Here is a 143,815-nt window from a genome sequence, read left to right as displayed (position 1 = left end):
AAACCTAACAAATTTCTGAGAATTTTTGTTTCGATTGTGTGATGGCTAATTTTTGGGCAGAATATCTAAATAAAAAAAAAAAACAAATAAATAAATTTGCTGTGTGGAAATTGCAATTTATTTTCTATATCTGTGTTTTATTCCGATACCATAAATATTTAAATATTAAGTATGCTTAGATTCCAGATAAATTAGTATATAATATCTAATATAAATTTTCGCCATATAATACTGAGTATTCGAATTGATATGAAATTAAAATTTGATATTCTTCCACAATAACAAATATGTTCAAACAATTGCATTGCATTTAATAAACGATGTAAATATTTTTTTGTTTTTATTTTACAAAATTTGATCCCAATGACGTATACGTTATATGCTCATGTATACAACATTGGAAACTGGAATTCGACATTCGACACAGTGTACCCAAGGCGATTTAAAATTAAATGGCGTGGATTTTTAAAAAAATATATTTTTCAAGCCTCCAAACAAGGCGTGGATTTTTTAAAAATTGTTTTTATAGCCTCCGAACAAGTCGTGGATTTTTTAAATTATTTTTTTATTACATACATACTTAGCTGGCTTGTGACAGAACTTTCGTTCCATAAGCCAAGCTTTAATAAAATATCCATGCGCGTCGGTGTTTTGCGCAGTTTTTCCAATTTGAAAGACCATATTCGGCAATGTTGTCTTCCACTTAATCTGTCCATGTTATTCGTGGCCTTTCCCTTTCTGCGTGAACCATCATCTGGTTCGCTTTAATATGCTTTTTAGGCTGGACATCTTCATCCATTCTCACAACATGACCTAGCCAACGTAGTCACTGCAACTCAATACGTCTAACAATGCCGATGTCCGAGAATATCTGGTACAACTCATGGTTCATTCGGCGGCAATATTCACCCTCAACGCAGATCGGCCCATAGATCTTTCGGACAATTTTTCTCTCAAACATTCAAAGAGCTGCCTCATCTGCTTGCGTAAGTACCTATGCTTCAGATCCATATAATAGCACGGGTAGTATCAGCGTCTTGTAGAGTGTGAGTTTGGTCTGGCGGGAGGTGGGCTTGTTTCTAAACTGCTTACTTAGACTATAGTAGCATCTGTTGGCCATCACAATCCTTCTCCGAATTTCAAAACTGATGTCATTAGTTTTATTTATGGCGGTACCAAGGTATATAAAATCTTTGAATAGCCTACAAAAAAGGCATCGATTTAAAAAAAAAAATATTTTTTAATCTCGGATTTTTTCTGGATTTTTTCAAAATTATTTTTAGTCTCAAAACTAGGCGTAGTTTTTGTGAATTTTTTTAAAGAACATTTTATAGCCTCCAAAAAGTCATGGATTTTTTAAAAATTATTTGTATAACCACTAAACAATGCACGGATTCTTAAAACCAAAGTTTTATATCCTAACAACAAGGTGTGGATTTTTTTTTTTAATTTTTTTTAAAGATTTGTTATACCTTACACAACTATGCTGTCAGGGTATTATAGCTTTGTGCAACTCTGAGAGTTTGTAACGCCGCGAAATATTGGTCCTAGACCCAACATTAAGTATACCAATCGTCATATCTCGACTAGCTGAGACGATCTAGACATGTGTGTCCGTCCGTCTGTCCATTATAATTTGCAAACACGATGCAGGCCACAGTTATGGACCAATCTTCATGAAATTTTGCATGTAGAATGGGTTCTGGCCAAGGAAGGCCCCTATTGTTTTTGGTAAAGATCGGTTAAAATTTTTGGGAGTGAAATGGACCAAAAACTTTATTTTTATCTGATTTTCTGGTTGCTCCAGAGGCCGCAATTATGGCCTGAACATCGCGAAATTTTACATGGAGAAGGGGATCGGGCCAATAAATAAGCATGTCTGTTTTGATAAAGATTGGGTTATATTCAACAGGACAAATGGACCTTGACTTTTGTGTGAAAAATTACAAAATGTGTATTCTATAGCGTATATATTTACTCCTGAAGAACATGGACCCGAGAAGTTGATAGTATATCGAAGAGGAGTGGTTGACCTTTAAATTGATACCAATTAAATACTCGTATGTGCTCGGATGTGGGAATTGCACTTAAATATTTACAGGTGGTTACGTATTCATATATTATTTAGTAAACCATTACCACACGGGAGAGCAAAAATATAGCGCTTATCGCTTTGAATATTTCTATGAGCATACAGATATGGTCAAGAGCAACGCCTATAATTTTCAATGATTATCAGATAGTAATATTGGGATGAAGTGGACAGAAAATTTTAATTTTTTAATTTTTTGTGTGTGTTTTTTTTTTTTTTTTTTTGAGTCTCATAAATATAATCCGAACATCACAACACAACTCACGGTGAATGGAATATGGACAAGTAATTAGAAGAGCTGTATTGAATATTGGTTATACACTGTGGTACATAAAATCGGACGAAAACTATTTATACCCTTCACCACACTTTGTGCATATGTTTGCAACAGGCAAAAGGAAACGAGATAGACACATGGTTCCTTTTGAGAATATGCATATAATCACTTTCTGAGTCGATTTACGCATGTCCGTCTGTTCGTCCCTCTGTCCATGTATTTTTGTCAACAAAGTACAGATCGCATTTATGATCCGATTTGGATGAAATTTGGCACAGTTCACGTATTTGGCCCAAGAACGAACCCTATTGAAATTGGATGAAATATAGATCCCATATATAACTTTGTCCGATTTTATGTAAATGTTGCACCAAACTCCCAATATTTGTCTGATTGGGACAAAGTTTTGCACAGCACACTGAACCAGGTTCATACAGAAGTTTTGTTCGAATCGGCTCAGATTTAGATATAGCTCCCATATAAAGTTTCGTCCGATTTTTTTGTGATTTGTCCGATTGGGACAAAATTTTGCACAGAGTACTGAATTAGGTCCAGACTGATGCCTGCGAAGTTTTGTTCGAATCGGCTCAGATTTAGATATAGCTCCCATATATAGTTTCGTTTGATTTTTTGTGAATGATACACCAAACCCTTAAGTTTTGTCCGATTGAGCAAAACTTTATATAGCGAATGCAATTGAGGAAAAAATAATTTGTGATAAGGTTTGTTGGAATCGGTTCAGATTTTGATGTAGGTCTTATATATATTTACGTTCGATTTTATATAAATGGTGCACCGAAGATCCTGTGTGATTTACATGAAATTTGATAGAGGGTGTTACATTGAATATAGAATGATGCAACCGTTGCTCAATTTGGTCCATGTGTTTATATATAGCTCCCATACATAATTTGACTCGCTTTCATACAAATGTTATACCAAAGAATCGAAGTCTATCCATTTGACATGCAATTTTTCATGGATTTCCGAATGGTATGTGTATGGGTTTTTTTCAATTGGTTCAAATGTCAATCTAAATAGCATATTTAATTAAGCCCGATTCCATCTCAATGGTCCTCCAAAGATTCTATGTATGTTCTATCTACAGGATATTTAAAATATTAACATCTCTTGTATGTACCAAAAGTGGTGAAGGGTATCATATAGTCAGCCCCGTCCGACTTTTGAACTTTCCTTACTGGTTTTATAGCCTCTAAACAAGGCGTGGATTTTTTAAAAATTATTTTTTATATCCTCCAAACAACGAGAGGATTCTCTACACTTATTATACCATTTAGTCAATTATAAGTCCCCCTTTTTCGGTACTTTCCAATACTCACACGCCAACATAAATCGCATAAATTATACGATCCAAAGTAACTTTAAAATTCCAGTTTATTTTCACAATTAGTTTGAGATCATTTTTTCTTATTATAATTTTCTTTTTGAATAGAAAAATTTATAATTTTCAAGAAAAATAAACTTGTTATTGTGCCTTTTAAGAATTAAAGTCCTGCCAATTAACTTTTAATCCTTCCGCCTTCCCCGAAAACCATTTGGAGACTGCTTAAGAACCAAAAAAAAATCACAAACTACCAAAAAAATGCTGCTGATCTCTCTAATCATTAATTTATGGCTTGGAAGTATGGTCGAGAGAAATACCAATAATTGCTGCCAAAAACAAATAATCGTTAATAATTATTAAACAAATTATTTACATCTACCATTTGCAGTAAATATCATTTAAAGGGTCCCTGAAGCAAAATGAGGTATTCTGGAAATTTTCAAATTTCTTGCTGTAAATTGAAATTTGATAAATCACCAATTTTGTGGTTTAAATTTCATTAGAATTCTTATTAACTGTTCTTGGCTGTTATTCTCCACCGCTTCCCTTTAGCTTTTTGTGTGTATGTGACGTATACTTAATATTTGAATTCCCAGTAATCATACGCCCCCACCCCCACCAGGAAGTCATATTTGATTTGTTAGGAAGAAGGCAAAGCATTTATTTTTCGCTTTAGCATTTTTTATTAAATAAATCGAAATTTTGTTTCCTTTGTTTTGTGGGTGTAATAATGAATACCTCTTAAGCCCACCAATTGCGGTTAAATTTATTTATGTACTTAACAGTTGGTTTTTATTTTTATTTTAGTTTCAATTTATTTTTAATGTTGCGGCAATGTATATATATAGGATTAAATCATAATTTCGTAGAAAACAAAATTCAGAGGCTGTAACAGAATTATTAAATAAATGCAGATAGGCATATGGTAGTCTAGGTTATTTCTTTTTTTATGGAAAATAATATTGGATTTCCTTGTCGACCAAAAAAGGCATGGGGAAGAGAAATCGGAAATAAAAATATGACGTCATGAAACCACACAAAAATTCGTGGAATTTTCGTGTTGCTTGTGCATTTTTTTTTTTTTTGCAAAGGAAAATAAAAAAGAAAATGAAAATGAAAATAAAAAAAAGTTATTTGATGCCTGCGGATAATTGCAATTTATTTTGTATCTGATTTTTTTCCTCGAATCAATAGCAATTTAATTATATATTTTGTGCAATTTAATTAACACTACTAATTTTGGTAATCTAATATATATGTAAATGAAATTGGAAATTTATTTATAAAAAAAATTGCCAAATTTTTTTTTTTTTTTTTTTTGTGGAAATTTTGAATTGCATCATTGAATAAACTACGTAACTGATTCAAATATCGTATACATTATTTGCTCGTGGCAGCATTTATACGCTACATGGAGGCTGGAGAACGCATACGACACACTGGTCCAGGGATAGCATGACAATTTAAAAAAAGAAATTCTTTAACCCTAAGGGTCAATAACCTGGTACATTCGTACCTTTTTTCGAATAAAAATGCTGTAAAACTTTTAATAATGAAGATATTTGGATCAAATTTTGAGGAATCATTCTTGAGGTATAACCGTGGTACATTTGTACCCATCCAAAGATAACTCTGTAGCTCATTAAAAAATTGGACTATCGTGAGGTTTTTTTATTTTAAATTTGTCTATACGGATCTGATCTAGATGTATAAACTCAAAACTATATATACATTAAAATACTATATATTTAAATCAATTCTTAAATGATGGGTTAAGCTTTTTTAGTTATTTTTTTTATTGGGATCTTATTTAGGTGTTCCTCAACCCCTCTGCAAAATTTTTATGGCCCTAGACAACATGGGACCGCCCTGATGGTCCCATGTTGTCTAGACTCGTGGAAGTCAGAAACTATCCTGGTTTTCCCTTGGTCTACAGAGACAAAAACAATTATTAGAGGTCAACAGCACCTCTTCCTTACACCGACATATATTCCAAATATTACTAATATTGAGTACAGCCCTTCTAATTACTTCCAGATTCCCTTCACCGTGGGTTGTGTTGTGATGTTTGGCTTATAATTGTGGCCTATAGATCGACTCGAAAAAAATGAAGTTTTCGGTTAACTTCATTCCAAAATTATTATCTGATCATCACCAAAAATTATAGGCGTTGTCCTTGATCATACCTTGATCCTCATGGAAAATTTCAAAGCGATCAGCGCTATATTTCCGCCTTCTAGTTTTGTAATGGGTTACTAAATAAACATTTAAGTGTAACTCCCACATTCGAGTACCTAAGACAATATAATTGGTATCAATTTAAAGGTCAACTACTCATCTTGGATATACTATCAACTTATCGGTCCTATGTCCTTCAGGAGTAAATATATACGTTATAGAATACAAACTTCACACTTTCATTTTTCGCACAAAAGTCCGGGTCCATTTTACCCGCTAAATATTGACCGATCTTTATCGAAACAGGCATGCCTATTCTTTGGTCCGATCCCCTTCTCCATGTAAAATTTCACGATGTGCAGGCCATAATTGCGACCTCTGGAGTGACATGAAAAATCGACAAAAATTAGGTGTTTGGTCCATTTCATCCCCTATATATTAACCGATCTTCACCAAAAACAATGGGGGTCTTCATTGGCCAGAACCCATCCTCATGCACAATTTCGAGAAGATTGTTCCATAACTGTGGCCTGTATCGTATTTTCAAATTATAATGGACGGACAGAAACACATCGACTCAGCTAGTCGAGATATGACGATCGGTATACTTAAAGGTATATTTCGCGGCGTTACAAACTACATAGTTGTGTAGGATATAACAATTTTTTAAAAAAATGTAAAAAAAAATCCACACCTTGTTGTTGGCTATAAAAATATTGTTTTAAGAATCCGTGCATTGTTTAGTGGTTATACAAATAATTTAAAAAAAAATCCAAGCCTTGTTTGGAGGCTATAATTTTTTTTTAACTTCACAATAACTACGCCTTGTTTTGAGGCTAAAAATAATTTTCCAAAAAATCCCCGCCTTGTTTCGAGGCTAAAAAAAATATTTAAAAAAAATTGACGCCTTTGTATAGGTTAGTCAATGATTTTATATACCTTGGTACCGCCATAACTAAAACTAATGACATCAGTTTAGAAATTCGGAGAAAGATAGTGTTGGCCAACAGATGCTACTATGGCCTGAGTAAGCAGTTTAGAAACAAGTCCACCTCCCGCCAGACCAAACTCACACTCTACCAGACGCAGATACTACGCGTGCTGTTATATGGATCTGAAGCATGGGTACTTACGCATGCAGATGAGTGTTTGAGAGAAAATTTCTCCGAAAGATCTATGGGCCGATCTGCGCGTGGAATGAACCATGAGTTGTACCAGCTATTCTCGGTCATTGACATTGTTAGACGTATTGAGATGCAGCGACTACCGTGGCTAGGTCATGTTGTGAGAATGGATGAAGCTGCCCCAGCCCAGAAGGTATATAAAAGCGAACCAGCTGATGGCTCACGCAGAAGGGGAATGCCACGATTAAGATGGAAAGATCAAGTGGAAGACAACATTGCCGAATATGGTCTTTCAAATTGGAAAACGGCGTAAAAGACTGACGCGCATGGATATTTTTTTTAAGTTCGGCTTATGGAACGAAAGTTCTGTCACAAGCCAGCTTAGTAAGTAAGTAATAAAAAAAAAATAATTTTTAAAAAAATTCACGGCTTGTTGGGAGGCTATAAAAATAATTTAAAAAAAAATCCACGCCTTGTTTGGAGGTTTAAAAAATATATTTAAAAAAAAATCCACGCCATTTAATTTTAATCATCTTAATATTAATCGACATTTAATTTGAATCGCCTGGGGTACACTGTGTCGAATGAGTATTCCAGTTTCCGATTTTGTATACCTGCACATATGACGTATACGCCATTGCGTTCAAATTTTGTAAAATAAAAACAACAAATTATTTACATCGTTTATTAAATGATGCATTTGAATTGAAATATTTTTATTATTGTGGATGAATATTAAATTTTATTTTCATTTCAATCCGAATACTTACATTGCGGAAATTTATATTAGAAATTATACACCAATTTTTTTCGAATCTATGCATATCGAATATTTACATATTTATGGTACCGGAATAGAACACAGATGCCAATAATAAATTGCAATTATTCACACAGCAAATTCATTTATTTGTTTTTCTCATTTTGATTTTCTGCCCAAAAAATTAGCCATCAGACAATCGAAACAAAAATTCTCAGAAATTTGTTAGGTTTCGTGACGTCATATTTTGATTTCGGATTTTTCCCCACCCATTGAATCTCCGGCAATAAAATCAAAAATATAATTGTTTCCATAAAAATATAAATAACCTAGACTAGCAAGTTCCTCTCTGCATTACTTAAATATTTATTTTCCCTTCCATACAGCCTACAATCACTTTTTTCTACGAAATTATGATGATAATCATATTGCCAACAACATAAAATAAATTGAAATTCCAATAAAAGCAACAACAACAACTGTGAGGTACATAAACAAAATTTAACCACAATTGACGGGCTTAAAAGGGATTCATTATTGCAACCACAAAATAAAAAAACAACAAATTTACGGTTTATTTAATAAAAAATGTTAAATATTTTCTCTTCCTTCTAACAAATCAAATATGACTTTCTCGTTGGGGGTGGAGGTCGTATGATTACTGAGAATTCAAATATTAAGTATACGTCACCGACACACAAAAGGCTCAAGGGAAACGGTGGAGGATCACAGCCAAGAACAGTTAATAAAAATTCTTCTATAAAATTGGAGATTTATCAAATTTCAATGTATACGAAGCAATTTGAAAATTTCCAGAATACCTCCATTTGCTTCAGGGAACCTTTAAATGATATTTACTGCAAATAGTTGATGAAAATAATTTGTTTAATAATTATTTATTTTTCGCACCAATTATTGGTATTTCTCTAGACCAGACTTCGAAGCCATGAATTAGTGATTAGAGCGCTTAGAAGCAAATATTTAATAATCCTTTTTTTGGTAGTTTGTGATTTCAATTTATTTTGCTTGTTAAGCAGTCTCCAAAGGGTTTTCGGGGAAGACGATTAAAGGTCATTTGGTAGGATTTTAATTCTTAAAAGGGAAAATCACAAGTTTATTTTTCTTTGAAATTATAAATTTTGCTTTTTAAAATGAAAAAATTATAAAAAAAAAATTATCCAAAAATAATTGAGAAAATAAAACAGAAATGTAAAGGTACTTTGGGTCGTATACTTTATGTTTGGCGGCTATACAAAATCCACGCCTTGTTCGGAGGCTATAAAAATCCACGCCTTGTTTGGAGGCTATACAAAATCCACGCCTTGTTTGGAGGCTATAAAAATCCACGCCTTGTTTGGAGGCTATAAAAATCCACGCCTTGTTTGGAGGCTATAAACCAGTAAGGAAAGTTCAAAAGTCGGACGGGGCCGACTATATTTTGGGTACATACAAGAGATGTTAATATCTACAATATCCTGTAGATAGAACAGACATAGAATCTTTGGAGAACCATTGAGATGGAATCGGGCTAAATTAAATGTGCTATTTAGATAGATATTTGAACCAATTGAAAAAACCCCATACACATACCATTCTGAAATCCATGAAAAATTGCATGTCTAATGGGCAGACTTTAATTCTTTGGTATAACATTTGTATGAAATCGAGTAAAATTATGTATGGGAGCTATATATAAACACATGGACCTAATTGATCAACGGTTGCATACACCATGTTTTTATCACTATATATTCAATTTAACACCCTCTATCAAATTTCATATAAATCGAACAAACACAGGCCCTTCGGTGGACCATTTACATAAAATCGGATGAAAATATATACATAAGACCTATATCAAAACCTGAACCGATTCCAACAAACATTATCACAAATAATTTTTTCCTCAATTGCATTCGCTATATAAAATTTTGCTCAATCGGACAAAACTTAGGTGTATCACTCACAAAAAATCAAACGAAACTGTATATGGGAGCTATATCTAAATCTGAACCGATTTTAACAAAACTTAGCAAGCATCAGTCTGGACCTAATTCAGTAATCTGTGCAAAATTTTGTCCCAATCGGACAAATGAAAATAAAATCGGACGAAAAATTTATTTGGGAGCTATATCTAAATCTGAACCGATATCAACAAAACATCACATACATAAGTATGGACCTGATACAGTGCGCTGTGCAAAATTGTGTCCCAATCGGACAAATATTGGGAGTTTGGAGGCCCATTTACCTTAAATCGGACGGATATATATATGGGAGCTATATCTAAATCTGAACCGATTTTCACGAAACTTAACACACATCATTCTAGATTTTATTCAGCACGCTATGCCAAATTTCGTGCAAATCGGAAGATATATAGGGCCTTTGGAGCCCCATTTACCATAAATCGGACGAACATATATATGGGAGCTATATCTAAATCTGAACCGATTTTCACGAAACTTAGTACACATCATTCTAGACCTTATTCATTACCCTGTGCCAAATTTCGTACAAATCGAAAGATACATAGGGAATTTTGTACGCCATTTACTTTAAATCGGGCGAAAATATATAAGGGAGCTATATCGAAATCTTAACCGATTTTTCCCAATTTTAATAGGGTTCATCCTTGGGCCAAACAAATGAGCTGTGCCAAATTTCATCCAATTCGGATCATAAATGCGACCTGTACTTTGTTTACAATTCAACATGGACAGACGGTCGGACGGACATGCATAAATCGACTCAGAAAATGATTCTATGCATATTCTCAAAAGGAACCATGGGGAGAAGGGTATACAAATCCACGCCTTGATTAGAGGCTATACAAAATAATTTTTAAACCAGTAAGCGGAGCAGTATAGTCAGACTGGGACGACCATACGATACCCTACACAATTACCACGGAACTCTAACTTTCTGCGGATTTTTTATTCCGATCCTGGACAATATTTCGTAATATTTGCACCCTCTTGCCGGATTAGAGGTCAACAGCACCTCTTCCTTACACTGACATATTGTCCGAATATTACTAATATTCACTACAGCTCTTCTAGTTACTTCACCAGATTCCCTTCACCGTAAGTAGTGGTGTGATGTTCGGCTTAAAATTGTGGCCTATAAATCGACTCGAAACAAATTAAGTTTTCGGTCCACTTCAGCCCAAAATTATTATTGATCATCAGCGAAAATTATAGGCGTTGTCCTTGATCATAACTGGAACCTCATAAAACATTTCAAAGCGATCAGCTCTGTATTTCCGCCCTCCAGTGTGGTACAAAAATAATACCTCCACGACACAGCAGCTCTTCCATAGGAAGAGAAATACCTGCAGCTCTTACAAAGGAAGAAGAATACTTGGAGCTTTGCTATAGGAGGAAGAATACCTCCTAGAGGAAGAAGAATACCTCCAGCTCTCCTATAGGAAGAAAAATACATCCAGCTTTCCTACGAGAAGAAAAATTACATGCAGCTCTCCAATAGGAAAAAGAATACCTCCAGGACTTCCACAGCAGCTGTTCCACAGGATGAAGAATGCCTCCAGCTCTTCTATAGAAAGAAGGCTACCTCCAGCTCTCCTATAGGAAGAAAAATACCTCCAGCTTTCCTATGAGAAGAAAAATTACATGCAGCTCTCCTATAGGAAGAAGAATACCTCCAGGACTTGAACAGCAGCTCTTCCGTAGGAAGAAGAATACCTGCAGCTCTTTCACAGGAAGAAGAATACCTGCAACTCTTCCACAGGAAGAAGAACACCTACAGCTCTCTTATATGAAGGGAAATACATCCGTAATGGGTTACAAAATAATATCTGAATACGTAAGCACATGTAAATATTTAAGTGAAACTTCCACATCCGAGTACATACGATATTATAATTTAAAGGCCAATCACTCTTCTTGGATATACTATCAACTCTTCGGATCTATGTCCTTCAGGAGTAAATATATTCATTATAGAATACAAATGTTTCACACAAAAGTCGGAATGCATTTGACCCGCTACATATTGATCGATCTTTATCAAAGCAGCCATGGTTATTGTTTGGCCCAATCCCGTTCTTCATGTTAAACATCGTGATGTTGGGCATAATTGCGGTCTCTTGAGCGACCAGAAAAATCCCCTAAATATTAACCGATCTTTTACAAACAATTGGGGTCTTCATTGGGCAGAACTCATCCTATCGATTTTCACGAAACTTTGCAGACATAATTCTATACATAATACCGTACGCTGTGCCAATTTGCGTGCAAATCGAAAGATATATAGGGACATTGGTGCACCATTTACCTTATATCGGACGCAACTATATATGGGAGCTATATCTAAATCTGACCCGATTTTAACGTAAGTTAGCACACATCATTCTAGTCTTAATTCAGTACGCTGTGCCAAATTTCCTGCAAATTGAAAGATATAGAGGGACTTTGGTGCACCATTTACATTAAATCGGACGAAAATATATAAAGGGGCTATATCTAAATCTGAACCGATTTTCACGAAACTGAATACACATCATTCTAGACTTAATTCAGTACGCTATGTCAAATTTCGTGTAAATCGAAAGATATATAGGGACTTTCTTGCGCCATTTATATAAAATCGGACGAAAATGTATATGGGAGCTATATATAAAACTGAACCGATGTTAACGAAACTTGACACACATCATTCTGGACCCAATTCATTACGCTGTGCCAAATTTCGTGCAAATCGAAAGATATATAGGACTTTGGTACACCAATTACCTAAAATCGGACGAAAATATATGTGGGAGCTATATCTAAATCTGAACCGATTACCAGGAAACTTAACACACATCAATCTGGAACTAATTAAGTGCGCTATGCCAAATTTCGTGCCAATCAAAAGATATATAGGGACTTTGGTGCACCATTTACATTAAATCGGACGAAAATATATAAGGGAGCTATATCTAGAACAGATTTTCAATAGGGTTCGTCCTTGCGCCAAATAAATGAGCTGTGCCAAATTTCATCCAATTCGGATCATAAATGTGACCTGTACTTTGTTTACAATTTAACATGGACAGACGGACGGAAATGCATAAATCGACTCGGAAGGGCAATAAAAAATATTTTTTTAAAAAATCCACGCCTCATTTATTGCCTATACAATTTTTTTAGAAAAATTGTTGCATATTTCCCCATTGTGCATTTACCTGGAAATTATTTTCATTTCGATGTGTTGACAAATTTATGAACTTCCATCCACAAAAAAGAAATTATCTTCTCTTCGTCAAATATCCATTTCTATGCAAATTCAAGCAAATCGAAATTTTAGAATGCATTTTTTTCCAAACTTGATTTGATTGAAAATAAATTGAATTTGCTTAAATCTCTTTATTCTGCTCAATTTTGCACAAATGTCATTTAGGGGGTATTCAATTCAAATGACAAAATAGGTGATTTTAGTTTTGCATTTTATTTAAAACTTGACGGGCGGTTATTTTATGGAAAACTTTTTTTTTCGATTAAAATAAAAAATAAATATTTCAATAACAAAAAAATAAAAATAAAAAAATCTAATTTTTGTGAAAAGTCATAAAAAGAATTTCCGCAATACCCCCTTAAAACTGGGTCAAGGCCATCTGGGCCTTTAAATTGCCTTTAAAAGTGTCAACCAAAAAACACACACACACACACACAAAATTACATAATTTTCCCCCATTTCCATTGTCTAAAGTGAAAATTTTTTCTCATTTTCCTTCAAATTGAAATGAAAAACCAATTGCCTTACATCTGAACCATAAAATGAACATTTCAGTTTTTTTTTCTTCCTCATTTTTACGTTTTGAAAATGTGTATGGCCTTGAAAAAATCGTTCACAACACATCAAAGCCCTTTTTCCATAGTGTTACAAAAACAACAACAACGAAAAAACTAAAATTAATTTTCCCCAAAAACAAAAACAACAACCAGCAGCAGAAGCAAAAAGTGTCACCACCAGCATAGGCTGACAGGCAGCAGCGGTACTTAATTTAGTGCCTCAGCCGAAACTCAGAAAAAACGCCACTGGAAAAAATCACAACAACAACACCCAAAATATCGGCTAGGCCACAGCATCGCCACTGAAAGTTCTGTAACCTATTGTAAGTTTTCTTGGGTGGGCGTACGGTTTTTATTGGAAGTACTGTGCCGAAAAAAGCTTCAACAAAAAAAACAGAGAAAACTATCAACTTTGGCAATGTTACAAAACAAAAACGAAATAAAATGCAAAATAACCTAACTAACAATATTGAAAACCGAAAAAAATATTTTTTATAGTCTCCGAACAAGGGATGGATTTTTTTTTAAATTATTTTTTATACCCTCCAAACAAGGCGTGGATTTTTTTAAAAATTATTTTTATGTCCTACCAAGAAGACGTGGATTTGTATACCCTTCCCCACACAGGGTGTGTCTTTGTGCATATGTTTGTAACAGGCAAAAGGAAACGAGATAAGCACATGGTTTCTTTTGAGAATATGCATAGAATCACTTTCTGAGTCGATTTATGCATGTCCGTCCATCCATCCGTCCGCCTGTTTGTCTGTCCATGTTAAATTGTAAACAAAATACAGCTCGCATTTTTGATTCGAATTAGAAGAAATTTGGCACAGCTCATTTCTTTGGTCCAAGGACGAATCCTATTGAAATTGGGAAAAATCGGTTCAGATTAAGATATAGCTCCCATATATATTTTCGTCCGATTTAAGGTAAATGGTGCGCCAATGTCCATATATATCTTTCGATTTGCACGAATTTTGGCATAGCGTACTAAATAAAGCCTAGAAAAATGTGTGCAAAGTTTCGTAAAAATCGGTTCAGATTTAGATATAACTCCCATATATAGTTTCGTCCGATTTTATGTAAATAGCGCACCAAAGTCCCTATATATCTTACGATTTGCACGAAATTTGGCATAGCGCAATGAATTGAGCGTAGAGTGATGTCTGACAAGTTTCGTGAAAATCGGTGCAGATTTAGATATAGCTCCCGTATATAGCTTCGCCCGATTTTAGGTAAATAGTGCACCAAAGACCCTGAAAATCATTCAATTTGCACGAATTTTGTTATAGCGTACTGAATAAAACCTAGAATGACTTGTGCTGAGTTTTGCGAAAATCGGTTCAGATTTGGATATAGCTCCCATATATATTTTCGTCCAATTTTAGGTAAATGGTGCGCCGAGGTCCCTATATATCTTACGATTTGCACGAAATTTGGCATAGAGTCCTGAATAAGGCCTAGAAAGATGTGTATTAAATTTCGTAAAAATCGGTTAAGATTTAGATATAGCTCCCATATATATTTTCGTCCGATTTTATGTAAATGGCGCATCAAAGTTCATATATATCTTTCGATTTGCACGAAATTTGGCATATCGTACTGAATAAAGTCTAGAATGATGTGTGTTAAGTTTCGTGAAAATCGGTTCAGATTTAGATATAGCGCCCACATATATTTTCGTCCGATATAAGGTAAATGGTGTACCAAAGTCCCTATATATCTTTCGATTTTCACGAAATTTGGCATAGCGCAATGAATTGAGCCTGGAGTGGTGTCTGCCAAGTTTCATGAAAATCGGTGCACATTTAGATATAGCTCTCTTATATATTTTCGTCCGATTTTATGTAAATAGCGCACCAAAGCCCTATATATCCTTCGATTTGCACGAAATTTGGCACAGCGTACTGAATTAAGACTAGAATGATGTGCGCTAAGTTTCGTGAAAATCGGTTCAGATTTCGATATAGCTCCCATATATATAAATTCGTCCGATTTAAGGTAAATGGCGCGCCAAAGTCCCTATATATGTCTCGATTTACTCGAAATTTGTACTGAATCAACTCTAGAATGGTGTGTGTTAAGTTTCGTGAAAATCGGTCCATATTTAGATATAGCTCCCATATATAGTTTCGTCATATTTTATGTAAATGGTGCACCAAAATCCCTATATATCCGTCGATTTGCACCAAATTTGGCATAGAGTACTGAATTGGATGTAGAATTATGTGTGCTAAGTTTCATGAAAATCGGTGCAGATTTAGATATAGCTCTCTTATATATTTTCGTCCGATTTTATGTAAATAGCGCACCAAAGTCCCTATATATCCTTCGATTTGCGCGAAATTTCGCATAGCGTACTGAATTAAGTCTAGAAAGATGTGTGTTAAATTTCGTGAAAATCGGTTCAGATTTAGATATAGCTCCCATATATATATTTTCGTCCGATATAAGGTAAATGGTGCGCCAATGTCCATATATATGTCTCGATTTGCACGAAATTTGTACTGAATCAACTCTAGAACGATGTGTGTTAAATTTCGTGAAAATCGGTTCAGATTTAGATATAGCTCCCATATACATTTTCGTCCGATTTTATATAAATGGCGCAAGAAAGTCCCTATATATCTTTCGATTTACACGAAATTTGACATAGCGTACTGAATTACGTCTAGAATGATGTGTATTCAGTTTCGTAAAAATCGGTTCAGATTTAGATATAGCCCCTTTATATATTTTCGTCCGATTTAATGTAAATGGTGCACCAAAGTCCCTCTGTATCTTTCAATTTGCAGGAAATTTGGCACAGCGTACTGAATTAAGACTAGAATGATGTGTGCTAACTTACGTTAAAATCGGGTCAGATTTAGATATAGCTCCCATATATATTTTCGTCCGATATGAGGTAAATGGTGCACCAATGTCCCTATATATCTTTCAATTTCACGCAAATTGGCACAGCGTACGGTATTAAGTATAGAATTATGTCTGCAAAGTTTCGTGAAAATCGATAGGATGAGTTCTGCCCAATGAAGACCCCAATTGTTTGTAAAAGATCGGTTAATATTTAGGGGATTTTTCTGGTCGCTCAAGAGGCCGCAATTATGCCCAACATCACGATGTTTAACATGGAGAACGGGATTGGGCCAAACAATAACCATGGCTGCTTTGATAAAGATCGATCAATATGTAGCGGGTCAAATGCATTCCGACTTTTGTGTGAAACATTTGTATTCTATAATGAATATATTTACTCCTAAAGGACATAGACCCGAGGAGTTGATAGTATATCCAAGAAGAGTGGTTGGCCTTTAAATTATAACATCGTATGTACTCGGATGTGGAAGTTTCACTTAAATTCTTCTTCCGATGAAAGAGCTGCAGGTATTCTTCTTCATGCGGAAGATCTGCTGTGCAAATCTTGGAGGTATTATTCTTCCTATAGGAGAGCTTGACCTATTCTTCTTCTTATATGAAAGCTGGAGATATTTTTCTTCCTATATGAGAGCTGGAGGTATTCTTCTTTCTTTGGAACAGCTTCTGTGCAAGTCCTGGAGGTATTCTTCTTCCTCTAGGAGAGCTGCATGTAATTTTTCTCCGTATAGGACAGCTAGAAGTATTTTTCTTCCTATAGGAGAGCTGGAGGTATTCTTCTTTCTATAGTAGAGCTGGAGGCATTCTTCTTCCTGTGGAACAGCTGCTGTGGAAGTCCTAGAGGTATTCTTCTTCCTATATAAGAGCTGCATGTAATTTTTCTTCTCATAGGAAAGCTGGAGGTATTCTTCTTCCTACAGCAGAGCTTCAGGTATTCTTCTTCTTGTGTAAGAGCTGCAGGTATTCCTCTTCCTATGAAAGATCTGCTGTGGAAGTCCAGGAGGTATTATTTTTATACCACACTGGAGGGCGGAAATACAGCGCTGATCGCTTTGAAATGTTTTATGAAGTTCCAGTTATGGTCAAGGACAACGCCTTTAATTTTCGGTGATGATCAATAATAATTTTGGGCTGAAGTGGACCAAAAATTTAATTTTTTCCAAGTCGATATATATGCCACAATTTTAAGCCGAACATCACAACACTACGGTGAAGGGAATCTGGAGAAATAATTAGAAGGTCTGTATTGAATATTATTAATATTCGGACAATATGTCCGGGTAAGGAAGAGGTAATGTTGACCTCTAATCCGGCAAGAGAGTGCAACTATCACGAAATATTGCCCAGGCTCGGAATAAAAAATCTGCAGAAAGTTAGATGTTCATGGAAGTTGTGTAGGGTATCGTATGGTCGGCCCCGTCCGACTATACTGCTCCGCTAACTAGTTTTAAAAAATATTTGTTTATTATATTTTTTATTCTTCTTTGCTTTCCACCTCATCTGTCATATATCTTCCGCAGATAGGATAGCATAATATGTTCTGCTGTCATTCACATTTTATATCCGCACATCCAACATACCGCTACCTACCTACCCAACTAAGCGTGAACATATTTAGATATGCTATGCAGTGTTACATATATACTAAATATGTTATATTAACATGGTATTTGCTTACAAATATCCGATGTAAAATCGTATTTTCTTGTGTAAATTTTTTTATGGTGTCTGTATTTGTCTGTCTGTCGGTTCTTCCTCTATGAAATTGTATAAAAATAAAATAAAAAAAATAATTTATGACCAATTATGTTGTAAACATTGTTTTGTAAGCGAAAATTTATTGTCAAATATTGTCTTATGTCGCCAGGCAGCAATATATAGATGTATGTAAGTATGTACAAATATTTGTACATACTGATGACTACAAATATTTACAAGTTAGCCATCAGATAAGAAAGATGAGCAAGATGTCTTCATATTTTTGGTACAGAGATTTTACAAATTGAGCAAATATTTTTAGAATCGGAAAAAAAATTTAAATAATTTAAAAAAATCCTCGCATTGTTAATAGGCTATAAAAAATAATTTAAAAAAAAAAATACCTTTTTTCCAAATTCTCATTTAATAAAAAATATTCCCGCAATATAACAAATATCATCTCTCATGTCCTCCTATTACCTTTTGGTTTGCCCTTTGGGGTATGTATGTCATTTAAGTAACCAACCCCCTCCCGCCCCTTGTAAATCAGATTTTTACAAAAAAAAGGACAGCTATAATCTGCTTAAATAAATCCACTTAAAATGTACCAGTCGGCTTTCGATGTCGATGGAATTTTGCAATTGATATGACTAAGAATACGTGAGCAGGACGCATATACGCCAACGCATTAAAGGTCATACATGTATGTGAGTGTGTCCGTGTGTGTGTAAGGACGTATTGCTATTTTTGGAGGATATAATTTTTGCTAATGAGTGACACAATGCAAAGGTTATTTATTGGCATTTTTGGTATGATAAGTAGGCCTTCATTCCGGATTGATTGGCCTTTGGGGAATAATAAGGGAGGCTACTCCAAAAAGGGAACAGAAAAGGGTTATTCTCGCAAAAAAATATTCTTTAAATATCTTTTAAAAAAAAATACTCTTTAAAAAATCGACGCCTATGGATGGTCCTTAGAAAATATTCTTTAAAAAATCGACGCCTATGGATGGCCCTTATTCTATAAGAAATCCACGCCTATTTTAGGTCATGTTATCTTCCACTTGATCTTTCCATCTTACTCATGGCCTTCCCCTTCCGCGAGACCCATCAGCTGATTCGATTTTATATGCCTTCTGGGCTGGGGCAACCTCATCCATGCTCACAACATGGCCTAGCCATCGAGGCGCGTCTAACAATGTCGATGTCCGAGAATAGCTGGTGAAACTCATGGTTCATTCGACGCCGATATTCACTGTCGACGCATATCGCCCCTTGGATCTTTCGGAGAAATCTTCTTGCGCAGGTACCCAAGCTTCAGATCCATATAACAGCACGGGTAGTATCAGCGTCTTGTAAAGTGTGAGTTTGGGCTGGCGGGAGGTGGCCTTGCTTCTAAACTGCTTACTTAGACCATAGTAGCACTGTTGGCCATCACAATCCTTCTCCGAATTTCAAAATTGATGTCATTCGTTTTATTTATGGCGGTACCAAGGTATATACAATCTTTAACTACCTCGAAGCTGTAGTTATCAAGTTCCAAAGTTAATGCGAGTCTATTGGACGCCTTGTGCGTTGATACCATCAGTTTGGTCTTCTCGCCGTTTACCGCCAGACCCACTTTGGCAGACTCCTTCTAAATTCGATCAAAGGTGGCTGTTACCGCACGCAATGTTCGACCCATTATGTCGATGTCATCCGCGTAGGCGAGTGGCATGTGTTGTTTGGTGTAAATAGTGTCATTTCTGTTCACCTTTGCGTCTCGAATGACCTTTTCCAGTAGTATGTTGAAAAGGTCACACGACAAACTGCCACCTTGTCTGAATCCTCGTTCGGTATTGAAGGGCTCCGGTAGGTCCATTCCTACTTTAACTGCTGACCTTGTGCCACTTAAAGTTATCCTGCATAGCCGTATTCATTTTGCAGGAATGCCGAACGTAGACATGGCTTTAAAGGCCTCAGAACGTTTAGGGCTGTCGAATGCGGCTTTATAGTCGACGAATAGGTGGTATGTGTCGATGAGTTTTTCGTGGGACTTTTTCAGGATTTGGCGCAGAGTGAAAATCTGATCAATGATGGATTTGCTAGGTCTGAAGCCGCATTGGCATGACCATTGGCTTCAATCGTTCACATAGCACACCGCAGATCACTTTATATGCGATGGGAAGGAGACTTATTCCTCTATAGTTGGCACGGGACACAGGGTGCTGAGGTTCCAACCATTGGGCATGCATTCTTCTAGCCAAATTGTACCAATCAGCTGGTGCATGTTCCTTACCAGCCACCTTACTGACCACCACTCTTGAATAGTTCGGCTTGTAAGCCATTGGCACCTGCTGCTGTATTATTCTTCAGCCGATTGATTGCTATTCTGTCCTCATCTTGGCTAGGTGGTATACACTTTATACCGTCATATATTATTGATTCTGGGGTATCTTCTTCACCGCCACTATTTGATACCAGAAGTTTTTCAAAATGCTCCTTCCAGATCCTTAGCACGCTGTCTGTATCTGTCACCAGGTTTCCTTCAACAACTCTACAGGAGGATGTGCCTGCACCAAAGCCTTCGGTTTGGTGTTTTACCCGTTGAAAGAAATTTCGGACTTCATTCTGACACCAGACGTTTTTTTTTCTTTTTTGTTCTTTCTTCTGAAAATAAGTTTCTCCTCTCTCCTTTTCTCCCGACAATTATCCATCCATCCTCTACATGAGGATGTGCCAGCACCAAAACCTTCGGTTTGGTGTTTTACTCCTTGGTAAAATTTTCGGAATTCATTCTGACTCCTGTACATCTCGATTTGCTCACGCACACGTTTTTTCTTGTTCTTTCTTCTTTTTTCCGAAAAATACGTTTCTTCTCTCTCCTTTTCTCCCGACAGTTCTCCATCGCATTACGTGTTGCTAATGTTCATATCAGTAGCATTACGATACTCCTGATCATACCACGGATTTCTTGATGGTGGTCTTTGGCACTTTTTGCTACAGAAGTACCAAGCCGATATTATTGCCTTACAGGAAATGCGATGGAAAGGGACAGGCGTAAGTAAATATGACGCTTACGCACTGTATTATGGCTGCCATGACACGATCCACGCCTCTGTTAGGCCTTTAAAAAATCCACGCCTCTGTTAGGCCTTTAAAAAATCCACGCCTCGGTTAGGCCTTTAAAAAATCCACGCCTCTGTTAGGCCTTTAAAAAATCCACGCCTCTGTTAGGCCTTAGAAAAATATTATTTAAAAAATCCACGCCTCTGTTAGGCCTTAGAAAAATATTCTTTAAAAATCCACGCCTCTGTTAGGCCTTAGAAAAATATTCTTTAAAAAATCCACGCCTCTGTTAGGCCTTAGAAAAATATTCTTTAAACAATCCACGCCTCTGTTAGGCCTTAGAAAAATATTCTTTAAAAAATCCACGCCTCTGTTAGGCCTTAGAAAAATATTCTTTAAAAAATCCACGCCTCTGTTAGGCCTTAGAAAAATATTCTTTAAACAATCCACGCCTCTGTTAGGCCTTAGAAAAATATTCTTTAAAAAATCCACGCCTCTGTTAGGCCTTAGAAAAATATTCTTTAAAAAATCCACGCCTCTGTTAGGCCTTAGAAAAATATTCTTTAAACAATCCACGCCTCTGTTAGGCCTTAGAAAAATATTCTTTAAAAAATCCACGCCTCTGTTAGGCCTTAGAAAAATATTCTTTAAAAAATCCACGCCTCTGTTAGGCCTTAGAAAAATATTCTTTAAAAAGCCACGCCTCTGTTAGGCCTTAGAAAAATATTCTTTAAAAAATCCACGCCTCTGTTAGGCCTTAGAAAAATATTCTTTAAAAAATCCACGCCTCTGTTAGGCCTTAGAAAAATATTCTTTAAAAAATCCACGCCTCTGTTAGGCCTTAGAAAAATATTATTTAAAAAATCCACGCCTCTGTTAGGCCTTAGAAAAATATTCTTTAAAAAATCCACGCCTCTGTTAGGCCTTAGAAAAATATTCTTTAAAAAATCCACGCCTCTGTTAGGCCTTAGAAAAATATTCTTTAAAAATCCACGCCTCGGTTAGGCCTCAGAAAAATATTCTTTAAAAAATCCACGCCTCCGCTAGCCCTTAGAAAAGTATTCCTTAAAAATCCACACCTATGGATGGCCCTTAGAAAAGTATTCCTTAAAAATCCACGCCTATGGGTGACCCTTAGAAAAATATTCTTTAAAAATCCACGCCTCAACAGGCCCTTAGAAAAATATTCTTTAAAAAATCCACGCCTCAACAGGCCTTTAGAAAAACATCCTTAAAAAATCCACGCCTATGGGTGACCCTTAGAAAAATATTCTTTAAAAAATCCACACCTATGGATGACCCTTAGAAAAATATTCTTTAAAAAATCCACGCCTATGGATGACCCTTAGAAAAATATTCTTTAAAAAATCCACGCCTATGGATGACCCTTAGAAAAATATTCTTTAAAAAATCCACGCCTATGGATGACCCTTAGAAAAATATTCTTTAAAAAATCCACGCCTATGGATGACCCTTAGAAAAATATTCTTTAAAAAATCCACGCCTATGGATGACCCTTAGAAAAATATTCTTTAAAAAATCCACGCCTATGGATGACCCTTAGAAAAATATTCTTTAAAAAATCCACGCCTATGGATGACCCTTAGAAAAATATTCTTTAACACTAGAAAGACGGGAATTTTGTATATACCTATATTGCCTAAAATCGGTCAAAATGACTTCATTCTGAAAAATTTTTTATTGTGTAAAGAAATTTTTTTAAACTATTTTTTTAATATTTGTTACATTATTTACAATCATACAAAACGTTGTTATTATTTGTTTTCGGTGGTAGGGCTCTCGGGTTTCCCCTTTTGAAAAATAAGAGCGCGGACAAAACGTTCGAAAAAAGAGGAAGACTTTACTCTAAGAGTGAAATCGACTGGAAATATAAAATTAATTTTTCCCGATTTGTGTGTTCGTATGTGTTTCTAGAGTAGCAAACGGGTTTCGATGTTGTTGTACCGATCTGGTCATATAAGAAATTTACTTTATACAGTAATAAAAGTAGTTTGATTACTTAATATTTCAAAAAGGTCAAAATGACCGCTTTTAGGCTATTTAGGTATAGCACATGTGAATACGGGGAATGAAAGAGGGGAGGAAGCAGCTACTATGATTAATAAACGTAGTTTTATGTGGTAGAAAAAGTCACCAAATTTTAAAAAGCTGAGTCATAATATACACAATTGTTTTTGTACTTGAAATTTAAAAACCGTCAAAATGACTGCTCTCGGCAATCTAGTGTTAAAAAATCCACGCCTATGGATGACCCTTAGAAAAATATTCTTTAAAAAATCCACGCCAATGGATGACCCTTAGAAAAATATTCTTTAAAAAATCCACGCCTATGGATGACCCTTAGAAAAATATTCTTTAAAAAATCCACGCCTATGAATAGCCATCCACACATATGGATGGCCTTTAAAAAAATATTCTTTAAGAATTCCACGCCTCGGTTGAACCCAAGAAAAAAATTCTCTACGCCTCGGTTGACTGAGAAAAATATTCTTTAAAAAAAATCTCGCCTGGTTTAGAAAAATATTCCTTAACAAATCCCTGCCTATTTTTAGCCATAGGTAAATATTCTTTAAATATCCATGCCTCTGTTGCCCCTTAGAAAAATATTCTCCAAAAATCCATGCCTTTGTTGGGCCTTAGTAAACTATTCTTAAAAAATCCATGCCTCGGTTGAGGATAGGAAAACTATTCCTTAAAAAATCCTCCTCCCACTTTTGGTCCTTAGAAAAATATTCTTTAAAATGTATAACTTTAAATGCAAATACGTCAAAATATAAAAGGACCTAAAGGTCCTCCGCTTTAATACTTCTCAGAAAAATATTATTTTAGAAATCCTCGCACTCATCCCTTTAATCCAACAGGCCTCAACATAAATCCTTTAATATAACCACAAAATCAGTTTATAAACCATAAAACCCCACACACACATACATGTGTAGAGATACACGCATGTATGTGTGTGGGGTTCTATGTGTGTGTGTTTGCAACTTTTCTGAAATATTTCCAAACATTTACATATGAAATTGCAGTGTAACATTAACTTCTATGACACCGAGACAATCACTGACACACAGACATAATGAACCATTTGTTTACTTAGCGTTGCGAACTTGCGAACCCGCACTCTTGAAACCCTAAACACTGGTTTCCCCTCCAAATAGTCAAGAAAATATTTTCCTTTCATTATCTTTGTTATGCCGAAATAATTTACTAACAGTTTTCCTCTCCTTGGCTGGGCCAAACATTTATTACAGATGACAGCAGTATCATCATCATCAGCCTCAGTCTCAGCAGTCGTCGTATCAGAAGTTGGAGTAACCAGCATCGACTACCCGTTTACAGCGATAAGAGTGATGTGTGATAAAAAGGGAAATTAATTAAGGCACACACATACATACGCAAAACCCTACTCCAATAAAACCAACATACTCAACATACCACCGAAATCCTTGTACATCCTTAAGGCAGACATTTCCTGACTTTAAACCAAAGGCGGCAAAAAAGAAACCGAAAAAAACTCCGAAACATACACCAAAACGAGCGAAATATGTTACCAAACGTTACGGTCATTTACTTGATTATGTTTCACCATGGAACAGTAAACGCCTCCAGTTAAGTTTTGCTACAGTACATTTTGGCCTGCCTGCCTGCCTGTCTGCCATCTAAGAGATCCCGCTTTCAAAAACCTAGAGAAACAACAAACCAACGACTTCCCCTTTTCATTTGTGTGACAGAACGACAAACGCCATTCATCTTCATCGCCATCGTCATCATGTACGGCCTTCTATAAATAAATTGCCTCAGTTGGCCCTTAGGAAAATATTTTATTTAAAAAATTAAAACTGGTTCTCCTCTATAAGCCTCAGTTGGCCCTTAAAAAACTTTATTCTTAATAATAAGAAATACAATATCAGGCCCTTTAATCTTTAAACAGATCTCTTATGCCTCAGTTGGCCTTAGAAAAATATTATTTAAAAATCTATGCCTCAGTTGGCCCTTAAAAAATCCACGCCTCAGTTTGGCTTAGAAAAATATTCTTTAAAAAATCTATGCCTCAGTTGGCCTTTAAAAAATCCACGCCTTGATGAGCCTTGGAAAAATATTCTTTAAAAAATCCACGCCTTGATGAGCCTTGGAAAAATATTCTTTAAAAAATCCACGCCTTGATGAGCCTTGGAAAAATATTCTTTAAAAAATCCACGCCTTGATGAGCCTTGGAAAAATATTCTTTAAAAAATCCACGCCTTGATGAGCCTTGGAAAAATATTCTTTAAAAAATCCACGCCTTGATGAGCCTTGGAAAAATATTCTTTAAAAAATCCACGCCTTGATGAGCCTTGGAAAATTTTTCTTTAAAAAAATCCACACTTTGATGAGCCTTGGAAAAATTGTCTTTAAAAAAATCCACGCCTTGATGAGCCTTGGAAAAATTGTCTTTAAAAAAATCCAGTCCTTGATGAGCCTTGGAAAAATTTTCTTTAAAAAATCCACGCCTTGATGAGCCTTGGAAAAATATTCTTTAAAAAATCCACGCCTTGATGAGCCTTGGAAAAATTTTCTTTAAAAAATCCACGCCTTGATGAGCATTGGAAAAATTTTCTTTAAAAAATCCACGCCTTGATGAGCTTTGGAAAAATTTTCTTTAAAAAAAATCCACGCCTTAATGAGCCTTGGAAAAAATTTCTTTAAAAAAATCCACGCCTTGATGAGCCTTGGAAAAAATTTCTTTAAAAAAATCCACGCCTTGATGAGCCTTGAAAAAAATTTCTTTAAAAAAATCCACGCCTTGATGAGCCTTGGAAAAAATTATCTTTAAAAAATCTACGCCTTGATGAGCCTTGGAAAATTTTTCTTTAAAAAATCTACGCCTTGATGAGCCTTGGAAAAATTTTCTTTAAAAAATCCACGCCTTGATGAGCCTTTGAAAAATATTCTTTAAAAAATCCACGCCTTGATGAGCCTTGGAAAAATATTCTTTAAAAAATCCACGCCTTGATGAGCCTTGGAAAAATATTCTTTAAAAAATCCACGCCTTGATGAGCCTTGGAAAAATATTCTTTAAAAAATCCACGCCTTGATGAGCCTTGGAAAATTTTTCTTTAAAAAATCCACGCCTTGATGAGCCTTGGAACAATATTCTTTAAAAAATCTACGCCCTGATGAGCCTTGGAACAATATTCTTTAAAAAATCTACGCCCTGATGAGCCTTGGAACAATATTCTTTAAAAAATCTACTTTTATAAACTGAAAAATATTCTTTAAAAAATCCACGGCTCATTTGGCCCTTCGAAAAATATAACTTAAAATGTTTAACTTTAAATGCAAATACGTCAAAATATAACAGGTCCTTAGAGTCCTCCCTTAGAAAAATATTCTTCAAAAAATCCTCGCTTCTATTAAATCTAAATTCTTTCGAACTTTGAAATACTTTATAAAAACCTTCATCCATTAGTTCCACGTTCATTTTTGCCATTCTCTGGGGCCCCAAACTTTTAAATTGTTTTAACTTTAAATGCTCCTTGCTTCTGCCTTTTGAACCATTAGTTCTTAAAAATGTGTTTAACTTTAAATGCAAATACGTCAATATATAGAAAATACCAGATCAACCTTTTCAAATATCGATCTAAGATCTAATTGGTACTCCGCAATTATTTTTCTAAACTCAATATATTTGTTTATCCTTTCTTCTTCATTTCAGGTCCTTGGTGTATCGGAACGTGAATTTATGGATCAAATGGGTGTGTATTTTGTCGGTTTCGTTGGTCAATATGGCTATGATCGTGTTCTCTCTGTGCTTGGGCGCCACATGCGTGATTTTCTCAATGGCCTCGATAATTTACATGAATATTTGAAATTTTCCTATCCACGGATGCGAGCACCCTCCTTCATATGTGAAAATGAAACGAAGCAGGGTCTCACTCTGCACTATCGTTCGAAGAGACGTGGCTTCGTGTATTATACCATGGGTCAGATACGAGAAGTTGCCCGCTATTTCTATCACAAGGAAATGCATATTGAGCTGGTGCGTGAGGAAATCCTTTTCGACACTGTCCATGTCACGTTTCAGTTGACATTCGATAATCGAGCCTTTACATTGGCCTCCTTGGCCATGACACGCGAGGAGAAACATTTGCCAATTAGTGCCCATGTGTTATTTGAGATATTTCCATTCTGTATTGTTTTTGGGTGAGTACCGAGAAGGGGTGAGGGTGGTTGTTCGGTGTCAACTCATTCAATTACAAGGACATATGGTGGTGGTGTTGGCCTGTAACAAGTGTCTGTCATTGACAATTACTACTTTCCCAGCTCGGACGCCACCACCACCACCTGTCCTCATTGTTGATTACTTACTGCCTGGCATTTATTTTCTCTAATGGTTTGCCTTTCTTTTTCTCTCTTCCTCTATCCCTCTCATTGATTTTTTTCGTGCATGTGTCCTGTTGCTGTTTCATGGCTGACTGCTCTTTAGTGCCGATATGGTGGTACGCAGCATTGGAAATTCCTTGATGGTCATATTGCCAGATTTACTGGGTAAAAAAATCACAGCATGGTTCGATTTAGTGCGTCCATTGATTGCCTTTAAATTTCAAACGGTAAGTAGACTGCTGCAGGGTGGAATGGACATGATTGAAGAGGTTGGAGATTGTACACTGTTTCCAAGAAAGGAGAGAAATTGGAACAAACCAACTCAGTCGAATGGAGATGATTAAAGGGGTTGAAACTCTTTCCAAGAATGGGAAGAATTCGTACGAATCAAATCATTGATAACAGATAAATCTTGCAGACCAGAGATCCGTAAAGGGAATCTTGTTAAGGTTTTTAAGTTGTTTTTCTTACTAGGAAACAGTGTAACCCTCAACCCGATGCATTCAACACATAATTACAAACTGCTGTACTCCATCTCTCCACATTTATTTGAGTGCGGTCATCATTATCCAAGGCACTTAAATGCCTTGTGAAGTGCAGTTCACAAGAAAACCTCTTTAAACCTAACCTCACAAGTATCATTAATTTTTATTTATTTTTCTTCGCTTCTTCTTTTCCCATTTTTCCTTCTTCATCTGCCTGTTTGTTATGGCATTTAGATTTTAAATCGCACCAACAATATCTTTGAATTGGTAACAGTTGAACCGGTAACAGACCGCCCGGAAAATCAAAAATCCAATGAAATGTTATTGCACGATGATGGTTCGGAACCGGAGAAATCGCTGAGGCTAAAGGGTAAGTAGAACGAAATATATACAAGAAAATTAATAAGGAACGGAAGAAACATATTTAAGTTAAATATTGGCAGATTCATTTTTACAAAAATCTATAAAGGAAATAATCGATTTCGAGGTCTACAAAAAATATAATTTCAAGGCATCAGATTTCATATCATAAAAAGTTGATAACTTCTGTCCTAGGAAGTGGTTTTTTATTGAAAGTAAATTCTATACTCCAGAGGACAGACTAGAAATATCCCACCGAATCTGAGATAGTAATATTTTTTATAGAAATTGTTCCTGAAACTGAAGGATTGATCTACGCCTGTTGTCTTTCCAACTGCCGAATACTGAATAGCGCCTTCTTTTGTTTTTAAATCTAAGTTACAGACATGGTTGTATTTTAGTGTTCATAGGTATTTGGTATTTACAATCGCCATATTCGGTAATTATTTATAATACGAGAAGAGATTATATAAGAGGAGAGATTATTTTAATAGAAAAATACCACGGAATCTGAGCTACAAATATATATTTTTCTCTTTTATAGAAACTGCCAATGATGAAACGGAGGTTTGATTTTTTGTACCGAATACTGAATGGAATCTTCTTTTTCTCGTCGTTACTCCTCCTGCCAACTAGTTCACTTCCTATTTAGTATAGGACCATATATTATGCGTAGACAACATCTAAAAATTCTTTAAAAAACGAGTTCAGCTTCACTAAGTTGATAATTTGTGACTTGAGAATTTCGTCTAATTTGATAACAACGTGTTAGTTAAGCGAAGTCTTAACGAATCGCCATTTTGTAAAATTGTATTATACTTTTTTTATTTGCGTCCTTTGTTAAGAGCGGGAGAAAGGAAAATACAAAGGACTTGTAAGGTCGAATGTCATTTCAATTCTAATTTTATTATTTAATATTATTCCTTAAGAACTACATAACCTAATCTAACTTAGCCTAATACACATAAGAGATAACAATTGAGATAAGTGTGCTCATTTGCTTACATTACCCAAATGAGCCCAACAACATCCTTGTGTGTGGGCTGCTACTAATTCTTCATTATCAGCTCACATACTCATAAAACCACATTGTAGTGATCTCTATTTACTCACCCGCTGAGCGCATGTTTATGGAGATAACCTTTATTAGTTATGCGTCTTCAGCAGCGTGACGTGTTGTCATCCCTTATGTGCATACATGCACACACAAATAGATTTTAGGACTGTTTATCTATTATTTACGACATATGTAAATGTCTAAAATATCCTAAACTAATACAACCAAATCACATGTTCATATTTTATGAACATCCTTCTTGTGAGCCGTCCGAAGACGAACTGCGGCATCTTCTTTTATTTCATCATATTTTGCGCTTAAATCTAAGTTGTGTACATGGTTGTATTTTAGTTATCATGGGTATTTGGTATTTACTTATTCGTTATTATTTATAATAGGCTGGTTCCTTATTCTATTCTACTACAGTTCGGTCAACCTGACAATAGTGACTAAGTGAATAATTATGCTACATATTTAACCTATGTATGTTAAACTATATACATTATGGGGCAGAGCGGCCCAGTGCCCTGGAAAGAGAACCCGAGCAGCCCTGGCTCTTTTCATCTGGGTCATCCGTCTTCCACAATTTCATGTTACATGCTTCGATCACTCCATCGTAAGGAATTTGGTTGATCTGACAGTTTTCAATATCCTTAACGTACGTATCTATCATTGGCAGCACCTTGCTCACAACATAATGACCCTTAAATGGATTTTCACCAGGGTCATTCGACTTCCACAATCTCATGTTACAAACTTCGATCACTCCATCGTTAGGAATTTGGGTTATCTGTCAAGTTTTCCATATCCATAACTACGTATCGATCATTTAGCAGCACATTGCTCAAAACATAAGGACCCTTAAATATTTTATTGACCCCCACGACTTTCATAATTATAAGAAAGTCGCTTGCTTTAAACGAGTTCACTACACAACTCTTTTTTCATCCGCTTTTCTCTGGACTTTAGTATCTTTGCAATAGCAACTCCAGCCCTTTTTTCTCATATCTCCTTGATAACCCCCGGTTCAAGCCAGTTTGATCACGGCATCATCAGATATTTTCAGGTTATCTTCTAGCTTCCTTCGTTGGTGGTTAATACATTTACTTACGTTACCAATAAACCTGAACGAGTCAGATATCAAAGTGGACCAACGTGGACCACTAAGCGCCTGGTTCCTTTTAAAGGAGTAGATATTCCAGTGTTGGCGCCACATAACATGTTTCTTGGTTTCCAACCTTCAAATTTTCCTATAAAGATTTTAACGGAATTTTCTTCCGCTCGATCCACATGTGCAACATTTTTAAAGTAGTTCGTTGAAGATTCCTTTTTCCTTTGTACAAAGGACTCATTAACGTTGTTCGATTGTTTAAAAGAATTTTCGTTGGGCGCCACGTCTTCGCTGTTTATACCCTTCAGCACACTGTGGTACAGGGTATTATGTCTTTGTGCATATGTTTGTAACAGGCAAAAGGAAACGAGATAGGCACATGGTTCCTTTTGAGAATATGCATAGAATCACTTTCTGTGTCGATTTACGCATGTCCGTCTGTCCGTCCATGTATTTTTGTGATTTGGATGAAATTTGGCATAGGTCACTTATTTGGCCCAAGGACGAACCCTATTGAAATTGGGAAAAATCGGTTCAGATTTAGATATAGCTCCCATATATATTTTCACCCGATATAGGCACCAAAGTACCTATATATCATTCGATTTGCACGAAATTTGGCATAGCGTACTGAATGAGGTCCAAAATGATGTGTGCTGAGTTTCGTGAAAATCGGGTCAGATTTAGATATAGCTCCCATATATATTTTCGCCCGATATAGGCACCAAAGTACCTATATATCATTCGATTTGCACGAAATTTGGCATAGTGTACTGAATTAGGTCCATAATGGTATGTGCTGAGTTTCGGTTTGAAAATCGGTTCAGATTTAGATATAGCTCCCATATATATTTTCGTCCGATTTAAGGTAAACGTGGCACCAAAGTACCTATATATCTTTCGATTTCCACGAAATTTGGCATAGCGTACTGAATTAGGTATAGAATGATGTGTGTTAAGTTTCCTGAAAATCGGTTCAGATTTAGATATAGCTCCCATATATATTTTCGTCCGATTTAATTTAAATGGTGCACCAAAGTCCCTATATATCTTTCGATTTGCACGAAAGTTGGCACATCGTAATCAATTAGGAATATAATGGTGTGTGTTAAGTTTCCTGAAAATCGGTCCAGATTTAGATATAGCTCCCATATATATTTTCATCCGATTTAATCTGAATGGTGCACCAATGTCCCTATATATCTTTCGATTTGCACCAATGTTGGCACAGCGTAATGAATTAGTTATAGAATGGTGTGTGTTAAGTTTCCTGAAAATCGGTTCAGATTTAGATATAGCTCCTATATATATTTTCGTCCGATTTAATGTAAATGGTCTACCAAAGTCCCTATATATCTTTCGATTTGCACGAAATTTGGCACTGCGTTATGGATGAGGTCTGGAATGATGTGTGTTAAGTTTCCTGAAATCGTTGAAATCGGTTCAGATTTAGATATAGCTTCTATTTCATCTGTTGAATATGCTCAAAGTGGTGAAGGGTATCATATAGTCGGCCCCGTCCGACTTTACTACTTTCCTTACTGGTTTTTTTTTTTTTTTTGCCTTCTTAGTTTCCTAAAAAGAGTTTAGACCATTTTCTTGATCGCTTAATCTAAATCTGCCAGATTCTTAAGAAATTTTGTTGCAGGTTTCTTTTTTTTTTTTGTTCTTTCTTTGTCTTATGTTAACTTCAGTGCACCCTGTACTTTTTGCTTCGACGCATAATTCTCATTTACTGTGAACTTCGTTATTTTTTTGAGTTTAACCTTCAATTTGTTTGGTGATAGTGAAGAGAGTTCTTCTCTAATCCTAGTAGAGACGACTTTAGTAACTGTAGTAACACTCCTCTGGACGGTCAGTTTTTTTTTTATGCAGACGATTCCAAGACGGAACAAGGTACTAAGGCTGGCGTCTACATTGAAATGTTAGGACTTGGGAAAACTTACAGGTTAGATAGCGACTGTAGTGGATTAAAGGCTGAAATCTTTGCAATTTGGAAGTCAGCGGAATGCCTAAAAGCAGCCTGGATCCAGAGATCTTTGAACCCGCGATCCAGAGATCTTCGAACGAACCCTGTAGTGGATTCATAGCTGCAATCTTTGCGATTTGGAAGGCAGCGGAATTTATAACATCAGCCTGAATCCAGAGATCTTTGCAATGTGTGAAGATCCGCGTGACCAATTCTGTAACCAAAAACAAACTTATTGTTGAACCTGAGCAAAGTTTAAATAAGAATATAAAACCACTTTTCTGGACTGTCTAGCAGCTCTCAAAGTCACTACTTCGGGCTCGGTTTAATTATCGACCCATATACATTTTCTAATCGCTGATTAAAAATTTGATATTCTCAGACATTTTTGCATGATCGAATCGTTCGGACCGTTTTAGGATGAGTTTGTCAAAGTCTACAAGTTTCAATTCTACTTTTACCTCGACCTGGAACTTGCACTGCAAAAGAACGACTTATTTTCTTCAATTCAGATTCTAGAGTGTCATTATTTCAGAACGAACTAGTTCAAATGGAACTATTCCGCAAATGGAACGATCGGTACTACATGCGACTTTATCGACCATCTAGTCTATTCGTTCAATATTTTTGTTCGTTCACCCTGTTACTTTTGAAGCAATTGTTCATCTAGATCTTCTCGTTCATTGAATGAATTGAACTAAAGGAATCTATGAACAGAAATTAATGACCCAGTTACCTTTTTGTGGAGCGAGCAGGTCGAGCCGCTTTGAAAATGAATTTGTCTATCACCATCGTATTGAATTCTACCTCGAACTGGATTTGGAAAAATTTTTGTTTTCTTCAACATATGTATGATGTTAGTGTTGAGTGTAGTTCTAATGATCTATTCTGCAAAAGGAATGATCTGTTCTAGTTACGATTATTTCGTTCATCTAGTTCATTTTACTCTAGTCCTTCATTTCTTCTCTCTTTCTCCTAGTTTCTTTTGATTCAATCGTTCATTGACCGAATTAAGTGACGTTTAGCTGTGAACGATTATTGAACTACAAGGAACTATGGAACTAAATGAATTGCCTAGATGCCAACACAAATGGAATCATTGGACTTGGAACAATTATTGCTCTACAATGGAATTATTGGTTTTCTTCAACATTTGAGGCTAGTTCTAAAAATCTAAAGGAACGATTGGCACCAGCTACGGTTATTTCATTCAACTAATTCCTTTTTGCTCTAGTCGTTCTTTTTTTTCTCTCAAAGGAACTATGGAACTAAATGAATTACCTAGATGTCGACACAAATGGAATCACTGTTGGAGTAAAACTACATAAGTCTCTCAGATCCAATGCTAACTTTACATAGACTTGGAAGAATTCTATGCTATAATCATCTTATGAGCATCGACGGTGCTGATGTTCTTCGTTCCGTGTTTCGAAGTGAACTCATTTTATTGATTAAATGTTTCAATTTCGTGAGACCAATTGGTCATTCTTAGAATCGTTTAAATCTTCTACAGTTTGTCTCTTCAGTCGAATAACTTTAAAGGCAAATACGTCAAAATCAGACTTCTGTAATTTCAGTCGGAATTTCTACTTATTTGCTGTTTTGGGCCGACCGAATTCAAGGATATCTGGTTCCGAAAAATGTGTCTTCATAACTTTCATTTATTTTTCTCTTCCACCTCCATCTACTTTAGGTCAAATGGTTTATATGGACAATTGGCGTATGATTATGTTTTTGGGCACCCCAGTTATGCCCGATCTGAATGCTCTGATAACAACAGGTCTATATATTAATGATTTGTCTATGCATGACTTCAGTAGGTAAGTACTATTTCCACCACACTTCACTTTATATGGTAAATATTACCAATTTCAATTTATTACGTCCATCTTTAACAGAGATCTCATGTTGGCCGGTACTCAACAATCGGTCGAATTAAAATTAGCCCTGGATCAGGAACAACAAAAGTCAAAGAAACTAGAGGAGTCAATGCGTAAACTGGACGAGGAAATGCGTCGCACCGATGAGCTACTGTATCAGATGATACCGAAACAGGTGGCAGATCGTTTGAGACGTGGCGAAAATCCCATTGACACATGTGAGGTTAGTATTGCAAGAAAAGAAAAAATAGGGATCTATAGTCCAATTTCCATTATTTCCAAAATTTTTATATTTAAAATTTTTTCTCCACTTTTCAGATGTTCGATTGTGTTTCGATATTATTTTCGGATGTGGTAACATTTACGGAAATCTGTAGTCGCATTACACCCATGGAAGTGGTGTCCATGTTAAATGCCATGTACTCGATATTTGACACGCTGACGGAACGCAATCATGTCTATAAGGTGGAAACAATTGGTGATGCTTATATGGTTGTGGCGGGAGCTCCTGAAAAAGATCCAAATCATGCGGAGAAAGTATGCGACATGGCCTTAGATATGGTGGATGCCATAAAAGATCTGAAAGATCCCTCAACCGGTCAACATTTACGTATACGTGTAGGTGTACATTCGGGCGCCGTGGTGGCCGGCATTGTTGGCCTGAAAATGCCACGCTATTGTCTCTTTGGAGATTCGGTAAATACCGCCTCACGTATGGAATCGACAAGTGCCGCCATGAAGGTACATATTTCCGAATCGACTAAAGAGTTTTTGGGACCCAATTATCGGGTAACAGAGCGTGGGGAAATTGATGTGAAGGGGAAGGGTACCATGAAAACCTATTGGTTGGATGAACGGGAGAATCGTAAGCCGTTGCAGTTGTCACCGGCTCAACTGCTGCCTGTTTCGACATTTGTACCACCACCGACAACACCTGCGGTGATTATGGCCAAGCCACCAGCAAGGGCTATTATGCCGGCTCCAACAGTATTACCCAAGGAACGTACCATGATACAGGTACCCTCAGCGGCAGCAGCGGCGACCACGACAACTGCCTCAGGTTCCGTTACGGTGGCTACCTCAGCAGCCAAAGTTTCCAGCAATGCGGAAACTGAAGCGAACAACGCAACCTCGGCAACCGTGGAGGATCGTAGCCGTATCTATTCCCCAGTAACATTCAAGGATGTGGCACGTCGCAGTATTGCCAACTCCCCCGTACGTAGCCTCTATGGCAGTGCCTCTGCCGGGCTAGGAGAAAAAGGTCGAGAATCTCGTTCCAATTCAACGGGTCATGTCTTTATGCGCTCACCCAGTGATGTCTTTGGTAGTTTAATCTTGGACACTGAAGAATTCCTTGAAGATCTACAAATGTCTCGAAGTTCACTGGCAAATAATGCCCAATGTCCGTGTAGTCCGATACCACCATTTCGTATTGGTAGTGCACCACCGAAACCACGACCCAGCAATCCAGATCAATTTACGCCCGAAGAATTGGCAGCAATGGAACAGATAACACCACCCTCAACAGCACCGGCTCGTGAAACCTCCACGTATCACATGAAGAGCTCCACGTCTACGACAAGTTTGAGTATGGATAAGCCAGCGACAAAAGTTAGGTAAGTTCACGATACACTGAGGGGTAAATTTGGAGATATTATTTTTCGATTTTTTATTTCCTGGGGAATTGAAAATATTGTACATATTGTAATGTGTAGGTTTGAAATATGAAAATGTGGTTCGGCGAGGATTGATCCAAATCAATCCGTTGTGTATAAAAGGTATTCGCTTTTTTCCGTTATATAAAATTTAATTCTTAAATGCATGTTGGTTCATGATAATCATACTTTTTGATAACTTTTTTTCCTATTAAAATCCCGAATTAAGATTTTTGTAATTTTGTGACTAATCTACCGATTATAACCGATTTATAAAAATGTAAAATATTTAACCAGTTTTTAAACTTCTATTAATCACTAACCTCATCAAGCTTTCATCTTCTAGATTTAATTTTTAATTTTAAATGAAAAAACGCCAGAATAAGAAATTCTGAAAATTCAGGTCTTTTGAAAAAAAATCCTCATTTGGTCCTTAGAAAAATATTCTTTAAAAAATCCACCCCTTGAAGAACCTTAGGAAAATTGCTTACTTACTTAGCTGGCTTGTGACAGAACTTTCCTTCCATAAGCCGAGCTTAAAAAAGATTTCCAGGCGCATCGGTCTTTTCAGCAGTTTTTTTCAATTTGAAAGACCATATTCGGCAATGTTTTCTTCCAATTGGTCTTTCCATCTTATTCTTGGCCTTCCCCTTCTGCGTGAGCCATCAGCTGGTTCGCTTTTATATGCCTTCTGGGCTGGGGCATCTTCATCCATTCTCACAACATGACCTAGCCAACGTAGTCGCTGCAGCTCAATACCTCTAACAATGTCAATGTCAGAGAATAGCTGGTACAACTCATGGTTCATTCGACGGCGATATTCACCGTCAACGCAGATCGGTCCATAGATCTTTCGGAGAATTTTTCTCTCAAACACTCCAAGAACTGCCTCATCTGCTTGCGCAAGTACCCATGCTTCAGATCCATATAAACATCTAATAGAGTGTGAGTTTGGTCTGGCGGGAGGTGGCCTTTTGAGTTGTTTGCTCAGGCCATAGTAGCATCTATTGGCCATCACAATCCTTCTCCGAATTTAAAAACCCATGCTACAGATCCATATAACAGCACGGGTAGTTTCAGCGTCTTGTAAAGTGTGAGTTTGGTCTAGCAGGAGGTGGCCTTGCTTCTAAACGCTTACTCAGACCATAGTAGCATCTGTTGGCCATCACAATCCTTCTCCGAATTTAAAAACTGATGTCATTCGTTTTATTTATGGCGGTATCAAGGTATATAAAATCTTTAACTACCTAGAAGCTGTAGTTCTCACAGTTCCACAGTTGGTCCGAGTCTACTGGACGTCTTGCGCGTCTTGATACTATCAGTTTGGTCTTCTCGCCGTTTACTGCCAGACCCATTTTGGCAGACTCCTTCTCAATTTGTTCAAAGGTGGCTGTTACCGCCCGCAATGTTCGACCCATTATATCGATGTCATCGGAGTAGGCGAGTAACATGTGCTGTTTGGTGTACCGAGTGACATTTCTGTTCACCTTTGCGTCTCGTGTGGCCTTTTCCAGTAGGATGTTAAAAATATCACACGACAAACTGTCACCTTGTCTGAATCCTCGTTCGGTATTGAAGGGCGCCGATATGTTTTTTCCGACTTTAACTGCTGACCTTGTGCCACTTAAAGTTATCCTGCATAGCCGCCGTATTAATTTTGCAGGAATGCCGAACGTAAACATGGCTTTAAACATCTCTGAATCTCTGGGGTGACGAATGCGGTTTTATAGTCGACGAATAGGTAGTATGTGCCGATGAGTTTTTGTGGGTCTTTTTCAGGATTGGGCGCAGAGTAAAAATGTGGTCAATGGTGGATTTGCCAGGTCTAAAGCCGCATTGTTATGGTCCAATAATGTCATTGACCATTGGCTTCAGTCGTTCACACAGCACACTGGATAGCACTTTATATGCGATGGGAAGAAGACTAATTCCTCTAAAGTTGACACATATCGTCTTGTCTCCTTTTTTGTGCACGGGACAAAGGATGCTGAGGTTCCAATCATTGGGCATGCATTCCTCTAGCCAAATTGTATTAATCAGATGGTGCATGCTCCTGACCAGCATCTGACCATCAGCCTTGAAAAGTTCGGCTTAGGGATAAGTAAATCGACTTTCGACTAATCGATTAATCGACTTTTTGTATTGAAAAGTCTAAAAGTCGAAGTCGACTTTTGATCTATGAGAAAATCGTAAAGTCGACTTTTCAAGATCGATTTTCGATTTTTTCATAAATACTTGGTTTATTATAACAAAGCTCAAATTGCCCAAAAATTTCACTTTGCGGAACTTTACTTTATCTTTTCACAATAATTCATATAAAAATCAAAATTTTAGTCGATTTTGTAGAAGTCTGTAAAAGTCGAAAATCGATTTTGAACAGTTTTGACAAAATCGAAAGATCGAAAAGTCGACTTTTTGGTCAAAGACAAAAATCGAAAAGTCTAAAAATCGACTTTTTGGTCAGAGGCCAAAATCGAAAAGTCTAAAAGTCGACTTTTGCGCTCGACTACGTACCCCTAGTTCCGCTGGTATAGTCTCTGCTGCTTTATTGTTCTTGAGCCGATTGATTGCTATCCTGACTTCATCTTGGCGAAGGCTTTGGTGCAGGCACATCCTCCTGTAGTGATAAAGAAGGAAACCTGGTGACAGATACAGACAGGGTATTGGGGATCTGAAAGGAGCATTTTGAAAAGCTTCTGGTATGAAATAGTAGCGGTGAAGAGGATACCTCAGAACCAATAATAGATGACGGTATAGATGTTCGATGTGTTTCGATATTATTTTCGGATGTGGTAACCTTTACGGAAATATGTAGTCGCATTACACCCATGGAAGTCGTGTCTATGCTGAATGCCATGTATTCCATATTTGATACCCTGACGGAACGCAATCATGTCTATAAGGTGGAAACAATTGGTGATGCTTATATGGTTGTGGCGGGAGCTCCAGAAAAAGATCCAAATCATGCGGAGAAAGTATGCGACACGGCCTTAGATATGGTCGATGCCATAAAAGATCTGAAAGATCCCTCAACCGGTCAACATTTACGTATACGTGTGGGTGTACATTCGGGCGCCGTGGTGGCCGGCATTGTTGGCCTGAAAATGCCACGCTATTGTCTCTTTGGAGATTCGGTAAATACCGCCTCACGTATGGTGTATACAGATCCTCAACACGCTGTCTGTATCTGTCACCAGGTTCCCTTCTTTAACTCTACAGGAGGATGTGCCTGCACCAAAGCCTTCGTTGGTAAACTTTCCGGACTTCATTCTGACTTCTGTACATCTCGAGTTGCTCACGCTCACGTTTTTCTTGCTCTTTCTTCTTTTTTCTGAAAACACGTTTCTCCTCTCTCCTTTTCTCTTCTCGACGAGTTTCCGTCTTGTGTTAGATCGCACCTTTGCTGCAACATTAAGACATGTGCGAACCTTGGCTGCTACAAGGTAGTGAGTGGTCCGAATCGATATTCGCTCCTCGGATCGATCGAAAGTCTAACACACTGGATGAATGCCTTCCGTCTATCACAACATGATCAATTTGATTTCTCGTTGCTTGATCAACAAGCACCAAATTCAAGCATCTCGATATATAGGGATGGTGCTGCTAATTACATACCTTTTTTTGCTGCCGCGAAGTCAATCAACCTCATGCCGTTGTCGGATGTTTCTTCATGAAGGCTGAATTTTCCGACGCTGGGGCCAAAAATATTTTCCCTTCCGATTTTGCATTGAAATCAGAATTTTAATGTCATGGCCAGGGCAACGATAATATGCTGTTTCTAGGCGCTCGTAAAATATGTCTTTGGTCTGTTCATCTTTTTCTTCGGTCGGAGCATGGGCGCAAATGAGACTGATGTAGAAGAACTTCGCTTTTATACGGATTAAAACAATTCACTCATCTACTGGAGTGAAACTGGAGACGAGGTCTTTTATTCTCCTGTTAACCATGAATCCGCAGCCAAATTCACGTCTCGTTTCATGGCAGCTATAATACAGGGCGTAATCATCTGATTTACTTACGCCAGTCCCTTTCCATTGCATTTCCTGTAAGGCAATAATATCGGCTTTGTACTTCTTGAGTACATCCGCCAAAGTGAACACTGTGCCTGTTCTGTACAACGTGCGCACATTCCAAGTGCAGATTCGCAGATCGTGGTCCTTTATACGTTTGCGGGGGTCGTCAATATTATGTGGGTTTGGTTTTCTTTTTCTTTGCTTTTTCATAGTAGGAGGGGTTTTCCGAGTGTGGGCAACTAACCCGACGCCTCACCCAATTTTTTATAGATCTTATGGGTGAACTCGCGGCACATATTAGCTCACTATTTCATCGAATGGTGAAAATAGCTACCCCAGGTGCCACCACGGGAAGGTCACACAATTGCGATGAAAGAGGGACCAAGATAAGCCTGGACTTCGCCATATTAAAGCCAATCAGAGCCGTTGCTTGGTATCTATCATCCCCTATGCCACCCACCCCACCTTAGAAAAATATGCTTCAATAAATCCACGCCTTGGAGAAACTTAGAACAATACTCTTTAAAGAATTTCGAGTCCTGAAAAATAATCTCATTCCATTAAATTCTAAAATTGTACAGTAACATTTTAATAACCCTCTACTTAATATATCGATTAAATTTTCAATTAATTTTCGAATTAAAATAAATAAAACTGAACTAAAATTTTTTGTAATGTTTAATTATTTTCTACTCTCAAAATTCTTTTTAAAATATTCCCAACTAAAAAAAACTGTCATCTCCTTTTCTCTTAGGTTACCATCACAAACAACGACCATGACGACGACGACAACACCGCGTGTCAAGGAAGTGAAACCTGTAAATAAGCCCACAACGTGTCCTCAGGCCACCACAACAGCTGCGGCATCTGGAGCCACACCCAAAACGAATGTTTTCAGTCGCACCACATCCAAAGAGTCAATTTCCATGAACTCCCCACCACCAATGCGCTCCATGTCCGCCCCGCTGCCAATGTCAAAGGCAGCTCGCAAGGCATTTCTGGCAGCCAAACAGACCAAGGCCATTGAGAAATTGGATAAAATGATTGAAGAGGTACAGGAAAATGATGCTCAGCTGAAGGCATCGCAGAGTGCACGGCTGAATGAGGTGTTCGGTGATCGCATGACTCCCCAGGGTGGTAATGCGTCCGTGATGGATATGAGTGGCGGTTGTCCACTGTTCTTGCCACCACCTCCACGGCATATGGGCAATTCAATTTCCGATTCGAATATTTGCAGTCATGGGTATGTGTTGCGAATTTTCTTTTGAAAAAATCAGTTTTTCATTTTATCCTCTTTTCCTCCCCACCCCCCTCTTTTGTAGTCACAGTCATGGCCATGCCCCCACCATACATCATGCACCGTGTCACCATGTCCACGAGCCTTCCTCCAGTAAATTGTCAACCAGTCATAGTTTTAGTCATGCTCGCCATTCGGCCGCCATCCATCCATGCTGTACGGGAGCCGCATATGCCGGACATTCCGGAAATGGTCGTCATTCACATCGCATGCACTCGAATGCCTGTCAGATACTGTAGATCAATAATGGGAAATGCGAGAATGTGGAGATAACCACATAATCCTATTCACATATATACTCTCCCACACACCAACCCACCCACAACACACACCCACACAAAAGAAAAGCAATGGTTTTCACTAGACATACAAAAAAATGTGGCTTTAAGGAAAATTTGAAGAAAACTCACTCTCTATCTTCGAAAGAACAAATTTAACGAGGACAAGAATAAAAAAACACACAAGGATATTTTTTAAGGATATTATGTAATATGCGAACGCTTTAAGTATTTTCTAGGATATATATATTTGTCTGTATGTATGTATCTATTATTATAATACAAAAATATTTAATTATAGGCTAAGCTCAAAGTCAAATTATAGAGGAAGGGAAGAAGGGAGAAGATGGTAGGCAACTGAATTATGTACCTACATATATTAGGGTGTAACGAAGGAGGATAACATATATGTGTGTATATATAGGAAATAAGGACTAGATCCCACTGACTATTTGCTAAAAATATTCTTTTTAAAAATTTACGTGCTTGGCTGGCTTGTGACAGAACTTTCGTTCCATAAGTCGAGATTAGAAAAGATTACCAGGCGCGTCGGTCTTTTGCGCAGTTTTTCCAATTTGAAAGACCATTTTCGGCAATGTTGTCTTCGACTTGATCTTTCCAACGTATTCTTGGCCTTCTCCTTCTGCGTGAACCATCAGCTGGTTCGCTTTTATATTCCTTCTGGGCTGGGGCATCTTCATCCATTCCCACAACATGACCTAGCCAACGTAGTCGCTGCAGCTCAATACGTCTAACAATGCCGATGTCCGAAAATAGCTGGTACAACTCATGGTTCAATCGACGGCGTTATTCACCGTCAACCCATGCTTCAGATCCATACAACAGGACGGGTAGTATCAGCGTCTTGTAGAGTAGGAGTTTGGTCTGGCGGGAGGTGGTCTTGCTTTTGAGTTGTTTGCTCAGACCATAGTAGCATCTGTTGGGCATCACTATCCTTCTCTGAACTGATGTCATTCGTTTTGTTTATGGCGGTACCAAGGTATATAAAATCTTTGACTACCTCGAAGCTGTAGTTCTTAGGTTCCAGAGTTGGTCCGAGTCTACTGGACGCCTTGCGCGTTGATGCCATCAGCTTGGTCTTCTCGCCGTTTACTGCCAGACCCACTTTGGCAGACTCCTTCTCAATTTGTTCAAAGGTGGCTGTTACCTCTCTCAGTGTTCGACCCATTATATCGATGTCATCGGCGTAGGCGAGTAGCATGTGTTGTTTGGTGTACAGAGTGTCATTTTTGCTCACTTTTGCCTTTCGTATGACCTTTTCCAGTAGGATGTTAAAAAGATCACACACGACAAACTGTCACCTTGTCTGAATCCTCGTTCGGGATTAAAAGGATCCGAGAGGTCCTTTCCGACTTGAACTGCTGATCTTGTGCCAGTTAAAGTTATCCTGCATAGCCAAATTAATTTTGCAGGAATGCCAAACGCAGACATGGCTTTAAACACCTCTGAACGAATAGGTCTGTCGAATGCGGCTTTATAGTCGACAAATAGGTGGAATGTGTCGATGTGTTTTTCGTGGGTTTTTTTGGAAAAATATTCTTTCAAAAATCCACGCCTTGGAGGTCTTTGGAAAAATATTCTTTCAAAAATCCACGCCTTGGAGGTCTTTGGAAAAATATGCTTTCAAAAATCCACGCCTTGGAGGTCTTTAAAAAAAAATATTCTTGGAGGTCTTTGGAAAATCTGTTTTTAAAAATCCACGCCTTGGAGATCTATAGAAAAATATTCCGTTTAAAAATTCACGCCTTGGAGGTCTTTGAAAAAATAATATTTTAAAAATCCACGCCTTGGAGATCTTTGGAAAAATATTCTTTTTAAAATACAGGACTTGGAGATCTTTGGAATATCCACTCCTTCGAGGTCTTTGGAAAAATCTGCTTTTAAAAATTCACGCCTTCGAGGTCTTTGGAAAAATATTCTTTTAAAAATCCAAGCCTTGGAGGTCTTTGGAAAAATATTCTTTTAAAAATCCACGCCTTGGAGGTCTTTGGAAAAATATTCTTTTAAAAATCCAAGCCTTGGAGGTCTTTGGAAAAATATTCTTTTAAAAATCCACGCCTTGGAGGTCTTTGGAAAAAAGATTCTTGGAGTACTTTGGAAAAATCTGTTTTTAAAAATCCACGCCTTGGAGATCTTTGGAAAAATATTCCGGTAAAAAATTCACGCCTTGGAGGTCTTTGGAATAATCTGTTTTTAAAAATCCACGTCTTGGAGGTCTTTGGAAAAATCTGCTTTTAAAAATCCACGCCTTGGACATCTTTGGAAAAATATTCCGTTAAAAAATTCACGCCTTGGAGGTCTTTGAAAAAATAATATTTTAAAAATCCACGCCTTGGAGATCTTTGGAAAAATATTCCGTTAAAAAATTCACGCCTTGGAGGTCTTTAAAAAAATAATATTTTAAAAATCCACGCCTTGGAGGTCTTTAGAAAAATATTCTTTTTAAAATACAGGACTTGGAGATCTTTGGAAAAATATTCTTTTAAAAATCCACTCCTTCGAGGTCTTTGGAAAAATCTGCTTTTAAAAATTCACGCCTTCGAGGTCTTTGGAAAAATCTGCTTTTAAAAATCCACGCCTTCGAGGTCTTTGGAAAAATCTGCTTTTAAAAATCCACGCCTTCGAGGTCTTTGTCTTCGAGGTCTTTGGAATAAAATTTTTTTTTTCAAAATCCTGCTTTCTTTGGAAAAATCCTTTTAAAAATTCACGCCTTGAAGGTCTTTGGAAAAATATTCTTTTAAAAATCCACGCCTTGAAAAAATATTCTTTTAAAAATCCACGCCTTGGAACCTTAGGTCTTTATTCTTTTAGGAAAAAATATTATTTTTCTTTTGGAAAAATGACGGTGTCCTAAAAGAACTTCAATTTTTATTTCATATGCACACACATCTATACTCCTCCTTCAAAAAAGTTAAATTCGAATACAAACTAATTATGGAATTAAGCTAAACAACTTATTTTAGTATACCTCTCAAAAGGACAATATATATTCATATATAAAAAATAAACAATTTACAATAATAACAACAAAAAAATATATAAATAAATAATTTATTTAAATAAAATTTTGAAACGAACTTAAAATATTAAAAAAAAAAAAACTTAAAAAAATTAAGACAAATATTTATGTACACCCTGTAAGCCTAATAATCCATGCTCTCTATATAAAAAAATAATTAAATAATAAACTGTGTAAAGTAGTTATAGTTAGGACCCACCTATTAACATATCCCCATCCTGGCATGGTCATGTTGTTTGACTAGACACAAAATAAAAACAAAGCCTCAGATATGTGACTTGATTAGTTAGAGCATTCCATATATAAATCTAGTTGGATTCAAGAGCATAACGGATATATGTAAACCTATACAGTGTTTTGAATCCAAATCTCAAAATTTGAATTAAAAATTAGAACAATTTTAGTACCAAAGAAATTCGATTCAGAAAAATTCAGCCATCACCAATGTTAGTACCAAAGCCTTTTTTGGACTCCAAGCCTATAGAGTTATTTATTAGAATAATTATAAATCTTTACTTTTATGTTAGGTATTGAAATTCAAATCTGGTCTCAAATAATATATAGTAATGCAAAAATTCCTTAGTCACTTTTTCATAGGACAAATTTTCAATATTATTGTTTATAGTTACAGGATGAGTTGCCTGAAACTGCAATGGAATCTTGAATATGAATTACAGCAGCCCTCATTCTACTCTCCTCAAAATTTAGTTCTCAACCCATATACCCACATATCTAAGGTGATAAAATCCGAATTGAAAAATATATTTTACCCCGTAAAATAAAAATATTGCTTGTTATTAAATTATAATTATTAATTAATAATAATAAAAATTAATAATTAATATAATCAGAGACTAATTTATATATATTTTATATAATGTTAATAATTGATATTATTAAGTTTTTATTTATTTATTATTATTATTAAATTAAACACAAATATTATTGTTGATGTGTAAATGTTTTTAATCAATAGTCAAAAAAGGAAACAAATAAAGCAAAAAAAAAATAATAATTTAAGGATTCAAATAAAAAATAAATAAAAGTGGCTTGCCAATTGTTTAATGGAAATAAAAAAGAAAATAATTATAAACAAATTAAATTAATGTGTTTTATTTGTAGAAAAATATTTTTTAAAAAATCCCGGCCTTGGAGGTCTTTGGAAAAACCTGCTTTTGAAAATCCCCGGCCTTTGAGGTCTTTGGAAAAATCTGCATTTAATAATCCACGCCTTGGAGGTCTTTAAAAAATATGTGCATTTAAAAATCCACGTCTTGGAGGTCTTTGAAAAAATTCTGCTTTTAAAAATCCACGGCCTTGGGGGTCTTTGGAAAAATCTGCATTTAAAAATCCACGCCTTGGAAGACATTGGAAAAATCTGCTTTTAAAAATCCACGCCTTGGAGGACTTTGAAAAAAATCTGCTTTTAAAAATCCACGCCTTGGAGGTCTTTGGAAAAATCTGCTTTTAAAAATCCACGACTTGGAGGTCTTTGGAAAAATCTGCTTTTAAAAATCCCCGGCCTTGGAGGTCTTTGGAAAATTATTCTTTTAAAAATCCACGCCTTAGAAGTCTTTGGGAGGTCTTTGGAAAAATCTGCTTTTAAAATTCCATGCCTTAGAGATATTTGGAAAAATATACTTCTAAAAATCCACGCCTTGGACAACATTAGAAAAATTATTTTTCTTAAAATCCACGCCTTAGAGGTCTTTGGAAAAATCTACTTTTAAAAATCCACGCCTTAGAGATCTTTGGAAAAATATACTTCTAAAAATCCACGCCTTGGACAACATTAGAAAAAAATTCTTTTAAAATCCAGGTCTTTGGAAAAATCTAATTTTAAAAATCGACTCATTGGAATTCTTTGGAAAAATCTACTTTTAAAAATCGACTCATTGGAAGTCTTTGGAAAAATCTACTTTTAAAAATCCACGCCTTGGAGGTCTTTGGAAAAATCTACTTTTAAAAATCGACTCATTGGAATTCTTTGGAAAAATCTATCTACTTTTAAAAATCGACTCATTGGAAGTCTTTGGAAAAATCTACTTTTAAAAATCCACGCCTTGGAGGTCTTTGGAAAAATCTACTTTTAAAAATCTACGCCTTGGAGAGCCTTGAAAAAATATTCTTTTAAAAATCCACGCCTTGAAGAGCCTTAAAAGTCTACTTTTAAAAATCCACGCCCTGCAGGTCTTTGAAAAAATCTGCTTTTAAAAATCCACGACTTGGAGGTCTTTGGAAAAATCTGCTTTTAAAAATCCACGCTTTGGAGAGCGTTGAAAAAATAATCTTTTAAAAATCTACGCCTTGAAGAGCGTTGAAAAAATATTCTTTAAATAATCTACGCCTTGAAGAGCCTTGAAAATATATTCTTTAAATAATCTACGCCTTGAAGAGCCTTGAAAATATATTCTTTAAATAATCTACGCCTTGAAGAGCCTAGAAATCACTGCAGCAATAGGTACCAAGAGACCCATGGTAACCCCCCCGGAGGGTCGTAATGCTACTGATGTGAAAACCCCAGCGTATAGGGCATAGGGTATAGAGGAGAAACGTGTTTTCAGGAAAAAAAGGAAGGAAGAACAAGAAAAACGTAAGCGTGAGCAAATCGAGATGTACAGGAGTCAGAATAAAGTCCGGAAATTTTACCAACGAGTAAAACAGCAAACCGAAGGCTTTGGTGCAGGCACATCCTCCTGTAGAGATGAAGAAGCAAACCTGGTGACAGATAAGACAGCTGGAAAGAGCATTTTGAAAAGCTTCTGGTATCAAAAGAGATGACGGTATAGAGTGTATACCACCTAGCCAAGATGAAGTCAGAATATCAATCAATCGACTGAAGAATAATAAAGCAGCAGGTGCCGATGGGTTACCAGCCGAACTATTCAAGACTGGTTGTCAGATGCTGGTCAGGAGCATGCACCATCTGATTAATACAATTTGGCTATAGGAATGCATGCCCAATGATTGGAACCTCAGCATTCTGTGTCCCGTGCACAAGAAAGAAGACAAGACGATATGTGCCAACTATAGAGGAATAAGTCTCCTTCCCATCGCATATAAAGTGCTATACAGTGTGCTGTGTGAACGACTGAAGCCAATGGTCAATGACATCATTGGACCATACCACTGCGGCTTCAGCCCTGGCAAATCCACCATTGACCAGATTTTCACTCTGCGCCAAATCCTGGAAAATACCCACGAAAAACACATCGACACATACCACCTATTTGTCGACTATAAAGCCCTATCCGTTCAAAGGTGTTTAAAGCCATGTCTACGTACGGCATTCCTGCAAAATTAATACGGCTATGCAGGATAACTTTAAGTGGTACAAGGTCAGCAGTTAAAGTAGGAAAGGAAGTCTCGGAGCCCTTCAATACCGAACGAGGATTCAGACAAGATGACAGTTTGTCGTGTGACCTTTTCAACATCCTGCTGGAAAAGGTCATACGGAAGGCAAAAGTGAACAGAAATTTCACCCTGTACACCAAACAACACATGTTACTCGCCTACGCCGATGACATCGACATAATGGGTCGAACATTGGGAGCGGTAACAGCCACCTTTGAACAAATTGAGAAGGAGTCTGCCAAAATAGGTCTGGCAGTAAACGGCGAGAAGACCAAGCTGATGGTATCGACGCACAAGACGTCCAGTAGACTGGGATCAACTGTGAAACTTGAGAGCTACAGCTTCGAGGTAGTTAAAGATTTTATATACCTTGGTACCGCCATAAATAAAACGAATGACATCACTTTTAAAATTCGGAGAAGGATAGAGTTGGCCAACAGATGCTACTATGGTCTGAGCAAACAACTCAAAAGCAAGGCCACCTCCCGCCAGACCAAACTAACTCTCAAGACGCTGATACTACCCGTGCTGTTATATGGATCCGAAGCATGGGTACCTACGCAAGCAGATGAGGCAGCTCTTGGAGTGTTTGAGAGAAAAATTCTCCGAAAGATCTACGGGCCGATCTGCGTTGACGGTGAATATCGGCGTCGAATGAACCATGAGTTGCACCATATATTCTCGGACATTGACATTGTTAGACGTATTGAGCTGCAGCAACTACGTTGGCTAGGTCATGTTGTGAGAATGGATGAAGATGCCCCAGACCAGAAGGCATAAAAAAGCGAACCAGCTGATGGTTCAAGCAGAAAGGGAAGTGGAATCTACGCTTTACGGAGAGCCTTCAAAAAATATTCTTTAAATAATCTACGAACTTCCGTTCAAATCAGAAGATTTTCCAAACAACTTTAAATGCAAATATGTCAAAAATTTACGGCAGCCTTCATTTTCATCTGATTTGCAACCTTCAAAAAAAGAAAACAAATCAAAATAAAGTTATATTAAATTAAAGAATTTTTTTACCCAATTCTTCCAAAGTTCAAGACTTTTTGGCACTCCTCACTGCCATTAGATCAGCAATCGTGTGAATAAATCATTCTCCAAATTATGTTCAATTTCAAAACAACTTTAAATGCAAATACGTCAAAATTGTTCAGGACTTTTAGGCACCGCTCACCGACATCAGGTCTGCAATCTTCTGAAAGATAAAATAAAAATAAAGTGATATTCGATGTATATGATAAATTTCAATAGCTTTTTTTTACCAATGGCAGTTTTATTGATTTTTTGTTTTTGTATGGGAAAATAATTATTAATTTATTTTTAAAAAAGCTTTGCAAGCAAAATATTGTATATTTTCTTTTTAATGTATAATTATAATATGTGGCGGTTGCTTTTCATTTTTTCGATTCTTTGTTTAGAATTTGATAAATTTGTGTAAAAGATCCGTTTTTCTGTTTAGTTTATATAATAAAAAATACTTATTTACAGTCAGTAATAATAAATGCAATAATTTGTTGTATTCAAGTTTTCAAAACTATAATCATGCTATTTTTGTTTCAAAAAATAATAATAAATGCTTAACAATAATCAAATTTCAATAAAAAATAAATAATGGATAAAATATCCAATTTGTAACAAAAATTTTAGGCAGTGTTGAAAGGTATGTATGTTTGTTTGTTTTTTGCTTCATATTCAGCAGCACTAATTATAATAATAATAATAAAAAAATTCTAATACTATTAATAATAATGAACAATTATTTTAATTTAGAAATAAATAAATGACTAGAATAAATTTATGAGATTGTAATCTATTATTATTTTTTTTTTTTTTCTTTTTAAAAAGGGTGGGTCATTTGCATGATTCTGTATTTTCCTTTACTCCTTCGAAAAAAAATCTTTTCAAATTCAAGTTCCTAAAATATGGCCGCCGGCGTTTGTAAATATTCCGCATTGTGATAAATAATTGAACCATCTGAGGCCTCTATGGTCTGTATCGGTGTCTTACAATAGAAACAAACTTTCGAATTCATTAGATGTTGCAGAATACAATTGCTACACGATTGATGTTTGCAGGGCGTGAATAGCACCGCTATCGGTTTGGCACAACAAATTGGACACAATGAATCTTCTGAGGGTAATGTTATATCCGACAGCAGTGATTGTTTGGCTTTTAGCAAATCAATAAGCGTTTTGACTTTTTCAATTTCTTCGCTGGTGACATGACTGGGAACTTTTGAATAAAAAAAATTATAAAATAATCCAAAATATTGTATTCGAAAGTACTCACAATCATTCAGACTAAATTTCAGTATTGGAGGATCGGCCCTTATCTTCTTAAGGCTGGAGGTAGTTGGCTGTGGTATTCGCACATCGTTAGTCAGTGGATCAATATGGGCCCGAGTAGATGGATCAAAATTGCCTCGGGGAATTTCACTTTGTTGTAAAATGGGTGTCTTAATTTCGCCCAAAGCAAATTCCAAATTGGCAAACTGGAAGCTGGGATCAGTCAGAAGGGCACGACAGACTCGGGTGACCTGAAAAAGGAAAATTGTTGGAAAAGCTTTCTAGGTTACGCAAAATTATTCTCTCCAAGTAGATAGCTTTATATGTCCAAGAATGAAAAATCAATTTTCAATTCAATTTTATTTCATAAACGAGAACCTAGCACAAAGGGCCATGAGCGATTCCAAAAACTTCATTACATGGACCACTCCAAAAGCTTAAAATTAACAGAATATCACTTAATCATATCATAAACAACAATACATGAACTACTCCAAAATCAAAGCTTTCCGTCCCTGAAAAAATCTACTACTCCCAAAAAATTGAGCTTTTAAGCTAAAAAATATTCTCTAGGAAATTAAAGCTTTCAAAGTCCCTGAAAAATATTCTTTAAAAACTAAACGATTACGTGGTCCCTGCAAAAATATTAAAAAAACGAAAGCTTTCTAGGTCCATGAAAATATTCTATAAAAACCAAATCTTTTTAGGTCTTTCAAAAAATATTCTCTAAAAAAATAAAGATTTGTAGGTTCCTGGAAAAAATAGTTTCTAAAAAAATAAAGCTTAAAGTACCATTGATAAAAATCGGAGCTCTTTGTTCCTGAAAAGCTGTTCACAAAAAATTAAGCTTTCAGGTCCCTCAAGGTTCTCCAAAAAATAAAGTTTTCTGAGTCCCTGAAAAAAAAAAAAGTTTTCTGGGTCTCTGAAAAAACTTCTTCATTTAAAAAATCCACGCCTATGGCTTCTTGAAAAAATGTTCATTTAAAAAATCCACGCCTATGGCTTCTTGAAAAAATGTTCTTTTAAAAAATTCACGCCTATGGCTTCTTGAAAAAATTTTCATGTAAAAAATTCACGCCTATGGCTTCTTGAAAAAATGTTCATTTAAAAAATCCACGCCTATGGCTTCTTGAAAAAATGTTCATTTAAAAAATCCACGCCTATGGCTTCTTGAAAAAATGTTCATTTAAAAAATCCACGCCTATGGCTTCTTGAAAAAATGTTCATTTAAAAAATCCACGCCTATGGCTTCTTGAAAAAATGTTCATTTAAAAAATCCACGCCTATGGCTTCTTGAAAAAATGTTCATTTAAAAAATCCACGCCTATGGCTTCTTGAAAAAATGTTCATTTAAAAAATCCACGCCTATGGCTTCTTGAAAAAATGTTCATTTAAAAAATCCACGCCTATGGCTTCTTGAAAAAATGTTCATTTAAAAAATCCACGCCTATGGCTTCTTGAAAAAATGTTCATTTAAAAAATCCACGCCTATGGCTTCTTGAAAAAATGTTCATTTAAAAAATCCACGCCTATGGCTTCTTGAAAAAATGTTCATTTAAAAAATCCACGCCTATGGCTTCTTGAAAAAATGTTCATTTAAAAAATCCACGCCTATGGCTTCTTGAAAAAATGTTCATTTAAAAAATCCACGCCTATGGCTTCTTGAAAAAATGTTCATTTAAAAAATCCACGCCTATGGCTTCTTGAAAAAATGTTCATTTAAAAAATCCACGCCTATGGCTTCTTGAAAAAATGTTCATTTAAAAAATCCACGCCTATGGCTTCTTGAAAAAATGTTCATTTAAAAAATCCACGCCTATGGCTTCTTGAAAAAATGTTCATTTAAAAAATCCACGCCTATGGCTTCTTGAAAAAATGTTCATTTAAAAAATCCACGCCTATGGCTTCTTGAAAAAATGTTCATTTAAAAAATCCACGCCTATGGCTTCTTGAAAAAATGTTCATTTAAAAAATCCACGCCTATGGCTTCTTGAAAAAAATGTTCATTTAAAAATCCACGCCTATGGCTTCTTGAAAAAATGTTCATTTAAAAAATCCACGCCTATGGCTTCTTGAAAAAATGTTCATTTAAAAAATCCACGCCTATGGCTTCTTGAAAAAATGTTCATTTAAAAAATCCACGCCTATGGCTTCTTGAAAAATATTCGGTTAAAAAATCCAAAAATGTTCATTTAAAAAATCCACGCCTATGGCTTCTTGAAAAAATTTTCATTAAAAAAATCCACGCCTATGGCTTATTGAAAAAATTTTCATTAAAAAAATCCACGCCTATGGCTTCTTGAAAAAATATTCATTTAAAAAATCCACGCCTATGGCTTCTTGAAAAAATGTTCATTTAAAAAATCCACGCCTATGGCTTCTTGAAAAAATGTTCATTTAAAAAATCCACGCCTATGGCTTCTTGAAAAAATGTTCATTTAAAAAATCCACGCCTATGGCTTCTTGAAAAAATGTTCATTTAAAAAATCCACGCCTATGGCTTCTTGAAAAAAAATGTTCATTTAAAAAATCCACGCCTATGGCTTCTTGAAAAAATGTTCATTTAAAAAATCCACGCCTATGGCTTCTTGAAAAAATGTTCATATAAAAATCCAGCCCTATGGCTTCTTGAAAAAAATGTTCAATTAAAAATCCACGCCTATGGCTTCTTGAAAAAATGTTCATTTAAAAAATCCACGCCTATGGCTTCTTGAAAAATGTTCATTTAAAAAATCCACGCCTATGGCTTCTTGAAAAAATGTTCATTTAAAAAATCCACGCCTATGGCTTCTTGAAAAATATTCGGTTAAAAAATCCAAAAATGTTCATTTAAAAAATCCACGCCTATGGCTTCTTGAAAAAATTTTCATTAAAAAAATCCACTCCCATGGTTTCTTGAAAAAATGTTCATTTAAAAAATCCACGCCTATGGCTCCTTAAAAAAAGGATTCGGTTAAAAAATCCACGCCTATGGCTTCTTGGAAAAAATATTCATTTAAAAAATCCACGCCTATGGCTTCTTGGAAAAAATATTCATTTAAAAAATCCACGCCTATGGCTTCTTAAAAAAATATTCATTTAAAAAATCCACGCCTATGGTTTCTTAAAAAATATTAATTTAAAAAATCCACGCCTATGGCTTCTTAAAAAATATTCATTTAAAAAATCCACGCCTGTGGCTTCTTCGGATTCTTAAAAAAATATTCTTCAGAATCTCTACAACTCTTTGGACCCTTTAAAAGTATTCTCGTACTTACCTTGGATGGATTTTTATCATTATCTATTTCATCCTTGAACAGGGCCAAAAGAATACCCAATGCTGCAGTGATAATGGGAAAATGGGTTACTGCATTCAACGAGGATGAACACATGTCGACAACAAATTGAAAGCAGCCCGGTGGGACTGTGACGCGTGACAACACCTGACTTATCAACTGGCAGACACGATTTAAAACCAAATCACTATTGGCCCGACAGGGATCATGGAATATATCTGGCGCCACGGTTATTATCATTTCCAAACAACGCATCAACGAGACGGTCAACTCAAAACACATGGAACAGATTTTCAATTGTTTTGGCTCGAATTTGGTATTCTCCTGACGGTGGGCGGTGTTTTGGATCTGGAGAAAAAAACAGAAAATAATCAACGAATTTATAGATCGAAAAATTCCACTTACCTCCTGCAGTAATAATATAAATTCCGAAAATGCCCAATTCAATTGACTTAGTACGGAGTTTAAAAATGCCGTAGCAAAGGGCTCATCTTCACTTAATTTCGATCCAATCAAATCTTGATAATGTTTGGACGGATTTGCCGGTGCAATGTTGTGCAGCAGACCGGTATGTGTTTCATTTTTGGAACGTGAACGACACAGGCCAAAATGCATGGGAGAATTGCCGCCCTGCCAAACACAGGGTTGACGGGCATCACGATAGGCAAAACCTTGACCCAACCAGAAACGTAATATTAACCAATTACTTTGGCCCCAGGCACGACTTTCATAGGGTCGCAGCAGGGCATTGACCAGGGCCATTTGACTGAAAATAAATAAATTTTGAAATATTCTTAATTCAAATTTTTTACTTTACCTTTTCATTGGTGCCCTCTCAAGGGCTTGAATACCCGCCTTGTGACATGTCAAGGTACCCAAAGCCTGTAACAAAGAATCCTTACACGAAGCCAATACAATTCGAGGATCCGCGGAATGTAAACTCAAAAAATTCGCAACTGCATTTATAACTCCCTCGGAATCTTGCATTTCAAATTGCACAACTAAATCATGATTACTGAAATCCATAACGGTATCCAAAAGGATGGGTAGAATGTTAATATAAACCTCAGGAACAAATGCAAATAGGGGACCCTCATGGGAGGAGGCCTGGAAAAGAAAATAAAAATATTAAATTCTCAAGAAGAATTTTTTTCCGAACTTACATTTAAAGTCTTTAGGGCCTTATCCAGCAGCCATATCAACAGCGAACGTCTTTTGGGGCCCAATGCCACTGCACGATACCAAGCCTGCTTGCGTGCCAATTCAATAGAACGTTTCTTTAATAAACAAAAGAAAAATTATTTTTTTCTCTTAATTTCTTCTTTTTTTTAACTCTTTTCACGACTTACCGCAAAAACATTTTCCCTTTGACTAAATTTGGTTCTCAATTCCGATACCACATGCGTATGCTGTTCATCCATGCAAACACTGGCATGATCTTCCAACACCTGTAACTTCTTTTCAACATCTTCACGATAATATTTAGTTTCTAGAAGGACATCATTTAAGGCAGCTATTTCATCGCGTACAGAGGCGATCTAAGGAAGGAGAAAATTAAAAATTTGATTTTTTTTTTTTCAAATATTGGAAATTTTCTGATGCTAACTCACTTTAACAATATATTTATGGCCCACACAATAATAATATAAGACACATAGATCCAATAAATCATATAGGGAAGCATCAGTTCTGCTATTACCAGGTTTGACTTCAAACACCTGATTTATTCGCGGATTCAGGAAGGTTGTAAATGCTGTTGAATTTCTGTCGATTATAAAAAATTGATTTGCACATATTGAACATTTTGTGCATGGATTCCAAAGATATTCCAATAGTACATACCCAATTGGACGGCTAACAATGGAGACGGAATTTAATGATTCACCAGCTGGAAAGAGACAACAAAAATTATTTTTTTTTTTTCAAGAACACCTTGAGTCATAGGCGTAGATTTTTTAATGAATTTATTTTTCAAGAGACTCTTTCAGCCATTGGCCTGGATTTTTTAAATGAATATTTTTTCAAGAATCCTTAGGTCTGGATTTTTCAATATTTTTCAAGATCCCCATGATGTGGATTCTTTATTTTCTCAAGAACCCTGGCCGAGGATTTTTTAAATTAATATTTTTTCAATAACCCCTAGGGATTTTTGAAATGGATGTTTTTTCCAGAACCCGTAGGCGTGGATTTTTGAAATGAATATTTTTTAAGAATTCCTAGGCGTAGATTTTTGAAATGGATATTTTTTTAGGAACCCCTAGGCGTGAATTTTTGAAATGAATTTTTGTTCAGATAACCCTAGGCGTGAATTTTTTAAATGAATATTTTTTTTAAGCCCAAGCAAACGTGAATTTTTAAGGAATATTTTTTCAAAGTCTAAGAGTGGATTTTTGCAAAATTATTTTTCGAAGTTCAAGAAAGAGCGGATTTTAAAAAAAATTGAAGCCCAAAAAATCACGAATCTTTTAAAAGGATATTTTCTATGAGAAGACCTTTAAGTCTTCTATGAGACGACTTTCAGGTCTTCTATAAGGAAACCTTCTATTGGAAGATATTTTTTTGAAGTCCCAGAACCGCTAATTTCTTAGGAGTATTTTTTCGAAGCCCAAGAGCCACTTATTTTTTAGTAATATTTTTTGGTGAGAAGACTTTCTAGACATTCTTGAGAACAGCTAGAGGTCTTCTAAAGGAAAACCTGTTGGTCTCTTCTTCTATGAGAGGACCTAGTGGGATTCTATTCTCATGACCTTCTATAAAAAAACCTGGTGTTCATCTATGAGAAGATCTTTAAGTCTTCTATGAGACGACCTTCAGGTCTTCTATAAGGAAACCTTCTATTGGAAGATATTCCAGTCGTTTGGGCCTATCGGTCTTCTTTAAAAATACCTTCTGGACCTCTATCGAAAGACATACTAGTCTTCTACGAGAATACATCCTAGTATTCTACGAGAAAACTTTCTGGACTTCTATGAAAATATCTTCTTGTCTTCTGTGAAAAGACCTACAGGTCTTCTAAAGCAAGACATTTTGATATTCTATAAGAAGACCAATTGGTCTTCTATGAGGGGAGCTTTTAGTCTTCTATAAGAAGACCTTCTGGTCTCATAAAATAACACCTTCTGATATCCTATAAGAACACCTTCTGATCTCCTATTAGAACACCATCTGATCTCCTATAAGAAGACCTTCTGATTCCATATAAGAAGACCTTTTGATCTCCTATACATCTTCAGGTATTCTAAAGGATAACTTTCTGGTCTGCTAAAAGAAGATCGTCTTGTAAACCTTTCCCGTTTTCTTTGAGAAGACATTTACGTATGCTATAAGAAGATCATCTGGTTTGCGATAGAAAGGAATTCTGGTCTTCAAGAATGTATAACTTCTAGTCTTCTTTTAGAGGTCTTCTTGGCCTCTTTCACTGAATTAAAAAAAATATTCTCTTGCTTCATTTTCTCTACTCACTTAAATCCGCTATCATACGATCATCTTCCAACAATTCCAATGTTCTCTCCATACCCAAATGCTGTTGAATATCATTGCGATGCACCTTGCGCAAATGTGACAACACCCCACCGACACGATCAAAATGTTGATATTCAAAACTACCATCATAAAAATAGCGCGGTAATATTTCCACTGGCATGCCGATCATTTCTTTTTCAAAGGCCGTTTTTGTGACATCGATGAGTATGCAAATAAAGGCCAAAGCCACCGTACTCTCAATGGGATGTAAAATGCTGGATTGCATAAAAAATATGGAGTGGAAGGGCTTCAAAAGAAATAAAATTATTAACATTTTATTTTAATTTTTGTAATTAACGTGTCTCATACCCTTTGTTCCATACTCAAATCCATAACATATCGACGCAGTTTGGCCAGGAAAATTTTACGACTTGAGGCTGTCACGGCATCACCATCATCATTTATAAGTAAAGTCAACAATAGGGTCTTTTGTAGGACATAAACCAATTCTGTAGATTTGGCAATTTTCTCCACCATAGACATATATTTATGTTTGGGACCACCAATACCCTCCGTCCAGGCCAAGTGATCGGGTATAAGGAACTGCATGAATGTGAATTCCGGTGGGCGAATATACATTAATAAGGCTAAGCTGTAAGGAGGGGAAAAGTAGGCGTTAAAAAAGGAATTTATATTGTAAAAAATTGAATACTTACAAATGCTTCTTGAAAAACTTAAATTCCAAATATATTTTACGGCAGCGCTTGTGATTGCATAGACCAATGAGTGTCTGCAAGGCCTCACATTGTTGGCCATAATCCAAACCCTTATTGGTTTGTGTGTATTCACAAAGCAATGAATTTGCCAATTTTTTCAAAATAAATTTCATTTCCTCCACCTCCAAATAATTCCACAAAATATCCAATAAAGCACCCAAGGGACTTTCCGAGTGGCCAGGTTGCACACTATCGCTTTCACATCTAAAAGGAAAACAAAAAAAGAAATTATTTCAAATTAAAAAAATAAATAAAACAAAATCAACCTACCTCCTTTGCCCCAACTGCCTTATGGTCTGCAATAGTTTACTCTCAATAATATAGCTATTGAATAGCAATGGCGATAAATATTCTATAATCAATGTGCAAAAGACCACATAGACGGTCTTCTTAGTTGACAATTTATCTTCTTTCATCTTCTTGGCCTTTTCACAATTATATCTCGCCACTATGGTTGACATATTCACTAAATAATTTAATAACAATTCCGATTTTTTTAATTGCACAATTGGCTCCGCCATTAGGGGCATATAATTGGCCACTGGATATTTAAAAGGATTATTGCCAAAATTTGCCTGTACACTTTGATTGTAGCCCAATGAGATGGCTGGGAAAAATGTAATGCCCGGACCTTTTTCCAATTTCGAAAATGCCACACCCATTGAAATGCCATTACGATAATAGGTGATCTCTTCATTTTCAATATCCAAGGTAATGCCGATAATATCACCAACTTGCCACTTTTCACCATATCTGGAAAAAAGGAAATGAAAATGGGTTTGAAAAATAAATTAAAAAGATTAGGATCTTGTAAAAAACTATTTTTTGCAGCAAGTAAAAAAAAATGGATTTTTAAAACCAACAAACAAAGGCGTGGATTTTTTAAAGGATATTTTCAAGGACCTACGCAAGGCGTGGGTTTTTTGAAGAATATTTTTCAAGGACCTTCACAAGGAGTTTTGATCTTCTATAAGGAAAACGGCTAACTTCTGTTTTTAGCTTTTCCAATTGGAATGTTATTTTAAAATCCAAGCAGAATTTTTTTTCCGCCTGAAAGTATGCTACGGTTTTTGTTTGAAATTCATAATTTTACAATTGGCGCTCCCAGGAAATATTTAAAAAAATATGCGAAAATCAATTAAATGCTTCCATGTTCTCCTATTAAAATATCGAAAACTTTCCTGGCTTCTTTCCCTACCCCAACAATTTTTAAATTAATTGGAAAACTTTTTTTCGCAAATTCTTATCTGCTTAATCAGCAATTCCACCAAAAAAAATTTCTCCCCCATTAATCAGTAGTTGGAGATACCCGGAAACTACTACAAATTTACGTGACCCCAAAATTAATGTTTTCTTTGAACCCATCATCATTTTCCTAGTCTCCACATCCTCACACTTACTTTGCCGTTGATATATGCCAACTTTGTTGTTTGCTGCCATCATAGCCATAGCTAAGTTTTGAATCTCCCACACCGCTGTTTTCATTGAAGACACATTTTTTGGAACACCAACCCGCTTGCATCACTCCTTTGGTGTGTAGTTGGACCTGCAAAAGGAAAGCAGAAAAATGTGAAAAAGGAAATCATAAATAAAAATAACAAAGAAAGTGAAAGTAGTTTTTGATTAGTTTTTGTTTTGTTTACATCTCACACCAGCCAGCACTGCAGTGCAGTGAGGAGGAAGCATGCGGCATGTGTTCGTTTGTTCGTACGAAAAAGCCTACCTCCCCACTCAAATCAAAGCAGAGTAGGAAAGGTCATTGATTCTTGTCGTGTGTGTGTGTGTCTGTGCGTCTCGGGCCCAAACGACACGACGACGGCATCAATAAACAATCATAACAATAACACTACTAGACTAGAACCGAACTGAACCGAGAACTAGGACAATTACCTCATACATCCAACGACCGCCGAAAACGCAAACATTTGCCTTAATGGTATTGAAGCTACCCTGTGACCGAACCGTTAAACGGTCGTTGGCTATGCGCACCGTTGATGAAAAATCAATATCGAATATTACGAATTCCGGTCCCAGCCTTGACCGCATTTCCAATTGTTGCTGTGCGATGGCATCTTGACAGCTGGCATCGATGTCGTCTAGCTTTCCCTTTAGCCATGACTTCACCAAGACCATTTGTCTGCAATAAGATAATTGGCTAAATTTAGAAAGGATGACAAGGATAAATTACAGCACATTGAGTAAACACTTACTCGGGTAATGTAAGGCCACCATTATCACATGAACTAATGCCGCCACCACTGCCACCGGGACCAGCTGCTCCTGTTGAACTCCGTTTACCCTCCTCATCCTCGCCATCTCCATTTACATCTTGCTGATTTTGAGTTTTAAAAATATCTTCACCAAAAACTTTAACAAATAATTTTGCAATAGACATTATTTCCGTTTTATTCTTTCTTCCGTCTCCTCGTTGTTGTTGTTATTGCAAAATTTAAAATTTTTTATTCATGCCAAAGGGAATTATTTAAATTATCTGTTTTCGCACCACTTCCGTCATTCCAATTAGATTTTTTTTAAATTTCTTATTAATTATTGTTGAAATTTTGTACAAAAAATATTCGAATATATGTATATACATATATTCAAATAAAAAAATATATAAAAGAAAATGAATTTTTTTCCACTACGGCCAAATGTACTGCACAGCAAGGATTCTTCCCAATAACTGAATGTATTGTGAATGATGCCTTTCGCAAATTAAAAACGTTCCAACGTTCTGCTACAAATGGGAGAGAGAAGAAAAAATGCCCGATAAAGAAGAAACACATAGTGGAGAAATAGAAAATTTACGAATGGGATGAAGAAGTAGAGCGTTTTGTTGAGAAAGGGACATAGGGAGATTTGACGTTTAGGGATACCACAGGTCGGCGATAATGGCAGCACTATCGATAACAAATGTTGTTCTTCGATTAGTTTAAAAGTCGATCTAGTTAACCCTAATAGATTAATTTATTGGGAGGAATGCCTTCAGAAAGATTTTGGATTATTTGAGTTATTAAAAATAATAAATATAATAAAAATATTGAAATTGAATATAATTCGATATAATTAGTTAATTTTTTTTAATAATATATTTTTAATAAACCATGGATAGACGTTGATTTTTAGAAAACATCATCAAATATGTTAATTTTTTAAGAATATTTTTCAAGCACCGAAAATAGTCGTGGAATTTTTAGAGAATATTTTTTTAATCACCCAAAATAAGCGTGGTTTTTTTAAAGACTATTTTTTGCAAGCACCCAAAAAAGTCGATCTCGGTAACCCTATTAGATTAATTTAATTGGAAGAATGCCTTCCGAAAGATTTTGGATTATTGAGGTATAAATATATAATAAAAATATTGAAATTTTCAAACAATATTTTTTCAAAAACCCAAAATAGGCGTGGATTTTTCAAGAACCCAAAATAGACCTGAATATCCAAAGAGGCATGTATTTTTTAAAACATATTTTTTCAAGCACCAAGAATTGGCGAGGAATGAATTTTTTAAAGAATATTTTTCCAAGAATCCAAAAATTTCAAGAAGCACTTTATTGGTTATGTTGTTCGCCAATTTCGATTCGGCTGTCTTGGATTCATAGGCATTCTGCAATTTCCTCCTAGACCCTAGGCAATGCCATGACTGTCCGAGTCTAAAGAGGTAATTGAAATTTCAATAAAGCACTTCATTGGTTATGTTGGGCGCCAATTTCATAGGTATTCTGCAATTTCCTTCTATACTCTAACTCAATACTGTGAGTGCTCACGTTTAAATTTTATTGGACTTTATGTTTTGGAATCGATCAATTTTTTAAACAAATTAAAATCATTGGAGAAATATTTTTAACTCATTTAATTTATTATTTTTTTTTTATTATTTAACTCCTCCTCCAACTACTCCACTTTCTATTTAAAATAGAAGGTATAGGACCATGCACCCATATGTAGACACCGTCTAAAAATATCTATAAATCATTTTTGGCTGGCTGTTGTATAAAAACGAAATCTTTAAACCAATTTTCGCTCGAATTTGTATTCGATGATAAACTATAATCTCGTCCAGTTCGTTAGATAAAACACTTGGCAAATTAAGCGAAATTTTTTACAAAATTTCAAGTAAAAATCTCAAGAACTCTTCAAGTCGATTTATTGTGTCAGCATCAAGTGACGGCAAGAGTGATTCTCAAACTTTAAACGCATTTTTCCGCGAAGCAGTGTTTTACGAATGGCGGGCACAATAACTCAAAAAATAATAATTCTATCAGTTCCAAATTTTGACACGTTTCTCTGGTGTATAGCTATCGTATGAACTAGGATAAAGTTAATCGGTGAAGAACTTCCTTATTTTTTAACTTACTGTGTGGTCAAAAATATGCCAATTTCCAAATAAAATTTCAAAGGTCCACCATTTTCTTAATTTTGGAGCGAAGACAATGAAAATCTTGAAAATTTAAAATCGAGAATGGGGGAGGTCCCCTTAAATTATTAATGGCCTGTTCCCGTATTGCAAGAATCTACTATTTTTTACTCCGATAACACTTTTTTCCTTTATAATATCGAAGAAAATAGTAAAATCGAGTACATTCTTGCAGTACGGGAACAGACCATAAAAGAATACCACAAATACATTCCATGCAAATAAAATACTAATTCAGTAGTTCTCTTCAGTGAAGCATTCAATTGAACTATTCCATTTATGAACTACACAACTCTAAACAACAGCTGTTCGAGAGTGTTGACGTTACAGTTTTAGCTCTCTGTTGGCTCTGTTGGTTTCATTTCGGTTAAAAAAACATTAAAATTCCTTTAAATTTATATAAATTATACTATAATTTTATTAAAATCGCGTTCAATAAATAAAAATAAACAAAATGTCAACAGATTGGGATGAAGTTAAACGATTGGCAGCCGATTTCCAAAAGGCTCAGCTAACGTCGACGCTGCAAAAGTAAGTTGACATACGACGGTCGGCTACCGTGTTTCAAAGTGCCAACTCAATAAGGAACAGTGTATTTATAATTTATTTTTTAACCACTTCTCGGAATCTAGATTATCCGAACACAATTGTGTTGAAATTGTAACCTTGTTGCTGGAAAAGAAATTAATTGAAGTGGTATTTACAAATGACGGTAAAGAGTATATTACACCCGAGCATTTGGAACGTGAGGTACAGGATGAGCTGTATGCCAATGGTGGTCGTGTAAATTTGGTGGAAGTTAGCAAAAATTTAAATGTGGATTTGAGTAGGGTAAGTACCTAAGACCGTCAGTATTGTTTCATAGGTATTAAAATATAATTTATTTACAGATTGAGGAGGTGGCCAAGAAGATTGCCTTGGAAAATCCAAGTATACATCACATATTGGGCCAATTGATAGACGAGGATTACATCACCTATATTGCACAGGAAATTAATGAAAAATTGGCCCAAAAAGGTGAAATATCTGTCAATGATTTGACAGAACAATTTGATCTCCCCTCAGATTTCTTGCAAAGAGATGTTTTGGAAAAACATTTGGGTAAAATAATCAAGGGACGACAAGATCCCTCAAATCCTCGTGTATTCTTTACCCAAGCCTATCTGCAAAGATGTAAAGCCAAAATACGTGGCGCCTTGGCTGCCTTGACCAGACCCACAAATGTATCGGTTATATTGCAGCAAATTAATATACAACAAAAGATATTCCATACTCTTGTGGATGAAATAAACCCCGCAGGCCATGTTACATCGAAATTGGCTAATGCTCAATATGTTCCCAATGTTTATGCTAAAATGCAGTCGGATTGGGTTAATAATTTCTATCGTCAAAATGGTTTCTTGGAATATGATGCCATCAACAAGCTGGGCATCACAAATGCCAAACAATTTATTACAAAACAATTTCCCGATGAGGAATTGGTATATTTGAAACGTTGCGCTGTCAGTTCGAAGCTGATTGAATTGACTGTTATGCCTGCCCTTTCGGCTGCTAAACAATTTGTTGATTTATCCACATTGTTGCCTTCCAATATGACATCTTCGGATAGGGAAGAGCTCTTCGAGGCCATTATGGCTAAAAATAGTTCGGCGTTACCTAATTTTGTGCTGATTGGTGCCAATTCGGGATCATCAGTTGTATTTACCCCACAATATTTGGAAGAATTAACACAGCCATGTCGTGAATTGGCCTGCACCAAGGCCAAGACTTCGGTGGACAATGGCAGTTATCAGCAATATATTGCGACCAAGGCATTGGCTGCAAAATCTGCCCAACGTCGTGGTGGTGATGATGATGACGATGATAAATTGGATAAACGTGATGAACGACGTAAAAAGGCCGCTTCTGGTAAGGCTGGTGGTGGTTCCCAGGGCCGTGAAACTAAAACAAAATCTACCAAGAAACACCCACGTGGCGGTAAGAAGGGTGGTAAAAATGATTTCGACAGTGATGATGATGAAGATGTTGGCACCAATACCCGAGGTAGTGGTGGTAACAGTGGTGCCAAAAAACAATTGGAATTGGTCACCATTAATGACATTGTCAAAATCTTGGAAAAGGAAACTTCGTCACTGGGCATTGATGATTTGAATGAGGATATTGCCAGCCTGTATCATGAGTAAGTAATCGATTCAAGAAAATCTTTCTTTACTTTCTTTTTTTAATTTATTTTGATATTTTTCTTTATAGACAACTTAACCAATTGGCCTTAACAAAGGCCCAGGAATTATATGAAATCACCCTGCAAAAAAGTGCGGCTGGTAGTGGACAAACTCACGCAGGTGTGCAAGAGAAAATCAATACTTTATTGGTTGATCTCAGACTATATGAAAAGGGTCTCAAGGTATTTTATAACAAAAAAAAAAAAAAAAATAATTTAAATAAATTTGAATTATAAATATATTTTTTTTAGCTCTTCCCCGCCCAAGCCCAACAAGATTTAATGAAATATTTACTCAAATCCTTGGGCAATGATATCAGCAATGAACTGATACTCTACATTGCCAACGAATGTCAAATTGAGGTGAAAAATCCAAATTTGAATGTGGATCAACGTAACAAATTGGCCCAAGAGTGTGGTGGGTGTTTTTTTTTCACAAATAAATTTATATCCTTTGAAGATTTTATTTATCCTGTCCTTCTCTCTTGTTTAGGTGGTGATTATAAAACTGTCCTTTTGGAACTCAATAAAGCCATAAATAAAACAATTGATGAATTTGTTTTGGCCACTGAAAATGTTTTGAAAATCTGCAGTATGATTGTCAAGAAGGTGGATAAGAAAAAAGATCGTCAATTAATAATACAACATCGTGAAAAGCTATTGGAACAATTGCAACAATGTTCTGAACCTGCATTGATATTGCATTTAACTTCGTTGATTTTGTTTACCACCATTACCGGTTGTATTCTGCATGCCAGCGGTAAATTTGTATCACAAATTTTGGCATTTATTAATCCCTCAATGGCTGATGAGCAAAATAAATTGCTAACCAAATATCATGGTGAGTTTCTTCTAGGAAATTTAAAACCAAATTCAATTACAAATCTTTCTCTACTTTCTTTTACAGATTTGGTTATTAGCGTTTTACGTCTATCAGCCGATTCAGAAGAATATGCCACGGCAAATAATGAATTGTCTGAATTGGAACCCCAAATTAAACAATTGGCTGCCACATTTGAAAAGCCGGGTCTATCGAAGTCAGAATAAATTGTGGTTTGTTGGTTATATTTGCGTATATATAATTCCATTGCAATATTTGTTTTTCTTCCACTGTTTTTTATTTCTTTCAAAAACTTTTTGTAAAGTTTGAGATTTTTATATTAATTATTTTTATTAGTAAAGGTTATGAACTTGAGAGGATCGGAGGATTGCTTATCCGAGTCGGAACACCAAGAAATTTTGACATATTTGCATTTAAAGTTATTTTGTTGAACGATGGAAAGCGAATTTTACATCAGCGTGAATTTAAAATATTATTCAAACACTATCCGAAGCTTTGATTTTGGTAAGTAATATTTACTCAAGTCTTAAATATTTTGTAAACAAAACTTTTTTTTGAGGCCCAACAAGACGTAGATTTTTAAAATAATATTTTTTCCAGATCCAATAACACGTAATTTGTTATTGCATATTTTTCAAGGCCAACAAGTATAAGATTTTTTTAAAGAAACATTTTTGGAATCCAAAAAAACGTAGATATTTTCAACAATATTTTTTGAGCTCCAAGAAGGCGTAGATTTTTAAAAGAATATTTTTCCGAACACCAACATGGCGTAGATTTTTAAAAGAATATTTTTTACCGAACACCAACAAGGCGTAGGTTTTTAAAAGAATATTTTTCCGAACACCAACAAGGCGTAGATTTTTAAAAGAATAATTTTCCGAACACCAACAAGGCGTAGATTTTTAAAAGAATATTTTTCCGAACACCAACAAGGCGTAGGTTTTTAAAAGAATATTTTTCCGAACACCAACAAGGCGTAGATTTTTAAAGGGATATTTTTTGGAGCTCCAACAAAGCGTAAATTTTTTAAGGGATATTTTTTCGAGCTCCAACAAAGCGTAAATTTTTTAAGGGATATTTTTTCGAGCTCCAACAAAGCTTAGATTTTTGAAGGAATATTTTTTCGAGCTCCAACAAAGCTTAGATTTTTGAAGGAGTATTTTTTCGTGCCCCAACAAAGCGTAGATTATTAAAGGAATATTTTTCTAGGGTCGAACAAGGCGTAGGTTATTAAAGGAATATATTTCTGGGGTCGAACAAGGCGTAGGTTATTAAAGGAATATTTTTCTAGGGTCGAACAAGGCGTAGGTTATTAAAGGAATATTTTTCTAGGGTCGAACAAGGCGTAGGCTATTAAAGGAATATTTTTCTAGGGTCGAACAAGGCGTAGGTTATTAAAGGAATATTTTTTCGAGCTCCAACAAGGCGTAGATCATTAAAGGAATATTTTTCTAAGGTCGAACAAGGCGTAGGTTATTAAAGGAATATTTTTCAAGGTTCGAACAAGGCGTAGATTATTACAGGAATATTTTTCTAGGGTCCAACAAGGCGTAGGTTATTAAAGGAATATTTTTTTAGGGTCGAACAAGGCGTAGGTTATTAAAGGAATATTTTTTCGAACTCCAACAAGTCGAGATTATTAAAGGAATATTTTTCTAAGGTCGAACAAGGCGTAGGTTATTAAAGGAATATTTTTCTAGGGTCGAACAAGGCGTAAATTATTAAAATAATAAATTTTTCCAGGCCCCACAAGGCGTAGATTTTTTAAGGAATATTTATTTGTTCATGTACCCATCCCACCAAGAATAATAATAATCCATTTTGTATTTAGTATTTTTTGAAACAAAATTTTTATGTATATATATATTTTGGAAAATTTGGAAAACTATTCTTTCAGAATATACAAAATCGGCTAAAACATTTTTTTTTTTATTTATAGTTTTGTTATGAGTGTGTATTTTCTGGATTTGAAATGCAACAATATGTTGTATTAAAGATTAAAAAAATCTAATTTTTATTCATTCATGGAAAAAGACTCGATAAAATACATTATTTTTAATTGCTATGTAGTCTTTGTATGATTTGTTTAGCCTTATCACTAGTTTGCCTGAAAAAATGAAGAAAAAAATAAGAATAATGGAAATTCGATAGGGGATTTTATAAACTTACATAAATACAGGATTGTTAGCATCACAAGATTCCATTGTCTGTTTAATGTACAATATGAATAGCTGTAAATTTTTCAAACATTCTGAATCGGGTTGTAGCCAGGCAGTGGGTAATGTGTTAACAATTGTATAAGCTTTGCTTATAGCATCAATTGGTGTACAGACCTAGAAGTGGGGAGAGATTTAAGTTAGATCTTTGTATTATTTAGAAAAAAAAACGGAAATTACTTACCCTCATGGCCATAAGTAAATAACGATTTAATAGGCAACCAATTGCCATTTCTCTTAGAGGTGTATCGGCAATAATACCCTGCCATGATAAGAAGTTACGAAACAATTTTAGGCCACTGCAAAATTGCCGTTGAAAAAAGGAGGTCTTGTTTTCTGAAACTCTGCAAAAGAAAAAAACTTTTCATTAGCATTTCTTAATTTTCAATATTTGCCGCAAAATCTTACTGTTTTGGAAATATGGGTATAAAAACATCATTCTCTAGGGCATTTTTCATTTTATCCAATATTGCCTTAAATAATTGCTGTAAAGATTTGGATGTCTCCTTCAGCGGGTAATCACGACCCAAACGATTTATAAAACCAATTAAACGTAATGTTTGGGTGGTTGACAATGGATCCCAGCAATGCGTGACAATATCTAAAAATAAAATTGAAAATTAGTATAATCCACTAAAAATAGAAATATTTTCTTACCGGTTATTTTGGGTAAAATAATTTTCTCAATTAGAGTTGGCACCAAATTTACATCGGGATCTTGTCTCAGTGATTCCTCAGTTTCATTTTCATGCCAGGCATACAAAATACAGGCAGGATACCAGCTTAATTTTTCAATATCTTTATAGTCAGCCAACAGGGGAGACCATGTTAGCATTTCTAAACGTATGAGAGGTCCCAAAATCTGTAACAATTGAATTTTTTTTTTTTTAAATCGTAATTTAGGAACCCTTTTAAATACGCACCTTAGGCAAACACAAACTAACAAAGGCATCTTTATATGAGCTCATATCGGTTTGTCGCCAAGCATGAAACTTGGATAAAATTATATCAGGTTTACAAAAATCATCTGTAACATCTTCCATAACTTCAAGGCCTTCTTTGATGAGTTCCTCTGCAGAACAAAAACAGAATTGAAATTTAAGATAAATTCCTTTTTTTATATAAATATTGACTAGCTATACAAACCCAATTCATTTTGAAATTGCTCTTGATAACGATCCGATGTCTCCTCATCCGAAGACATACCATCCAAATGGGAAGCTAAAGTATTTTGCCGTTCCCTTTCACAACGTCTACGGGTGCGACGACCCTCTCGCTCAGCCGCACGCCGAATTTGTTCATCATATTCTGGGCCCTTGCGTACCGTTGTGGGTTCTAGAAAAGAATTTAAATACATTAGACTTTGAACGGCCTGGAAATGGCGTAGATTTTTAAAGGACTATTATTTAAGATTCGAACAAGGCGTAGATTGTGTAAGGACTATTATTTAAGATTCGAACAAGGCGTAGATTGTGTAAGGAATATATTTTAGGGACCGGCGTAGATTTTTAAAGGGATATTTTTTCGAGCTCCAACAAGGCGTAGATTTTTAAAGGAATATTTTTTCGAGCTCCAACAAGGCGTAGATTATTAAAAGAATATTTTTTCGAGCTTCAACAAGATTTTTAAAGGAATATTTTTTCGAGCTCCAACAGGGTGTAGATTTTTTAAGAAATATTTTTTCGAGCTCCAACAAGGCGTAGATTATTAAAGGAATATTTTTCTGGGGTCAAACAAGGCGTAGATTATTAAAGGAATATTTTTCTAGGGTCAAACAAGGCGTAGATTATTAAAGGAATATTTTTCTAGGGTCAACAAGGCGTAGATTATTAAAGGAATATTTTTCTAGGGTCAAACAAGGTGTAGATTATTAAGGAATATTTTTCTAGGATCAAACAAGGCGTAGATTATTAAAACAATATTTTTCTAGGGTCAAACAAGGCGTAGATTATTAAAACAATATTTTTTAGGGTCGAACAGGGCGTAGGCTTTTAAAGGACTATATATTTAAGGATCAACAAGACTTAGACTTCTAATGGAATATGTTCTCCGAGTCTAACAAAATTTAATTACTTACTTGCTGCTTCGGCCATTTCCCTTGCCTGGTCTCGTACATCCTGACGACGGCGTTCAATAAGGAAATGTTGATGTTTCCCAAAAAATACAATGCACCTTTTTTCCAAGTCATTAATGGCAGAGATCTGAAAACATATAAAGAAGAATGCATTAAGAAAATACTTTCAAAATCAATCATGAGAGGAATTTTAAAAATAAATAATTGATATTGAACTAAATACCTTCTCATTGAGACAATCCACCAAATCAGTAACATAACATTTAATTTCCTGATAGAAACGATATTTCGCAGCAGCCGCTGGGGCCTTTTGCTTAGCATCCATTTCTTCCAATTGCATAGCCTTCATTTCCTGCTGAAGCCTTTCGATATCACCCATGTGGCGGGCATTGAGTTCCTTCAACTTATTCAGCCGTTCATTGATGGCTTCACGAATCTCTTGCGGCGATCGTAAGGCGGCCGGTTTTGTTTTATCTTTCTTGGGTTTGGTAACACTTAACAATTGTTGTGGTCGTTCCAAGGTACACTTGGCATATGCCTGCTCCAACAATGTCGATGTGGATTTAACTTCCGGCGGGGCTTCGATGGCCTTATCAGCACTCGATTTAATCATAAATCTTGATAGTACCGATTCATTTTGAGCATTTACCAATTGGGCACCTGTGACGCCTTTACGTATTTGTTGATTTTCCCATTCGTGGGTTTCACAATCGGAATCTTCGTCGGAACCTAGAGAAATGGAGAAAACTAAGAATTAAAGAAATGTTTTAGACGAAATTGTTTCTTTTATGGTTCATGCTACAAAACATGTAGATTTATAATTTGCGGGGTCTTCCTCATCATCACACCCACACACACATAAAACCTTACAAACCGTATGTCATTGTTTAATCGAATTACATACAATCTTTTTCCACGGCATAGAATTTTTCACGCCTTTCTTCGCGTTCCTTAATGCCTGTTATGGCATTCATATCCATACGTTCTTCATCATCGGAATTATCGCCTTCCATATCTTCGCGAGCCAAACGGCTGCCTTTTTTCGTTTCAACTTTTGGTTCCTCAACGGCAATGAAGTCACCTAAAGAATCACAAATTAAAATATCTACTCACTGGAGTATTTCAAAATCCACTTACCTTGTTCCCGAGCCTTTTGTCTGCGTTTGCGTGCCGCATGTATCATTGCCGCATCGGGTATAGATCCACTTTCCAGCATTTGCTTTAAATGATCCGGTTTGGCAAAACGATGTTTACTGCTATCACCATTCCGTTCATTGTCACTATGGTCGGAATCCTCATCGGACATATCATCACGACCAGCACATAATGCTGCCCGTCCATTGAGTATAATATTTGGTTCAGTTTTTTTAACTACCAGCTGTGAATCAATTTGAAGGGAAAATATAGATTAGTTATATCAGAAAGTGACTCGGATTTTTATAAAAAAAACCTAATATGGTAACAAGAGAACTTCTTAGGAAAATACATATAAAATAATAAAGTATTGAACGACTTTTAAGGACCTAATAAGCCGACCTAGAGATCCTAAAAATATAAGGCTCCAAAGATTGCATCTATTTTTTATATAAAAAATTGTATAGACTTCTAACAACAATATTTGTTTAAAGTAAAACATTTTAGTAGTGCAATAATTACAAAAAATTCAGCGGACTCTGAGGTCCATTAAAAAATCATAGACAAATTTCGGGGTCCCTAGAGGTCGAAATTTTTCATAAAAAATTCATAGAACTAGATCTTTTTAAATATTATTTTTTAATGGAATGATTATTTAAAGAATATTTTTTAAGGCTCATCAAAGGCGTAGATTTTTTATAGAATATTTTTCAAGGCTCATCAAAGGCGTAGATTTTTTAAAGAACATTTTTCAAGGCTCATCAAAGGCGTAGATTTTTTAAAGAATATTTTTCAAGGCTCATCAAAGGCGTAGATTTTTTATAGAATATTTTTCAAGGCTCATCAAAGGCGTAGATTTTTTATAGAATATTTTTCAAGGCTCATCAAAGGGGTAGATTTTTTAAAGAATATTTTTCAAGGCTCATCAAAGTCGGAGATTTTTTAAAGAATATTTTTCTATGGATGTTTACATAAAAAAAATTACATTGGAACAAGAGACCAATTCACCTCAGAAACCTAACATTTCGAAAATACCAGAATAATCAGTGGACTAAAACTTGATCCGAATTTCCAACATTTCGTTATAAAAAATCCTTAGAACTCAGAGCCTTATAATTTTATATAGAAAAAAATTCAATGACCGGGGACTGTAATTTATTTATAGAAACAATTCCGCAGTCCTAAGATGCCTCTAATTTATTAATTTTTTTACATTCGTTTGATTTCAAGGGCCTTTTAAACATATTGGAAAACAACTGAGGGATCTATCATTTATCGAAAAAAGTCATTGGATTCAGATGTCAAACATTGTGGAAATGCAAAAGAATCGTAGTCCTAAGACACTTCTGAAAGCACTATGGTTTGCATCAGGGTCCTACAACATTTTGCAGAAAAATGCATGTGGGTTGTAATGAGGTCAATCCTTTTATAAACTCTCAAAACTATCAATTTGCGTTTGGAATATATTAGATTGAATTCCAATGCGATTTAAAAACAAATTATAATTTAAATAAAATACTAGTTTAAAATTGTATCTACAAAATTAAATATAACTACTAGATTTAATTTTGTTTTGAAATCTAGTAAAATCCAAATATTTTTAGATACTCCAATTAATTTCCAGCTTTACGAGTAAGAAATCATATTTTTCCAATCATTTACCACATGTGTAGCAAACATGAAAAATATAATTTCCTGATTTTTTTCGATTGAAATACCAAAAAAATTGTCTTTGGTATATGTTTTTTTGTAAGGTGAGCTTTTAAAAAATGATAATAATAACCTTACCACAAAGTCGTCTGTGCGTATTTCTGTTTGGATACTATCACTTTTATTACTTTTCTTATTTTGTTCCGAAGAACTTGTTGCTGATGCCGAGGATGCAGATGAACCTAAATTATGAGAATCATTATTAAGACGTGATGAACCGTTTTCACGATTCATAGAAGCACTATCGTTGTTTGTTGTTTGATGACCACCATAACCGCTGCTGCTGCTGCTGGTTGCTGTATTATGCTCAGCACTACGTTCCTCGCGCTTCTTGCGACGTCTCTCTTTGTCCATCATACGCATAACTTTTTTGCTATGTGATGATTTGCGTACTTGGAAAACTTCACCATCGTCCTCTGGAAGAAAAGAATTGAAGATAAAAGATTATTGAAGTGTATTAAACAATTAAGGGATAACAAACATAATTTTTAGATTTTTTGGATAGATTTTTTGGCATAGTAAAGGCTTTCATTTCAATTCCCAAAAAAATAAATTTGTGTGGATCATGACCTTTCCCAACTGGTTTTGTAGAGGTTCCTTATACGTAAGAAATTCTATCATGTGTACATATTCATTATAGAAATAATCAAGTTCAAGCTGCCAATATATTACATCCACTTTTATCTGTTGTTATCTCCTTTTTATAACACAACAAATCATGTCTTTTTTTTTGGAAATTTTCCAAAAAATAACACTTTCCATCATCATAATTACTAACATGCAAACTTATCTCGCGATAGTCCGAAAAACAACCCCTTGACTCTGCCTCCCCATCCCAACGACCCAATAACCCACTTAATTATTTAGGCACTCGATGCATTTCTAATTACCTTCGTCTGCGAAACTTAACAGTGCCTTCGTTTTGTAAGCATCTGAGGCTCCAGCAGCTGCACCACCACCACCGCCACTACTACTTTTACCACTGGAAGATTTCGATTTTCCATCACGGTGTTTCTTTTTACTCGATATGTGAGGCGGTGGTGGAGCTATAAGTTCATCACCATCCTGATCCATATCATCCGATGCATCGTTTCTCTTTTTACCATAGCCACCATCATTGTTTTCCCTTGTTGATGTTGCTGCTGCTGCCGTAGCACAATCATCTTCATCATCATCTAGGGCACTTGAAAAAACTCGTCTTTGTATTTTTTTCGGTTTACGAAAAAGTGACATTTTTATTTGTTTCGTTCTTTTCCTTGGAAGCGGCTCACAGACACTTTAAATTGCAATTAATTATTTAGTTTTTCTTTCCGGTTTTTGCAAAACACCACTCTGGGGAAAATTCTTCCCGTCTATAGAAATGCTTCTTCTTTTTCTAATTGCATGAAAATGGGAATGGGGTGACTTTGCTGTCATTAGAAATGCAGTAAAGGGTGCTTCTTTAATGTTAGCGTATGCCAAATAGTGGCAATTTGTTAAGAGAAAGCGGGGTTTTACACTGTTGGTGATTGGTATTGGTCATGAGAGTTTTTTCCCTCTCACTGGTAAATTGAGAGTAATTAGAGTTGCGCTATTTTTAATTTTGTAACAGGGGTACTTTTTGTTCACAAAAGGTACGAATTTACATAAACGTACCAAAACAAAAAGTAGATTTTTTAATTATTCGATTTTTTAATTAATACATTTACGCATAAATTATATATGCATAAATAGTAAATAACTGATATAAATATTGGTCAATATTTCTCATGACCAATTCCAATCACCAACAGTGTAAAACCCCCCAAACAAATTAATGGACATCAATGGGAAATATTAATAAATACATATAACAATCTGCCTACATATTTAAAATATTTTTAATATTTAATGGTCGACGGGGATTTCGTGGGCCAATATTTCTTTTAGATAAACATTTGTGGAACTCAGATTATGAGTTTTATATGAAAAATAAATTTTGGTTTTCAGTGGATTATTATTTTTTCAATTCGCAATTTAAGCCTTAAATTTGTTATAGTAAAAAATTAGAAAAATGTTGTAGAAATCTTCATGGAAATCAGAAGCATGGACCTTTTTAGAAAATGTTCCTTTGGTATTCGAGGGTTACAATTTTTATATAAAATATTCCACATGCATCAGAGGCTTATGAAAAAAATATTTTATAGAAAAATGGATTGGATTTAGTAGCATTTATTTTTATATAAAAAGTTGCATGGGATTCAGCGGTCTTAACTCTTTATTACTAAAAAAATCATGGGACTCAGAAGCATAAATATTTGTATAGAAAAAATGCCATAGGTCTTTGTAGAAAATACAAATTTTTAAGTCTCCATTAAAAATTTGAAACTTTTTACCAGTGCTTGGGTACGGCAACAGACCATATATTTAATTAGTAATTCAAATTCTATTAATAATAGGTCATATTATTAAACAATTGTGGCATAACTATAGAAGGTAGTCTCATGCAGTCATATGTTTTAAATTTTTCATAAATTTGCCTTGGACAGTATGAAAATATCTTCCTTCGAAATGTAGGCATATCATTTGTTCAGTGGCAAAAATTTCCTGTCTCTAAAATGTATAAATATAAGTTGTAACAACCATTAGAACTCTTTACCGGGTTAACCGACTTCATGAGGATTTATTTGACATATACAATGGAATTGAGAATTTAAACCCACTGAGTTAACGAAATCCGGTGCAATGTAAACGTATTATAACTTTAGAAAATATATTTTGTTTAATTTATTTTAAATTTGCCAAACGACATACATAAAATTTTATTGAATTTATTTTTCATTTTATTTGAAATTTATGTATGTGTTAAAAATTAAAAAGGGTTTTCATTATTCATTTCTCAAATGAGACTTCCTTGAATCATTATGACGTGAACCATAATATAATCGTTGTTTAAATTGTAATTTCTTTGTATATATAAACCAAAATGCGTTAATGTGTGATAATTGTGTGTACATTTTGGTTGTTTAAATTGTTAATATAAATTAAAATCATTATTAAAAGTATATATAATTACAAATTGTATATGTCACAAAAATCTAATAAAGATTATACAATAGAATATACCGAGATAATCATATTGATATTAAATACTACGATAATTATCAAATATTTAATTCTTTTAAAAAAATAGCAATTGTTCTGTTGTTATTAAAAATTTTTAAACATACAAAACGCATTTTGAATAATAAAAATCCAAATATACTGAAACACTTTTATCCCTAAGTGTTATTTCGTTGATTTTCTAGTTTATATTTCATTTTGTTTTAAAGTATACTGATGGGCAATCAAATAAATAACAATTTCCGTAAAACATGTACTGTGTAAATGTAACCTAAACTCAAAGGTTAACTTGTTTATATTTCATTTTGTTTTTAACGGCAATACCTCTATTGCCATAAATTTAACGCAAACACACAAGTCACTCCCAATCAAATACTGAACAGCTGATCAAATAACCGTTGACGCCAGACGTAGGCGATTCTGTTCAAACGTCAACGAGATGTGATGTGATTTTTGTTATTGCCGATTTTTTTCGTGTGTGTGTGTGTTGTTTCAGACTTCATCAATTGGACTGGGCGTGCGTTTCGAATTGTTGGTAGTGTCGACGGCTAGTTATATTTAAGTTAATAACAACAAAAATAAACGGCATTTAAATAAATATATAAAAAAATAATAAACCAATAATGGGTCTAAAAGGTTGTGAAATTGTCTTAGATAATCCCTGGAATACATATTATGCTGGACAAACGGTCAATGGACAAGTCAATTTAACATTCGATTCGGCAAAGAAGATACGAGGTATGCATAAAATTTCAAAGTGTTTTTAAATTTAAGAAAATAAATAAGTATTTTGCAATTTTTTTATTTTAAACACATTACGTTGATGTGAGAAGGGATGTGTGTGTGAAATCTGAGGGTTCAAATTGTATCCAGTGTTAGTAATAGAAACTAAAAAAAATAATATGAAATAAAGAAAATATTAGTCATATCTTCTTTATACTGTATCCACATCACATCATCACCATCAACAACATCCATCCATCCTATCACCTAAAAAGCAAGTGGCCTTCCCTACTACTACTGCTGCTGTCGCTGTTGTCGTCGATGACTATAACGTAGGTTCACCTCCCCACCATCCACTGACTTACCGTATACTTGATTGTGTATTCCAAACGTTTAACAATGAAGACGACGACTACGGCGACTACGTCATTATTATTGGAATTTTTGTTGTATTATTTATTTTTTGCCTTGATTTGTCGCTTATTTTTGTTGTTTTGGCTATACTTGTGTCATGTTTTGATTATTAGCTTTTTTAAATACTATTGTTTTCAAATTTGATTTCTCCCATTATACGTTAGTAATTGTTCCAATTTTTTTACTTACAAAATTTTGAGATTTTAACCCTTCCGAAATTGTACCTCCTCACTTTTAAATACTCTCAAAACATACCAAAATATGCGGGCATAACATTTTGTTACTACATATTTCCATTTGGGAGCAAGTGCTTTGTGACTTCTGTGTGTCTGATTGACCTCCCTCCCCCACCCAGCACCCGCCAAACTTTTTTCTAAAGATTTTTTTTGTTCTTTATTTTTTTCGTATTTCTTTATGTGTGCTCCCAAAGCCGGTTCTATTTTATTTTTAGCCCGCATTTTTGTTGTTGCTGTTGCTTTGTGTATTAGCTATTTGGTATTGTTGTTGCTTCTTCTTACATGAATTTCAGGTTCCCTTTTTCTTCTTTCGAGAATATCTCATTCACATTGCTGCAGTTCGTTCATCGTTGTTGCAAGTTGGCGGTGTGCGTTTGGGTGGGTGGATGCATGAATGTCGGCTGCTTTGGTTTGTTTACAATGAACCGCCAAATATTTCCCATAATCCAAAGAATGCCAAAGATGTTTTGGTCTGTCGTCAAAGTTCTCTTTCATTCTGTTGCTTGCCACAGATAATAAACATCATTTGTAGAGGGTTAGTGAACTCCATCATCATGCAACAGAAGGAGATTTTGTAATAATGGATGGGAAATATAAAATATGCAGAGGTTCAATTATGGTTTAAAATGGAATGTTAAGTAGATGGAATTATTAATATTACGAGGGGGATATAATATCCACAATTTTTTTTATTTCTAAAAAATATTTGTTAAAAAATTCCACGATTTTTTGATTTCTAAAAAATATTTTTTAATAAATGTACGTACGCCTTGGTTGATTCTTGAAAAAATTGTTTTTAATAAATCCACGTCTTGTTTAGTTTTTAAAAAATATGTTTTAATAAATCCACGTCTTGTAGCTTCTTAAAAAAATATTTTTAAATTCAGATCGCTTTTTATATTTAAATGTTCATTTTTCTTGTTGTTGTAGATTTCGTTTATCTCTTATCAAATTAGAACAATTTCCCCCTGCTGATATTAAAAAGTGCAATGCACTTCTACACTTGATGATATCATATCAAATTCACATCTTTTGAGATAATACAGTGTTTCTAGAACCTAAATTTAAATAAAAAGAACACAAAGAATTCAATTCAATTTATATTCATATATTATTACAATATAATCTCTAATAACCACATTGAAGTGCAATTGTGATGTGGGGAATTTATTTGGTTAAAGTATGAGATCATATATTCGTACCAATTCACAGTTAATTGTCATGTTTGTTGTTGTTTTTTTTTTTTAGAAAAAGGTAATTTGTCATAATTTACAATGAAAATATAATATTCATGCAAAGAGCGAAAACTTTATTGTCATACTGGAAAAGAAACACAATTTTCTCTAACTCTTTAAATATTGTTAAAAAATAAAAAAAATAAAAAATATTCTTAAAATCTACGCTCTCTGGGTCCTTGATTTTTTAAATCCACGCCCTCTGGGTTTTTGAAAAGGCCTTCTTAGTCCTTGAAAATCTATTCTTTAAAAAAAGGCCTTCTGAGTCCTTGAAAAACTATTCTCTAAAAAAGGCCTTCTTAGTCCTTGAAAAACTATTCTTTAAAAAAAGACCTTCTTAGTCCATGAAAAACTATTCCTTAAAAAAAGGCCTTCTTAGTCCTTGAAAAATTATTCTTTAAAAAATCCATGCCTTCTTGTTCATTTAAAAATTATTCTACTACTCGGTCCATAAAAATATATATATATTTTTTTAAAAAAGGTCTTCTTGGCCCTTGAAAAGTTATTCTTTAAAAAATATACGCCTTTTTGGCCCGTGAAAAAAATATTCTTTAACAAATTTACTTTTCTGATAGCCCTTGATTCTTATTTAATCCACTCATTATCGGTCCATGAAAAATATTAACACTTCCCTTTCCTTTTTACAGGTATCATAATAAAATTCCTTGGTGAAGCCAATACAGAATGGTCTGAAACACGTAAAGTAACCAATAGTGAGGGACGTGATGAAGATGAGACCACCACCTTCAAGGGACATGAAGAATATTTCCAAATTAAATATTATCTAGTTGGTGGCAAGAATAGTAAGTATACCACACAAACAAAAGCAACCAATTTCTAAATAGTTTACATTTCTTTCCTTTAGGTCCCGAAATTGAATTACCAGCCGGCACTCACACTTACCCCTTCACCTGTGCTTTGCCACCCACTCTACCCTCATCATTTGAGGGTGAATTTGGTCATGTTCGCTATACAATTAAAGTAACCCTCGATAGACCCTGGAAATTCGATCAAGATATGAAAATGGCATTTACAGTTATTGCCCCTGTCGATTTGAATCTCAATCCTCGCGTCAAGGAACCTTTCAAATTGGAATTGGAAAAATCATTCTGTTGTTTCTGTTGCAAATCTGGACCGCTGTCGGTTATTACAACAGTTCCTGTTACCGGTTATGTTTCAGGACAAATTATACCCATAACCTGTGAATGTGATAATGCTAGTAATGTTAAAATAAACACCGTCAAATTTGTTTTACGTAAACGGGTAACGTTCCATACCACACAACCGCGTGCCGAAAAGAAAGAATCAAAAATAACAATTGCTGAGTTGGGTATCGGACCGGTGGAGGGTGGTGAATCGCGTACATTTAGTCAACAATTGGAAATACCACCATTGCCACCAACAAATTTGGTAAATTGTGGTATTATTGCATTGGATTATGATTTACATATTGAATGTAATGTCGGTGGACCACATCGTAATTTGACGGGAAATATACCCATTACATTGGGTACAATTCCATTAGCCTCGTTTCAACCACCAGCTCCATATACTGATGTACCGGCACAAATTTCACCTCAACAACAACTGCAACAAAATGATGATCCATCGATGGCTCCAACACAGCCGGTTAGTCCTGCTAGTCCACCTAATGGTCAGGGTGGTGCTTTGGGTTGGAATGTGGCCGATAGTGTTGGCGGGCAGATTTATCCAAATATACGTGAGTATTAAATTTAAATATTTTATTATTTTCTGGACCTTTAAAAATATGTCTAGGCTTTCTAGACTCCTAAAAGACTTTTTTTAAATCGAGGGTTTTGTCGGTATTGAAAAAACAATATAAAATTTTTAAATTTTAAAAAAATCCACGCCTTGTTGACCCTTTAAACATATTCTGAGTCCCTGAAAAAATATTCTTTAAACAATCCACGCTCTTTAAAAAATATTTTCAGTCCCTGAAAAAAATATTCTTTAAAAAATCCACGCCCTTTTGACCCTTTAAAAAAGATTTTGAGTCCCTGAAAGAATATTCTTTAAAAAATCCACACCCTGTTGACCCTTTAAAAATATTTTGAGTCCCTGAAAGAATATTTTTTAAAAAATCTACGCCCTTTTGACCCTTTAAAAAATATATTGAGTGCTTGAAAAAATATTCTTTAAAAAATCCACGCCCTGTTGACCCTTTAAAAAATATTTTGAGTCCCTGAAAGAATATTTTTTAAAAAATCTACGCCCTTTTGACCCTTTAAAAAATATATTGAGTGCTTGAAAAAATATTCTTTAAAAAATCCACGCCCTGTTGACCCTTTAAAAATATTTTGAGTCCCTGAAAAAAATATTCTTTAAAAAATTCACGCCCTGTTGACCCTTTGAAAAATATTTAGAGTCCCTGAAGGAGTATTCTTTAAAAAATCCACGCCCTGTTGACCCTTTAAAAATAATTTGAGTCCCTGAAAAAATATTCTTTAAAAAATCCACGCCTTGTTGACCCTTTAAAAAATATTTTGGGTCCCTGAAAAAATATTCTTTAAAAAATCCACGGATATTTGGGGCCTTTGAAAATGTAGTCCTAAAAATCCACTATTTCTTGGTCCTTAAATGTTTTTTAATTAAAAACTTCATTTTAATGATTTTTCCTTTTTCTTTCATTACAGCTCCTCCCCAATTTGTGGAGACCCAATTCAAGGCTCCCACAATTACAAATCGTGATGACTCGGAACACACTCGTGTTATTGGTGGTGGTGATTTTGCACCTCGCTATCCCACTTTCCAATTTAATACCCCCACAGCGCCTCCAAAAATGTAAATCCAAGCTATTCGGAAACTACTGCCGGAGCTAATGAAAACAAATCTCTACATGGAAATTGTAAGATGCTAATGCTTGAAGGATGGATATCAGCAAAACGCACAATTTTCTTCATAACCAAAAGATTTTGCAGAATCGTCAATTGTTTTGGTATACTTTATTTATTTATTTTTTTTTTGCAAATGATATTATTTTTTTGAAAGAGTCTCAAAATTAGCAAACGAATTTGATTACAAAATATGTAATGGAAATGGGGGAGAACTGTAACTATTCTAATTTAATGTTGGCTTTGTAATTTTTAAGATTCAATTTTCAATATTTTACTACTGCCAGTAATATAAAAAAAATCCAGCCACTCTCTAATTTTGTAATCAAATTCTTATTTTATTTTATTAATTTTTTTATTTATTTATTTAAACATATTAAAACACCGTCCTTTGAAAATCTCTCCCTAAAAAGTTTTAAACTGTGCTTTTTTAAAATATTGAAGTAAAAAAAAAAACATTATAGAACACAAAAAAGAGTGCCTAAGAAAAAAGATAACAAAAAAACTATGTAAAGCTTAAAAAGTTCAAGTGGAAATTCAATTTTCTTTTATATAAATTTGTGTGTGTGTTTAAAAAGGTGTCAGTTTTCAAAATCCGAAATAAAAAAATAATCAATTATTACTACTACAAAATCAGCTTCCCATTTGTAGAACAAAACAAACAAAAAAATCAACTGTTACAGTGGCAATAAATAAATTTGTTATTTTGTAAATTTATATACACTTAAATTCTATATTATTATCTTTATTAAAAATATAACTATATTTTTTCTTATGTTATTATCATTTATAAAAAAAAAACAACTATATTTTCTAAACAAAAGTGTGAAAACTCAATTCAAAAAGTGAAACACACAAAAAAATAAATGTCGAAAAAACCTTTTTTGTATAAAAAATATATGCAATTTTAAAATAGATAACTGTGTGTTTTAATCTTAAGAAGGCTATGTGTGAATTATTTAAAGGACCCAACTAAATGGTGTACATTTTTTAAAGATTATTTTTGCGTGGAACATTTTTTTCAATTAAAAATGTTTTCAAGGATTTTTTAAAAAATATTTTTGTAAGAACCCGAAAAAAAAAGTTTAAAAAAAGTTTAAAATAGGCACAGATTTTTTAAGTATATTTGTTCATGTATTATTAGGTGGCATAGGGGATGATAAATACCAAGCAAACGGATATGATAGACTTTAACATGGCTAAGTCCAGTCTTATCTTGGTCCCTTTTTCATCTCAATTGTGGACACTGACCTTCCCGCGGTGTCACCGGGTTAGTTGTCAACTCTCTGAAAACCCCTCCTACTATGAAAAAGCAAAGAAAAAGAAAACCAAAGCGCCCCAATGTTGACGACCTCCGCAAACGTATAAAGGACCACGATCTGCGAATATGCACTTGGAATGTGCGCACATTGTACAGAACAGACACAGTTCTCGCTTTAGCGGATGTACTCATAAAGTACAAAACCGATATAATTTCATTACAGGAAATGCGATGGAAAGGGACAGGCGTAAGTAAATCAGACGATTACGCACTGTATTATAGCTGCCATGAATTTGGCTGCGGATTTATGGTTAACAGGAGAATAAAAGACCTCGTTTCCAGATTCACTACATTAGATGAGCGCATTGCTATAATCCGCATAAAAGCGAAGTTCTTCTACATCAGTCTTATTTGCGTCCATGCTCCGACCGAAGACAAAGATGAGCAGACCAAAGACATATTTTATGAGCGCCTAGAAACAGCATATGATCGCTGCCCTGGCCATGACATTAAAATTCTGCTAGGAGATTTTAATGCAAAAATCGGAAGAGAAAATATCTTTGACCCCACCGTCCGAAAATTCAGCCTTCATGAAGAAACATCCGACAACGGCATGAGGTTCGCGGCAGCAAAAAACTTGGTAGTTAGCAGCACCAGATTCAAGCATCTCGATATACACAATGCCACCTGGATCTCTCCTGATCAAGCAACGAGAAATCAAATTGATCATGTTGTGATAGACGGAAGGCATTCATCCAGTGTTTTAGACGTCCGATCGATCCGAGGAGCGAATATCGATACGGAACATTACCAAGGTACGCACCCGTCGTAATGTAGCAGCAAAGGTGCGATTTAACACAACACGGAAACTCGACGTCGAAAAGCTGCAAAAACAACAGGTAGCTGAGGCCTATTCCGCTCAACTTACCCAACGAAAGCACCCCTTGTCACAGCGTATAGGGCAACCCTGCGGACCGTAGCAACACGTAATGCGATGGTGAACTATAGGGAGAAAAGGAGAGAGGAGAAACGTATTTTCAGAAAAAAGAAGAAAGAGCAAGAAAAACGTGAACGTGAGCAAATTGAGATGTATAGAAGTCTGAATGAAATCCGAAAATTCTACCAACGGGTAAAACACCAAACCGAAGGCTTTGGTGCAGGAACATCCACCTGGAGAGATAAAGAAGGAAACAGCAGACAGCATGCTGATGATCTGGAAGGAGCATTTTGAAAAACTTCTGGTATCAAATAGTAGCAGTGAAGTGGATACCCCAGAACCAATAATAGATGACGGTATATAGTGTACACCATCTAGCCAAGATGAAGTCAGAATAGCAATCAATCGGCTGAAGAATAATAAAGCAGCAGGTTCCGATGGGTTACAAGCCGAACTATTCAAGACTGGTGGTCAGATGCTGGTAAGGAGCATGCATCAGCTGATTAGTGCAATTTGGCTAGAAGAATGCATGTCCAATGATTGGAACCTCAGCATCCTGTGGGAGACGATATGTGCCGACTATAGAGAATAAGTCTTCTCCCCATCGCATATAAATCCACCATTGACCTTAAATCGGACGAAAAAATATATGGGAGTTTTATCTAAATCTGAACCGAATTTCTTTAATTTCAATAGGGTTCGTCCTTGGGCCAAATAAGTGAGCTGTGCAAAATTTCATCCAAATTGGATAATAACTGCGACCGGTACTTTGTTTACAATTTAACATTAACAGACGGACGGACATGTATAAATCGACTTAAAAAGTGATTCTATGCATATTCTCAAAAGGAACCATGTGTCTATCTCGTTTCCTTTTGCCGGTTACAAACATATGCACAAAGACATAATACCCTGTACCACAATGTGGTGAAGGGTATAAAAAAATCATTAAGGAGAGGATTTAATAAAATATTTCATCATGCACCATCAAGGCGTTGATTTTTTTAAAAAAATATTTTTTCAAGTGTTATATTAGAATACAAAGAGTGTTGTTATGGAACATTTGAAGCAATTCTAAAGCATGGCATGATTTTTTTTTAATAAAAAATATTAAATAAGATATTTTTTAAAATCAAAAATTATCAAAATTAATTTTTTTAGAAGACTAAAATTTCGTATATACTTTGAGAAGATTCCAAATGTTTCCAAATGGGGGCATTTGAAAGTCACCCAGCCTAGTATTCATTCTGCAGGGCATAAAAATGTACGTAAATAAATCTCAGTGTTCCCATAAAGATTATATTGCTCTCCTTATCACAAGTTATATGATAATTTTAATTCAATCGAAACGTCAATTATGGAACTAATTCTTAAAATACCTCCAACTGTGCGATTACTGATAACAAGTAACCTATCCCACCTCAAAGTGCCTGCCCATCCTAATGTTGTTTTTTTTTCTGTGTGTTCTCTTTGGCAGAACAATGTCAGGGAAGAAGATAAGTGTCAGTTGTAGTGTATTGTCTGTCATTAGCCAATTGATGATAACAAGTTTCGCTAAAAAGTTGTTAATAAAAAAATAAACAATTTATTATATGTTTGTTTTTGTTGTTATTGCATATCAAGTGATTACAAATAATTAAATTGTTAAATAGATTAGTTAGTTTTATTTACAGTTCGGGTTTGGAATAGTAGAAATGCTTTATGTACATAAATCTTTAATTTGAATATTTCTATTTCTTATTATTAGTATCCTTGGGCTGAACGTGGATCATAACCTTGATGGCTCCGCCCAAACCTTTGCGTGCAGTTTCAAAAGCCTTATCCGTTTCGGTTATATCAAAGTGATGAGTTACCAAACGTTTGACATTGACACGACCGGATGCGACGAGGGCCAACGCGGCAGCGTAACTGAAAAAAGAAAAGAACATGGAATAATTAAGAAGGACACATGAAGGTTAGGGATAATATAAAAACGTCTATAATCTGATCTGAGATGACCAATAAGCCAACCAAAATAATGGCTTCCAAATCATTAAAAAAAAAAACGATGCCGTTGAAGTCATTCAAATTGATTACTTATAGATCACCCAAACAACTGATAAAATGTTCATACTGGTAGATGATTTTTAGAAATTATTGGATAGATTACTTACTCATTACAGTATCTGAATACCCCACGAATATCAACTTCACGAGCTAAGGCATTAATCAAAGGCACTTTCACTTCTGGGGCACCCATGCCCACAATGACACAACAGCCACCGGAACGGGTTGCCTAAAAAACAAAACAAATATTTTGAAAATCCTATCTTCCAAGTGTCTCCTTATCATTTCCTCTCCAAAAAAACTTACAAAAATACCCAAACGTGTTGTCGACTCTGCACCACAACATTCAATTGTTTTGTCCGGTTGCACACCCATCAACTTCTCCACCTGCTTAGCCACATCTTCGGCAACATCGTCGCGTTTCATTAGCAAAGTGTGTGTTGCACCCAATTCTTTGGCCACATCTAAACGTTGTTGTACCAAATCGGTAATCATAATTTTCGATGCGCCCATTGATTGTGCCACCAGCAAGGTTACTAAACCAATTGGTCCAGCACCCAAAATCAAAACATTCGATCCTAGACCCACACCAGCACGACGACAGGCATGAACACCCACCGACAAGGGTTCGAGTAGGGCACCCTCTTCCATTGTTACATGATCGGGCAGTTTGAAACAAAAATCGGCGGCATGTTTATAGTACCGGGTCAAATTGCCATCGTAGGGTGGGGTGGCACAGAATTTCATATCGGGACACAGATTGTATTGGCCACCTTTACAAAAATTACAAATGTAGCAGGGTACACCGGGTTCGATGGCACAACGATCACCCACTTTGAGATGTTTGACCTTGGATCCCACTTTGGCCACAACGCCAGCGGCTTCATGGCCAATAATCATTGGTTTGGTGAGTATAAAATCACCAATGCGTCCATTGGCCAGGTAATGCACATCAGAACCGCAAATACCGACACAATCCATGGCCAAGAGAACCTCTGCGTGCGGAGGAAAATACAATTTAGATTAGTTAAAATTGTATTACTTAAAAATATGATGCCTAACTCACCATTGTCAGAGATTTCCGGAATTGGACGTTGTTCCTGTTTAAAAAAAAAAATAAAAATTATTATTAAAACAGTTGATCTAAAAGATCTAAAAGATTTTTTAAAAAATATTCAAGGCGTAGATTAAAAAAAAAAATATTTTTTCAAGGCGTAGATTTAAAAAAAAAATAATTTTTTCAAGGCGTAGATTTTTTATAAAAATATTTTTTCAAGGCGTCAATTTTAAAAAATATTTTTTTCAAGGCGTCGATTTAAAAAAATATTTTTTTCAAGGCGTCGATTTTAAAAAATATTTTTTCAAGGCGTCGATTTTAAAAAATATTTTTTTCAAGGCGTCGATTTTAAAAAATATTTTTTCAAGGCGTAGATTTAAAAAAAAAATATTTTTTCAAGGCGTAGATTTTTAAAAAAAAAGATTTTTTAAAAAATATCCAAGGCTTAGATTTTTTAAAAAAATATTTTTTCAAGGCGTAGATTATTAAAAAAAATTTCAAGACGTCGATTTTAAAAAATATTTTTTCAAGGCGTCGATATTAAAAAATATTTTTTCAATGGGTAGATTTAAAAAAAAAATATTTTTTTCAAGGCGACGATTTTAAAAAATATTTTTTCAATTCGTCGATTTTAAAAGATATTTCTTCAAGGCGAAGATTTAAAAAAAATATTTTTTCAAGGCGTCGATTTAATATTTTTTCAAGGCGTCGACATTAAAAAATATATTTTTAAGGCGTAGATTTAAAAAAAAAATATTTTTTCAAGGCCCAGATTTTTAAAAAAAAATATTTTTCAAGGCGTTGACCTTTAAAAAATATTTTTTCAAGGCGTAGACTTTTAAAAAATATTTTTTCAAAGCGTAGACCTTTAAAAAATATTTTTTTAAGGCGTAGACATTTAAAAAATATTTTTAAGTCGTAGATTTAAAAAAAAAAATACTTTTTTAAGGCGTAGATTTAAAAAAAATATTTTTTTCAAGGCGTAGATTTAAAAAAAATATTTTTTCAAGGCGTAGACCTTTAAAAAATATATTTTTAAGGCGTAGACCTTTAAAAATATTTTTTCAAGTCGTAGATTTTTAAAAAAAATATTTTTTCAAGGGGTAGATTTTTAAAAAATATTTTTTAAGGCGTAGATCTTTAAAAATATTTTTTTGAAGTCGTAGATTTTTAATCCAAAAAATATTTTTTATTAAAATCCTTATTAAACCAAAATCATCAAATCTAATCTCTTTCTCTCTCGCCCTTCTTCGACTTTTAATCCTCTCAGCCAATTTAATGCAGTGCAGCGGTGCGTATGAAGCATGTCAACACTTATACGCCATTCAGAACCATTTCAACTTTAACAATTTCCCTTTCTATAATGAAATTGAAATTTTAAAATATCCGAATTTGTTCTTCATGGGGTTAAGGTATTAATTGTTGTGCCAAAAATTTTGTTTACAGATTTTTTTTCGCAAATTTATTTCTCAACGCTAAGATGACACACCTTCAAGTGAAAGCACGTGAAATTCGCTTGCCAATGTAATTATTTTTAATTAGATATAGTACGCGAAGCCGGTCAGTCGGACGTAATTGTTGTTAGAAAATCGAAAGAAAAATAAACAAGATATATTTTGCCAAGCCCCTTTACAGAAATTCTATTAATGTGTCCCGCTCATGAGAATATTCACTTCCAAGAAATTCAAATGGTTCAATGGGGGACCAATATATATCTATAAAGTCCTTCGTCCGACCAGGAGACAAAATATCATTTTTAATAGTATCGATTTATAGCATTCAGAGTATGTGATCGATCTTCTTTGGTCAGTTTTCCACACTGATACATACAAAAATTCCCATTATTGTGATAGATGTTGTTACGTCGGAAATTTGAGATTTTTTCGATATGGTTAGTTCATTTTAGAAGGTAGGGGAAGTTTATATGTCAGAAAGTGTGCACTTTTGTAGGGGAAAAATCGCTGTAGTCAGGGTAATTGTGCCAACTACAGTACAAATTTTAGAACAATCCGAGATCAGACCTTAGAGTAGTCTTAAGTCTCTTCAATAAAAAAACGTTTTGGTCACCTAAGGACTGAGTCCATTACCGTCTAAGCGACAGATTCTTATACGAATTTACAGCGATGTTTTCGACGATCGGACATTTTTACTTTCTTCTAATATCCCCATCCCGGCTATGCGACAGAATATCCATTAAAATATAATAAAAGACTTCGTGGGCGGTTGGTCCTCAGCTGCGAAATTATGATGAACTTATGAAAATATCTGGTCACTAGTGACCAAATGTTCAATCTCAAACGAGCTATTAATACGCCTAAAATCCCGGTGAAGCACTCAGACCGGCAACCTATTAAATATGGAATATTTTCTCCACTTTTTTATTTTATTTATAAAAATAACAGCATTCATTTTGTCAAATCAATTTCATTTTTATTGCGTCGCTTAAATTTAGACGCACTTTTTTTAATTTCGCCCACCGGTGTCAGCCAAGTGTTTTCAAAAACAAATTCACTTTCTCTCTATCTCTTTTTTATACACTCTTCCTTTGATGACACCATACTCACCAAACGCATATCTTCAATTCCATATAGAACAGCTGTTAAATTATCCTTTGCCATTTTTTTGGTTGGTGTTCCTTTCTTAATAAAAAAACTATAAAATTTTGGAAACTACTTAAGCGCACCGAACCGAACCGTATTCGACGTCTGTTAAAAAACAACTGAATTAATATTTGGAATTGTTTCGCTTTCTAGTAGTTGGTTCTTTAGGCTTTTGTTTTGATTTGTTATATTTTTTGTTTGTTTTGCTTTTTTCCCATTATGCAATTTTCGCAACAATAAATATGAATATTCTTGTGAGAGAACATTTGGGGATGCCGTTAATACGACAAGTGGACTAAGTGGAATGTTTAAAAATAAATATTATGTGAATATTATTCGTTGAGGTTACTTTATGGCAAATAGGTCCAAACCTATTCAATAATGTACACATACATTTGGTTTGACATTAATGGGACCTTGAAAATTTACTTTGAGATCTAGCCTATAAAGGCGGGGAAATTTCAAGAGATTTGAAAATATTTGGATTAGGATTTCTCGAAACCCTTGCATTCTAGGGATATGATGTCTTTGGCAATTTTATTGATATAAACGTGAGCCATTTGTTAACCCTGAAGGGGTTTCAGAATATTCTACAAAAATGTTTGCCGTAAAGTTTTACTATAAGTCTCATCTGGCAACTTAAGCAATGCTGCAGACAGCAGGTGTTTCCTTCTAAGCATGGCGGGGAGTTCCTCGTTGTACTCCAGGAATTGGTCCACTATCCTATTCTCCACAAGTTGGCTCCTTTCCAGGAAGTTGAGCGCATTCCTCATCATGCAGACATCGATCGGGTATAAATCGATGGCATTGTAGACGTTCTGATTTGGCGGGCGGGTCTGTTGTTGTCGTAGCAACTATCTACATGTTTCTTGTATTATTTTGTTTCCAGGTTCAGGAAGGTTGCAATCTGTAACGGCTGCGTCCAAAGAGATTCCGGAGACAGATGAGTGGGTTTAGCAGTGCAGTTAAAGAGATGCAGCGTATCGTGAGGTCCAAATCCATATTCAGGGCATGTGTTTGGTACCGCGCTGTCAATTCGGGCTCAATACGAATTGTGGCGGTTGCACCATCCTGATCTTAGTTGGGCTAAAACCACTCTCGTTTGTCTAGGCAGCTGTCGCTCTTCTGCTGCTATAGGTGGTGGGTGGACTCCAAGTACTGCATTCACACGGTATTGGTCCATTGCCTGGGTCACTGTTTCCGTGTGAATGCTGGTAATTCCACTCGATAAGCCTCACGATCTAGGGGTTCTCTTTTATACCGTTGGACCTCTCTCTCTAGATCATGTAGGTGTCTCCTTACGTGCCTGAGTGGATCCTTGTGGTACCCCTGCCTTGGCTGGACGTTGTTCAGACAGCTTGTCCTCGTCTCGTACTCGAAAGACTTGATGATTAAAGAAACTTGCCTCCATACGGCAAGTTTGTAGATCGAAGCTCAATATTCTCCATGTAGCATTTAAAGCGGTCCTTCTCGTGCTTGATAATAAGTTGCTTTATTATCACGCTAAGGTTCCTGATGTTCGCTTTGAGAATGGGATGACGATCAGGATCTGCAGTTCTCTTCAGAGTGTCCCGGAGATTTTCCGCTCAGCGATGAATCTTAGAACTCATTGCCTTGCCATGCACTCCTTTTTATTAACTGAAGTAGGATGTAGATAATTCTATACAGTATAATAAGAGACTTCACTTTTCGTGCATAGTGTCAAGGAATAAAATATTCTACATCAACAAATTATTTGCAAAACACATGCTTCCGTTTCGGATTATTTAAAAAGTGACTTAATCACCGTGGCAACGGAGTGAGAACATATGGAATTGTTAGGTGAGAAGTATACCCTGTAGGAAAAATTTAGAAATAAATAAAATTCAGTAGTGTTGGCGGTTTATTTGGGATACCACTTGTATTTTGTTTTTTCAAAAATATGGTTTTTCCCGTATAGCAAGAATCTACTAGTTTTTACTATTTTTTCGATATCATAAAGGAAAAAAGTGTTATCGTAGTAAAAAATAGTCGATTCTTTCAGTACGGGAACCAATAGTCAGGCTGAATCCCACCTTGTTGTTTAAAAAAAAAAACAATTATTTATTAGTGGGGAATGTATGGCATTGTTTGCCGAGTGGTAGGCAGGGAAGAGGGGTAGGCAGAAAGTTCCCTTAGTTTTTTTGTTGGGATATTCTCTTGTAACAAAGCGAAATACTTAGCTGACCAATGAAATAAACTGCATGAGAATTTCGCTGGTGTCTCATCACTTCGAGGTTAAAAAGGCATTTACAAAAAAAAAAAAAAGTAAATAAATAAAATTATTTTTTTAACACAAATAATCGACTTCGTAATAATTGTGAATTAATTCAAATGTTTTCTTTGCAATACAGAAATCATCATTGAGTTTTGTATAAAAATATAAATGCTCTCCTGAGAAAATAAATTCGACTTGTTTAAGGGTTCCACACAATATCTGGCTGAATTAATGTTTTTCCAATAGGGTATTTTTACAATACATTCTCTGAGAATATATTTCCAAAAGTAAGATATTAGGATGGTTCGAGACAAAATGTATTTTGTTTTGGAGACTTAAGCAGTGTACACACTATCATTTTTGACTGTCAACTTTTTTATCGATTACTGACTGTCCAACAACCATAAATATTTTGGTGGTTGCCTGATGAATGACAAACATGTGAGGCCACACTATCAAACAAGCAAAATTTGGGCAAGAGTGTCATTCAAAAATGCTAGTGTGTACACCGCATTAGAAATAATCGTTGAGAATTCAATAAAGTATCTCATATAAATAGGCCCTTGAAAACTTACGCAGAAGCCCCAGGCTGATTGTTATTGAAATGTCCAAAACAAGAAACTGATTGTGAAGAAGTCTTTCTTTTTAAAATTTTGACAACCAACGGCGTAGATTCGATGGTGAATGTCGTTTTCATTAAAATTATGAAGGTTGCCAGGATGTAAGACGATAAAGCCCCCGACAAGGAGACTCACATTGTTTATGGGGTGTAAAAAGGAACTAGTCGAGTCGTGGCGAATGGGTAGTAATAATTTTTGAACTGTCTTTATAGATTTGTGGATCAAACTAAGCACCCTTATAAATATTATTATCTTCAAAGGAGATATTAGCCCCAAATAATGTTCACCATTTCTCTTATTCACAAATGTGAAATTGTAATATCAGCAATTGTTGTTTCTTATATTTATTTCTTTTTTGTCTTCCGTATCACTCTGCCATAAAAAAGTGGGCTTGTTTGAGCAATAAACAATAAACTTAGTTTTAGTTTATTAGAACAGTATTTGGCATTATAAATATAGATTGTGGACATATGTACATACGTATGTGTATGTATGGGTATTAGAAAAAAAAAAATAAACAAAAACAATAATTTCCAATGTTAAGAAGGTTATTTTAGCAAAAAACAAACTAGGAAGATGTAGATGATAACCGGCTGGTTATCTATCATCTCAGCATGGTGTTGAGTGATTGGGTGTTAAAGCAGTTTTGTAGGCTTTCATGACATTCATTTGTCATACAGTTGAGAGGGAAATAATGGCGGGGAAATAGAATGACAAGAAAGGAACTTCTTGTCATTCTTTCTTCACATAATTTTCGGTGGGAATTAAGGGTGAGTACACACGATTAGTTTGGACTGACAGCTTTTTTATTGTCAATTATTAATGGATTTTGTAATTTTTCTTATTATTTATTAATAATCAGGTCGTGTCAGAAGCAATCATTGTCGGCAATTTTTTGTTGAAAATCCCCCATACTATCTATTTTTTTTTACGTTTTCATACGATTAAGTCAATCTTAAAAGCATTTTGACAGCTCGGGTGAAATCATCTGGCCTTATCGGACGACTTTATTATCATAACCTTTCCATTCCTGTCGGTAATGTTTCATATTGTTAATCTATCTTTTAATGAATCATGATTCAAAAACAAGGTGATGTATCAAAACAAAAACATATGTTATTTATTCGGCCATCTGTCAAATTTTATCTAGTAATATGTCTCATGATTGGCAACATTGCACGTCGAATTCAAGTAGAAATTACGCACCTTTGACAGTTAATCGAGACATCAGCTGCTATAAATGGACTATCTATTTATTGAGCAATGACTTTGACAGTTAATCGGATAGTCAGCTGTACCATGGTAGAAACTATGCACCAGTATCAACTTTTTCTTAAGTTTGCTGTCAAAATTCATTATTGTGAATTGACTTCCATTATAAAAACGTAAACAAAATCCAAATACTTGACATAAGACTTGAGAAAAAAACAGCTGACAGCTGATCTTGCAATGCACTTTGACAGTTAATCGGATAGTCAGCTGCGCTAAATGAAGTATTTCTTAATTGTACCGTGGAATGAATCATGATGCAATAATAAGGTGATTGTATCATAACAAAAACCGTTGTTTTTGTCACGACAATCTGTAAAATTTTTACTTATAATATTTCACTTCGAATTCATGTAGAAATTACGCACGTTGACAGTTAATCGAGACATCAGCTGAGCTAAATGGACTACCTGTTTATTGTGCCATATAATGAATGAAGAAACTGTCATTATCAGCTGTTCATGACTTTTAAAATGGAGATGTCAAATTAACGGAACATCATTAATTTCCATTTAGTTTTTAATAAACAAATTAAACAACATTTATTTTAGATTAAAAAAGTTTTTATTTTTTATTCATTTATTTGGCTTGATTTGATAAGTTCTTGTTATTTTGACATTATTGTGTATTATTTTTATTCGTCCAAGTTAATGTCAATTAAATGCTTAAGATACTATTTTTTATATATATACTTTATTGTGTTTAAACAAATTTATTAAATGCCGTTTTTTAATAAATGCTTATTTTTGGTTTCGTAATTAATTTTTTTGTAATTTAAACTTTATTACAAAAAACAATACTTAAATGCATAACTGGAACGTAATTTTGTATCATTGGTCATAGGAATATATGTTTTCTTTTGTTTTTTCTTTTGTAATGTACTCGTAAGTGTTTGTTTTTAGTCGTTTTTTTAGAAACAATTTATTATTATTGTGATTTGAGTATAATTGTATTATATTTATTGAGATCATTGGTTGTTATAGAATTTTTAGAGAGAGATTTTGTGTATAAAACTATTTTTTGGGTTATAGACTTTTTAAATAAATATTTTTTTAATAGTTACAATTTGAAATCGATATCGATATATAGTCATTATATGGAAACAAAATCATGTCGAACTAAAATAGAGATTCTCATCAAATCAATTTTAATATTTAATGTGAAAAAAAATTATATATATATATATATGTATATATATATATGTTTATTCCTTTTTTTGATAAAAATAATATTCGATTACATTTCAACTTAGCAGATAAATTATTGAAAATATGTACAATATTGTGCAAATTTTTAAAAAATATTTATGAATTCAGCTGTATTCAATGAATTTTGCAATATGGTGGAGAACTCAGCAAAAAATTGCTACCTAAATGTTAACATGTGAAAAATATTCATTACATTTTGAACGGTTCAATGTTGCGTATAATATACGGCAATAGTTATACGCTCCATTGGACCAAAAAATTTACATAGACGTCATAGCTAAGTTTTGAAGAAATTCACGCTGATTGAAATTCAATATGATTTAATAAAACTTGCAATAGTTTCATACTATATGATCGTCGAGCACATATTTTCAAACTGGTATCAATTCTCAAATATGTTTTCGGCGAACAAGTATATAATATTTCAAGGAGTCAAAGCAAATCGAATAACTTTAGTTTTATTAAATCCAGGCTTCGGTTGGTAATTCAAAAAATATTAGTTGGACCTTCAAAAAATATTTTTTATAAAAAATGGGTTTCTGGATTTTTCAAAAAAAAAAAAAAATAAAATAAAATAAATAAATAAAAAATAAAAAATAACCAACACTTTTATCAATTTTTCCAAAACGTGAGCTTGTGAAAGTATTAACCATTAAGGAAAGTAGTAAAGTCGAACTGGGCCGACTACATGACACCCTTCACCACTTTGGGTATATTCTACATATGTATCTTAACAGACTTCGCTTTTCGAAGAAACATTGACATGGAATTGAAAGAATTGAAATATGATATATTTTTCTATAATTAAACCTATTCAAAATTTTGTAAATAAATCTATTTACAAACTTTACTCACGCAGTTTGGTATGCTTCGCAGTTTAAAATGTAATATCACTCAGGCGCCCATTAATTATTTGGTGTACAATCAGCATGAAATTATATATGGAAGCTATGCTATATTGAAATCTGAACCGATTTCAAGGAAACTTGTCAGAGATTAATTTATACTAATTTTAGTACGTTGTGTCAATCGGCCTAGCTATGGGTCTTTAGTGCACCATTTACTTAAAATCGGACGAAAGTATATATAGGAGCTATATGGAAATCTGAAACGATTTCTAGAAAATTTGACACTCGAAAGGTTATAGTAACTTCAGTACATCGTACAAAATTGTATGCCGATCGGACAAACTTTGGGTCTTTAGTGCACAATTTACATAAAATCGGACAAAACTATATATGGAAGCTATATCTAAATCTGAACCGATTGTCACGAAACTTAGCACACATCATTCTGGACCTAATTTAGTACCCTATGCCTAATTTCGTGCAAATCGAAATATATTTAGGGACTTTGGAGCCTCATTTACCTTAAATCGGACGAAAATATATATGGAAGATATATCTAAATCTGAACTGATTTTCTCGAAACTTGACACACGTCATTCAAGACTCAATGCAGTACACTATGCAGAATTTCGTGCAAATCGAAAGATATATATGGGGACGTTGGTGCGCCATTTACATAAAATCGGACAAAACTATATATGTGAGCTATATCTAAATCTGAACCGATTTTCACGAAACTTAGAACACATCATTGTGGACCTAATTCAGTACTCTATGCCAATTTTCGTGCAAATCGAAAGATATATAGTGAATTTGGTGCCCCATTTACCTTAAATCGGACGAAACTATATACGGGAGCTATATCTAAATCTGAACCGATTTTCTTCAATATCATTTGGTTTCGTCCTTGGAACGAATATGTGACTTGTGCCAATTTTTATCCAAATCGGATCATAAATGCGACCTGCACTTTGTTTACAATTTAACATCTACAGACGGACATGCTCGACTCAGAAAGAGGTTCTTTGTCTATCTCGTTTCCTTTTGCAAAGATATGCACAATGATTTTTTATAGGATTTTTTATATCCGGGAATAGATTTATTAACAAAATTTCAAGTTTCTGTTGGCACTGCAAAACTTAAAATATATGGATATATATTTTTGTTAATAAATCTTGGTTATTCTTGAAATAAAATTTTTTAAATAAATATACTCATGGATTCTTCAAAATTGTTATGTAGTACATCTATTTTTTTAAAAAATATTTTTTTAAACCACACTTTGGTATTTTTTTCAAAAGTATTTTTTTTATAAATCTACGCTATGTTGAGTCTTCAGAAAATATTTTTTAAACAACTTTTTTTTTATTTTTTATTAATCCACGGTTCTTAAAAAAAAATATTTTTTATTCTTTTAAAAATAAATTTGAATACACCCACATTTATGTTGGTTCATAAAAAAAATATTTTGAATAAATGTACAATTGTGCTACGACAAATTGTTTTATTTAAAAAAAAGCTACTCTCTTTCTTAAAAAAATCTTATAATTCAAAATTGAATTAAATATGAAACAAATTTATAGTTGTATATTGGAAATGTTATATCAAATTTAAATACTGGAATATTATAAAATTTTCTTTTTATAACTATTTTTATTATTATTAGGTTAGCTAAGCTTGCATTTTTATTTATTAATAAATTTAAATACATTTTTGTTTGTGTGTGTTTATGTTTTTGTAAATTTATGCGTTTTCTTATTCTAATTATCTTTGGAATTTTTATTATTGGCTTTTTTCTTATTTTTTTACTTAAAATATACTGCAATTTAAATATGTATGTCTTTTTTTAAAATTATAGTAAATAGTTTCTTTGCCTTAAAGGAATTCGAACATTTTTGGTTTTGGAAAATTATTTTTTTTTGGTATTATTTTCGGTTGTATGTTGAGTACTGGAATTTTGTAACGTTTTTTTTTTATTTTAATTTTCACATATAAATATGTCATTATTTTATTTTTTTATATATCACACTTCTTGGATCATAAAATGGAAAAAAGGGAAACCACAATGGGTTGCTCTTAATATGTTTTCAGTTTGTAATATTGTTTCTTATTTAAGTTTTTTTGTTTTTGTGTTCCTTGACATTAAAAATACATTTTGAATATCACTTGTTTTTTTTTTAATTACTATGACGGTTATGTCTGCAGCAGTTTTTAGTTATTGAATTATTTTTCACTGTGTAGCTAATCTGCATGATTACTCTCTTCTTCTCTCTTTTATTAGGCTCTCTTACATTTGTTTACATCAGCTTGAAGTTTTTCCTTCACTTCTCTTAAGACTAGGGTTACCATCAGTTTTTCTTTCAATTTTACCTTACAGAGTTAATTCTTCATTGGATGTTTGTATTTCCAAGCGTGGTGCATGCAACCCACCCGTTACCGGTTCTTCTCGTATATCGGTGAGAATGACCACTTCATAGGGACTACAATCGGATAAGTTGAGCAATGAACAAAGCCATCCATAGAAGCCCTTTTCAATATCGGCCACTTCATTAAACCAACTCGAGAATTGAAAACTTAATTGTACAAATCCGGCATACACGGCCAAACCGATACTACATCCCAGTATATAAATAGGATATGCCGCAACCAAAATCGGCGACATTAGCAGCCGAACAATTATCGATTTTTCTTCATGCAAATAATTGAAGACATTGTACCAGGTTATTGTTCCAATATAGAAACTATAGATTGCTGTGATCATCGATACAAACGGCAAACAAATCAGAGAGAGTAGAAAAATATGCAACCCAGTATTGAGGGAACATCGACAGCAGAGATTTTCCTTTTTCTTTTGCACTGTACTTATGGCCACTGCATTGATTTTTTCCAATTCATCACGACTGATATTCAACTGTAAATCAAAACTTTGACCTTTCTTGCGTCCCCGTTTTATGGTTCCGGTCATTGTTAAATAATTTGTGCTATCCATAGATTTCCTGGCCGTTTGATATCTCTCCAATGAATGATCGTAGGTGTTCAAAACACTTGTCTCGCCGGATTCTAAATCTTCGTAGTTCGCAGCCTGATCGGGTGAATTACGTTCACTTCGCAGCTGTGGTAAATCGGTGCGAATATTAACCCGTTTCTTGGACGATGAACGATTACTCAAGCAGTCATGAGATTTGCTGAGTTTTACATCGAGACTACTCTCCGAATAGCTGCTGGGTGTAACCGTTGAGGATTCATGACGATTTGTGGACTTCGTCCCCTGTGAAACACTTTCGAAATTATTCAGCTCATTATCATCGACATAGATATTGTCGACGGACTGTGCAGCGGATTTGACTTCTGGATCGCCATTCTTTACCGGTATTTGGGGTAGTGGCTGTTTATTTTTAATCAGCAGCTTCGTGTTGAGCAGATCTTCTTCTAGGCCATTGTTAGAGGGAGAGAGTTTTTGACGGTTCTAGAAAAGAGAGAGCAAGAGAAAGAGGTTAGAAAGGAGGAATTAAAATCGAGCCTCAAAAAATATTTAAAAAATTCAAGTTTGGAAAAAATATTTAAAACTAGTCGAGATATGACGATCGGTATACTTAATGGGTCTAGGACCAATATTTCGCGGCGTTACAAACTCTTGGGGTTGCACAAAGCTATAATACCATGTAGGGTATAAAAAGTCAAGCTTGGAAAAAATATTTAAAAAAAATCAAGCTTGGAAAAAATATTTAAAAAAGTCATGTTTGGAAAGATTTAAAAAAAGTTGAAGTTTGGAAAAAATATTTAAAAAGGTCATGTTTGGAAAGATTTAAAAAAAATTCAAGCTTGGAAAGAATATTTGAAAAAAAATCAAGCTTGGAAAGAATATTTAAAAAAAATCAAGCTTGGAAAAAAATATTTTTAATTAATCCACGCCTTAATAATTCTTAAAAAAATATTTTTTAATAAATCCACGCCTTAATAATTCTTAAAAAAAATATTTTTAATTAATCCACGCCTTAATAATTCTTAAAAAAAATATTTTTTAATAAATCCACGCCTTAATAATTCTTAAAAAAATATTTTTTAATAAATCCACGCCTATATAATTCTTAAAAAAATATTTTTTAATAAATCCACGCCTATATAATTCTTAAAAAAATATTTTTTAATAAATCCACGCCTATATAATTCTTAAAAAAATATTTTTTAATAAATCCAAGCCTATATAATTCTTAAAAAAATATTTTTTAATAAATCCACGCCTATATAATTCTTAAAAAAATATTTTTTAATAAATCCACGCCTTAATAATTCTTAAAAAAATATTTTTTTATAAATCCACGCCTTAATAATTTTTTAATAAATCCACGCCTTAAAAAAATTTTTTTAATAAATCCACGCCTTGGATGTCCTTGAAACATATTTTTTTAATAAATCTATGCCTTGGATATCGTTGAAACAAATTTTTTAATAAATCTATGCCTTGGATATCGTTGAAACAAATTTTTTAATAAATCCACGCCTTAATAATTCTTAAAAAAATAATTTTTAATAAATTCAAACCTTAATAATTCTTAAAAAAATAATTTTTAATAAATTCAAACCTTAATAATTCTTAAAAAAATATTTTTTAATAAATCCACGCCTTAATAATTCTTAAAAAAATAATTTTTAATAAATTCAAACCTTAATAATTCTTAAAAAAATAATTTTTAATAAATTCAAAAAAATAATTTTTAATAAATCCAGGCCTATATAATTCTTAAAAAAATATTTTTTAATAAATCCAGGCCTATATAATTCTTAAAAAAATATTTTTTAATAAATCCAGGCCTTAATAATTCTTAAAAAAATATTTTTTAATAAATCCACGCCTTAATAATTCTTAAAAAAATATTTTTAATAAATCCACGCCTTAATAATTCTTAAAAAAATATTTTTAATAAATCCACGCCTTAATAATTCTTAAAAAAAATATTTTTAATAAATCCACGCCTTAATAATTCTTAAAAAAATATTTTTTAATAAATCCAGGCGTTGGTGAATCTTGAAAAAACATTTTTTAATAAATACACGCCTTGAAAAAATATTTTTTAATATTGTTTTTAATTTTTATAAAAATAAATACACATTTTTAGTTTTTTTGTTTATAAATCCACGCTTTGGTGATTCTTGAAAAATTAATTTTTTATAAATTTATATGAATATTAAAATATTTTAAATTTAATTTATTTTCATAATTATCTACATGTTTTATTACATTCACCCACATCACTTTTCATTTCAAACAACGAAACAAAAAAAAAAAAAATCTACATATATTTGCAAAAATTGACCACTCACCTGTACATTGGCTATGTGGTCCACATAATTTTGTGTGCCATTCGATTTTTTGTTAGTTTGACGTTTACGTGGCGGTATAAAAACTGGGCGTTCCTTAACTGCATTGCTGGCATCGCCAGACGATGTTTCATCGGCCACCATGTTGACTCTTTTTTCCTTTGGAGGTTTTTTTTAAATCAAATAAATCTATTCAAATTGCTCTTTACATAATGAATTAATAACGATTATTAGAAACTTTAATTTTTATGTCGCGCAGCAAAATGTTTTTGAACTTAAACTAGGACGTTTTCTTTTGTTGTAAATATGTATGTTATATGGACAAAAGTGAATTGATTTCCTTTCGTTTTTATTTTGCTTTTGTTTGTTGGTTTATGTTAGCATCGGATGGATATACACAAATTAACGAAGTGGTAATTTCATTGCAATTGCTGTTTCTCTATTTCACTTCACTTTAATAATATTTACTTAATATTTTATTTGAATTTAATATATTTTATTATTTTCCATTCATTTTTTTAATTTCACTTTGCGAAAACGCCTTTTCATTCCATGAAAAAATATTCCCAACTAATTTACATTGAAATGTCAAATGCCTGTCTGGCTGCTGCTATCATTCGCAACACTCACTCTCTGGCACTCCACTAAACTCAATTACACATATTTCCTCTATGCCACGGTTGCTTTTATGTTTCTGTTGTTTTTCTTCGTCTGTTATTGATTATTTCATTTTATCAAAACATGAGCAAACTGCATGACATGTCCTTGTAACGTTTTGTTGTTGTTTACATAATGCCGCCTTTTATGTTGTTCAACCACACTAAATCACGCTCGCTCGCGCTCTCTCTCTCTCTCTTTCTATGTGTTATTGAAGTAACAGCAAGCTGAGAACACTTTATTTTGTTATTGTCCTGTCTCTTGTTGTCTCAGTGTTTTTATTGTATTTGAGAGATAAAAGCTCTCTTTTAATGTTTTGTTATGAAAATAACAACATAAAGGGATGAAAGGATAGTGGAGTAACGTCACAATGCATTTTACTAGCAATATTTAATTACAGAGAGTCTAAAAGAGAGGAAGAGAATGAAACAAGTTGTGGAGTACTTTAATGGGAATATAATAAAAATAACTAATAAAAACAATAAACATCTGTCAAATTGGCAATAAAATACAAGATATCAGCGATGGGCAAACATGCGGAATTAAACCTGTTGAAAAAATTAAAAAAAATCGGAGTAAATAAGATAGAGGAAGTTGTGTCATTAATAATGAACAGCCCTCGATAACCTCACGAATTCAACCAAAGGAAGTTTTAAATTGATGTTTGGCTATTGACATTATCTTTCACATGACCCCAAAGGAAGAAGTCGAAGGGTATTTAAAAGACATTTTCCCGTAACCAGCCACCTTGTTGAATGTTAACGTTGTTCAAATCAATCCCATCCAGATTTAACCTCAAAAAAAATCATTATCTCTTCATATATCAATCCATTCAACGTAATTGTTGATCCAATATCACGTCAAACCAGCCTAGAAAAACCTCTAAACAATTTAGAGGAGAATAGACATTATCCGTCAAGATGATTTTTCGCCGGAATCCCGATTTTCGTAGTGTTAGTAGTATTTTATGTAGGGAACCCACGTTGGACGCCATTGAAAAACATACATTATATTAGGGAACGACATTTGAAAAAAAGTATTAAAAATTATTGGACAGCTCGCCAAACTGTCGCGTGGTAAGAAATGAGAAGCTTCTTAAAAATTTACTGAAGGAAATGGACCCCATAAGTCGAAATTATTTTTCGACGGAATTAAATGCGAAATTTGCATAGTGTTAGTAGTATTTGCATTATTGTAAGGACCCACGTTGGGCGCCATTGGAAAACATACATTCATTAACATAACTTAAATTAGAGAAAGACATTTGAAAAAATATATTTTGAAAACTTTCAGACTCCATCCCACGTCAGATGTCAGTTTTTTGTTTAAAATTTACTCCAATTGTTTTGATTCCATTTTGTCTGAACATAACAGAAACAAGTTAGATATATTGAATCAAAAGTTGTAGTATTATTTTGCTAATTACTCCACGTTGGGCGCCATTTGAAACAAACAATTATTAATATAAAAGAATTACTTAAAAGTACATTAGAAACTAAATGTTTTTTAAATTTTACAAATAAATTGTCCAAATAGGAAAACTATAATTGAAAATAATGCACTTGACAGTTCTAATGAAAATAGTGCATCTAAACTAATGACTTACTATTTGAAGATACGTTGTGCGCCGTTTGTGTTTATAAACTTGTTTATTAAAAGGTTTTTTTTGAAATAGACATTTATTTTTACTTTATTGAGGTACTTCGAAATATGCATGAACTCCATGTCGGGCGCCATTTGATAAGGAATATTATGTGATCTAATGACTTACTATTTAAGGCTACGTTGGGCGCCATTCGTATTTATAAACATGTTTATTTATTTGTTTGTGTTTTTTAAATAGTCATTTTTTATTTTATTGATGTACTTCGAAATTTGTATGTACTAAAAGGACTTAACGTCGGGCGCCATTTGATAAAGAACATTATTTTTTATTATAAAGGACTTACTTTTACATTAAGACATTAATTGCAAATAGTCCATCTGATATAATGGCATAATATTTGATCCTACGTTGGGCGCCGTTCAAAGTCTTGTTTATTAATGTGTCTGTGTGAAACAGGCATTATTTTTATTTAATTCAGGATTTTGCAAAAAAAAAATCCAGACAATTTTTACTGACATATCTCGCACATAAAGGTCTCGGCCGATTTCAAATGTTAAAAATAAATGCTGGAGGGTATAAAAAGTTTTTTAATAGATTTGTCTATTATTATATTATAGATAACTATATATTTATACTTTTTTATTATAATTAGTTATAATTTTCTATTATATTTCATTTGCAATTGTGTTTGAAAGGGCTTTTATAATTTATTTTCCGTATCTTTATTTTTTAAATAGAGTAAATGCCAAGTGGCGAGATATAAAAGGGAAATGAAAAATAATTATTTGTATTTTCTTATAATTATTATTATAATTATTATAATTAATAATTATTAATTATTATAATTATTAATTATTATAATTAATATAAACAAATTTACATATTTTGTTGTTATTTACAATATTTTTATTTATATTATAATTTTATATTTTTTATTATAATAATAAAAATGCATCATTTATTTTGCCTTTTTGGTTCATTTAAAATAGGAAATGTCAAACGGTTAGTTCAAAGCTTATCGATAGTGCTCTGGTTATCGAAATATATGACATGCAAAGAGTGTGAGACAGAGAGCACTAGCAAAGAGCAGCCGTTAAACTCACTTTATAATTTGACTCTCTCTCTACACATCCCCAAATCAGTGGAGCACATGGATGTTGTTGTTATTGCCGCCATAGTTTTTTGTAAACAACTCTCGCTCTGGTTATGGCATGTCATCTTCGTGTTTTCGTTATTTTTTGACTTGTTGGTTGAGCTGTGCTACCATCACAACAATCAACAGAGCCCCCCGACTGATTTTAGTAGCATTTGAATGGGCGGAGAGTGGACACAACAGTGCTTGTCTAAAAAAACACGGATTCTAGTCAGATACGGAAGCACGCGCGTTATTTTATTATTATTCTACATTTTTATCGTTTTACAAATAAATAATAAAAACCAACAACAAACAAACGAAAGAATAACGCAATAATAAAAACAGCAAAGTGGGAGGCCGGTCGTTTAACTATTTGGAGAAAAAAGGTGGGAAAAGTGTGTGCTATTTTATTGCAAATTAAAAAACAAATAAATATAGACGGGGCACTTAAAGTGTGATGATTGCCATTTATTAACAAACAATAATAAGAGAATAACAGCAACAACAACAACTAGAGAAAATAGATAAATACACCCAAAGGTATAAATGTTTGTTCAAGGTTATTGGTTTGTTGTTTTTTTTTTAACTAGAAAAAATATTTTAATATTTTGTTTGTTTTTATTTTTAAAGCTTAAAGGAAAGTATTGGATATTTCATCATTTAATAGTTATTGGTGTTGTATGTTTTTCCAAAAAAAAAAAAAAAAAAAAACACCAAGTGAACGACCCCGACACCGCAAACTTTTGTAGGTGAACAACTTTTACTGTGAAAAGTGACAGTGAATTGGAAAGATAAAAAAGTAAACAATAATTGTGAAAAATAACAAACAACAACTAAGAGGACCAAGAAAAGCAACAGCCCGCACCATGGAACGTATTTTAAGAGGTATCATGCGTTATCGCAATACAACACGTGAGCAAATGGTACGAGAATTTCAAAAAGTTCGCGATAACCCAGAGGTGAGTTGGGAAAAAAAACATAAAAAATACATATTTAAATAATGTCCCGCCAGAATTTATGTTCGGCGTCTGAAGGCCATCTATTATTATGAAATAGTTGATTGATATGCAGGCGATTACTTTTATAAATACATATGCATATAGAACTACAGTCGAACTTCGCTATAATGTACAGGGGGGCAAATTCATTATAGAGAGATTATTCCCGATGTTTTATAATTTGAAAATCTTAAATAATTTGAAAGCTTAAATTTACTTTTGGAGATTTGTTAAATTCCAAAAGCATACATTTTTACGAACTAAATGAAAGTCGCTATCATAAGGATCAAAAAGGCTACCTTTGGTAAAATTATCTGATGAAAAATTTTATTAAATGAAGTATTCAGTTTAGATAAGTCCCACTGTATTGTACTTATAAATGTGGCGTTGGAATAGCATAGTGAAACGCCTGATTTTGAGTCATTGAACCGGTTGAATGCACATGTTTAATATTTATTAGTACATATTTTCAAAATGCACATCAATAAATTGGAAAGTTTAATATGCATTTTTTGCGAGATTAAGAGAGGGAGATATACAACCTGTTCTGAGTCAATAAGGTAATATATATATATATATATATATATGTGAAAAAAGGCGTTAAGTTCGGCCGGGCCGAACTTTGGATACCCTGATAACTATTATAATATAAACCAGTAAGGAAAGTAGTAAAATCGGACTGGGCCGACTATACGATACCCTTCACCACTTTGGGTATATTGTACATATGTATCCGAACAGACGTCGCCTTTTCGAAGGTACATCGACAGAAAATTGAACGAAATTAAATCTAAATCTAATGCGATTTTATCGAAACTTAACAAACGAACTATGATAGGGACAGGTATCCATCTCAAAGACACGAAAATCTAAATGAACATGCAGAACAACAACATCAAGTGTAAATAAAACGAAATTTGGGACTTTGAGCCCCATTTACCTTATATGGGTGCTATATATAAATCTGACCCAATTTTCTCGAAATTTGGCACACGTCATTCTAGACACAATTGAGTACACTATGGAAAATTTCGAAAATATATATGGGAGCTATATCTAAATCTGAACCGGATTTCACGAAACTTGGCACACATCATTCTGGACCTAATTGAGAACTCTATGCCAAATTTCATGCAAATCGAAAGATATATAGGGACTTTGGTGTCCCATTTGCTTTAAATCGGACGAACCTATATACGAGAGCTATATCTAAATATGAACCGATTTTCTTCAATTTCAATAGGGCTTGTCCTTTGGCCAAATAAGTGAGCTGTGCCAAATTTCATCCAAATCGGATCATAAAAGCGACCTGTACTTTGGACGGACGGACTGTCGGACATGCATAAATCGACTCAGAAAGTGATTCTATGCACATTCTCAAAAGGAACCATGTATCTATCTCGTTTCATTTTGCCTGTTACAAACATAAGTACAAAGACATAATACCCTGTACCACAGTGTGGTGAAGGGTATAAAAGGGGGTTATATGGGGACTACCCCAAAAAGGGGGCGAATATTAATAATTTTTGGTAGGGAGATTTGTTACCATATACGAATACTAAATACCAAATTACAGCGAATTCGGTTGAAAAGCACGCTCAAGAGCCCCAAAATACCGAAAATTGGGGGTACCGTTATATGGGGGCTATCCGAAAAAATTGACCCATATTAAACAATTTTTATGGAGAGTTTTGTTACCTATTAAGAACTGAAAATACTAAATTACAGCCAACTCGGTGGGAAAATATGACCAAAATCCCCAAAATACTGAAAATTAGGCAATACCGTTATGTGGGCGCTACCGGGAAAAGTGGACATATATTTTAAAATTTTTGTGAAGAAATTTGTTACCCAATAAGAACCCAATGTAGCAAATGTGAGCGAATTCGGTTGAAAAACGTGCCCAAGAACCCCAAAATACCAAAAATTTGGGGGTACCCTTATATGGGAGCTATGCCTAAACTTGGACCGATATATCCCATCTTCGAACTTGACCTGCCTGCCTGCCTGCTGACAAAAGACAACCCTATGCAAAATTTCAGCACCCTATCTCAATTCCTTCAGTAGATAGCATGATTACAACAGACGGACGGACATGGCTAGATGGTCATAGAATTTCACCCTGATCCAGAATATATGTACTCTATAGGGTCGGAAATGAATATTTCCGGGTTACCTAGTAAATTATATGAAATTAAAATTAGTAACAAATAAGTAACAAATTTCAAAACGTGGATCTATATCGAAACATTTCTTTAAATAAGTTTTTCACCCTCCAAGAACCCTGAATGCAAAAATACAGTCCCTTTGGTTGGAAAATAAGACTAAAACACTAAAAATTCCGATACAAAATCCTATATCCGCCTTTTTTTGCAAGGCTATTTGACAATGCGACTAAAACCTTCACAATACCGAAAGAGTGGCGGTACTTTTATATGGGGGATATTTCCAAACATGGACTGATAAATCCCAAATTTAATATACATACATTGTGGAGGGTATAGGCGCATTTAGACTGTGCCTTCTATATTGACTCTATGAAGAAGTGAATTAATAGTATTTATTTTCCGACTTGTTCTGAGATTGAACACAAAATTACGTTGATTACATCTTTTAGTTGTTTGTGAGCCGTAGCCAGTAGGATGAAACGGTTTGAAAGGGATCTGGTTAAGAGACACTTGGGGCTTAAAACCGAGGAAGCAGTTTATCCATTGTATGAAAAAAATTAAGTGGAAAAACTCCCTAGCAAGAGATCAATTTTGGGCCATATATCAGTATCACCCATTTTCAGGACGCGATTTCCACACAGTTGGTTGTCATTGGGTATAAAACTTCCTCACCAAAAAATTTTAAAGTAGGTCCTCTTTTAACAAAACTCCAACAACATTTATTACACTATAGTTTGTTCCAAGTAGCGTTGGAAACTTCTTTGCAAATAAATGCCAGTATCACTTCAGTGGAGGGTATAAAATTATCGGTTTGGTCTATCCTAAAAAAATACACATCTTTGTGGTAGTATTACTGATTGTTTAAATACATTTGTTGACAGTTGATCGAAATGACACAACTAATGAGGCGCAACTGTTTCGTGATTATTACAAATGTCCAATACAGACAGTATGTTTTAATCTATAAACAACAACGTTTCATTACCATTTCTTGTCTGGCGTTCAAAGTACAGCGAGTAAAAAACGAATGCTTGAAATGAAAATAGTCGCAGATCTGAGCTAAGAACACCACACTTCATCGCTCCGACACACTTTATAACAAAAAAATGTAAACAAAACAAAGTTCATTCAACTAATAAGGTGTTGATAATTATTTTGATTCCTAAAAACAGAAGACACACACAGACAAAAAGTGAAAAATGGAATTTGACTTTTTCAAAAAAATTGTATATAAAAGCTGCTTCTGGCTGCCTTTCCGGTTAGTGTAGACTCCGTCTAATTCATCTATGAAAACTCCTTCCAGTCTATAAAGAAAGTAAAAATGGAATTTGACTCCAGACTATATATATTTTTTCCACAGGTTAGTTCTAAAAGGCCTATAAAGATTATCTGCTACTTCTCTTCTCCGAACATATAGTCTAAAAAGACTCTCTTAGGTGGTTAAAAAATACTCCTACAGTAGTTCAATTGAGTTTCCCCGTAAAAACTCGCATATATCTATATAAAGCTCAGATCGTCTATGAGGCTTCATGAAATTCGTCTTTAAAACACCCTCAAATTCGTCTATAAAGAATGCCTCAAAAACACTCCCACATCTACACCTTAGAGATGTCCACTGTTTCCCTGTATATACTCCCAGCTTTATCTTGTGTAAATAGATTGTCTTCAGTTCTTCCGTAGAGCCTCTCTTCAGCTCCTCAATACAAAGTCTATTAAACCCGTTTTATTTTGCCACCAACTCGCCTATGTAGACTTCGTTCCGCTATTTCCTACAAATTTCTTTAAGCTCGTCTATGAAAACTCTACAATGACATCTTCCGCTCTTTTATATAGACTCCATTCAAATCATGTGTAAATACTACACCTATCCGCGGCTCGCCAATTAAAATATCTTTCCTCTTCGGTTTGTCTATATAGACTCCTATATAGACTATATAGACTCCTTCTAAACCGCCTATAAAAACTCCTTCCAGCTCATTCGTCTATAAAGACTCCTGTCAGCTCGAATATAAACACTACCCCAGCTCGTATATAAAGCCTCCGTTCAGTTCGTCTTTAAAGACTAGTCTAAAAAGACCCCATTCAACTCGTCTATAGATACATCCTTCAGCCCGTCTAGAAATACCACCTTCAGCTCGTCTATAAATACTACCTTCAGCTCTTCTATAAATGCTCCCTTCAGTCCGACTACAATGATCTTCTTTAATTCGTCTATAAAGTCTCTCGTCAGCTCGAATATAAACACTACCCCAGCTCGTATATAAAGACTACGTTCAGTTCGTCTATAAAGACTACCTTCTACTCGTCTATAAGGACTCCCCTCAATTCGTCTACAGAAACGCCTTTCAGAACGTTTATTAAGACTCCTTACAGCCCGTCTAAAAATGCTCCCTTCATTTCATATATAAAACACACTTTCGGCCAGAATATAAAGATCTCCTTTATGTCGTCTATAAGGTCTCTCTTCATGTCGTATATAAAGACTCCCCCATCTCGTCTATAAAAACTCCCATTAGTGCGTCTCTAAACCCTACCTTCTGCTCGTCTATAAATACTAGTTTCAGTTTGTCTCTGTACCCTCCCACTTGTCTATAAAGACACATCCAGCTCGTCAGTCATATAAAAAAGTCCACTAGTCTATGAAGTCTCTTTCCAGCTCGTTTATGGAATCTCCTTTCAGCACGTCTATATAGACTTTTCCCAGAACTTCTATAACGACTTCGGTTAGGTCGTCTATAAGGCTTCTTCCAATTCGTATTAAAAACACCCTACCGCTTATCACTAAAAAATTCCCACAAATAACTCGTTCATCTCTTCTATAAAAATTCCGTCCCAGTATGACTATAAAAAAACCCTTCAGTTACTCTATAACGTATCCCTTCCGATCACATATAGGAAAAATATATACTTAAAAATCTGCCCATTTTTGATTTCCGAAATCAACTAACAATTTTTTTTATTTAGCTTCCTTTGGTTTATGATTTTTTTTTTTTGTACCGTCGTAATCTTGATGCGTTTGTTCTCCCCACTACGACAACCTGGAAAAGTTCGGCCTTGATGGAAACTAATTTGATTACTAAAAAAAGATTCTTATCAAAGTAGCACTCGTTATTTATTTTGTTGCTTTAAAAAAAATAATAACAATCTTATCTATGTTTTTTTATTATTTTTTTCAGCCCAAAGCTGTTTTCTTTACCTGCATGGACAGTCGCATGATTCCCACCAGATATACGGATACTCATGTTGGTGATATGTTTGTGGGTGGGTGTGTACTTGTCTTATAATTTATTAGATGTCATATCTTCACCAACTATCAATCATTTTCCATATTGTGTTTGTTTTTTTGCAGTACGTAATGCTGGAAATTTAATACCACATGCCCAACACTTTCAAGATGAACATTATAGCTGTGAGCCGGCCGCCCTGGAATTAGGTTGTGTGGTCAATGATATACGTCACATAATTGTTTGCGGTCATAGTGATTGTAAGGCCATGAATTTGTTGTATGAACTAAGAGATCCTGAATTTGCTTCCAAGGTATGTAGGCTGAGGGGAGTGAGGGGAACATAATGAAATTCCAAACGCAATAAAATATTCTAATTTATTTGTTACTTTGCAGCGCAATCGTCGCCTATCCCCATTAAGGGCTTGGCTGTGTACACATGCCAACACCAGCCTCAACAGATTTCTCGAATGGAAAAAGGCCGGCATGACGGACCCTTTAATTTTCTCCTCGGAAACACCCTTGCGCCGTTTTGTCGCCTACATTGATCCGGAAAATAAATTTGCCATTGAAGATAAACTTTCACAAATAAACACACTCGAACAAATGTCCAATATTGCCTCGTATGGCTTCCTGAAACCACGCCTTGAATCCCATGATTTACACATACACGCATTGTGGTTTGACATCTATACGGGTGACATTTATTTCTTTAGTCGTGGTGCCAAACGTTTTATACCCGTCGATGAGGAGAGTGTGGAAAAGTTGACGGATGAAGTGCGACAGTTTTATTCGTAATTCGGAGAATAGAAAATTTTGGAACAAAAAATTAATTGAGCTTAAAAAAACAAATTGAGATCAGTCATGCATTTAACTGTGATAATTGACACAGGTCTGTTGTCCACTCTTCTAGTGGTAGACTATAATCGGGTTTCACTGTTGATTTTATTGAACGTTTTTCCCAGACCTGTGTTAACCACCTGTTAATTTAGAACAATGAAAGACCACTTAATAGGGATTTGATTCTTATAACTGTTTTTTAGTAATAAGAATATACCTGCATACATACAACCATATATATTTATCTCTAATATATCTATTTTTATAATATGCCTGTATTTTGTTAGTAACATTTAATGTATAATATTCAAGTATGTATAAACAATTGTAAATTGTGTGTCCATAAGATAACTAATAAATGCCAAATAACAAAAAAGGAAGAATACTGCAAAGACTTACTTCGATTGGCCTTTTAGCTCGTCTAAAAATGCGTTCATTAATACTTCCTCAATATATAAAAACTGTCTTCAGCCCGCCTATATAGACTCATTTCAACTCAACTCCTTAAACTTTTCTGTAAAGATTTACTCCAATTCATAAAAAAAAATCCTGCTCGTCTATAAAGACTCCCTTCGGGCTTGTCTATAAAGACTCCCTTCGGGGTCGTCTATAAAGACTCCCTTCGGGGTCGTCTATAAAGACTCCCTTCGAGCTCGTCTATAAAGACTCCCTTCGAGCTCGTCTATAAAGACTCCCTTCAGCTGGTCTATGAAAGACTCCCTTCAGCTCGTCTATGAAAGACACCCATCAGCTCGTCTATGAAAGACTCCCTCGAACTCGTCTATAAAGACTCCCTTCAGCTCGTCTATGAAAGACTCCCTTCAGCTCGTCTATGAAAGACTCCCTTCAGCTCGTCTATGAAAGACTCCCTTCAGCTCGTCTATGAAAGACTCCCTTCAGCTCGTCTATGAAAGACTCCCTTCAGCTCGTCTATGAAAGACTCCCTTCAGCTCGTCTATGAAAGACTCACTTCAGCTCGTCTATGAAAGAATCCCTTCAGCTCGTCTATGAAAGACTCCCTTCAGCTCGTCTATGAAAGACTCCCTTCAGCTCGTCTATGAAAGACTCCCTTCAGCTCGTCTATGAAAGACTCCCTTCAGCTCGTCTATGAAAGACTCCCTTCAGCTCGTCTATGAAAGACTCCCTTCAGCTCGTCTATGAAAGACTCCCTTCAGCTCGTCTATGAAAGACTCCCTTCAACTCGTCTATGAAAGACTCCCTTCAGCTTGTCTATGAAAGACTCCCTTCAGCTCGTCTATGAAAGACTCCCTTCAGCTCGTCTATGAAAGACTTCCTTCAGCTCGTCTATGAAAGACTCCCTTCAGCTCGTCTATGAAAGACTCCCTTCAGCTCGTCTATGAAAGACTCCCTTCAGCTCGTCTATGAAAGACTCCCTTCAGCTCGTCTATAAAGACTTCCTTCAGCTCATCTATAAAGGCTCCCATCTCCTACATATACTCCCTTCCACCTCCTCTATGAGCTACCTTTTATTTAATGATTTAATAATTAATTTATTTAAAAATAAATTTTATTGTTTTTTATTTTGTTTTTTAGTTAAATCTAAATATTTTTGAAATTTTAAATTTTACAAAAAACATTTTTAGAATTTAAATTCAAAACAGATTAATTTTAATAAATTTTAAATTGAGCTTTAGTTATTTTTTTTAACCGTAAGAAACAAAATCTTATCCGAATTTCGAAATGCGTCTTAAAAGAAATTGAAATTTCAGGATGTGATTGTTCGTCTTAAATTGTATAAAGTTTATTACAAAAAATAGTAGCAATTCTATTTAGAGAAAAGGAAAACAATTCATACAAAATTAACAACAAATTAAAAAAATAAAATTGTTCGAAAAAATCAATAATAACATTTGAAATAATATAGGAGGAAGAAAATTAAAAAAAGTACCAGCAATATAGTAAAACATTTACAAGCACTTTACACTTAAAAGTAAAATATATTTTATCCCACCAGGAAGAAAAGAAAGTCCGAGAGACTAAATGAAAAAAAAACACTCATGTTCTCTCTCTCCTCCTCTCTCAATGATATTGATGATGATTGACAGCATTTGTATTTGGATTCTCCAGTTCCTCGAAATATTTTCGAGCGTTGCGAATATTCACCAATGTTGCTTCCGATGGTATGGTGGGATCCGACATAACAACCATAACATAGGTGTTACTGGTAAAGGTATCAATGAAGGCAGCAAATGCACTGTTACGCACCTCTATCGAATGGAATTTACCACCCAGTTTTGAACAACTTAGCTTAAACTGTTTAATGATATTGGAAACTTTTTCAAAACGATGTGAATCACGATTCTTTTTACTTTGACAATGGGAGATTACTAAGAAAGTGGCCTTTTCGAAGAGCAGTACTTCGTCGGCTTCAATGACATTGGCAAAGGCGGATAGGGAATTCTCCAATGCAGCAACATTTGGTATGAGCATAGTTACAATGCTGGACCAGGCTCTGGAAGGAGAAAAACAAAATTAAATTTTAGATATCATAAAGACTCGTCTAATGATATTCCTCTACATGCCACAAAATACACCCTTCAGATTTCCTATGAAAAATTCTCTCTAGCTCGTATATAAGTATAGCTCCAATTTATGCGTAATATCTTCATCCACATCCAGCCTAAAAATACTACCTTTAACTCGTTCATATACATTTCCTTCATGTCGTCTAAAAGACTACATTTAAATTGTCTGTAAAGACAGCTCGTCTATAAAGACTCTCTTCAGCTCTCTTATAAAGACACCCTTTAGCTTGTCCATAAAGACTCCCTTCAGCTCGTCTATAAAGACTCCCCTCAGCTCTTCTATAAATATTCCCTTCAGCTCGTCCATAAAGATTCCCTTCAGCTCGTCTATGAAGACTCTCTTCAACTCGTCTATAAAGACTACTTCAGCTCGTATAAAGACTCCTTCAGCTCGTCTAAAGACTCCAGCTCGTCTATAAAGACTCCCTTCAGCTCGTCTTTAAAGACTCCCCTTCAGCTCGTCTATAAAGAATCCCTTCAGCACGTCTATAAAGACTCCCTTCAGCTCGTCTATAAAGACTCCCTTCAGCTCGTCTATAAAGACTCCCTTCAGCTCGTCTATAAAGACTCCCTTCAGCACGTCTATATAGACTCGCTTCAACTCGTCTGTAAATGCTACCTTCAACACGTCTATAAAGACTGCCTTCAACTCGTCTATAAAGGCTCCTTTTCAGTCCGTCAATAAAGGCTCCCACCGGCTCGTAAATAAAGACTCCGTCCATTTCCTTTCAGTCAGTTTTTTTAGTTCCTAATAATTATTTTCCTCCTTACCTATATAACGTTTCATCCCAAATACTCGTTCTAAAGCAAGTAACATTTCCGGGCCTCGAAAGCCTTATCAAATCATCTTCACGATCTTTGAACAGTGTTTCTCTTTGTTCCTCTGCAACCAGATCCATTTTGTGGATAAGACAAAATATTTTTGCATCGGGAGAATTCTATAATAGAAAAATATAATTTAGATCTTAAATCATATCCATAAAAAAATGCCTTACCTGTAACAACGCTTCCAAACACGATTGATAATAGTGGACATCACGTTCCAGTTCACGACTCTCCACATCGAAGACATAGATGAGAACTTCAACATTGCGAAAGATATTATCACGCTGCGAGGCAAAGTATTGTTGCATGAAACCCTCCTGGCCGCCACAATCCCATAGATTGAGGACAAGATTTCCCAAAAAGCGAACATGAGAGTGTTCCACATCAACTAAACAAATAAATGGAAATAGAGGAGAAGATTATTCAGACTTCAAATTTATGGTTTCCTAAAACTTACTTGTTGCTCCCAGTCGTGTTGTATCTCTGGCAATGTAATTGGCAAATATAATGGAACGCATACTGGTCTTTCCAGAACCACTTTTGCCCATAAGTAATACCTAATGAAATATAACAAAATTCATATTAGTTTTGATGTAGTTGTTGTTGGTATTCATATTCCATACCTTTTTCTTCATTTTGTTGAATTATTTGCGGGTGTTTTCCGTATAAAATTCCGAAAATTTCTTCAATTGTTTTGGTTTCTTTTCTACGTTTTGTTTTTACGCCCAGTAACTAAAATACAAAGCTTTATCTAAGAAGAACTACGCCGTTGAACAGAGGACAAATGTAAGAAACGTAAATGACCAATAAATTAAGCGATAAAAATATAAAACAACCGACTGATAACAAAACAAATATTTAATCAGCTGTTTATGTCGTCACTGGGACGTGAGATTAGTGCAAACGTAACGTAGAGAATTCGTACGTTAGGACTATAAGTAACTATGAAATAAATTATTATTTGGGACGTTTTTAAATCAGATTTTAAATGATTTAATGATTAGATTAATAAATTTTTTTATATAATTTATTGGATTATACCTTATGGGACCAAAAATGACTATATTTGTGATTTTGTTTAAGAATTTTCCCTCTAGGGGCCAATAGAATTGTAAGGAAAACGGAACTTTATTGTTTAAATATAAATTTTGAAGTAAAGCGGTTTCGAATTTTTTATTGGTTTTGGAAAATTGTTCAAAATTCCATCTCATGGTGGAGAGTATAACAAGTTCGACCTGGCCGAACTTAATGACATTTTTATTTATTTATTATCAAATTAGTTACGTTCACTTGTAGGAATATTAATTTCCAATCCATTGAGAACTCAATTTAGATCGCCGTTTAGAATATGGCTTTTAGTTTAGTTTGTGAAATTGAATTGGCTATAACCAGAACAAGTATAATCTTAGGTTTTATATTAAAATTTGAAAAATGGCCAACAAAAAACTATCAGTAGTAATGTGTATAATTATTGGAATATCTGGTGTATTAAGTCAGGATATTTTAAAGCAAAAGGTATTAGATTCCCGTAGGAATCCTCAGGACATTTATAGCCTCTATGTATTTTTAAAATGTGTTTTTTATGTATTTAACAGTTAAAAGTTTCGATTATTTACGAAGCATTATGTAGCGATAGCATTAAATTCTTTGCCCAACAAATGGCACCGCATTATGATGACCTAAAGGATTACATTGATGTAACAATGATACCATTTAGTCGATCTGTGGTAAGTATACCGAATACACCCCCTTTCTTCATAATCTTCGAATAAAGAAGGGATGTTAATTCGAATTTAACGTTACTTATTAAAGATTGTGAAATACAAGAATAGTATTTCGATACTTTGAGATTCAGTTCTAATTATTGGAATTAATTCAAATTTGTCATCCTATATCATTTTTATTTTTTTACACTTTTCTAGTCTATAAACAACAATCTTCAATTTACATGCCAACATGGTCCCGAAGAGTGCAAGGGCAATCGCCAGCAGCTATGTGTAATGAACCAGAGCTATGATCAAGTAGTCCAAACAAAGTTTGTATTATGTCAAATGGGTCAGAAGAATATAACCGATATCGAAGAGGTAAGTATATACAACTAGGGTGGAAGGTCCTTCAAAACAGATGTAAATAGAAAGTAATCAACCGACATCAGAAAAATTACAAACGATTCCCTTATAGGCGACAAAAGACTAATAAGTGGAGATTTTCGTCTATAGAAGACCAAAAGGTCTTCGTGTAGGAGGTGATAATATAATTATAGAAATAACCAGGTAATTTTGTAGTAGAAAAGGACGTATTTTTATAGTACACCGCAAAGGCTCTGTACTGAAGACCAATATGTTAAAGAAACCTATGATCCCTAAACTAAATATCTTCTTCACTACCTCATAAAGTGATAGCAGACAATGTTCTTCTTGCAGTATAGAAGACCTTGTTGATAGACAGGTTGCGGGGATAAGAGGATATACCATGGTCGACCTCAATCCCTCAATAAAATCTTTTTCTGTGGAGCCGAGTTTTAATAACCCCCCACTTCTAAAAACAATATGGTATGCGATTTTCCGACTGTGGTTGATGTGACACCCTCTACAAGGTCAGACTTCAATGAACCCTCACACATATTGCCGACCCAAGCTACACCCCTGGACCACTCTTTTGCCTCAAGTCCTGTTATTCTCGACAACGTGAATGAAAGCCTGGAGAAACAGACTGATATTCTCCTTAATTTATTAGAGGAAACCGGCTCCTTCTGCCTTAGTCAGGAGAGTATCTCGAATTAACTCTGGGACGACTCGCCCTTGTCAGACGGGGAAGACATCATGGAAACTACAGTGATTAGCACTGCGGTGACGAATACAGTAGCTATCCTAGTGTCTCCTCCGAAGCAAGATGAGTCCTTCCAGATGATGAGTAGGGGTGTTCACCCTGGCGAGGTAGAGGGTCCGAACTCCATCTCCATGTCCTGTAGTGACGTCGCGAGACTTCTCAGGCAGTTGGCCGTCCGTCGTTAAGATGGACGAATCATCAGTACCAGAAACTGCAAGACAAGTCAAAGCCAAGGAGATCGCTGCCAAGAAGATGTATCGGAAAGCGGTAAGTACTGCAACCGATTCATCGGACGAACCTTAAATTTATTCGGAAGTTATCTAGGAACTATCCGAACGATATTGCGAGGAACTTTTTAATTGAAAGGATTCCAAATCTAGTGCACCACCACGGTATTCCCTTTCCTTTTGTAGAATATCGGGGTACTTCCTATAAAGTACCAGAAGGTATTTTTGTAGAATACCAGATGTTCAGCATTTTGGATACCAAAATACCTTCTTACAGAAGATCAGAGGATCTTCTTGTGGAGGACCAGCAGGTCTTATTATAAAAGGTATGGAGGTATTCTTATAGAAGAGCAGATGGTCCTCCTACATATGATCAGAATGTCGTCATAAACACTTGTAAAATAGGTCATAAATTATTCGTATAGAAGGCAAGAATCTGCTCTAATAGAATATAGAAGGACTTCAGAATATTTTCTTATAAGAAACTGAAGATTTTCTTATATACGACTATTCTTATAAGCATACCAGAAGGTCTTCTTATAGAAGCTATTTTTTAAAAGTCCACACATGTTCTTATGGAAAACCCCAAGGTCTTCTTATAGAAGGCCAGAATGTTATCTCATAGAAAACAAAAAAGGTTATTTTTTAAAAGTCCTTCTGATGTGGACTTCTTATAGATGGTTTTCCTATGGATATTAAATAGAAAATAGGTTCTGTTATAGAAAATCTACAATTGTCTAAAAGAAGACCAGCATGTTTTATACAGAAAAATAGGGTATAGAAATCCTAAAACTATTCATACAGAGGACCAAATATATCTTTTTTCGATCAATACATAGAAGTTCTGATATATTACGGAAGATTTGTCTTCTGTTATCTAGGAAATTAGTATTCCCACCCTTTCCGATGAATATATTTATTTCATTATTCTTTTAGTGCACCAAATCGTTGGGTCTATCCCCGAACATTGATGCCTGCATGAACGGTGATGAGGGCAATCATTTGCAGCTGCAAGCCGAACGTGTAACATTCGTGTATAAACCAATGTTTTTACCAACTATAATCTATGATGGGGTAAGTCCGTAAATAAATTTACCAACAATTTTAATAACCGTTTCTTTGTAGGTCTTTGATCAACAATTACAGGATAATTCAATAAAGGATTTCTTTGGGACGATCTGTTTTGTTTTTCAGTTACGTGGCGATGTTTTTGCCTTGGCGAATGCCTGTAAGCAACCGGTCGTTTGTGTGACCTGCTCAATAATGGGGGTTTAAGAAAAGAAAAGGAAGAACAGATTCTTTAATAAAAATAATAAAGAAAAAGGATTGAATTATACCAAGCATCAGGTCTATGGATTTATAATGGTGGATTCCTTGATTATTTTGGAGAGGGGAAACAAATTAAAAATAATTTAAATTTAAAACTCTTTAGATCAGGTGGATATGCGAGAGCTACGTAATGATAAAAACCCCATAATTGGTTGGAAAATTGGGTTAGGACCTTTAACACACCGAAATCTTCAAGAATTCGGGGTACCGTTATATGGAGGCTATATAATAAACGAGGACATATATTAATAAATTCTGGTAGGAGGATCTGCCACACTATTCGCTTGGAAACAAATGTCCATAATAATACCGCTATATGGGGTCTACCCTGAAGAGTGTACCAATACCAAAATACTAACCTTATGCCAATGCTGTTGGAAACACAAAACGAGGACAGATATTGATTTTGGGTAATAACCAAAAAAATCAAATTAGAACCCATTCTTTTAGGGAAAAATGCCCCTAATACTGAGTAATGGGATGGGGTCTACACTGAAAAGTTTCCACGACAGAGGGGTCTATGACCCGAAACGTCCCGAGACATTACGGTCAACGTTTGCTGCTACAATAACAACCATCCTGAAAATTGGACCCAAGTGGAACATTTTTTGTAAGAAGAGATTCTACCCAATGAGAACCTAAAATACCAACCTCCTGCCAATGTGTTTGGAAACCTAACAGAAATTCTCAAAATACCTAGTATATGAGGTACCGATGTAGACGATTTGCCTATAATTAGGCACTTTTCATACTTGTTTTTGGGTTTTGAAAGGCAATCTGCCTGTTGTAAAGTTAAAAAAATCGGCCCGATGTAACGTAACGAATTTATTTTTTTTAATTAAATTTTGGTATTCTCATGTAAATTATCTCCCATAGGCACTGAATATCGTTCTCCACTTCGAAGTAAAATCGGGATTATTTGTTTTTGTTTTTATTATTTTCATTGTGTAATTTATTTATGACAGAACGAAGATGTATTTGAAGATAATAATTTTAGAACAATAGGACTCCATTCATGGGAACTATCAAATGCGGAAGCATGAAACTGATTTTTTTAGACTTTAAATCTTGAGAATATTTATTGCTTGGTAATAGTAATTAATATTACAGAACACGTTCCAGGTAAATATTATAGGGATTCCGAAGAATTGGTTTTAGAGGGGATGAAGGGAGGCTATGAAGAAGAGGAGCAGATCTTTTATAGGCGAGCTGAAGCAGGGAGTCTTTATAGACGGGCTGAAGGGAGCCTTTATAGGCGAGCTAAAGGGAGCCTTTATAGTCGAGCTAAAGGGAGCCTTTATAGGCGAGCTAAAGGGAGCCTTTATAGGCGAGCTAAAGGGAGCCTTTATAGGCGAGCTAAAGGGAGCCTTTATAGGCGAGCTAAAGGGAACCTTTATAGGCGAGCTAAAGGGAGCCTTTATAGGCGAGCTAAAGGGAGCCTTTATAGGCGAGCTAAAGGGAGCCTTTATAGGCGAGCTAAAGGGAGCCTTTATAGGCGAGCTAAAGGGAGCCTTTATAGGCGAGCTAAAGGGAGCCTTTATAGGCGAGCTGAAGCAGGGAGCCTTTATAGGCGAGCTAAAGGGAGCCTTTATAGGCGAGCTGAAGCAGGGAGCCTCTATAGGCGAGCTGAAGCAGGGAGCCTTTATAGACGAGCTGAAGCATGGAACCTTTATAGGCGAGCTGAAGCATGGAGCCTTTATAGGAGAGCTGAAGCATGGAGCCTTTATAGGCGAGCTGAAACAGGGAACCTTTATAGGCGAGCTGAAACAGGGAGCCTTTATAGGCGAGCTGAAGGGAGGAGCCTTTATAGGCGAGCTAAAGAGAGCCTTTATAGGCGAGCTGAAGCAGGGAGCCTTTATAGGCGAGCTGAAGCAGGGAGCCTGTATAGGCGAGCTGAAGCAGGGAGCCTTTATAGACGAGCTGAAGTTAACCTCTTTATAAATAAGTATATGGAAGTCTCTATAAACGACCAAATGGGAGCCTCTATAGACGATATGGAGGGATTGTTCATTTTGTGTTTAAAAAATAATCTACAATTTTTTGAAACAAATTGACTGATTTACATACTTAATTAATAACGACAGTTATTAGACTTAATAACAACGCGATGATTAACCAATTACCATAATCTATGCTATAAACCTGACTTCTTACACTGCAATGTTTATTTTTGGTCAGATCACAATGGCCTTCATTTATTATTAAATTCTGACAAAGAAATAAACACCAACAAACCGGGCTTTCTCACAACAGCCAAGAGCAGCGTAGTTATGCTCATTTGTATGCATGCTGGCAAAACGAGAGAGAGAGACTCACCTCCCCCTCGATGACAACCAATGACAGAGAAATTAAATTTGGCTATTAAACAGGTCTCAGGCAAAGAGTTGTCAAAACAAACCAAGCCAGACATGGGTGACAGAGCATAAAAAATCCCCGTCACAACGTCCACCGTCCACCGAGTGTGGACATAAACGATCGATTACAACAAAAACAACATAAAAACCTTTTTTTTTTGTATTTTGGGGTGTTAAAAGTGACGACAGCGGCTTTCGGGCTTCAGTCAAGCGATGCGACGGCGAATAGTTGTTTTTCGGCTGAAATTGTTGTTGGCTTGAATGTGAGAAGCAGCAGCAGCGTCAGCAGCAGCAGAGTGGATGGAGTCTAAACGCTGTACGTTTTCTGAAATCAAATCAGTTGAATGCGGAAAACAGTAATACGAGCACCACCAATAAAAATTCTTCGGTATTAATTAAGTACGGAACGGAGTAGTGACAACAAAAACAACAATTAAAAGAGATAATACAAATCCCTGATTTAAATATCCCCTACATTACACCTTAAATTACAAGTTCGGTTTGTTTGTTCTGTTGTGTTTGGTCACGATAATGGTTTTGATGAAATTGTCGGCGGCTTCGTTTTGGGCCCTTGTTGCATTGGCGGTCGCTTTGAATGCCGGCCGTGCATTAACCCAATCAAATAATGCTGTCAAAGAAAAGGTGATTGGAATAGTGAACATAGTTAAAATTAAAAAAAAAAATAGTGTCGGGATCATCGAAGAAGAACAAGAATATTAAATTAGTGATTAATCGAAATGTTTACTTCTTTTCGAAGTGATTAATTGTTACGAAGTGGAGGGCGAAGTGGAAGATTAGATGCTAATCACGTGTTGTTGGTGGTGGTGATGGTCAATAATAATAAAAATAAAGACAAAGGAAAGATTTAAAATTCGGGTCAGAGACGTTGCATAGGAGGGGGAGACTTTCAGAAACTGAAGAAATATAGAACAGTTGAAAAAACTTTGTTAATAGGCGAGCAGAAAGAAGCCTTCAAAGACGAGCGGAAAGGAGCCTTTGCAGGAGAGCGTAAGGGGTACTTTATAGGGGAGGCTTTATAGGCGAACCGAAGGAAGTCGATATTGACGATTTGAAGGGAATTTGTATAGACCTGCTAAAGGAAGTCTTTATCAACGATTTGAAGGAAATATTTATAGACAAAATGAAGGGATCTGACGAGAGCCTTCATAGGCAAGCTGAAGTGAGCCTTTATAGGCGAGCTTAAAGGAGTCTTTATAGGCGAGTTAAGGGATTACTTTATAGGAGAACTTAGGGGAGCCTTTATAGGCGAGCTGCCTTTATAGAAGAGCTTAGGTATCCTTTATAGGAGTTCTGAAGGGAGCCTTTATAGGCGTTCTGAGGGGAGCCTTTATGGGCGAGTTAGGAGATTTTTTTATAGGAGAGTTTAAGGGCGGCTTTTTAAGCGTGCTGTCTTCATAAGAGAACTTAATGAAGCCTTTATAGGCTTTCTGAAGGCAGCCTTTATAGGCGAGTTAAGGAATTTATAGGCGAGCTTATAGGGTCTTTATGGACCAGCTAAAGGAAGTCTTACAAACCACCTATAGGAAGGGTTTTAAGGCGTACTGAAGGGAGCTTTTATATGCGAGCAGAAGGGGGCTTTTATAGGCCAGCTGAAGGAAGTCTTTTTTTACCGATTTGAAGGAAATCTTTATAGACAAAATGAAGGGACCCTTTATAGGAGATCTGACGAGAGCCTTCATAGGTAAGCGGAAGTGAGCCGTTATAGGCTTAAGGGATTACTTTATAGGAGAACTTAGGGGAGCCTTTATAGGCGAGCTGCCTTTATAGAAGAGCTTAAGGGATCCTTTATAGGAGTTCTGAAGGCAGCCTTTATAGGCGTTCTGAGGGGAGCCTTTATAGGCGAGTTAAGGGATTTTTTATAGGAGAACTTAATGGCGGCTTTATAAGCGTGCTGCCTTTATAAGAGAACTTAAAGAAACCTTTATAGGCTTTCTAAAGGGAGCATTTATAGGCGAGTTAATGGATTTATAGACGAGCTATCTTTATAGACCAGCAAAAGGAAGTCTTACATACCACCTATAGGAAGGGTTTTAAGGCGTACTGAAGGGAGCTTTTATATGCGAGCTGAAGAGGCCTTTATAGGCGAGCTGAAGGAAGTCTGTATAGACAAGCTGAAGGGAGCCTTTATATAAGAGCTTAGGTGAGACTTTATAGGCGAGCTGGAGGGGGGCTTTTTAGTAAATCGGAAGGGAGTCGTTCATATAACAGAAATGATTTTTTTAGATGATCGGAATGGAATTTTATAGACGAGCTGAATATAATTTTTTTAGACCAACTGAAGGAATTCTTAAATACCAGATGTATGAAGTCTTTATCGACCAGCTGAAGGGCGTCGTTATAGACGAGCTGAGGAAATTGTTTTTAGACGATCGGAAGGAAGACTTTCATACATAATCTGAAGGAAGTTTTTTTTTTACGATCTGACGGCAGTCTTATTAGGCTATATGAACGGAGTCTTTATGGTCGAGATGAATAACTTTTTTATAGATATTTTTATAGAGTTGAAGAGAGTCGTTAACTGGGAGTCCTTATCGAGAAACATATAGTACATTATGACAAATCAGCTGTGGAAGAGAGTCTTTATAGAGTTGAGGTTGCAGAAGTTTTTTTAGACTGAAGCGAAAAGATTTTTTTCTTTCAATTAGATTCCGTCGGAATTCATTTCAATTTTAATTTGTTTCACATTTCTCCCCTCTCTTTTCAGTTAAAAGTAATGGTTCTCTATGAGTCCCTGTGTCCGGACAGTGTACGTTTTATTAATTCCCAGCTGGGACCAAATTATGATGCGCTAAAGGATTATATTGATGTCACATTGGTGCCATTTGGTAAATCAAAGGTAAGCACGATCTACTTTCTAAAACTTTAGGTGTTGAATTTCCGTTATATCCCGCTATTTCTATATAAATTTCAGTCTATTAACAACAATGGCCTCTATCAATTCTTCTGTCAACATGGACCCAAAGAATGTGAAGGTAATCGTGAACAACTGTGTGTTCTACAGCAGACAACCGATCAGGAAGCACAGGTCAACTTTGTCGTCTGCCAGATGAGAAAACGTGATGTTATCGATATTAGAGAGGTAAGTGGGGATAGATTAAAAGGATTATTTAGGTATATAGCTTCTGTATAACTGGTGCCATATTTTGGTGGGAGGATTAAAAGGAATATTTAGCATATAGCTTCTGTATAACTAGGTGCCATATTCTTAAAATTGTTTATTGAATTTTTATAAAATCCAGCAGGAGGTCTTCCATTCCAGTTAATAGACAAGCTGAATGGAGCTTTTTTGACGATTCTAAGTATTTTACAGACGAGTTGAAGAGAGTTTCTTTGGGGATTTATAGTCGAGCCGAAAGGAGCCTTTTATGGGGGTGGTGAAGGGGCGTTAGTTAACTTTTATATATAACTTGAAGGGAGAACCAAATGACCAGCGAAATGAAGTCTCTATAGACGATTATAATTATAGGTCGGCTGAAAGGAACCTTGATACGCGGGCTGAATGGAAATGTTTAGGCGTGTTAGGGGAAACGAGATGAAGGGTGCTAATATTTAGCTGCCTTTTTAGCGAACTTAAGGAAGCTCTAAGGTAACCTTAATAGGAGAGCTGAAGGGAGCCTTTACAGGCAAACTAGAGTCTCTGTAGACTAGCTGAAAGGCATCTTTATAGCAAAAAGGCATTTGCAGGCCTGTTACTTTTTAATATTGGATTTAAAAAAAAATTAAAATGTTGACACTTTGTGAAAATGGTACCCAAAGGAGGGGACCGATAGGTCCCTTCATCAGACTTGATCTATGATTGGTAAAAATATTACGATCGTAGAGTCGTTCTCATGATATTACAAAATTAATTTTGAGCAAAATGTTGACTATTTTGTGGCCGTCGTACCAGAAAGAGTGGGCCGATATTCCATATCTTCGTACTGGATTTAAGTTTGAAAGAGGCCATAGAAAAGTGTACATACCCTTATTAGACATATGGTTAATTATATAAACATTCACCTACCCTGAACATTTTGTGGGAGGCAGTTTTTTTTCTAACCAGGAATTTGTAATAGCAAAATAATCATTCAGATTTTTCTGAAAAAAAAAAAAAATATTTCTCACCCTCCGAAAACCTGAAATGCCGAATATCGGTTAAGACACACAAATTGCCAAAAATGAGGCAGGGCTTTTATATCACAACCTAGGCTTATATGGAAAAGTTTTCTGAAAAATAAATATTTCAGCTGTAACACACAAAATACAAACAATTGGGAGGGACATAAATACGGCGGCATTGTCCAAACATGGATCCATATCGAATATTTTCGTCGAATATGTTTTTCACCCTCCAAAAATTCGGAATGCGAAGTTACAGCTATTTCGGTGGGGAAATGTAGACTAAACTGGGGCGACACCTCTATGAGGGGGCTAAGTCAAAAATTAGACCTACATACACAATTTGTCTGCGAAAATTCAACCCATTCACATATCATTAGGCAATTTAGGTCCAGATTAGCGGAGCAATTTGCTGCAGTGGTAGAAAATTCTAAGGAATCAGAGGCCTACAGAATAAATCACAGGTTTAAAAAGTTGTTCCTCCTTGAGGAGATTCCAGATGAGGTTGCCCTATAGATGCCATCTTAGAATTTGATGTAAGTTTGGAAAAATGTTACGATTTTCAAAGTTTGTATCAAATCAGGCATTCCTTTACTTTGATATTGGATTAAAAAAAAATTTCAAAATGTTGACCCTTTGTGGGGAAGGTACCAGAAGAAATGGACCAAAGTGGATATTCCGTTCGCTCCATATGAGAGTTACTAGTTTTCAAAATGTTGACCCTTTGTGGGAGAGGTACTAGAAGTAGTGGACAGATAAGTCACATTTTCCAACATTACACAGGCATGTTTAATATATTAGGTTGTGAAAAGTTTGGTTTGAATCGGATGCTCTGACAATTTTGTGGAAGAGTGCACTGAATTTCCCCATCTTCGAACTTAATTTAATTTTGAAAGAAATGTTACGATGTGCATAGTTTGGATCAAATCGGACTTTCCATTAGCCTATTGGCTTTATCAATTGAAAATTTGACCATTTGTGTGGAGGGTACCAGAATGATTCGACCAATGAGTATCATCTTCGGTCTTAATCTAGACTTGGTAAAGATAATAGGGTTTGTAAAGTTCGGTTCAAATTGTAGGACTCGTTTGCCTGATGCTATGAAATTAATTGTTAACAAATTTTTGACAATTTTGTGTGGGAGGTACCAGAAGGAGGGGACCGATATTGCTCAACTTCGAGCTTGATTTATGTTCATAGTTTGGATCAAATCGGACTTTCCATTAGCATAATATTGGCTTATCAATTGATAACCAGATCAATTGGTACCAGAAGCAGTGGTCATATGGATCCCATTTTCGGACTTGATCTAGGCTTGGTAAAGATAATTGGTTTTGCAATGTTTCGTTCAAATCGGAGAGTCTGTTAACACGTTATTATAAAATTAAATCGGTTATTCCCTTCCCACCCGACGATCAGACAGACTGAGGGACATTTGAAAAAGACTCCAAATTGTCTGAAACGAATTTGGTCCAAAGTAACATGAGGTCTGACACCAATACTTCGATGAGGCATTATTGACATTATGTTTTAGCATGAGCCAGGAAATGTACCTAATTATGATAGGATTTTAATTATTTTTTTATTTAATCTATTCTACCTCAATCCGTAAGTTCTAAGCTGCTTATAACCTTTTAAATCTTCCAAAAATCACAATTCGTTCAAAAGTTATTTACATTTTATAAAAGCCTTGATTTTGCCTAGCGACCTGACAATTTGCCAACGCCATCTATTGACGAGTAGAAAGAAATGGCGAAAGCGAAACATTTAATGTTATTGTATTTATTCCATAATTTTCGAACTACTGGTGATATTGTAATAAAAGTGGTGTCATAAGAAAGCCAAGAAGTGTGGCTATTGTCTGAAACGGACTTGGTCTAAAGAAACATGGGGTCTAACCCCAATATTTCTATGAGGCATTATGGATATTATTTTTTACCAAAATGCAGGTAATTATGATGGGAATATTAAATGTAATCTACCACACAGTCAATCAGTGAGTTCTAAGCTGCTAATAACCTTTTAAATCCAAAAATCACAATTCAGTCAAAACTTATTTACATTTTATCGACCTGACAATTTGGCGACGCCATCTACTGACGAGTAGATTGAAATGGCGAAAGAGAAAAATTTATTGTCCCATAACACCAAATAAAATTGGTGTCATAAGAAAGCCAAGAAGTGTGTCTATTGTCTGAAACGGGTTTGGTCCAAAGATGGGATCTGAAACCAATATTTCTATGAGGCTCATTTTTGGCGTATTAACTATAAGGATGAGTTCATAAAAATATGGCCGATTAAAATATGGTGGTTATTTCAAAACATAGACTTTTATTCAAAATTTTCTGTAAAAATGTTCTTCACCCTCTGAAAACCCGGAACACCAAATTATAGAAACTTCGGTTGGAAAATGGGGGGGGGGGGGGGGGGGGGGGGGAGCTAAAACCTTCAAAGTACCTAAAATGGTTTTGGGACCCTCCAAGAGCCCGAAACAAAAAATTACAACCACTTCGGTTCTAAATGCGGCTAAAACCTTCAAACTACCAAATATGGGGACTATGAATCCACATTTCTCTCAATAAAAACACATCCTTCTACTTTCCCTATGAAAGGCGTACTTTTAGTGCAATTTCTCCCTGTTGATTGTTATGTATGGAAAAAGACAAATAAAAATAAATAATTTTTACTTTCACCTTATAGTGTGCCGAATCTTTTGGCTTATCCAGTGACATTGATGACTGCATGCACAACGGGCTGGGTACCTCACTGCAACTGGAATCGGAGCGGGTTACAAATCTGTACAAGCCACAGTTCGTACCAACGATAGTCTATGATGGTGTAAGTATTACATAATCCCAATATACATGATGTCGGATGTGTGTAAATAAATTTCTCCATCTCTCCCCTCTTTTTTTCCACGAACAGGTTTTCGATCAGCAATTGCAGGACAATTCATTGCGTGACTTCCGTGGCACTGTCTGTTATCTGTTGCAACGACGTGGTGATATTTCTTTTCATTCGGAGGTCTGTCAATAGGCAACGGACGATGAACGAGTGGTTGGATGATGGTTGACAAAATTGCAAAGCAGTAGGAGATGAAGTGAGAGAGAACGGAGAAACGAAACCCCAGCGACCAAATAATTTTTTATTTTATGACAATAATTTTTTTTACAAAATTCCAAAAAAAAACCCAAAATTTATTAATGCAATGAATAAAAACACGAACCGAAAAATTCCAATATGGCAACAGAAAACAAAATGTGGGTCAATATAAACAAAAAACTGTATTAATGGTTATTTGATTTTTGTCTTTGTTGTTGTAACTGACTACTACTGCAGGTTTCTTAACCGATATGGTTCATGAATATTTGGTGCGAATGCATTTTTATTTTTTTTTGTTTCGGTGCAGTAAAAGAGGTTTTTTTGTTTTGGTTGTTGTTGTGATTTTTGTCACTTAACTGCATTTATTGTCAAAGTAAAATGAACTGGATTTTATTTTGTTAAATTTTTGTTGTTGTTTAAATTTGAAGACATGCGTGCGGCCCGATAGTTTGAGTTCGCAGCAGGGTTTCACAATGTCGTGATAATTGAGGTTATATCAAATGGGTGTTACTTTTTTGGTACTCCAATTTGTCTGAAACGGATTTGGTCCAAAGAAACACGGGGTCTAAAACCAATATTTCGATGAAGCACATTTTTGCCGTATCAAAGTGTATAAAAACTCATTACCCATAAGACTGGAGGTATAACGACTTTTGGGAACTACAATTTTTTTTCGATGGGAAATATGAGGTCATGATGTCTTATATAATAATCTGAAGGTTGTATTTTATGAAATATCTGAAGGTCAGGGTATCTCTGACAGACATTCTGAAAGGCTGACATAATTTTATAGGTGATTTGAAAGCCGGAGAATCATGTTACACGACCTGAGACACAGGTATGTTTTGTTTACTTTTAGTCTTTTGACTAAATAAGGGTATATACGGCTTAGACATTTACCTAATTATGATCGGAATTTTAAAGTAAGTTCTAAGCTGCTTATAACCGTTTAAATCTTTCAAAAAGTACAATTCGTTTAAAGTTATTACAGTTTTATGCATGCCTTGATATTCCGTAGCTACCTGAACATTTGACGCCCGCAACGCCATCTATTGACAAGTAGATTGAAACGGAGAAAAGGTTAATGTTCTGGTATTTGTCCCATAACATTTGAACTACTGGTGGTATTGTAATAAAATTGGTTTCATATGAAAGCTAAGAAGTCTGGCTTTTTCGAGAGTGTGATAGTCAGAATTTATATACGGACTGAACTCAAGACATTTTTTTATAGAGGAGATTGAGATCTAAGGGCTTCTCAAAGTCAGAAAGCTATGTTTTTATACCTTCAGTCCTATGGCTAATGCGAGTAAATACTCATTGTTACGCAAAAATGTGCCTTATCGATGTATTGGTTTTAGACCAAATCTGCCCCAGACAATTTGGCGTCCGTCTATCTGTCTGTGTGTCTTTTTGGCTGGCACTCACTATAACTATATATAAAGTAAGTAACTTTCAAAACATAGTTGAAATTCGAAAATGGGGAATATCGATCTACTCCTGAACCTCCCCCACAAAATGGTCAAAATTATACTGAAAATTTTGGATTTGTCCCCTCATTAAGGTCTCGTCCAATTTTTCTAATATTTTGAAGGAATTTTTGCACATTTCCCCAGCGAAATTGCTCTAACTTAGCATTCCGAATTCTTGGAGAGTGAAAAGCATATTTGCCGAAAATATACAATATCGTTCCATGTTTGGACATAGCCTCCATATTAATTTCCCGCTTAATTTTCTGTATTTTTTATGTTGTAGCCGCATTTTCCTACCTTGTAGGCTAGCTATATTGTCGATAAAAGTTGTGACATAGTCGCGCCTCAATTTTGGCAGTTTAAGGGTCTTAGCCGCATTTTTAAACCTGATTTTTTTTTTAAGAAAATGTTGAATTGTCTTGGATTTGCTATTAGTATTTCTGGTTAGAAAAAACTGCTTCCCCAAAAATGTGTATTATATATAAACCTATCTATCATTAGACTGGGTTTGTCCTAAAAGTATGCTATAATTTTATTTACATACCAGCAGCCATGTGAACGAAAAAATGCCCTTTTTAAAAAATCAATTTTTGTGTGGTTTTTCATTTTCGTGTAACAGGTGCCCAGCACCGAACAGCAGGCATATTTCGCAACATCTTCGATTTCAAATGCAAATAACTCAGTGACTACTGAACCGATTTTCATAAATTTTGCACAAATGGTTCGTGGAAATTCCAAAGTTTTATTCCATTTTGACAATACATATATAAACTTATCTTATGTAAGAGAAAAATAGCATTATGTGAAAGTTCAAAGATATTTTAAATAACGACTAATTTTTTGATTAAATGTAAACAAAGCAGTATAGTCGATTTGGGCAGACTGCGCTATACCCCACACAAGCAATAGCTCACTTGAAAAGTCGATGGCTTGACATATAAGAGATGTTTTAAATATCCTCAGCCTTATGGCTAATGAGGGTATATAAGCACCCTTTGATATGGCAAAAATGTGTATCATCGAAATATTGGTTTTAGACTCCATGTTTCTTTGGACCAAATCCGTTTCAAACTATTTGGAGTCGATTTCCTTCAGTCCCTTTGTCTGGCTGGTGTGCACAATAACTTTGGAAGGGAGTAACTAATTTCGTAATATTTCTTCCAAACTAAAATCGTGCTCGAATATGGGGATTCCACTTCTTCTGGTATCTCCCCCACAAAATGGTCAAAATTTTCAAATTTTTTTAAACAATATTAAGCGAAAGGAATGTCCGTTTTGACCTAAACTTTACACATGGTAATACTATTACCAAACCTAGATCATGTCCGAAGATGGGGCCCATCGATCCACTCATTCCGGTACCTCTCCCTCAAAGTGTCAAAATTTTGAAAAATTCTTAATCCAATACCATGTGAATGCGATGTCCAATTTGATCCATACTTTACACATCGTAATACTTTTACCAAACTTAGATCATGCCCAAAAATCGGGCCCATCGGTCCAGTCCTTCTACTATCTCTCCTATAAGGGGCCAATATTTTGAAAATGTTTTAAATTCAACATCAAACGAATTGAATGGTACCTCCCCCACAAAGTGTAAAAATTTTGAAAATTGGTTTATTCAATACCAAGCGAATACAATGTCTGATTAATTCTTTTACCAATCCTAGATGAAGTCCGAAGATGGCACACATTGGTCTACTCCTTCTGGTACCTCCCACACAAAGTGTCAACATTTCGAAAAATTGTTTATTCAATACTAAGCGAATGTAATGCTCGATTTGACCCAAACTTCACACATCGTAGTATTCTTACCAATCTTAGATAAAGTCCTAAGATGGGACCCATCGGCATCATCATCGGCACCATCAAAATTTTGATTTTTTTTAATTCAATATCAAACGAAAGGAATGTCCGATTAGACCCAAACTTTGCACATCGTAATACTCTTACCAAACCTGGACCATGTCCGAAGATAGCAATCATCGGTTCACTCCTTCTGGTACCTCCTCTAAAAAGGGTCAAAATTATTAATTTTTGTATTCAATATCAAAGGAATAGAATGCCTACTTTGATTCAAACTTTGCAAATAGTAATAATTTTTCAAACTTAGATCATGTCCGAAAATGGGAACCATCGGTCCACTCCTTCTGCTACTTCCTCTACAATGGGTAAAAATCTTAATAATTTATTAAACCAATATCAAGCGAATGGAATGTACGATTTGATCCAAACTTTGTACATCAAAATATTTTAATCGTGACTAGATCAAGTCCGAAGATGGGACCCATCTGTCCACTCCTTCTGATACCACCGCCGCAAAATTTTAAATTAACATTTTTAGCTCCGATAGTGACAAACAAAATATATTCTATAACTCCACGTTAATAGCTCTGACAGTCTGTTACAAAATAGTTTTTATAAGTCCACGTTTACAGCATTGTTCTAGGCAAATGAGTCTTTCTAAACCAACCTTTATAGCTCTTACAGTCCTAGACAAAATATCCTCCTCATAATCGCAAGTTTATAGCTCTGATAGTCCCAGCCAATATATTCTTAATAAATCCATGTTCACAGCTCTTATAAACCTAACGAATATTTTATATAAAACCACGATTTTCACTCTGCCAGTCAGAGAAAAAAATAACTTCGCCTTCTAGCTCAGAGGGTCTCCAACAAAATATTCTTTATAACTTCGTGTTTGTAGCACTGACAGGCCAAGTGAAAATTATCTTAATAAATCCACATTTATATTGTCTTATTTTTAGTAACTCCGTATTCATAGCTTTGAGAGTTCCATACAGAATATTATTTTAAAAAATCAGCTATATTGTTCTGATATCTACAGATTAAATATTCCTAATAAATCCTTGTTTTAACAGTCCTAGACAAATAATTCCTAATAAATCCAAATTAACATCTCTGATGGCTCTAGGCAAAATAGTCATTACTACATTACCTCAACTCCAAAACCAGCTAGAATTATCGAAATTGTTTTCGATTTCCCCTTTATAAATTTGAAGAATTTGTCCACTTTTTTGAGTACGAATAGATGATACCATATACATTTTTTGAGTACGAATAGATACCAATTATAGTTCTCATTCTAGTAAAAAAACATTTTTTATTTTTCTTTTAATCTGAATATTCATTCTTTATTGATTTAATTCAATTATTCATATATATTTTGTTTTATTATTTCAAAATAGAACTTACAACTAAAACAGTAAATATATAGTACGTATTTTGTTTAATTTATATATAACGGATAGTCACTTTTTTGTATACATTATTAAATTCATGTTGTTTTTATTGTAAAAAAAAAAATACTAAAGCAAGTAAAGAAAATGAATTTGAAAGAAAACGTTTATGTAATTTGTTGAGAGAAAAAAATGAATTCAGATAAAAAATGGAACTTAAATTAAAAATGAAAATAATAATATAAATGAAGTAATGCATTAAAAAAGAGAAAGAAGAAAATGTAATGAAATAAGAAATTTATAAATCATTAATATAAAAAAAAATTCTAAATGATAATAAAAATACTACTACTAATAATAAAAAAACAAACAGAAACCAACAATATTCAATTATTTTGTTAAATTATACTTTTTTTACTTAATATTTATATATGTATAATAATAAAAATGTATATAATGAAATTTTCTAAAACATTTTTTGTAATATTATTATAATAAAAATATATATATCTATAAAATGTATTGTGTATTGGACATAGCAAGCAAGTGTATAATTTTTCTAAATAAAATATAAAAAAAACAAACACTCATTTATATTTTTTTCTCTCTATACAATTGTAACAATAAAAATAAATTGTTGCAAACAACATTGTAGTGTTTAATAAAATATATAAATGTAGATATAAATGTATGTATGTCATAATTAAAGCACATTGGTAAGTTCGTTTTAAATATTTGTGTATATATATAAAAATTATTATTATTATTATTGATTATTGAAACAAAAAAAAATCATTGAAAAGCTATTTGTAATTTGTAACAGTGTGTGTTGGGGTTTTTTTGTAATATTAGCAGCTGGGTCTTTTCAAAAAATTCAGGATGTTATTTTTATGAAAATACTAAAATCGAGTGTGTCCGTCGACAAGTTACAAATGCCGGGGAGAGAATAAAGAAATGCTAGTTTTATGTAGCAAAAAACTGGAAGAACCAATATTAAAATATTTATTAATCCTTCCGCAAAGTGATAAGGGTGTCTATACTAGAATCTTGCAGGCAAAAAAATCTATAAATAAGCCAAAAAAGGGCTGAAAAAATACAACATAACCTCAAAATATTGTCACAAAATCTGATAATGTGAAGTTAAACCTTTTTTAATTTTTCCCCCTCTTGAACAAATGTTATTTTTTCATGGTTTTGCTATTCATGTCATTTGGGAACATTTCAGCAAACCTAACCTCAAAACAAAATTTTTAAATAAACACATTTCTGGGATAATCTGATCATAAATTATTAAAAGACTTTCTATTAATGCATTTATATTGAAAAATGTCATTGGAAGTTGCAGAAATCCTAAGGAAATCGGACATAACCTCAAAATTGTTAAAAAAAAGTATACTTGGAAATTTAAATAAAATCATTGATTTTGTGCAAAAATTTACACAATTTGTGCCATAATTTTCATTAATTTTCAAATTTAGGGGGTAGAATTTATGTGTAAAGAAAATTAAAGAAAAAATCAAATCTAACCTCAAAAATGATCAGCATTTAAAATTCTTGTAATTTGAACAAATTTCTTATTGTTTAAATAAAATTAGACCCATCATTTATATAATCTAACAATGTGCGTGGAATTTATGCGCAGAGAAAAGGAAATTGAAAAAAAAAATGATTCTAACCTCAAACGGGGTTTTACAAAATGTTCAAATAAAAATATTTTTTGAGATTATCTCATCATAAATTATTGACAAAGTTTATATTAACCCATTTACATTGAAAAATATCCATAGGTGTGGCAGAAATCCTAAGAAAATAGGATATAACCTCAAAAATTTGGTAAAAAAATCAAATCTAACCTCAAAAATTATCAAAATTTAAAATTTTTGTAATTTGAAAAAAAATTTCTTATTAAAATAAAATTAGACCCAAAATTTATATAATCTAACAATTTGCTTCGAATTCATGCACAGAGAAAATGAAATTGAAAAAAATCGATTCTAACCTCAAACGGGGTTTTACAAAATTTTCAAATAAACACATTTTTTGGGATAGTCTCGTCATAAATTATTAAAAAAGTTTATATTTTTTTTGAAAAGTATTCATGGGTGTGCCAGAAATCCTAAGGAAATCGGACATAACCTCAAAAATTTGGTAAAAAAAATCAAATCTAACCTCAAAAATTATCAAAATTTAAAATTCTTGTAATTTGAAAAAAGTTCTTATTGTTTAAATAAAATTAGACCCATCATTTATATAATCTAGCAATTTGCGTAGTATTTATGCACAGAGAATAGGAAATTGAAAAAAAAATCGATTCTAACCTCAAACGGGGTTTTACAAATTTTTCAAATAAATACATTTTTTGGAATAATCTCATCTTAAATTATTGAAAAAGTTTATATTAATCCATTTACATTGAAAAGTATTCATGGGTGTGCCAGAAATCCTAAGGAAATCGGACATAACCTCAAAAATTTTGTAAAAAAAAAGATTTTGTAAGCATGAAATTCTGCACATTTTTACAAAAACATTTTTTATTTCAACTCCAACATGATTTTCTTTAATCTAGCAATAGGGGTAGAATTTATGCGCAAGGAAAAGAAAATTAAAAAAAAAATCAAATCTAACCTCAAAAATATTAAAATGTAATTTTTTAATTTAGCCAATTAATTAATGTGTATATGAGCAATTAATCCCATAATTTATATAATCTAATAATGTGCATCAAATTTATGTACAAAGAAGAGGGTATTGAAAAATATCAGATTTAACCTCAAAAAAATAAAAGAAAATTTGATATTCTAATAATTTGAAAAGTCTAATTTTCAGACGGATGTAGCGATCATTTCGGGCAAAGAATTAATAAACTTACATTGTCAATTGAATTATTTTTTTACTGATTTAAAAATTTACTTTGGATTATATTTCTATCGCGCCCTCTCTCTCTCTCTCTGAGCAGGCCAAATCTATTTTTTCTAAAGCTGGGACATTTTTTTCCTATCTGTATTGACTATAAAGAGAATTCCTAATTAACTCCTTTTAACAATAATGTCCTTTTAAGGATATATCCTTTTTGGAACAGATTCCCTTCTTTACAACTTCTTCACCTTTTTCTCTCTCCCCCTGCATTTGACTTCGACAAACATAACTCTCTACCTATTTAACAACAAAAAAATCCCTTTCAAATAACAGATCTTTTGTTGTAGATATTTTTGTATACAAACAATATATATATGGTTGTATGTATATAAATATATTTATACAGATGTACTATTACTGCAATGGGTAACACTAATAAATCTTCGGGGCATTGGTTTTGGTGGAATTTGAGGCTTTGTTGGTAATTGTGGCTTTGGTTGTTGTTGTTGTTGTGGTGCTTGTTCCAATTTCACTTTGCTGCTGCTGCTGCTGCTCTTATCCCGTTCCTGATATTCAACATAACCCGATTCATCACTACATTCTGAATCGGAATCAGGTTTAGTATCACGTTGACGACGTACTATTCTACGCGGACGATTTGAGGAGGATGATGACGAAGTCAAAGAATTTGATTGCTTAAGAGAATTTACATTTGAATCCAGACCGGTTACCAAATCTTTAATCGAATTATTTGGTGATGAATCCATTTTAAGGGTTATGGACGATGAACTACTGAATGTGGTAGCAGCATCACTGTTATTGCGTCCCTGTAATTGTTTGTATAGCTGATTGTTTTCGGCAATTATATCCGATTCAATGGAGGTGGCTTCGACCAAATCATCTGCCGTATAGGGATGTTGTAGCGACAATTGTTGTAACTGAGATTGACGGAATTGTAGTGATAGATCATCTTGATTATTGGTCACGGTACTTGCTGTCTCACAACCACTTGAGATAGAACCTTCATCAGCACTGTCGTTGTTTAATAGCCTCTTACCCATATCATTACCACCAACACCACTACCATTCTGTTGCAAAGTTGACGAGGTGGTGGAGGTGTCAGAAGATATCGAAGATTGTTGTTGGTGCTTGTAACGCAGTGACTCCCTGGCTCCCACATTGGTTTCCAAGCTGCTGCTACCCTCATCACTGCTTAGCGATAGATTGGCCATTTTACGCATTGAATGGCGATGTAACATATTTAAAATGGCTGCCTGACGGAAATACATGTCATCTTCCTCCTCACCCAAGAAATCGTCTTCACCATCACTGCAAACACCCGAACGTCTTAGGGACACCACAGGTGAGGAGGAGTCATATTCCGTGGTTTGATTATTTGTGGGTTTAAAATCATTTATGGGATCAGCATTTGGATCAATGTTAATGGTTGGTGTTAAGCTCAACGGTTCATTATCCTCCTCGGAATTTAGTTGACATCTCAGATCACTTAAACTACCACAACTACTGCTATTCTTTTTATGCAATTGACTTTCGAAATAAGGCATCAATTCATTGGCCAGTGAGGCCTTACTATCATAGTTATTGTGTTTTAAAATCTTTTCAAAATCATCCGAATCATCGGAACCCTCGGCGGCGTTTAAACGGCATTCCTCTTCAATGGTTTTGATTTCAGTTTTGTTGTTCTCATTTGGTTGGTTATCTCCGCTGCAACAGCTGCTGCTGGTGGATATATTACAACCACCTGTGGCATAGCTGACGGGTCTAGCTTTGCCTGTTCGCCTAATGGAATGACCACGACGACAACGTCTACGTCCCAATGTCATGGCTGGATAGAGAGAATCTTTTTGACAACATGGTTTCATTTCGGGTTCATTGGTTTCCTCCGCTTCTTCACCCTCCTCACCAATGGCCTCCTCGATCGCCATTAATTTGGGTGCCGACTTCGAGCGCTCCAATGGCGGCCGATAATTATTACTGCCCACACTTAGCAGAATCTTGCGACGGGGCAAACTGGGATTATCATATACAGCATTTGCCAAACTGAGACGGGCATTCTGTTTGAGAATTTTTTCACGTTTAAATTCACGCAGAGCACACTCGAGATTAGCCTGCCAGGGAGGGAAGAAGAAAATATTTAGTAGAAGAAATAAAAAATCAAAATTTGTTTCCCTTACCTTTAAAGTATCACAGATTTCTTGTACTTGTTTCTCCTTGCTGCACAACACGGCATGGCAACGTAGTTCATGTTTTAGCTTCCTACCCTCATGGCGATAGATCCAACAGAAAACCCTTGGATAGTTCTTTGGTGCACAGCAATGGGTTATGCGATTGGCCCAGTATTCCGTTAGTCCGTGTTGTCTTGTGGTGGCTTTTAGGCCGGAGGCACATACTTTCAGGCGCATTATAACATCGGGTTTATTATTTTGCGTATAATTGCGCCAGAGTGTGTTCAGTTGTTTTTCCACGCAGCCTTCACCTGAAAAGAGGAAAGAAATAAATTAAAATTATTATAATCCAATAATTTGTACTATATTTTTAAAGATCAAACTCTGATCTTTTGATTTCATGTAGATTTTGTAAATGTAGCTCAATGAATACCTGAGTTATGGGCAAAAATATAACATTTCCTAATTTCCATATTTTAGCAATTTTTTAGTGACCATATTCTAGGGCCTGTAACTTTTCCGATAACCCTTAAATCTTCCCAAAACTAATAATATTCTATATAGAATATTAAATTGATGTAAATTATACTGCTCTACCTAGCCAAATACTCAATATATTGCAAATAATGTACAATTACCTAAAATTGTTTTATATTAGGAATTTTGTGCGTAACTGTCTTCTAGGTGCCATAACTTCTGAAATAGTCGGAATATCTCTATAAAATATATAAGTTTTTGAAAAAGGATATTCCGAACTATAAATTTAATAGATTTATTTTAATTATGTGTAAAAGAACTTGAAAGATATTGCCAAAAACAACAAGTGACTCCATTTTTCAATTTTAGGAATTTTTTTGCATAAAGAATTCCTCGAGACCCTCAATCATACAGTTATGGGTCTAAATTATGAAAATACGTTGCAGTGAGCAAGAATAGACTCTAATCTTCAAATTAATATTCAGTTTTATAATATAACATAACAAGTACCAAAGATATCGCCAAAAATGTATAATTACCTAAATTTGACAATATTAAGAATTTTGGTCATTTTTTGCGTCAACAATTTCTGGAGACCCTGACACCTTCAATTATCCGTCTAAATAATGAAAATACATTGCAGCGAGAAAGGATAGACTCTAATCTTCAAATTACTATGAAGTTTTATAATATAACATAACAAATACCCAAGATATTGCCGAAAATGTAGAATTACCTAAATTCTACAATATTAGGAATTTTTTGCGTAAACTATTTCTAGATGCCATAACTTTTGAAATAGTCAGTATATCTCTATAAAGAATATGGGACATTGGAAGAATATACTTCAAACTATAAATTAAAATATATTTATTTAAATTTAGGGAATTAAATTCCGGAGATAAGACCAAAAATACCAAATTACCCAATTTTTCAATTTTATGAATTTTTTACATAAGTAACTTTCTGAGAGCCTACATTTTTTAGTAATGGGTCTAAATTTTTATAATTGTTTGTATTTTGAAAGAAATACTTCTAGTCTTCAAATCAATGTGAATTATTAGGATGTAGCCAATAAAATATCGAAGTTAACGCCAAAAATGTATAATTACCTAAATTGTTCAATATTAGGAATTTTTTGCGTAAACCACTTCTAAGTGCCATAACTTTTGGAAGAGTCTGAATATCTCCATGATATACAATTAAATTTTAAAAACTAATCCTTAAGCTCCAAATTGAATAGATTTATTTTAATTTTGTACATCAAATACCGGAGATATTGCCAAAAATACCAAAATACCTAATTTTCAAATTCTATGAATTTTTGCGTAAACGATTTCTCGTGACCGCAAAATCTTTAGTAACGTTTTTAAATCGATATAAATGGTTATATTTTGAAAGAAATACATCTAATCTTCAATTCGATATGACTTATTAAAATGTAGCTCACAATATATATCCAAGATATCACCAAAAAATGTACGAATACCTAAAATTATTAAATATTAGGAATTTCATGCATAAAACACTTCTAGGTGCCACAACTTTTGAAATTGTCTAAATATTTCCATGAAATACAAATAATTTTAAAAGTGTACACCCCGAGCTTCAAAGTGAATAGATTTATTTCAATTTTGTGTAACAAATATCGGAGAAATCAACAAAAATATCAAATTAACCAATTTTACAATTCTATGAAATTTTTGCGTAAACGATTTCGAGAGGTCATAACGTTTTTAGTAATGAGTATTTTCAATTAAAATATGTTATATAACGAAAACATATTCTCTAATCTTTAAATTGGTGTAAATTAACTTGATATATCGAACCAAATTCCAGAAATATAGTCTAAAATACAAATTTACCCATTTTATTGAGATTCCGATTTTTTTGTGCAAACGATTTCCGGAGTCCCTATTTGTTTAAGTAATCGATCTATTTTATTGAAAATGTATGATATTTGGAAACAATACTTCCTAATCTTCAAATTGATATAAAAAACTTCTGATTTAGCTCAGAAAATACCAAAGTTATAGCCAAAAATATAAAACTTCCTCAAATTGCCCATTATAAGCATTTTTCATGTAGACATCTTCCAGAGAACATAACATCTGAGATTACCGGCATATTTAAATAAATTGGCATGGATTTTGAAAGTATAAAACATAATCTGTATCTAAGTAAAATTTTGTTGAGCTAGCTGCTTTGGTGGCCGAGTAATAGCCAAAAATATAAAGTACCCAAAAAATTCAATTGGTTGGCATTTTTTCCTAATTATTTTCTTGAGATCATAACTTTTTGTAGAATCAATATATAGCGATGAAATAAAGTGGTATTACACGTGCCAAGCCTAATCTACACTGTGACGTACAATTTTCTTGAAGTAGCTGAGGTAGTATCTGAGATATCAACAAAAATATAAACTACTCAAAATTTTTGAATTATTTACCATTTTTTGGTATTCGTGTTCGAGAGGCCATAACTTTGCGGATAATCTCGGTATGATAAAAAAATAAATTGTTATTGGAAATATGGAGTCTTATCTGTATTTTTTGTTTAGGTAACTAAGCTAATACTCGAGATATTGGCAAAAATATAAACTACGTAAAAATATGCAGTGGTGCGAAATTATTTATCTACGAATTTCTAGAGGTCATAACTTTTTGAATAATCAAGGTGGGATCATGAAATAAATGGGATTTAAAAGCAGAAACTCTGTAATATATTTTGGCAAAATTTTAGGGGTCCAATATGGGAAAAATTATTTGAAATATTTCTAAGTAGCTTTAGAGTTTTTGAAAAGAGGCATATTTCCATCTCTAGATGACATACATCCGAAGTCCTGTGACAAATAGAAATGCTAGTAAATAGAGCCACCTAGAGGGAAATGGCAAGACTTTATAAACAAGGGTCCCAACCATTTGAAGGCATAAACTCTGTAATGTATCTTGGCAAAATTATATGGAAATATTGGGTCCAATATGGGAAAAAATATTCGATGTACTTTTTCTAAAAGCTCATGGAAAAGTGTAAATATAGTGGGACTTTCTACTATAGCCTACTTAATTTTGAAATTCAACCATTTTTTCTTATTTTCAGTGTGGTGCAGTGTATAGGGTGCCAGCGATCTTCGAGTTCCATCGGAGGAAGAAAAAAATGTTTCTAAGTAGCTTTAGAGTTTTTTGTAAAAAGAGACCGACTTCCACCTCCAGATGACATGCATCCCAAGTCCAAACAAACCTTTTACAGGAAGATAACACCAATAGTAAATAACGCCACCTAGAGGATTGCAAAACAATATAAGCAAGGGTCCCAACCACTGCACAAAAGTGGTCCAGATGGCGTTGTTCTAAACAATGACAAATGTCAGCCGCTTTATTAGAATAAAAAAATGATTACCGAAACTAAATCAAGGACTAATCGCCTTATTTGGGATATGACCCATACTCCCAAGATAAATAGAAATGGCAAAACTATATAAGCATGGACCCTAACCACAACACAAAAGGGTGTTGTTTCTAGACACCGATAGATGGCAGCCCCATCACCTAGGACAGGCTGGAAGGTTGGCATCTTCTGTAATCGTGCTTCTGCGAGGTTGGGTGTTGTTTCCAGACACCGATAGATGGCAGCCCCATCGCCTAGGACAGGCTATATGAGAATAAAACAATGATTAACGATGCTAAAACAAGGTTTTAGCGCTTTATTTGTCGATGATCTCTATACTCCCAAGAAAAGTGACAGGAGAAAAAAAGGTCAGCTATATATTAAATAATTTTTAGCTTCCTAGGACCTGTTCTCAGAACCTGAGAACTTCTATTCAACCATTACTTCTACATTTTCTGTTTATTTTTAATTTTCTTTCCACTTACCTTTAGCCCATCCGGTCAAAACATTGCCCAAATAGGAAACTTTAAATTCGGGATCTGGTGAACTGATATCAATGCTATGGGTACGACGCCACCACAATTTACCCAAACCCCTTGAGAGGGTACGCATTGCCTTGGAACTCAAATCACCACCATTACGATGCTCTTGGAAATTTTCCAATGCCATTAGATGGCGATCCAAGGTATCAACTTTGGATTTGTCTTCTTTTTTCTTCGATGAGGAGGATGACGATGATGAATCTTTGTTTTTGTTGTTATTGCTATTAGTGCTGACCACATCACCCTCTTCTTTGGAACGTTTGAATCGTTCCAAGTAGGGTCCACTGGAACGTCGCCGTCCACCAAATGTATTAAATTTTCCATCGGCGATTTTCTTCTCTTCCTTTTCGAATTTTTTGGCATTATAGGTATTACCCAGCAAACGGGATAACGATGAAGTTTTGCTGAATTTTTTGTGACGTGGTGGTGTACCGATGGGTACATTGGTTGTTGGGTGGCAAGGGAAGCCATTATCTGTGGTGGCATTGGATTTTTCCAGATTTTCATTGGTTACAGATGAGGGTGTTGTTGTTGGTGATGCTGATGAAGATGATTTTGTGGAAGATGATGATGACGATGATGATTTTTTGGAGAAATTAAATAACGATAAACGCTCCTTTGGCACTTTAGCTGGGGGTGTTGTTGTTGTTGTGATTTGTTGTTGGCTTTTTGGCACTGTTGTCAATTCATTTTTGAAATTAATAAAATTGCTGTTGTTGTTGGTTTCTGGTGCTTTAACAAAGTCCACTTCATCTTTGGACTGGACCATATCATCGCGATTATGGGCCATGGTTGTTGGTGTTGTTGCTGTTGTGGCATTCATTGTGAGCGGCTGTCCGTTTCAGATTTCCTTTCTTTTCTGTGTCAATAAACTCGAAGCAATGGGGACCGGAATTCCTCAATACCCAATGGCCTTGTTGTAATTTGTATACAATATTTCCGTTTCCTGTCTTCAATGGAATTTCCTTTATGAACCAATGATTATTTTTGTTGTTGTAGTAGTTGTTACTGCTGCCACTGCACTCATAATATTGGGCTATTATATTTTGCAGATATGCCTCCAAAACCAACAAAATTGCATGCAATTTTTAATGGACTGTAAATAGATGGAGAAGAAGCAGAAAGAAAGGAGGAAAATAAATATTTTGTTGTCTGTGTATAGTAGCAAAAGCAGCAAGTGTTATAACAAATTATGTAAATATATGGTGTTTTTTTTTCATTTCATTTTTAACGCCACTTAAGAAATAGCAGCTGTTTCTTAAGAAAATTGTTGAATACAAACAAATGTTCGCTTGTATAATAAAA

General features: G+C 34.7%; 12 protein-coding genes across 14 annotated transcripts; 6 read left to right on the top strand and 6 right to left on the bottom strand.

Annotated features, from left to right (window-relative positions):
* Window positions 1-26,912: 26,912 nt before the first annotated feature.
* LOC133333762 (soluble guanylate cyclase 88E) lies at window positions 26,913-41,645 on the top strand. The gene is made up of 9 exons (XM_061542054.1): window positions 26,913-27,397; window positions 27,681-27,804; window positions 28,297-28,432; window positions 34,253-34,379; window positions 34,458-34,662; window positions 34,758-36,055; window positions 38,910-39,251; window positions 40,862-41,350; window positions 41,430-41,645. Exons 1-9 carry the CDS (start codon window positions 26,937-26,939, stop codon window positions 41,641-41,643), a joined length of 3,396 nt encoding a protein of 1,131 aa, XP_061398038.1. The 5' UTR covers window positions 26,913-26,936; the 3' UTR covers window positions 41,644-41,645.
* An 8,349-nt stretch (window positions 41,646-49,994) lies between these two features.
* LOC133333761 (E3 ubiquitin-protein ligase RNF123) lies at window positions 49,995-60,272 on the bottom strand. The gene is made up of 16 exons (XM_061542053.1): window positions 60,088-60,272; window positions 59,768-60,014; window positions 59,278-59,423; window positions 58,148-58,630; window positions 57,818-58,081; window positions 57,471-57,753; window positions 57,102-57,408; window positions 55,482-55,527; window positions 55,250-55,403; window positions 54,989-55,177; window positions 54,803-54,916; window positions 54,457-54,746; window positions 54,045-54,405; window positions 53,622-53,987; window positions 50,369-50,615; window positions 49,995-50,311 (listed from the first exon to the last, which is right to left on the bottom strand). The coding sequence occupies exons 1-16, from the start codon at window positions 60,270-60,272 to the stop codon at window positions 49,995-49,997; spliced, it is 3,999 nt and encodes a 1,332-aa protein (XP_061398037.1).
* A 2,434-nt stretch (window positions 60,273-62,706) lies between these two features.
* Window positions 62,707-65,570, top strand: LOC133333721 (E3 UFM1-protein ligase 1 homolog). Its single transcript, XM_061542009.1, has 7 exons — window positions 62,707-62,825; window positions 62,927-63,125; window positions 63,185-64,473; window positions 64,545-64,698; window positions 64,768-64,933; window positions 65,009-65,356; window positions 65,423-65,570. Exons 1-7 carry the CDS (start codon window positions 62,749-62,751, stop codon window positions 65,560-65,562), a joined length of 2,373 nt encoding a protein of 790 aa, XP_061397993.1. The 5' UTR covers window positions 62,707-62,748; the 3' UTR covers window positions 65,563-65,570.
* Window positions 65,571-67,408: 1,838 nt separating this feature from the next.
* On the bottom strand, window positions 67,409-73,726 carry LOC133333760 (PAX3- and PAX7-binding protein 1). Its single transcript, XM_061542052.1, has 13 exons — window positions 73,384-73,726; window positions 72,572-72,909; window positions 70,787-71,027; window positions 70,554-70,730; window positions 69,873-70,378; window positions 69,653-69,776; window positions 68,722-68,910; window positions 68,499-68,647; window positions 68,233-68,437; window positions 67,984-68,176; window positions 67,760-67,919; window positions 67,529-67,692; window positions 67,409-67,466 (listed from the first exon to the last, which is right to left on the bottom strand). Exons 1-13 carry the CDS (start codon window positions 73,724-73,726, stop codon window positions 67,415-67,417), a joined length of 2,841 nt encoding a protein of 946 aa, XP_061398036.1. The 3' UTR covers window positions 67,409-67,414.
* A 2,439-nt stretch (window positions 73,727-76,165) lies between these two features.
* Window positions 76,166-80,993, top strand: LOC133333728 (arrestin domain-containing protein 17). Its single transcript, XM_061542019.1, has 4 exons — window positions 76,166-76,312; window positions 78,830-78,985; window positions 79,048-79,902; window positions 80,837-80,993. The coding sequence occupies exons 1-4, from the start codon at window positions 76,198-76,200 to the stop codon at window positions 80,986-80,988; spliced, it is 1,278 nt and encodes a 425-aa protein (XP_061398003.1). The 5' UTR covers window positions 76,166-76,197; the 3' UTR covers window positions 80,989-80,993.
* A 3,937-nt stretch (window positions 80,994-84,930) lies between these two features.
* Window positions 84,931-88,971, bottom strand: LOC133333723 (sorbitol dehydrogenase-like). The gene is made up of 5 exons (XM_061542013.1): window positions 88,900-88,971; window positions 86,345-86,378; window positions 85,585-86,273; window positions 85,386-85,507; window positions 84,931-85,140 (listed from the first exon to the last, which is right to left on the bottom strand). The coding sequence occupies exons 1-5, from the start codon at window positions 88,951-88,953 to the stop codon at window positions 84,963-84,965; spliced, it is 1,077 nt and encodes a 358-aa protein (XP_061397997.1). The 5' UTR covers window positions 88,954-88,971; the 3' UTR covers window positions 84,931-84,962.
* Window positions 88,972-97,487: 8,516 nt separating this feature from the next.
* On the bottom strand, window positions 97,488-100,579 carry LOC133333759 (uncharacterized). The gene is made up of 2 exons (XM_061542051.1): window positions 100,439-100,579; window positions 97,488-98,582 (listed from the first exon to the last, which is right to left on the bottom strand). Exons 1-2 carry the CDS (start codon window positions 100,577-100,579, stop codon window positions 97,488-97,490), a joined length of 1,236 nt encoding a protein of 411 aa, XP_061398035.1.
* Window positions 100,580-104,698: 4,119 nt separating this feature from the next.
* LOC133333727 (beta carbonic anhydrase 1) lies at window positions 104,699-111,020 on the top strand. Of its 3 annotated transcripts, none has more exons than XM_061542017.1 (4): window positions 104,699-104,792; window positions 110,176-110,264; window positions 110,349-110,536; window positions 110,619-111,020. In XM_061542017.1, exons 2-4 carry the CDS (start codon window positions 110,240-110,242, stop codon window positions 111,018-111,020), a joined length of 615 nt encoding a protein of 204 aa, XP_061398001.1. In that variant the 5' UTR covers window positions 104,699-104,792; window positions 110,176-110,239. The 3 variants fall into 3 exon arrangements, with proteins under 3 accessions (XP_061398001.1, XP_061398000.1, XP_061398002.1); XM_061542016.1 differs by having other exon boundaries at window positions 104,700-104,792; window positions 110,176-110,260; XM_061542018.1 differs by lacking the exon at window positions 110,619-111,020 and having other exon boundaries at window positions 104,700-104,792; window positions 110,349-110,492.
* Window positions 111,021-113,102: 2,082 nt separating this feature from the next.
* Window positions 113,103-115,104, bottom strand: LOC133333732 (ras-related GTP-binding protein A). The gene is made up of 5 exons (XM_061542023.1): window positions 115,057-115,104; window positions 114,891-114,990; window positions 114,604-114,821; window positions 114,380-114,546; window positions 113,103-113,535 (listed from the first exon to the last, which is right to left on the bottom strand). Exons 1-5 carry the CDS (start codon window positions 115,066-115,068, stop codon window positions 113,103-113,105), a joined length of 930 nt encoding a protein of 309 aa, XP_061398007.1. The 5' UTR covers window positions 115,069-115,104.
* Window positions 115,105-115,891: 787 nt separating this feature from the next.
* Window positions 115,892-118,764, top strand: LOC133333758 (GILT-like protein 1). The gene is made up of 5 exons (XM_061542049.1): window positions 115,892-115,948; window positions 116,029-116,160; window positions 116,356-116,517; window positions 118,426-118,563; window positions 118,615-118,764. The coding sequence occupies exons 1-5, from the start codon at window positions 115,892-115,894 to the stop codon at window positions 118,762-118,764; spliced, it is 639 nt and encodes a 212-aa protein (XP_061398033.1).
* A 2,939-nt stretch (window positions 118,765-121,703) lies between these two features.
* On the top strand, window positions 121,704-128,335 carry LOC133333757 (GILT-like protein 1). The gene is made up of 5 exons (XM_061542048.1): window positions 121,704-121,814; window positions 123,898-124,029; window positions 124,105-124,272; window positions 127,992-128,129; window positions 128,217-128,335. Exons 1-5 carry the CDS (start codon window positions 121,704-121,706, stop codon window positions 128,325-128,327), a joined length of 660 nt encoding a protein of 219 aa, XP_061398032.1. The 3' UTR covers window positions 128,328-128,335.
* Window positions 128,336-136,316: 7,981 nt separating this feature from the next.
* LOC133333756 (uncharacterized) lies at window positions 136,317-143,333 on the bottom strand. The gene is made up of 3 exons (XM_061542047.1): window positions 142,454-143,333; window positions 138,114-138,415; window positions 136,317-138,047 (listed from the first exon to the last, which is right to left on the bottom strand). The coding sequence occupies exons 1-3, from the start codon at window positions 143,331-143,333 to the stop codon at window positions 136,317-136,319; spliced, it is 2,913 nt and encodes a 970-aa protein (XP_061398031.1).
* Between the last annotated feature and the right edge of the window lie 482 nt (window positions 143,334-143,815).

This window comes from Musca vetustissima, unplaced genomic scaffold (genome assembly GCF_032173495.1).
Source record: "Musca vetustissima isolate MV318-11 ecotype Yass unplaced genomic scaffold, APGP_CSIRO_Mvet_v1 utg2483, whole genome shotgun sequence".
Classification (NCBI taxonomy): domain Eukaryota; kingdom Metazoa; phylum Arthropoda; class Insecta; order Diptera; family Muscidae; genus Musca; species Musca vetustissima.
This window is presented reverse-complemented; position numbering and strand designations above follow the sequence as displayed.

Bases quoted from the DNA above. Each gene is read 5' to 3' on its own strand.
- LOC133333762 (XM_061542054.1), top strand. From the start codon at position 26,937: ATGGATCAAATGGGTGTGTATTTTGTCGGTTTCGTTGGTCAATATGGC. The intron at 34,663-34,757 runs GTTAGTATTGCA...TCCACTTTTCAG, and splicing joins ATCCCATTGACACATGTGAG to ATGTTCGATTGTGTTTCGAT. The intron at 36,056-38,909 runs GTAAGTTCACGA...GGAAATATGTAG, and splicing joins AAGCCAGCGACAAAAGTTAG to TCGCATTACACCCATGGAAG.
- LOC133333761 (XM_061542053.1), bottom strand. From the start codon at position 60,272: ATGTCTATTGCAAAATTATTTGTTAAAGTTTTTGGTGAAGATATTTTT. The intron at 55,404-55,481 runs GTATGTACTATT...TATAATCGACAG, and splicing joins ATTGTTAGCCGTCCAATTGG to AAATTCAACAGCATTTACAA. The intron at 54,747-54,802 runs GTAAGTTCGGAA...TTTCTTTTCCAG, and splicing joins AGGCCCTAAAGACTTTAAAT to GCCTCCTCCCATGAGGGTCC.
- LOC133333721 (XM_061542009.1), top strand. From the start codon at position 62,749: ATGTCAACAGATTGGGATGAAGTTAAACGATTGGCAGCCGATTTCCAA. The intron at 62,826-62,926 runs GTAAGTTGACAT...CTCGGAATCTAG, and splicing joins CTAACGTCGACGCTGCAAAA to ATTATCCGAACACAATTGTG. The intron at 65,357-65,422 runs GTGAGTTTCTTC...TTTCTTTTACAG, and splicing joins ATTGCTAACCAAATATCATG to ATTTGGTTATTAGCGTTTTA.
- LOC133333760 (XM_061542052.1), bottom strand. From the start codon at position 73,726: ATGTCACTTTTTCGTAAACCGAAAAAAATACAAAGACGAGTTTTTTCA. The intron at 70,731-70,786 runs GTAAGTGGATTT...GTGATTCTTTAG, and splicing joins ACAAAAGGCTCGGGAACAAG to GTGACTTCATTGCCGTTGAG. The intron at 68,911-69,652 runs GTAAGTAATTAA...ATTCTTTTCTAG, and splicing joins GGAAATGGCCGAAGCAGCAA to AACCCACAACGGTACGCAAG.
- LOC133333728 (XM_061542019.1), top strand. From the start codon at position 76,198: ATGGGTCTAAAAGGTTGTGAAATTGTCTTAGATAATCCCTGGAATACA. The intron at 76,313-78,829 runs GTATGCATAAAA...TCCTTTTTACAG, and splicing joins TTCGGCAAAGAAGATACGAG to GTATCATAATAAAATTCCTT. The intron at 79,903-80,836 runs GTGAGTATTAAA...CTTTCATTACAG, and splicing joins GCAGATTTATCCAAATATAC to CTCCTCCCCAATTTGTGGAG.
- LOC133333723 (XM_061542013.1), bottom strand. From the start codon at position 88,953: ATGGCAAAGGATAATTTAACAGCTGTTCTATATGGAATTGAAGATATG. The intron at 86,379-88,899 runs GTGAGTATGGTG...TTTTTTAAACAG, and splicing joins GAATTGAAGATATGCGTTTG to GAACAACGTCCAATTCCGGA. The intron at 85,141-85,385 runs GTAAGTAATCTA...TTCTTTTTTCAG, and splicing joins GTATTCAGATACTGTAATGA to TTACGCTGCCGCGTTGGCCC.
- LOC133333759 (XM_061542051.1), bottom strand. From the start codon at position 100,579: ATGGTGGCCGATGAAACATCGTCTGGCGATGCCAGCAATGCAGTTAAG. The intron at 98,583-100,438 runs GTGAGTGGTCAA...TCTCTTTTCTAG, and splicing joins ACCACATAGCCAATGTACAG to AACCGTCAAAAACTCTCTCC.
- LOC133333727 (XM_061542016.1), top strand. From the start codon at position 104,700: ATGGAACGTATTTTAAGAGGTATCATGCGTTATCGCAATACAACACGT. The intron at 104,793-110,175 runs GTGAGTTGGGAA...TATTTTTTTCAG, and splicing joins AAGTTCGCGATAACCCAGAG to CCCAAAGCTGTTTTCTTTAC. The intron at 110,261-110,348 runs GTGGGTGTGTAC...GTTTTTTTGCAG, and splicing joins TGTTGGTGATATGTTTGTGG to TACGTAATGCTGGAAATTTA.
- LOC133333732 (XM_061542023.1), bottom strand. The intron at 114,822-114,890 runs GTAAGTTTTAGG...TTATTTGTTTAG, and splicing joins AACACGACTGGGAGCAACAA to TTGATGTGGAACACTCTCAT. The intron at 113,536-114,379 runs GTAAGGAGGAAA...TTCTCCTTCCAG, and splicing joins TGGGATGAAACGTTATATAG to AGCCTGGTCCAGCATTGTAA.
- LOC133333758 (XM_061542049.1), top strand. From the start codon at position 115,892: ATGTGTATAATTATTGGAATATCTGGTGTATTAAGTCAGGATATTTTA. The intron at 116,161-116,355 runs GTAAGTATACCG...ACACTTTTCTAG, and splicing joins TACCATTTAGTCGATCTGTG to TCTATAAACAACAATCTTCA. The intron at 118,564-118,614 runs GTAAGTCCGTAA...GTTTCTTTGTAG, and splicing joins CAACTATAATCTATGATGGG to GTCTTTGATCAACAATTACA.
- LOC133333757 (XM_061542048.1), top strand. From the start codon at position 121,704: ATGGTTTTGATGAAATTGTCGGCGGCTTCGTTTTGGGCCCTTGTTGCA. The intron at 124,030-124,104 runs GTAAGCACGATC...TATAAATTTCAG, and splicing joins TGCCATTTGGTAAATCAAAG to TCTATTAACAACAATGGCCT. The intron at 124,273-127,991 runs GTAAGTGGGGAT...TTCACCTTATAG, and splicing joins ATGTTATCGATATTAGAGAG to TGTGCCGAATCTTTTGGCTT.
- LOC133333756 (XM_061542047.1), bottom strand. From the start codon at position 143,333: ATGAATGCCACAACAGCAACAACACCAACAACCATGGCCCATAATCGC. The intron at 138,416-142,453 runs GTAAGTGGAAAG...TCCTCTTTTCAG, and splicing joins TTTGACCGGATGGGCTAAAG to GTGAAGGCTGCGTGGAAAAA. The intron at 138,048-138,113 runs GTAAGGGAAACA...CCTCCCTGGCAG, and splicing joins AAATCTGTGATACTTTAAAG to GCTAATCTCGAGTGTGCTCT.